This window comes from Ischnura elegans, chromosome 11 (assembly GCF_921293095.1).
Source record: "Ischnura elegans chromosome 11, ioIscEleg1.1, whole genome shotgun sequence".
Lineage (NCBI taxonomy): Eukaryota > Metazoa > Arthropoda > Insecta > Odonata > Coenagrionidae > Ischnura > Ischnura elegans.
Genome location: NC_060256.1, coordinates 11,081,854 through 11,226,032, shown reverse-complemented (window position 1 = coordinate 11,226,032; position 144,179 = coordinate 11,081,854). Strand labels below are relative to the sequence as shown.

Sequence of the window (144,179 nt, the reverse complement as noted above, 5' to 3'; positions counted from 1 at the left end):
TTGGAATTCCAACTGCTATAAAAATACTCAAGTACAACATAATTTTGAAGTGGGTATGGATTAATGTCCAATGAAATATTAAAAAATTATGGTATGATTGGATTTTTGTTATTTCATATGCACTTGTGCACACATACTACATGTGCATACTAACCATGACAACTGTGTTAATTTCATTGGTGAATTTTTCTTCTGGCTGAAACATGATTTTTATTATTCTTGTATTAGCTGTTAACTCTTCATTGATTTGGTCTTTTTTATCTCTAGATGCAATGTTTGGTAGCAGTTGAATGAGCACTTCTACAAAATATGTTGCGTCGTCTTAGAATGACAATGTAGCAGAGCTGTAAGCCCTTACAGGCAAACTTCAGAAGAATTCGGTTAAGAAATCATTTTATAGCACTCCAGTGTGTCCTGTTATTTTTTGTGAGTGCATCCAACAAGATATTCTAAGATTATTATAATAATTGATCATTGAAATGAACTTTTAACTTATTACATTAAGTGATATTAACAATGTTTTTTATAATTTTATAGGTGTATGCAGAAGGGTCGACCGTGATGCATCAGATGTGGAGCTGGAAGGGTGTCTGAGTAATTGGCTCAACCAGGCTAAAGTCGGGAAAATAAGATAGTAAGTAGTTGCTTCTCATTTCTCTGCCACACTAATTCGATCATCCCAGACATTTTCTTCATATTTTCCATTCCCTCTTACAATAGGTATACACTATAATGTTCCATGATATATCATTTCACATGGAGTAATTACTATTTTCTCTTCAGGGATTGGCAGGATAAACAGACTGAGGATCAGGCTGATGAAGACAATAATTTTGCTTAATAAGTTCATCAGTAACGATCTATAAGTATGTAACCATGTAAGTTCCATGCGCAACCTTGTACTCCCATAACTAAACAAGAATTCAAAAGAATGAAGTTTTAATTTTACATTCTCACAGCCAATCAGCATACTTGTGAACGTTTTGATGAAATTCGAGCAATATGTTTTTACCTTTTGAAGATTTCTGTATTTTAGTTATTACCATGTGTGGCCTAGGGGGTCATAAATTTTTTAAAGTGTTTCTGTCTTTGATGTTTCCTATTCAGTTTGTAAGTATTTCACTCACTTCATTAATAATGATTAACTATCGATGACTAGATATCTACTTTCGGTATGTCCACCGCTGCCTCAGCATGTACATAATTAATGAGAAAAATAAATTCTTCAGCATTTATTTGTTGCCCATTTTATTAAATAAATTTAGCTCCCAAATTCTGTGCATGTGAAATGACTAACAATTGATAGAGTGGAAAATTTTAAATTTTGTTGTTCTAAATTAATCATTATTTAGGAGAGCATTTTAAAAGCAGAAATTTTAAGTCAGTTTTTCCTCAGCAAGTGTCACTACAGAAATGGTAGGTGTGGAACTAGTTTTCCTAGTATGTAGCAATGTGACACTACACATTTTCAGCAGGTGTGATGTGACAAGTTTGATGCGACAAGTTTGCTGCAAGTTTGATGCGACAAGTGTGCTGCATGTTTGAAAAAGCATAACAAGGCGGTTTGATTCAAGCTTGCAGGCTTGTCATGACAAGCTTTCTGCAAACTTACAACTATGTCGTGACAAGCTTGCAGCAAGTTTAGCATGCTATCTGGGATCAATGTTAACACACATAAAGAACTCAGAACAATATTTCAATTGCCAGCTCACTGAAGAGTCGATGAACTAATATTGTCCACCAACAAGAAGATAAAGGTATCACCAATTATCAATGGGAACACAAATTAAGAACTCAAAAGAGTAATCTAATTGCCAGCTCACTGAAGAGTCCATCAGCTAACATTGTTCATCACAGGAAGCTAAAGTTCTAAATACAAATGTATACAATTTTATACAGGATTTCCTGTATAAAACTGTACACAATTGTATACAAAATGTGTACATTGTATACAAATTTGGCTTCATACAATTGTATACAATTTACACATTTTCATACACTGTATACAATTGTATACATTTCATACAATTGTATACGTTTCATACATTTGTATACATTTCATACAATTGTATACATTTCATACAGTTGTATACATTTCATACAATTGTATACATTTCATACAATTGTATACATTTCATACAATTGTATGCATTTCATACAATTGTATACAGTGTATGAAAATGTGTAAATTGTATACACTGTATACAATTGTATGAAGCCAAATTTGTATACAATGTACACATTTTGTATACAATTGTGTACAGGTTTATACAGGAAATCCTGTATGAAATTGTATACAATTGTATACAAAATTTTCACTGGGGCAATCATATCAATCAAACTTAACTCAACATATACGTGTTTTAGAGCCAGCTATAGCTATAGAATACATGACCAATGGAATGGGTATAGAGAACCCTCATTTTTACCCTGAAGGTGAGGTAGTAGGTGAGCCATTTTATTCACCTCAACATATGAATCACTTCTGCTGGACAAATGAGGCCTCAGAACTGATGGAGTACACCAGCAACCCTTTCGGTCTTCAGAACCCGGATATCTACCCCCTGAGTGAGGAAGTTAGTGAGACTTTTTATTCACCTCAATATATGAGCCACTTCTACTGTACAAATGAGGGCTCAGAACTGATGAAGTCCACAAGCAACTCTTTCAGTCTTCAGAACCCCGAACCTTACGCTGTAGGAGAGGCAGTTAGTGAGCCTTTTTATTCACCTCAACATATGAATCACTTTTGCTGTACAAATGAGTGCTCAGATATGATGGAGTCCACGAGCAACTCTTTCAGTCTTCAGAACCCCGAACCTTACGCTGTAGGAGAGGCAGTTAGTGAGCCATTTTATTCACCTCGACTTATGAATCACTTCTACTGTACAAATGAGGGCTCAGAACTGATGGAGTACACCAGCAACCCTTTCAGTCTTCAGAACCCAGATATCTACCCCCTGAGTGAGGCTGTTAGTGAGAATTTTTATTCACCTCAACTTATGAGCCACTTCTACTGTACGAATGAGGGCTCCGAACTGATGGAGTACACCAGAAACCCTTTCAGTCTTCAAAACCCCGAACTCTTTCCTGTAGGGGAGGAAGTTAGTGACACTTTTTATTCTCCTCAACATATGAGCCACTTCTACTATACAAATGAGGGCTCAGAACTGATGGAGTCCATGAGCAACCCTTTTGGTCTTCAGAACCCGGATATCTACCCCCTGAGTGAGATAATTATTGAGACTTTTTATTCACCTCAACTTATGAGCCACTTCTACCGTAAAAATGAGGGCTCAGAACTGATGGAGTCCACTAGCAACTCTTTCAGTCTTCAGAACCCCGAACCTTACGCTGTAGGAGAGGCAGTTAGTGAGCCTTTTTATTCACCTCAATGTATGAATCACTTCTACTGCACAAATGAGGGCTCAGAACTGATGGAGTTCACCAGCAACCCTTTCGGTCTTCATAACCCTGAACTATACACTGTAGGTGAGGCAGTGAGTGTGCAGTTTAATTGTGCAGTCGCAGTGAATAGTTCTTGTGATATCTCTAAGCCAGATGAATCAATGAGAAATCCAGACGAAGGAGTGGGTCAGGAAGGCCCATCACTCTGCACGACACAATATTTCATCCCTGCCTTCAATTGTACAGTCGCAGGAAATAGGTCTTGTGACATCTCTAAGCCAGATGAATCAATGAGAAATCCAGAGGAAAGAGTGGATCAGGAAGGCCCATTACTCTGCACCGCACAATATTGCATCCCTGCCTTTAATTGTGCAGTCACAGGAAATAGTTCTTGTGACATCTCTAAGCCAGATGAATCAATGAGAAATCCAGAGGAAGGAGTGGGTCAGGAAGGCCCATTACTCTGCACACCACAATATTTCATCCCTGCCTTTAATTGTGCAGTCACAGGAAATAGTTCTTGTGACATCTCTAAGCCAGATGAATCAATGAGAAATCCAGAGGAAAGAGTGGATCAGGAAGGCCCATTACTCTGCACCGCACAATATTGCATCCCTGCCTTTAATTGTGCAGTCACAGGAAATAGTTCTTGTGACATCTCTAAGCCAGATGAATCAATGAGAAATCCAGAGGAAAGAGTGGATCAGGAAGGCCCATTACTCTGCACCGCACAATATTGCATCCCTGCCTTTAATTGTGCAGTCACAGGAAATAGTTCTTGTGACATCTCTAAGCCAGATGAATCAATGAGAAATCCAGAGGAAAGAGTGGATCAGGAAGGCCCATTACTCTGCACCGCACAATATTGCATCCCTGCCTTTAATTGTGCAGTCACAGGAAATAGTTCTTGTGACATCTCTAAGCCAGATGAATCAATGAGAAATCCAGAGGAAGGAGTGGGTCAGGAAGGCCCATTACTCTGCACACCACAATATTTCATCCCTGCCTTTAATTGTGCAGTCACAGGAAATAGTTCTTGTGACATCTCTAAGCCAGATGAATCAATGAGAAATCCAGAGGAAAGAGTGGATCAGGAAGGCCCATTACTCTGCACCGCACAATATTGCATCCCTGCCTTTAATTGTGCAGTCACAGGAAATAGTTCTTGTGACATCTCTAAGCCAGATGAATCAATGAGAAATCCAGAGGAAAGAGTGGATCAGGAAGGCCCATTACTCTGCACCGCACAATATTGCATCCCTGCCTTTAATTGTGCAGTCACAGGAAATAGTTCTTGTGACATCTCTAAGCCAGATGAATCAATGAGAAATCCAGAGGAAAGAGTGGATCAGGAAGGCCCATTACTCTGCACCGCACAATATTGCATCCCTGCCTTTAATTGTGCAGTCACAGGAAATAGTTCTTGTGACATCTCTAAGCCAGATGAATCAATGAGAAATCCAGAGGAAGGAGTGGGTCAGGAAGGCCCATTACTCTGCACCGCACAATATTGCATCCCTGCCTTTAATTGTGCAGTCACAGGAAATAGTTCTTGTGACATCTCTAAGCCAGATGAATCAATGAGAAATCCAGAGGAAAGAGTGGATCAGGAAGGCCCATTACTCTGCACCGCACAATATTGCATCCCTGCCTTTAATTGTGCAGTCACAGGAAATAGTTCTTGTGACATCTCTAAGCCAGATGAATCAATGAGAAATCCAGAGGAAGGAGTGGGTCAGGAAGGCCCATTACTCTGCACCGCACAATATTGCATCCCTGCCTTTAATTGTGCAGTCACAGGAAATAGTTCTTGTGACATCTCTAAGCCAGATGAATCAATGAGAAATCCAGAGGAAAGAGTGGATCAGGAAGGCCCATTACTCTGCACCGCACAATATTGCATCCCTGCCTTTAATTGTGCAGTCACAGGAAATAGTTCTTGTGACATCTCTAAGCCAGATGAATCAATGAGAAATCCAGAGGAAAGAGTGGATCAGGAAGGCCCATTACTCTGCACCGCACAATATTGCATCCCTGCCTTTAATTGTGCAGTCACAGGAAATAGTTCTTGTGACATCTCTAAGCCAGATGAATCAATGAGAAATCCAGAGGAAAGAGTGGATCAGGAAGGCCCATTACTCTGCACCGCACAATATTGCATCCCTGCCTTTAATTGTGCAGTCACAGGAAATAGTTCTTGTGACATCTCTAAGCCAGATGAATCAATGAGAAATCCAGAGGAAGGAGTGGGTCAGGAAGGCCCATTACTCTGCACCGCACAATATTGCATCCCTGCCTTTAATTGTGCAGTCACAGGGAATAGGTCTTGTGACATCTCTAAGCCAGATGAATCAATGAAAAATCCAGAGGAAAGACTGGGTCAGGAGGGTCCATTACTCTGCACACCACTATATTTCATCCCTGCCTTTAATTGTGCAGTCACAGGGAATAGTTCTTGTGACATCTCTAAGCCAGATGAATCAATGAGAAATCCAGACGAAGGAGTGGGTCAGGAAGGCCCATTACTCTGCACACCACAATATTTCATCCCTGCCTTTAATTGTGCAGTCAAAGGGGAAGTTCTTGTGACATCTCTAAGCCAGATGAATCAATGAGAAATCCAGATGAAAGAGTGGGTCAGGAGCGCCCATTACTCTACACCCCACAATATTTTATTCCTGCCTTTAATTGTGCAGTCACAGGGAATAGTTCTTGTGACATCTCTAAGCCAGATGAATCAATGAGGAATCCAGATGAAAGAGTGGTTCAGGAGCGCCCATTACTCTACACCCCACAATATTTTATCCCTGCCTTTAATTGTGCAGTCACAGGGAATAGTTCTTGTGACATCTCTAAGCCAGATGAATCAATGAGAAATCCAGATGAAAGAGTGGGTCAGGAGCGCCCATTACTCTACACCCCACAATATTTTATCCCTGCCTTTAATTGTGCAGTCACAGGGAATAGTTCTTGTGACATCTCTAAGCCAGATGAATCAATGAGGAATCCAGATGAAAGAGTGGGTCAGGAGCGCCCATTACTCTACACCCCACAATATTTTATCCCTGCCTTTAATTGTGCAGTCACAGGGAATAGTTCTTGTGACATCTCTAAGCCAGATGAATCAATGAGAAATCCAGATGAAAGAGTGGGTCAGGAGCGCCCATTACTCTACACCCCACAATATTTTATCCCTGCCTTTAATTGTGCAGTCACAGGGAATAGTTCTTGTGACATCTCTAAGCCAGATGAATCAATGAGGAATCCAGATGAAAGAGTGGGTCAGGAGCGCCCATTACTCTGCACCCCACAATATTTTATCCCTGCCTTTAATTGTGCAGTCACAGGGAATATTTCTTGTGACATCTCTAAGCCAGATGAATCAATGAGAAATCCAGATGAAAGAGTGGGTCAGGAATGCCCATTACTCTGCACACCACAATATTTCATCCCTGCCTTTAATTGTGCAGTCACAGGGAATAGGTCTAGTGACATCTCTAAGCCAGATGAATCAATGAGAAATCCAGAGGAAGGAGTGGGTCAGGAAGGCCCATTACTGTGCACGCCACAATATTTCATCCCTGCCTTTAATTGTGCAGTCACAGGGAATAGTTCTTGTGACATCTCTAAGCCAGATGAATCAATGAGAAATCCAGAGGAAGGAGTGGGTCAGGAATGCCCATTACTCTGCACACCACAATATTTCATCCCTGCCTTTAATTGTGCAGTCACAGGGAATAGGTCTAGTGACATCTCTAAGCCAGATGAATCAATGAGAAATCCAGAGGAAGGAGTGGGTCAGGAAGGCCCATTACTCTGCACACCACAATATTTCATCCCTGCCTTTAATTGTGCAGTCACAGGGAATAGTTCTTGTGACATCTCTAAGCCAGATGAATCAATGAGAAATCCAGAGGAAGGAGTGGGTCAGGAAGGCCCATTACTCTGCACACCACAATATTTCATCCCTGCCTTTAATTGTGCAGTCACAGGGAATAGTTCTTGTGACATCTCTAAGCCAGATGAATCAATGAGAAATCCAGATGAAAGAGTGGGTCAGGAAGGCCCATTACTCTGCACACCACAATATTTCATCCCTGCCTTTATATTGCTGGCGTCCATCATAGTACTTGTGGACTGGGCTTTAAGGGTTGAGGAAATTGAGTTCCTCCTGGACCACGTGTATGAGGATATGAGGGAGGAGGTGGAGGAGAACGATCTGCTGTGGGAACAACTACAGCGCATTATACGACAGGAGCTACTACTTATGTTGACACACATAGTCATCAAGGAAATGAGGCTTCAGAGTGAGTTCTGCAAGCAGAAGATGGCCACTTTCCAACAGCACTTTTGCCAGACTTCAGCTGGGTGCTATTGCTCCTGTCACCTCAACTACTAAATGCATTCATCAGAAAATGTAAGTACATAATTCAAATCAAATTAAAATACTTTTGCCAAGAGTAGATGTATCTTTTTTTTACATGTCAAAATATGTATAAGCGAGGGCATTCATTTCTTTGCATGCCACCAGCATTAAATAATTGAAAACCTATATCCCGCCACAGATATGATCTTATCGGCAGATCGGTTCAGGTCAATAGTCTTTTTTCATGCTGTGTCTTTAGATTATGATTAATATTTAAGAAGGTAATCAGGAGGAAGAATTAATGTAAATATTTCAATCAATACTTTAGATGAATTAAGATTCAGGTGGGGATATATTGGTGCCACCTCCATAGGTTCTCAGGGGACTCAAGCCCCCTCTAAATTTCTTTATGGCTGTGAGGAAATAATGTCAGGCATGCCGATTTTCCCCTGGGTGTCCAGATATCAAGATTCAAGATATTAGGGTTCCAATGTTGATCATATGACTTTTCTAAAATGCTTAAAAAACTTAAAACTCACTACTTAAAAAAATTCCCGGGCTACGATCCGTGGTTTGGGCCCCCCAATATATTTTGTGAGTGGGCATACCCGTAGGGATATATGTGAAGAATAGATGGAGATTAGCATTTAAGTGAGTAAATACAATGGAGGAATAATGTGAATATTTCAATCAATTTCGTAGATGATTTAAGATAGATGTGGGAATATATGAAGAAAATTCAAAGCCAAGTGCACAAAAATTGAAAAAAGGGATGAATTGCTAGCATTCTTGATAGTGAAATTGTTATAAAAAAAAGTTCACATGCTTACCTAAATGACTTGATCATACAACAAATATTAGTCTTAATATACTCTCTACTTCCGGTGAGTCAAAGGCAAAAGTAAAGCTTACTCGAATCCTAATAAATGGTGGTACATAATATATTTTACCGTTACTAATTCTTACAGTGCATGTTTTCAAGACGATTAAAGTTACAAAGAAAATGAAAATTGAAATTTTCTTAAGAGCTCGTTCACCGTCATTATTTTTACCATTTTTACCTTTATTGTGAAAATTTTTTAAATACTCAGGGATTTTGATTTTACCATTTTTATTTGTGCCAACTATTTCTTAAGTCATTTGTGACAGTCTTCACCCTCTTGCATAAAAGTTGATGAGGTCAACAATACCATCCAAGGTTGCTGCTGCCTCTCAGCTAGGTACTCCTTGATCTTGTGCATTGGTCTCATGTGGTTCAAATTCTTGCTAGCAATCAGTGGAAGGTCCAGAGAGGTAGTATACAATATACGTATATTGTATATCAATATCGTTCTACGCGTCGCAAAAATTTTCAAGTCCGCCATCACTCCAGTAAGGAACCAAAAAAAAGTTCCCCAAATCAAATGATATATCGCTTCCATAGCTCATGAATCGTGTTTTAAAACACACTTTCGGAGATCTATCTAAAACCACCCCTTGTCACCTGCACATCTTTTAGATGTCCAATAGACATCTATTAGATATACATCTATTCATTGATGAAAATAGACAATATATAGACTTCTATAGATATGTTTTCCATGTGGGACCCTAAATGTTTGTAATTTTGCTCAGTTTTCGAATACATACAGGAGATAAAAGTCCCAAAAACCCAAATTACTAAAATTGCACATAAATGTTTTTTTTTTAAGTTGATTATTTGGAAAATAAGTAACTATATGCACAACCATAATGTGTTGTTGCAAGCTTTGAGATCCTCAACATTTTTGTTACCTTTCTTACCCCCTAGTACAGGGAAGCAGCCAGATATTAAGGCTAGGGGGGGTTTCAGGCGCAACTATTACTGGGGTGTCTGGGTGTATGGCATACCTGCCAGGGTAATTGGGAGGTGCGAGGGCCCTCCGCCAGAAAAAATTAAGATTAATGGTTCAAAATTGTGAGTTATACGGCCTCTGAGGGATATTTTATTAATCTTTACACTATTCTTTGAGTAATATTAATCCAAAAAATAAAATAGATTAAACTAAAAAAATTGTCTGAGCTCTGAGGGGGGTTTTATCCCCCAAAACCCCCCTCTCTGCGCCACTGCAGGGAAGTGACCTCCAGAACCACACCTAGCCCTCTTGTCCCTCTGCGGGATCTGCCACTACTAGCGATAACTCCCTTCAAGATTTGATTCTCCCAAAAAAGAATAAATAAACCAGAAAATACAATGAATGAACAAATTCATGAAAACTTGGTGTCAAATTTCATGATTTCTTACATTGAACTTCAGGGTTAAACAATACATGGGGAGAATTTTTTTTTGGTCGAACCTTGTCTTGCTTTTCTATAAAAATATTCTTTCATGGCATTGTACCTCTGGATCATTGTGACTGACAAAATTAAAAATTTAATTCCCTCATGATATTAGAGATCAGCTTAACATTATTCACAACAGGATGTCTTCTTATCTTCACAGACAAATAGCATGGATTACGGCGATCCATTGGAAGATGAAGAAAGAAGATGACATTCCCACACCCATTGCTGTTCATTCATGGATGAAAGAAACCAGTATCGACGCAGAACTGGATATCTTGAAGGAGATGGTGATACTCATCTGCAAGGAAGACAGCAGAGAGTAACTAGCTCAGAATATATCGGTCAAACTCATTCATTTTGCTGATTTTTTGACAAAAACTGGAAATTGTTGTGAATTTTCCATGCATGGTCATATTGTTCTACATTTCATGATACATGTTCCCAAAGCCATTGTCACAAAATCATCATGGCATGCCGAATACCAAATTATATTTCATTGGATGTATCTATGGATGCAATAAAATTTGATGACGTCATTGCCTATCTAATTGCATTGCATTGTAATTTTTTACCCTTATTCTTCCATTGATCTCCATAGATTATATATTCCACTGAATTTCATCATTTTTAATGGCATCCAGCGTGCTTTACTCTTTAACAAATGACCAGAGCTCTTTGCTAATTTTTCGACCAATTTTTTATTCAATTTTTCAATAATAATATTGTTGATTTAAAATCTGCTAGTTAGTTTGTGAAAAAGAAAAAAAAACTAAATTGATACTTAATGATACATGATAACAAGGAGCATTGGTTAAAAAGCAGAAAAATAAACAAAGCAACAGGACTTGGTAAAAAAAGAAATGTGTACTATAGGTTCATGTGTGGCAACAGTCACTTTTAGATACCATGGATTCAGAAACACAATTATATGCTTTTTCAAGGAGTAAATTCTTTACATGGTATTTGAACAGTGGCGGAGAGGTAAGTAATCTAACGTCAAATAGTAATTTATGTTATATATTATTGAGGCTGAATGAAGAGGACTATGTAGAGAAAGGGAAGTAGAGGCTTGGGGTAGGTGGATGACAGTACTCGTGTGTGTTATTAAGTGCTCGAGTGTGGTACTTGAGTATTTTGTGTGTGGTAAGGGTGCACATCATGGTGAGAGGAGATTATGTGGGGGTTTTGCTTGACAAATACTGTCTTTCTTTTCCTGTACTGGCTTTCAGAAATTAGCCCACATCATGGGCGTAGCCTTGTCCATACTTTACCTAAACCGACCTTTGAGCATTGCTTTTGCATTCCATGTGTACCAAGGGACAATTTGACTTAAATGGCCTATGCATGTGGTGCAACTGGCTATTTTTCCTATGCCTAAAGACCCAAGCATGATTTCTGAACTACCTAGAAAACCCTTGTAACCCCCATCCCACAGCCAAACTTTTTCCACTATTATGATTTTTATGTTATTGGCTAAAGAATCTTTAAATGGTGACAAATACATAATGAAAATAGCAATATAGTCTATTAAAACAGTTTGGAAGAGTGTTAACTAAAATAGAGATTCATTGATGCATTTGCATGTTATGTAAGCGAATTTTTCAGTTCAATATTGGAGCACATCATCAATGAATGAGGTATTTTTAATCAGTCAATCTTTAAACTTAATTAAACCAGAGATTTGAGTGGCTATCGACAATACCATGGGTCAATTTCACTCATTTTATAATTGCTTAAAGGTCTGGTTACACGGTACATTAACATGTACAAGTTAATGTATGTTTGCGTGAATGATTTTGGTGGACCGGAACGGAACATGTACGAATGCACGAACCAAATTTGAACAGGTTCTATTTTCTGTTCATGCATTCACAGAAGTTTGGTGGTTATACGGTACATTTTCATGTTCATTCATGTGTTCATACATTTAGACATAAACTCGTATGTGTTAATGTATCGTGTAACCAGGCCTTAAGGCAATTATAATCCCACGTTTTTGCCAGACAATAATTATTTATTGACCTTAAAAATCCCAAGTACTAAATAACATGTCAAATGGATGGATAACCAATAAAAACAGTTTTAATGGTGTTTAACTGTGCTCCGTATTCCTATTTATTAATGTCTAATGCTGGTATGTATTTTCAAAGCAGGTGCATCATTTCAGCAGAGTTGGAGGTGACAACTGCGGAGAAATGTGTTGGCCCCTTGTGAGGAAAGTGTTCACAGTAGGGCTTTCTGATAATTAACATTCATTCAACAAAAGGGCAAATAAAAAGGCTTAAAATCCACAGAAACTTTAAATTTCATTCAAAGTAAGTCTTTCTATTTACTACTTGGGCTAGTTTTGTAATTTTCATATTTACTGTTGAAGTTTCTTGTTAATTTTGAAATAAACATTCAAAGTTCTCATTCGGAAATTTCATTCTTTATCCCCTAGGTGTATGGTGCAGATGTTTTCAAGATTATCACTTTTCTACATCGATAAAGCTGTATATAAATTCAATTGGGAAATGGCTGTGTAACCAATGTCCATAGAAATCTTGTCTTGAATAAATGAAATTTGTAATTTGGATAATTTTTTAATTTACTTATGTCTTTGGCTGTATATAGAACCTTATTATAGTAGATCTAATGGTGATATTTATCATAATTGTTTCCGAGTCAAGGGTCATTGAAGGGGTAAGTGCTCCAGTGATATGTCCTGAAAATTGAGTGAGTCATTTTTTTAAATATTTTGCTGTATTAATATCTCGTGTGCAAAAGCAGGTAATTTTTTTTTGAGTTATGCTCGAGAACCCTGTATTTATATAAATTGGAAAAATTGTAACTGGTGTAGTCGATATTTGTACTGGAAATTGGTTCATAATTGCAATTCCATTGTACAACTTTAAAGGCACTGTAAAAGTAAAATTTTTACATGTGCCTTCAAGTAGCCTTTTTGAGGTGCCTTTTCAAGGTGCCTAAAAGGCGCATTTAAGCTAGAAGATGACAGGCACATTATAGGTGCCTTGTGTTGTCCTTCTGAAGGCAGTGCCTTGCCTTAAAAAAGGCTCCTTTAAGGCGCCTTTAGGAGGCAGTGTCATACGTGGGTAGCCTTAGCCTAGCCTTGTATCGTACAATTCCCCATTTTCATTCTTCTTCTCCCTGAATACCCACTTTCACAGTTCACAGTGGATTTCCCCTTGGGATGGTCAACTAATTCAAAAACTCCCTTTTGAACCAAAGCATTCCATTCATCTTCCAAGACCTCCAACCACTTATATATATTCCTAGAGAGTGCCTCTCCAACAGTTTGGAGATCCATGCAGCTATTGACATGTTGACACCCATTGTTGTCAGATATAGAATGAAGTCAGTGTACTGTGTGGGTTTGATCAGTGGCGGCTGGTGGTAATTTATCTAGGGTGTGCATTAGAGCAGATATAGGATAATTTAATTATATTATGTTAATCCTAATCCAGGAGCATCATATTTCGTCGTAATAGAATACATAGCAAGCTAAACATATCACTGGTTTATTCTACCCTTAAAATTGCATGAACAGAAATAATATTAGCATGCATAAAAATAATTATTCTCAACACACCTTTACAAGTGACGGTAGTTGAAATTCATTCCCTTTTCCCTACACCCTATGAGGAAGTAGTGTAGAAAACGGCCATACAGATGGCTCTGTAGATGGACTAGGATCCTGGGCGCAGGTAGTGTAGGTGGCGGCTACACCACTACACTACCTGCGAGTCAGCCACCTAAACTATGCACGTGCGCACTCGCATCGTTTTGAGTCTGCTCCCATCACCCATTTGAACAGCACATACCTCATCCTGCCAGAGTACCCTAAGCGATCGTATAGACCGAAAATGCGCCCGGCGTGATGCCACGGGATCGCACACTTGTAGAGCGGTGAATTCGAAAAGGAGGTAGCTGTAGCGTTCGGAGGCTCATGTTTCTTGCATATGCAGACAGTACTTTTATCCTTCTCGTTGCAAAGCAATAGTTTTCTTTTATAATTTATTCATCTTTGGGTGTGCACTTGCTAACATGCGTACACGCATGCGCCGCCACTGGGTTTGATACTGACGGACTACACCTCCGTCTCTGACTCCTTCAAACCTTGAATTACCCTCACTAGACCCAAAGCCTAGATCTGTTTTTTCACACTCACCTTGACCCTCACTGGACGTGCTAATGTCTACACCATCCGATTCATTGGGTTGTGGCAAAACAACATCAATATCTGCACCTCGATGTTCCACTGCTAAGGTACTTAGAGGCATTAGCACAGCATTGCTGGAAACTCTGGTTTCTGTTTCCTTAGGGGACCTGAAAACATTTTCGAGAAACACAACATTTCCAGCCTTTTTAACTCTGTAAGCCTTATCAGGGTCCATTGGTCCACACAAGTTGGAATGAATCAATTTTAGGACTTTTGTAGACAAGGACTTCTAACAGTAAATGGTTTCCTACACTGTTTGCCCTCTATACAGGCCACACATGGCTCAAACGTATTACATTCACCCAAATTCATAACATCAGCTAAATTTTCTAAGACAGACGTATTCTTGTGCCCTAAATGGCCTAGCGTCTTTTGCCACAATTCAATGGGTTTTCATTTTTAATTGCTGTAGCAAAACAATTTTTAACATGCTTACTTTCAGCTATTTCCCTCCTTTCACTGACGTCCAAGGTGTACACATCAACAGAACCTGTTGCAATTCAATTTCCCTTGACATTTAATTTGACAGACTCATAAATTTCACATCTCTTGACAGTGAATGAAACTGAGGCCCCATTGTTAGTAATGCAACTCACAGACAACAAATTTGCAGATAAATCTGGCACATGAAATACATTAGAAATGCTTTCCACTCCACCTTGTTTCAGTCTTGCAACAAAAACCATTTTTCCTGCAACACCAATCTTTTCATTGTTTGCTACAGTGATTTGCATGTCTGTACCAGCATTAGAATCGAAATCAGACAGCCAATCTCTGCACCTCGTCATGTGAGCAGACGAACAAGAGTCTACGTACCATTTTTCAGGCCGTACTTGACAAGACATGACTGTGAGCCAGGCAACACTTTTCTCTCTACCCTCAGAATTTAAAGAATTCAAATAGCCCATAGCATTTAAATTTTTACTCACACTTTTGTCTGGGAAATCACGGGAAAAATGCCCGTACTCGTTGCATTAATAATTTGACCTTTTTTATTGGGAATCCAGTTTAAATTCTTTGACAGCCTGTATCAGGCTTCTTCCCACCAGATAACAGATAGGTGCTCTTGTGCTTCCTGATAATAGCAACTGCTGATGCCTTCATGCCAGTTGACACCCTGTAACCCTCTTCATCTACATCTACATTACACCCCGCAAGCCGCCTAAAAGGGGTGTGGCAGGGGGTGTTAGGACACCAGCCGTTTACAGCTTTAAAAAAAAGGAAGTGCTCTAACGAAGTTAGGACTAGTGTTTAATTAAATCCTTTATGGTTTGGGGAAAAACGAACTCCCATATCTATCCGTTTGGTAAAACATCTCTCTTAATTTATCACTTATCTATCGGACCTGGAAATATAGGGGGTCTCTAATATTAGGTATGTTGTCTGTGTCACTCTTAAAGATATCCATTCTTAATTGTTCAAGCAATCTAAGCTTAGTGCACAGCCTCCGAGTCTCCAATGACTCCCAGCCTAATTCGCTGAACATCTGGGTAACACTGTCTTAACGCCTGTGGCAGTTTTTGACGAAAAGCGTAGCCTTCCTTTGTATTTTATTCAGTTCGTGGATTAAGTCTTAAGATTACGCTTGACGAATCCTAATTTCTTCAGGGCTATGCCACAAATGTTCTTTATGTGTGTTCTCCATGTGAGGTTCGAGGTTATTGTAACTCCCAGGTATTCACTTCGTCTGTTGCCTTTGTTGCCTGATGTTATTGCCATCCACTGCATAAACTCGTATAGAGTTGGATGAATTCCACAAGAAATGTACAGCCATGCATTTGCTCAGATTAGGTTTGAGTGGAGTTCTTTTCGAGTGTGGTTCTTGGAGCAGCTTCTGCTTCACTGTCTCCACCTTGAGTTTGTCCGTCACTGTGTTCTCTACAGCCATCCGGAATGGCCGGTAGTCCTCCGTCAGCCCTCTCAGCATCAGGACAGCGAGTAACTCGTTGTCTACCTACTTCCCTATGCTCTTTAATTTAGCGTCAATCTCCGTGAACTTATTCACATATTCTTCCATGTCGGAATAATTCACTAATTTCACATTGAACAACTGATCAATGAGAGCAATATGTCGGTTTACACTTCTGTTCTCATACGTGGCCTTCGGATGCATCCACATAGCTTAGGCCGTCTGCTTAACCGTCACCTCCATTTTAGGGCCAGACTCAAGAAGCATGTAGATTTTAGCTCTTGCTTTTTGAGCTAGCTTCTTCTGTATTGCCATGGCACTAGCAGACAACTCTTCACTCACGAACTCCCATATATCCTCATGGATGAGATACATTTCCGTATCCATGGCCCAAGTCTCGTAATTCACAGCTCCTCGCAACTTCTCCATCTGCAGCAACGAGCTCGTACCGTAGTGAATGTTCGTGATGGATGTTGCAGTTTCTTCGCCCATTTTCAACGCACAAACTTGAAACACTTGTTCGCCACAACATGGTCTCGCGACATAGGCTAAAAAAATTAATTTTTATAGAAACGCACATGAATTACTGGGAATAAACGTACCCACAGAACTTGGTCCAATTTTTGCAACTGCATGGACCCATGACCAGTTGGGATTATTAAAACGGCAGTGGATGAATGTGAACTTATAGCGGAGGAAAAGGAAGAATGCACAAACATAGGACACCATCACCGGATGAGGGTGCTCATTTATTACGGTGTAACAGTACGGTGTTAGTAAGTGCCCCAAAATTCAAAAAACTTATTCCATCTTGATTACACTCAGAAATAAGAGAACGGTTGAAAGACAACTGGTTTGGTATATGGAAAGATGGGATCTTCTCTCTAAATTCAGATGTTGATTCTGCCACAACCAATGACAATGGATCATCTCATTTGTTGTTCCAACTTCTTACCGAAAGCCTTTTTGCTCTGGTACCCTTTCATAGCAGTATTTTTTGATATGGAGAAAGCACTGGAATATTTATAGTGACAAAAAGATTTAAAAACACTGCATTGAGAGCATTTTATGGGCAACCTTTTAATTTTCATTAAAAATATCCTAGAGTTGCCAATAAGGGTCCTCAGTATCATTTTGAGCTCTTGCACTCAAGAAAACCGGATTCTACAAGGTTATATTTAAGTGCTGCTCTCTTTGCTATTGCAATTAATAGCATCTAGTTATTTACTACGAGTTTGCCTCCAGTAATCGGGCTCTTATTTGTTGAAGTCTTGACAGTAATCTGCTGGTCATCCACCCTCTATTCTGCTATGAGGGAAATGCAGTTGAGAATCTGTTGAGAATGAAATCAGATTGAGAAATGGTCCAACAGCAAAGGCCTCCACTTATCTGTGGAAAAGACAAAATGTATGCATTTTACCAGGTATGAGGAATTTTGCCTCCACCATTCTTATTCCTCAGTGGTAAGAAGCTGCCATTTGTGCAGGCTACTTGTTTTGTGGGCGATCATATTTCTATTTTCCGGAATAAATGTTTTAAAATTTTGAGCATAATGAGAGTTTTAGCAAGTATTACATAGGGTGACATGAAACCACAATTCTCATGCTGTATAGAGCTTTGGGTAGGTCAAAACTTAACTATGGTTTGGTGGCCTACTCTTAGACCTGAGAGTCCTATTTAAGGTCTTTGACGGCAGTCCACAATATTTTCCTCCAGCTAGCCAAGGCTTGGGGAAAGGGGGGAGGGAAATGGCAAGTGGCCATTGGAGAAACAGGAAGTGGATGAGGGAGGGTGGGGGTGGTTCAATGGCGAATGGGGGTGGCGTAGTGTGTGGAAAAGTGTAGTGTGTGTAGGTATGGAGCCAACGCAAAAACACATCAGTGAATATTCTTTTACACTGGTATTATAGCGGCTTCAGATGTAAACAAAAACCCTATTGTATTCATATTATGTTTACTCAAGGCCAACTATATTTTCAATAGTTATTCTCAAGGGTAGTAGTTGGCTTATCTAATGTTTATTTTTGCTTCTTATTAAAGAAAAATAACAATGCATGGGAATATTTAAAAAAAGGCATTTATTATTTAAGTAAAGTTTTTTCTCATGATTGATTTCATTTTGTTTACACATTATTATTGAATTCATGATGCCCTAATGGCTATCAATCCTACTTTTAAAATTAAAAAATTGACCCAATGACATTTCACATACATAATGGTACCATAAAGATTTCTTTGTCTTCTGAGCCATAAGTTTGCTTCGTTTGAATGTAATGCAGATACATATTTTCTTTTGGTGATTTGAGATATGTTAACTGACTCGAGTTTTCTCTTCCCTTCTCTTCAGATTGGAATGTGGAGAAAAAGTGACTTTGTAACTGCATGAAGTGAAATCACCAAATGAAGAAATTCACCGCTTTGGTTGTGAAGAGGAAGCTGAAACACGGTCTCATTGAGGGAGGGATGGTGCTATTTCCTCATAATTAGTGTTATTTGTTTGCATTGCTCCTAGGCTACAATAATGCACCTTTTTAAACATGCATTCACTTTTACACAAAATATGGAGTTTCTGACCCAGTGGCGATCCCTAGAACTCTTCACTAAATTAACACGAAATGTACCGTACGGTTGCGTTTGTTGCACGTTAAGTGGTTACACGTGTAACCACTCAACTTGTGCAAATGCATGATCGGCAAATTGAGCCTATATTAGCTTGGTTCAAACATCCGTACATTTTCCGTTTCGGTCCAAAAAAATAATTCACGCAAACAGGCATTAACTTGTACGTGTATCGTTTAAACGCAGGCTTTTAGGTGAGTTAAGTTAATTAGGCTTATTTTTGGTTTCATTGAAATTTCTCTAATAAGGTATTTAATCAGTCTTATCTTCTTTCATATGATATGCTCTTTATAGTTTATCACCTTGTTGTTAGAGGATTTGCAAACCTGTGGGTAAAATCTTCAGGACAACATCGGGGTGTTTTGGAGTTCGATCATGGCATCCAATGAAGATCTAATATTAAATAGGTTTCTTGTGGAATACCCCATGGTCATATTCTTTTTGTCATTAATATTACTGACCTCTCTAACAAGCTAAGTAAAGTACAAGGGGCTATAACAATGCCTAATTCAGACGATCTGATATCCGAGCAGACGATACCAGGAAAACAAACGGCTAACAAATGCTACAATCCCTCCAGCCGTGATCCAGTTGGGTAGCACTGGGAGCGATAGGGGCGAAAGTGGACCACGAATCTGTAGCGTCGGAAGCGGGAGCACTCGGGAGCATTGGGAGCGTGTACTGGACCACGCCCTTAATGCCGAGGGCTCATTGTGTGTCGCGGGTTTCCAGCATCATGGAAAGATGACCTCGTGACGTATCGTATCATGTCATCTAACCAATCAAGCATATAATTGGCATGGCAAGGGTTCGATGCCAAAAGTCAGCTAATTATGTCCTCCCAACGGAAACATGTTCATTATGACCTTAAAAAAACAAATGATAGTATAATGATTTTTGTCGAAATTTCAGTTTAGACGCGGAATATCTGACAGATGATACAAATTGACTTGGAAATAAAATCTAGCCTATTCTTCTATTAGGAGAAATCGTGTATTGTGAGGGCAAAAATTTCAATTAATCGACAGAAAATCACAATTAAGCCGAAAATATAAATACTAATTGAAGCTTTGCGACGGAATGGCGAATTTATAGATAGGGCGACAACGATCTTTTATAAATTTGGAAGGGAACCAATCAAGATGAAACCGGCAATAGTTACCTCTGGCTGCTTCCTTTCCTGAAAATTTTCATTGGTGAGTCCATGTAGCTTCGTGACGTATGTGATGACGATGACTTCGCGACGATGTGTGTTGCGCCCTGACTCCCTCCCCTTTCCTCTTTCCCCTCCGCCCCCACCATACCTCATACTAAGACGCGCAAGGCGAGCCTCTACCCAGCGCCTTAGTGATAAAATCGGACTCGAAAAGAGGCTTGCATTTTCGACTCTGCTTTGGGCTGTCTCATCCAAGTAGCACCCCTTACGTTCTCCAGCTATTCCCCACCTTTCATTTACTCTAAGGGCTGTTAGCAAGAATGCGTCATATCTGGTTTTTACCCGAAGTCCTCGTACGGTTAGAGTGATGGTCTAGTTTCACAGCTGTTCGGTTAGTGGTTTACGGTATTCCGTCACTGGAGAGTTCTTGTAAGTCTTACGCACGCGAATGGTCCACGCTATTCCTACTTTTAAGCATATTTTTTGGAGCATTGAGACAACATATTCTTTGGCAATGAGATTTTTTTCCGGTAATCTTGGAGTTTGGACTCTTAATAATTCAAATAACCTTTTGAATGAATGTACACATTAAATTCGAAGCTCTCAGCACTTATTTTCAAGCCTTCGCTTCAACCCTTCAAGTATAATTATTCGTCTCACCTGTCGCAGTATGGATGTCTCGAGGCAAGAATGTGAAGTTGTGTGAACAAGTATGTATATGTGTCAATCAACGGCAGAAGGGAATGCTCTTCCAGGAATTATACAGTGAAGTGATAGTGTGAAGTTTTCATTAAGGAATTAATGGTCAGTTGTGTGTCGAATGTGAAGTAAAAGTGTCGGTGAATTTATGTTTTGGGAATTGAATATGGATAGCTGAGCCCTTACGCCGATGAACCAGGCAGCCAGAAAAAGGTAGGGAGGCTTCTCCTCTTGCAGTTTGCGAAGCTAACAACATTGAAACAGATAATCATTTAAATTTAGCTCCAAAATTTTCCGATGAGAGTGTGCATTGTTACGCTACGTGTATTTTTCTTAAAAAAGCAACAATTGTCCGTGGTACCTAGCTCTCGTGGTCAAGGGCGCACCCAGGATCATAACGAGGGGGCGGGGGGACAAGTGGGACATTAGTTTACGAGGTTATTTCCTTGAAAAACAGTTTTATTTTACTTATATATTTTATACTAATACATATCATATTTCGTGGGTTTAAAGAAAATTTGTTGAATGCTTTTGTTTCAATTCAGTACTGATTTTGCTTAAATACTTTGGCGAGTTTTGCTTTTAAAGGGGTGGGGGCAGCTGTCCCACGCTGGGTACTCCCATGTTTGTATTCTATTTTGTGATATGACGGGATATAAATGAAAGAACACAGTTCTATGAATAGTTCAATAAGCATTCAATGCAATTTTTGCCTAATATATAATTTTGTGTGACCTTACTTCCGATTATCACAGGCTCGACTTAATACGATTCCGTGAACAAGTATTACTCATCGTCGTCTTCGAATACGTATATTTTACGCTCTTTAAAGTCCGGCACTCATGCGTTATTGTCATCGTCTAAAAAAATCTACAAAGTATCGAATATCGCGCTTTCCGCATACTCAATGTGGTATACGTTGAGTGAATATATTGTATGAAATTGTAAAAAATTAATGACTCAACGCTTGAAAATGGTGGGTCAGCGTGAGAAACGTATTTAGTTGGCTACCACTAGATAATCTTCTCCCTCTTTCCCACTGCGCTCTTGAAACATGATCGAATGGAAACCTATGTGAAGAAGCGATCCCCGCGAGCAGAGCCCCATTTGATCAAGTCTCCATTCAATTGCACCCACGATAGTATTATAATAGCTGGGCGATTTTCTTGGGGTTAAGGTGCTTCTTCTGAATCTAATCGGAATGACCTGACTTACCACTTCTTCGCACCGGTCTCCTTTCAAGCAAAATTAGTCGCACACGCTAACGCAAGATGTCGGCCCTTTTCACTCCTTGCCCTGCCGTAACCCCCTGAGGGACCGGTTTTATTCAAGGAGTATTTCTTATTAGAAACTTCAGCTATCCTCTTATGATTTTCAGGGCATACTCGCGTAAAAGATGTTTTGTATACCGTCTAAATCTCTGAATCAGAACTAATCACTCACACAGAAGCATACTCACTCCTTTGATATTCTTCTTCTCGCAAATCGCGGAAATAGGAAATTTCGAATGCGTTCGGAAAATGAAGCAACATCTATGCAAACATTTCAAGTGTATTTTTTAAAATCATCGAGATGTACGTTATAATATTTGATTTATTGATCTGAAAGGCTGACCGCCTATGAAGGCTATCTTTTCTACTTTATACTACGACGACCAATATGCCTGAGTTACAAAGTGAAATGAGGAAGGCTTATGACCCCAGACGCTGTTGTTTTACGAGATACAAATTCATCAGTATTCTTTCACAAAAACGCTTTCATCCATGAACTATTAAAATTCCAGTTAGAAATGGAAAATCAATTCTTTGGGGAAGAGCACAGTATGACTTAAGAGAGTGCCTATTATGTGAAATTATCCAAGTTATTTCCCGACAGCTTTTTCTTCCCATGGGCACTCGTTATAACGTTAAAAATAGGGCTTATTTGAATAATATTGGTCTTTCTACGCTTTGAACCTCTTAAGCACCTCAGGGTTAGACAAAGCTCTTAATGATGTGTTTATCGTTCGTTTAATTGTTACTGACATTGATTACTACACTTCCTTGAAAATGTCACCAAATTTTGTAATTAATTTATCACAATATGTATAGACCTACTCAAGATGCATGTTGTTACGTGATGAACGTATAACGACGAAGATAATGTATTTTAGCCGAGACAAATTGATTCATTCAAATGAGAGCAAATAACTTACCTCAAGAAAGCCGGACGATGAAGACCAAGCATCTTCACTGGCTTTAATAGAAGAAATAACTTCCAACAGGAGGTACTTTTCTGTGTACCTTTCATTATTAAAGAGGTAGAGGTTGGGTTTTTTGAAGTGGTTATTATTCTATGAAAACTCCTTCAAAGGTGGAAATTACAATAAATTTCTCAGCATATGATGTTTAACAATGGAGAATTCCCTCAATTTAGTACAGCGAAGCAATATTATTGTTTAAACTGCCATGCCCACGATTCAAAGAGTGAAATTATTGACCACATAGGGTTGATCGCGGGACCCTCTATTTGGATCACAGTGAAAGACATAAATAAATCGGAGGCTAGGGATGGGCGGTTATGAGAAAAAAACCGGTGTTAGGTTAACCGGTTATTTTGAGTGATATGAGTACCTGAGTATTATAACCGGACGAAAAAAACCGGTTATATTCTGGTTATATACCTTAAACCATTGCGTGTTGCATATCTTCTATTCTTAAAAAAAAACCTACCGCATTTTTGAACTTCGTCTTCCTTCTTCGTGGTGTAGTTTATCGTAGAGTCTTGCTTGTTTTTTATTAGATAAACAAATTAAAAACCGGTTGTTTTTCGATGCCATTTACCTGAGAATTAAATTATTTTTGCCGTAACCGAAAAATAGTCCGAGAAAAATAATCTGACTCTTTTGATTCCCGCACTCTCTCGCGAACCGTTGGAACTACCTGCACTTTTGCCGCTGCCACTGGATGAGGTTTTCCTGCGCCTCTACCGGCCACAGAGAACATTAAAACCGGTTTTTTTGATGCAATAGAAAAACCTAGTGGCCGGTTAAAACCTAGGCCACGAGTACTCGTTGGTATACCGATGGCAGGCGGGAGAGAAAAAACCGGATGAGGGGGTACTCGTTGGGGAAACCTTTCGCTGTGGGAAGGTTTTTATCAATGGAAAAACCTACCCAGATAACACAAAACATGTAATACACCTGTAATACAGCTGTATTACATGCATTATGCATGATGTATAGCTGATGTATACATCTGTATTACAGCTGTATATCACGTGTAAAATTGCTCAAAAGTCCTGCCATACAGCTGTAATACACATGTATTACAGCTGTATTTTTCTGGAAAATACAGCTGTAATACACGTGTATTACAGCTGTATATGTACATATACGGCTAATATACATGTGTATTACAGCTGTATATGTACATATACAGCAAATATACACGTGTATTACAGCTGTATATGTACATATACAGTTTATATACACATGTATGCAGCTGTATATCCTATGTATGGATACATCTAAATTATGTTTCTTGCACATTAGTATTCATTCGCTGACCTCATTATCTTAAACATGCTGATTCCTCTAATATTAACTGCTCTGGGAATTGATAGAAGAGTTTTCTCTGATTTATAAAGGAAGTCAATTGAAAAATTACTAATCTGACTAAACCTTAATTACCCTCTGTATTACTAATTTCACTTGATCACACATCATCTTACCATATATGGTATATAGCTACTCTGAGTAGCAGCTGTACTAGTTCAAATGCAGAGGCCCTCAATCTTTCTTGATAAAACGTGATGGCCCTCAAAACCTGAAGATCGAACATCATTGAGAATACAAAATGGACAGCCAGAAACAATAAATTTTACAGAGCAGTAAAAAAGGAGGACCATATAGTATACCAGAGAGGAATAAAATGGATTGGACAAACCCTGAGTGCACGAATAGCAAGATTGAAGGGAAATTGGAACAGTTCTGAATGGAAAACATTTTATGAAGTTCACGGATAAAAGAAAGGGAAGTACATAGGATGAGTTATCAAGCAGTGAGGACTAGCACAGGGAAGAGTGGAGGTTAGGACAATGAAGTAGTCAATCCTAGCAATTCCTGACCAATAACAAAGTGAATGTCATGCTGGGAATCCTGAATTCCATGAGAAAGGAATGCATCCAATAACCATTTGTAATGCATATTAATAATATAGTGAATACAAATATTCATTCATTTAAAAGTTATCACTTAATGCACAATATGTACATCATTAAATATTACAGGAACTATACAAATTCTTTCATATAAAAATAATCATTTAATGTACAATATATACATTATTAAATATCACAAGAATTGTGCATATTCTGTCATTCAAAGAATTTCAATTAATTTCAAGTTCATTATATACTGAAGTAGGTACATCATAAGAGTCTTGGCTTCTCGGCGTTCCTCCGCGTTGAGTTGTCCATAGGTGACGACAGTTTCTCCAGCCATCCTGCTGCCATCTTCAGGTCAGAAGTAGCAATGCATAAAATTGGTAACCTGCATGAACAGCAGCAACAACATGCAAGTGATCATGAAAATCAAATTTATTACTTCATACCAATGGTAAACATAACTAATCACTAGAATATTGGATCAATGCAAAATGAAATGGCAGTAAATCCCCCTACAAGGAAGGAGTACAATATCAAAGGTTTATCACAACATGTCACAAAGAAATGCATTTTAATTGCACATGAAATCTCCAAAATATCATTAAAACCACAATATTTTCACACAACACCACACTAGGTCTTGAATAAGTTATATCTAACCATTAACAATAAGCTTCCTCTCTTCACAATCACTGTTTACCTGGCATTTATAAAAGCACGCTTAAACAAAAAGGCTTAATAAAAGGAAATTATAAGTAAAACAATTAGTCCTAGAAAAATGATAAAGAATAACATACACTGACAATAACGTTTTGAAATTAAAATGATTTACGAAGAAATAATAATAATAATGAAAAACTCCTAGTTTTCCATAGTCATATTTTTGTAAATTTGATAATTGATAATTAATTGTAAATTTTCATATCTTACAATTAGTTACTAAGCTCGAATACGTACTACAAGTAATTATTCGGCCAAGGATGTTGAAATTTCAAGTACACAGGAGCAGACAGCATCAGCTCTGGGCCACGACAAAATTTCGGTGTTGATGTATTTTTCCGTTTTAACCAGCCGAAGGAATGTGATCCTATGAATACAAAAATGGAATTTAAAAATTCGGAATGAATCAAGGAAAAGATTCGTCGCAATTGCGACTCGTCGACATTTTAATTGCATCCTAAAATTTAGCATTCATACTACTTCGAAATATGGTAGTCATTCTTCTCATGAACAACACACAAATAAAGCAATGAAAAGCGAAGTTTCATCCATTAATTTGTATCGGGATATGCAGATTCTATTCAAAAACGTAATTGCCTTTATTTGTTGTAAATTACCGTAAGATTACTTCATACCGGCATTTACACAAACAAATATTTTTATTGAATAAAAACTAGCATCATTAATAAGTTATTGTTACACTTTCTGGTACTTAGTAAACACTACGACAATTATCTCAGCAACCCAGACTAAATATTATATTTTAATCGCAAAATTTCACATATTCCATTGATGAATAGAAAACAAAGAAGCGTTAAAACACTCGTCAAGAACCTCGCCGGATTTTCTGAACAGGAAAACATTTTTTTAAATTACAACTTTTGCACAGTTCAAACCAAATGATTGAAATACGTGGATCAAAAATATTAAAAATTTAAGGTAATTGTATTGAAGGAATCATTATGTTAAGAAAAACTTACCTCACGTAGGCGGGAAGACGTTGTCGGGTGCCACTTGTCCCTTCGGCATATTTGAAGCCATTTCGCTCTTCTCCCAGTATTTTGAGGGAAACTGAACTTTTTAAACACGTCCTTGGTGCTAGTGGAGAAATTAGGATCCGAGCTACAAAATATTGTGCCGTATTTATTCTACTATTAACGGGAAATCTTGCCGTGCAACTACCAGCCACGTTAACTTTCACAACGTAAACAACCAATACAGAGAAAAAAAGAGAACTCTGTGTAATAATATGGCGATTGAGCGCAGGAGGCTTAATCGCTTAATTATGGCACAAAACCTTGCCATCAGCGTTCATATTTAAATATGGGTTCCAAAAAAGGTACCGGCATTATAAATACAATTATAGGTCGAAAATTAATGCTATTATGAAATGATTATTACCTGAATATTTGTTCAAGAATATTAGAGGCGATGATGACTTCATACTCGTGTAATTCAGCTGTATTTGTACATATGTAAAAAAACACATGTAATACATCTGTAATACAGATGTATAAATACATATGTATAATTGGTGTATTCTTACAGCTGTATTACATATGTTTTTATTTCCAGATGTAAAAATACACGAATAATACATGTGTAATACAGATGTATGGATACATATGTATAATTGGTGTATTCTTACTAATTAGCTGTATTACATGTGTATTATTTCTACATGTAAAAATACACTAATAATACATGTGTAATACAGCTGTATGAATCCATATGTATGGATACAAGAAAAATACAGGTGTATTACAGAAGTATGTGCTATCTGGGTAGTGGCCGGTTAAAACCTAAGCGACTGTAACGAGTACTTGGTTATTCTCCGGTTATTGCAAAATAACCTGAGGAAAATAACCAAGGCGTTGGAGTAGCTATTGCGGAAGTTAAATGGATATGAAGTACATGATATATTATATTAGTTTGTGAAAGCATGCCTGCCATGTGACCAAATTCAATAATACAAATATGAATATTGAACTTTCGTGGGGGAGCCGGTACCCCCTTAGCTGTTTATACAATCAGGATCGAAAGGGTCGTAGTTCCCCATAAAATTTCGGGGGGGAGGTTGTTATGGACCCCCTAGCTTTTAATAAACTTAGTTATATTCAAGAACAGTCATGGTTAGGGGGTTCTGTCCCCCCCGGGAGGATCGTAGTCTCGTTAGAAAATCTAGGGGGTCAGACCCCCTTAGATCTCTGTTATAAATTTAGTTATGTTAAAGAATGTCTGCGACATCGGAGTGGCTAGGGAGTCTCAGGGGACCCGGCCGCCTATAAAAATTCTGGGGGGTATGATGACCCCCATAATCTTTTATGTAGATTTTGTTACTTTCAAGCACGGCTGTATCTGGGGGCGTCTTGGCCCCACAGAAGGTGTCGTAGTCCCCCATAAAATTTCGGGGGCGGGGGGTTCCCTGTAAACACAATGAGTTGCAGCAACGTTGCAGTCAGGTTGCACGAGGTTGCAGAGGTTGCAGGGCTGTTGAGGTCTCTTTGCAACGTTGCAGACAGGTTGCACGAGGTTGCAGAGCTACTTAGGTCTCTTTGCAACGTTGCAGACAGGTTGCTTTGCAACGTCCTTACAACAATTTTCCCTCATTCATTAAAATATGAAAATATTGAGCTAAAAGAATAGGTACCCACACAGCAGAGGATATTCCTGGAATATCCTATTTTGATCCCTTATATTCCTATTTCGTCCCAGACACATTGCGAACCATTGTGGGATATTCGCGGTATATATTTTGACAGTAGGCTTTTGTGTATGTAATAACTGAGTCACAGTTGTTACAGTGTGTTTCATCATTTCTTTTCGGAACACCCAAGAACGCCGTCCACCTGGGGTGCTACGAAATGCAGATTAATTAAAAAATCAATCAATTCCCTTAAGATGTAAAAAAAATCCTGCCATGATAAGTTTTCCTCGTTTCATAAAGAAGAATGTTCTTCGAAATGTGATTTCACTCGTGCTTTTTAATCTACTAAGGCGATGATACAAAAAAGATATATTTCCCAGTGGGATTTATTCCTCAAGTCATAAGGCGAAACTTAATTTTTCGCCTACCAAGATTTAGACTCCCACCCGCGATGTCGAGCTATCTATTGTGGATACCATCGATGGTCGATTCCACCAATAGTCGATTTCCATCGAGAGAAAAACAACATGCCAACGGCCATGGCCGTTGTCGTATTCATGTGCACATTAATAATGTTACGTGAACTGTGTTGTGTTCTTCGTGAGCGGAATTGATCCTGCCGAAGCATATCAGCCTCTTAAGTTCTTCTTTTACTTGTTTCACCAGCACCTAGGCAATCATCTACTGTTACTACGTAATTTTGTAGTGTTATGTTTGCGAAACTTCTCCAACAAAAGTTTATCAACCGCTGAAGTTCTACTTTTGCTTCCTTCATCAGAATCTGGGTAAGTAGAAGTGTTGCTTATTGCAACATTTTTTATTTTAAATGAAGCATATTCTTAATATTTTCAACCTTCTCACACTTCCTGAGACAGCTCAGTCAATCCATCTTCTGTGGATTGAAAAACATTGCATATGCATAAACTTAAATTTATTTTAATGCTTGACGCATTGCATCACCGTATTGTGGGAGGATTATGAAGAAAAACTTCTCGGCTTTACTATTTATTGAGTCATTTAAAGTTATTTACATTTTTTATAGTGTTTATTTTTCATTTAGGTGTAGTGGGTTTAAGTGTAGCTTCATGTCAAAAACATCTTCATGATGATGTAAAAAGTTTTGGATCAAAGTTCCAATCAGGTAATTGTTATTAAAAGAAAACATTTCAATCAATTTTGTGTCTCATTTTTGATAATTTTTTGTAGTTAAAGATGTCACTGTGATTTTGTTAAAGAGGGGATAAGTAATGGGATTTGATTTGTTGGAGGCAAGTCTATTTGTGCACATTACTCAGGGATAAAACCATTGGGCCATAATGATAAAGTGAATATCAGTTTATCTGTGGTAATATTATTAATACCCAGCCCAGTATAGGAAATGGTTTAGATTCATCTTCCTTTATGTTTGCTTGAAGCACTTTTCAATAGAGTGATCAAAGACTTTGAGATGCGTTGGCTCCCTAATATTGTTTTCTTCTAAGCAAGCAGACTGTTTGATCTTGATTCCAATTATGCAGGGTATCCCATTTATCTTGACCACCCGAAATAACTTTTTGTTCAGATGGAAGTTCAAAAATGTGTCAAGCAAATGTTCATAAGCCCTCAGGGGGACATTAATCAGCATGACTGCCTTCCTTGTATCTTTGTTTCTACAAAGATTTGAAGAGTGGTATGTCTTTTTTAAATGACACCCTATATTTTTTATGAATGACTGGTGGAGTAGTTCCAATACCCGCCTTCCTGCACTAAGTGCTATTGAGTCAGACATTTTTCATAACACTGTGTTTATGTTAATGGTCCACTGTGCTACATTTTTGAATAAGTCTTTAGGAGAGGAAATGAACTGCCAAATAAAAAATATAGGGTGCCATTTTAAAAAGACATACCGCTGTTCATATCTTTGTAAATAATAAAGCTACAAGGAAGTCAATCATGCTAATTAATGTCCCCCTGACGGCTAATGAACATTTGCTTGACACATTTTTGAATTTCCATCTGGACAAAAAGTTATTTCGGGTGATCAAGATAAATGGGACACCCAGTATTCTTCATGTAAAATTGTCATAGTGGATGTGTACAGCCTTTGGTTCAATGAATTATCCCTAATATAATAATTTTTATTTCAGATTGATTTTTTGAAAAGAGTTGGGGGTTCTACTCCACCAGATGCAACAAGGCGTGGGTTGAGAGCATCATTCTTAGATGATATTGCAAAATATTATTTATTGGAAGGCCTTAAAGGGAACATAAAGTTTGGACAGACACACATTCATTTGGCTCTAAGCTGTAAGTAAAGTTTTCAAATTTCTATTAATTAAATACTTCAATGAGACCAAAATATGTCAGTAGCTTAGGTATTTTCCTTGAGAGCTATCAGCAATCCATCCTTGCATTTTGTTGAAATTCTTGCAAGGACATTACTTTTGTTATTTTGTGCTGTCCAGCGCCCAGAATTGAATTATGCTCTCTAGTCTCTTGGGTTGTATTCAAAGTTAGTACTCTCCCTTTCAATACAACCCTAGCATTCGATTATTTTTATTACCATTCCTATGATTTTCAAGATTGGCTGTTCTAAAAAATATCATGAGATAATTTCTGTTTTCTTTGAATGACATTCAATTATTGTTGTGCTTGCTTATTTCATTAACATTTGGACTAAACTTTTATTTCTCTAAAGTAAAGAAACCACTCTCCAGCCTTAAATTTATCAGGTGGATTTTGTGGGAAAATTAACTGCTTACGCCTTAATTATCGAGGTCATTTCAAGATCTCATGTAATGACAGTAATGATAATTGAATCGCTCAAGAATATGACTAAGTATATGCAGCCAAGCTCGTGTCTCAAACCCTTGTTTGTCATTTCATATGAAGTAATTTGCCAACTCTTGCCTCATAGAAAGTCCAAATTTGTGGGCTCTGACCTAGGTGGCAAGTGCAATACTAATCCTGCTGATTTCATCAGCTGACCATCACATCTTATTGGTTATGTGCATCTATTTAAAAATGGCCCTATAAAAACTACTGTCTTAATTATATTATAGTCAATTTACTTCTCACCTTTATAATAAGATGAAAAGTACATTATACATATTTTTTAGTAATGTAAACTTCTTCTGGTCCCATAGTTATTTCTGAAGACCTTCTTCAGTATTTAAAGAGAATTGAGAAGACGCAGCTGGAAATTTTAAAGGAAATTCGGGCTTTGAAAAGAGCTAAGTCGAACTGCCAGATGCCAGATGAAAGTGACAACGACTTATTATTGACCTGGAAATTCCCCATGGATACAATGGAAGAATTTGATGCCCTGGAGGTGGAACTCCTCAAAAAGCCATTCCACGCAGCTCTGGTAAAATAAAACTTTTGAGTGTCATTTGCTTGATGGGCTTTTATAAGTAGCTATTTGTGAGTTTTTTTGTGTTGTAAAAATTCCTCTGATTTTTCAGACTGTAGAGTTATGCAGACGAGGTCGGAATAACATTACTGAGGGTGTTTTCGGCATGTTATACCACCTATTTACCAATAACCTTGGTCGGAGATTTTCATTTTTCGGCCATTCCAAAATGAACGCTAAAAAAATCCAGTTCTGTGCCACCAGAACGTGTGCCTGTATTATTGGTATGTTGTGCTTATAAAATTATTTCAAAATGGGAACTGTTCAATAAAACTACTTGTGTCTAAAATCCTTACTAAAATTTAATTTCAGATGCTTTCCGTTGCAAGCCCACATTAAAGGAATATGGCCATAAGCACATAAAGGAGAAGGCAATTGACTGGTTCAGGCACGCTGAGTCAAGGCATCAGAGGGTGGAGGAAAGGAAAACAAATTGTAAATAAGGAATAATAAAAAAATTTCCTTTGAAACGACACAATTTAAAGTATTATTTATTAAAGGTTGCATCACGTTACGCTTCTGGTGGCGAAGATTTGTGAAAATGTAGTAAGGATTAAATTTTGGCAGTAAATTGGTTGACGTGAGACGTAGCTGCAACCTATATGGTTTACAGAAGGTTGCAGGCAGGTTGCAATCATGTTACGTGTCATGTTGCAAAGATGTTGTGAAGACGTTGTGAAAACGTAGTACGGAGGACGTTTGGCAGTAAATAAGACGTTGTCACAACGTTGCATGGAACTCCCAGTTGGTTGCCGTGAGACGTTGCTGCAACGTTGTGGCAACCATTATGGTTTACAGGGTTATGGCCCCCCTAACTTTTTCCTTTTTGACTCAGCTACATTCAAGCACTGTCATAGTTAGGAGGTCCGGCCCCCCCTGGAAGACCGTAGTCCCGCTATAAAATATGGGGCGGGGCCCCCCCCAGAATTTTTATAGGCGGCCGGGTCCCCTGAGACTCCCTAGCTACTCCGATGTCGCAAACATGCTTAATATATAGCATAGATATTAACTAAATTTACAACAGAGAGCTAAGGGGGTCCCGCCCCCCAGATTTTCTAGCGGTACTACGGTACTGTCAGATCGAAGCTGTGTTCTCAGTCGGCTACACAGCCAGAAAGGTATGAACAGTTTGGGGGTTATGTGGGTTGCCTGTACTGATTCTCTTTTGTCGTCACTGAGGAGGTATCTGGCAACGATACACTCGTTACAAACTTTTCAGCTATTTATCGATGAAATAATCTTTCAGCATCATAAAAATTCATTGATTACTGGAAGATATAATGAAATGCAACCACATAATTTGAAATTAGGAGTGCTGGAAGGCTTGTGGTCTTCTCAGCAGATGCGTTGCAGGTAGTCTATTCCAGAGGAAAAATATGGGGGATGTTAATGCCCCTAAAACACCCCTAAGGTTACAAAAAATTACGTACATTATTAAGAACAATTTCTACTGACCAAGTATTGCCAGTACTTATTCGCACTTATTCACTTCTTACAATACACTTATTCACAAAATCACATTCATCCATTGTTAAAGCCCTACCTACCTAAATACCTCAACATGCACGCCTGAATTAATCTATCGCCATAATATGGACTCATTGTCGCGATGTCCCTAGGCCTGCCTGGTCTGAGTTATTTATAATCGACATCATTATATTATTAAATATATAACTTATATCCTCCTGTTCCAAATCTAAACTGTAGCCGGAAAAATACATGTTCCTTATATTTTTGTGTAACAATGACATATTATCATTACCAAAAATGGATTAACAATGTTAAAAAATTGCCTATTTGCATACAATGGAATTAATTAAAATATTATTATGCACATAATGTATGCTCAATGTAATTGCACCTTAATGGATGCTTTCTGAATATGTTCACTTTATTTAGGTTTATTATCATCTTACAAATGTAAAATTTTGTCAATGCCTTAACGACATTCCATTTTACTGGATTTTTACCAGCACTTAAATTTTCACAAAAAAATACATGTAAAATCTTTTATTTTATGTCGTAAATAACAAAGATATTAAAAATTTTATTTTTACGACATCTCTTTAGTAACAACATAGTAAAAGGTATATAGAAAATAGTTTTACTGCCTTTACTTGTACAAAGTAGTAGGGAGAAATTACATGCATACCATTCAATAGCATTTAAAATATTAAATTAATAATTTACCATTCTATTAAAATAATAATATCACTAAAAATTTGAGACAAAACATCAACAACAATAATATAAATCGACCTTAGCAATGGGTACAGCTTATTCTGCTCAGGGTGTTACTTAATTATATTTTCATGGTCGCAACATACGAAGACCTGCCTATTCTGAGTCATTTCTTATCAACTGTAAGATGCAATATTAAATCCCTACTCTCCTGCCCCAAGTCTCAACTATAGCTGGAAAAATACATGCATTAGTTACAAAAATAAAATAAGGCTCTGTTCAATATTATCGAAAAAATCAATAAAAAAAGTAATGCAAATAGTACTAAACACTGGAATAAAGATCACAGCAACATATTATACATTATATTCAATGGTTTCACATATTTAAATACAAATCACAAATACACCAACTGTTTTAGCCAGGGATAAGTCATATGTACATGTTATCAAATAATCTTTACAATTTCCAACTCATGCGAAAAAACCACAAACTTTGGAAGGAAAAATATTCCATCACTTCCAAATAAGGGTATAATTTTGTAAGCATTTGGTGCAAATTAATGACTTATCCCTGTTACACCCCCTCCCCACGATGAGGGAACAGTTTGGATTTGAGGGGGGCATGCACTACACTACGACCAAAATTAATGAGAATAAAAAAAAACTACACAAAATATAATTAGCAATTCATAACAATCAAGCACTACTACTACTACTAATATCATTCATTCATAAAATCGCATTCCATTCACTCATTCATCAAACCACATTCCACTCTCTCATTCATAAAATCACATTCCATTCACTCATTCATAACATCACATTCCATTCACTCATTCATAAAATCACATTCATCCATTCATACAGCCCTGCCTACCTAAATACTGTTTTATGCGCCTGAATTAATTAAACGCCTAAATACGGAATCGTGGCCACGATATACGAAGACCTGCCTAGTCTGAGTTATTTCTAATCGACGGTACGACGCAGTATAGAATCCCTACTCTCCTGCCGCAAATCCTAACTATAGCTGGAAAAAATACATGCATTAATAAAAAATATACAAACACCCTGTACAATAATTGCAACAAAAAATTAAAAAAACAACTATCTTCAGGCTTGGTGTCTTCTCAACTGGCTTCATTCTCCCTTTCTTCACGATGAAATCCTCAAGTCTCTAGTTGTGGGCGCAGTAACCTTCAGGTGTCCATTTTATGGACCTCCACAGCTGTCTCCAAAAGCAATCGCTGTCGTTGTCCACAAGCTTGACCTGTGGTAATACAACAAACAATTCTCATAATCCAACGAAGGGGAGACGTAAAAACTCTCAGCTCAGAAATATCATTTCGAGGAGGACGTTCAGAAAATATTAACTTTTAAAGTGTCTAGAAATGTTTAAAATAAAAAAATGCAAGAGTCGGTAATTCAAAATTATTTGAAGCTTATATAATAGCGACATTTCAATGTATTTTCATTATTCTTTAAACATTTTAAAGATATGATTGGGCAATATTAAAAAAAATCCCGGAAATCATTCCAGTGAGCTGAGTATGTTGTTTATATAACCCTTTTTTACGACTTACTTGGACATCATGGATATTACTAAAAATTGATTACAAATATATACCATTCTATATTTAATATATGAGTTGGAAAACAATAATGAAATTATAAAAATCAATACGATGAAGTTATTTAAAAAGACGAAAATAGAAGTTACAAATATGGCATCCATATATGTCATAACTGTCCTTCATTCGAATTATTAAATTTAATGGAAATGAAGTTTCAAATCAAAATATAAAAAAGCAAACGCTTTTGTCTTGGTCAACCAATCAATGCCTTGACATTCAGCGCGGGATTTAAGTTTTGTGAGTGTTGCAAAAAAGCGCGAGATCTTAATTTTGGGTGCGGTTAAATTAAATATTTTCGCGTTGGAAAAGTGAAAATACTTATTAATTTCCTCACACAATCATTACATTTATCATCGAGGTTCCTGAATGTAAAAATTATAGTGTACCCTTGTGACCACAAAATAATGGCTCTCAACTGAACTCAAAACTTGGAAGAGGAATGAATGTAATCTTACCGTCTGCCTGCGGCAACGAGCTGTATTCTGTCGATCTCTTTGCACGTTCTTTCATCGAGGCCTCGAGTAGTCAACTCACACAATACCATCCATCGGACTCTGCGAAAAAAAACGAACACTCATAAAGAGGCTAAGCAATGTCCTCGAAAATCGGTTTCATGGCCGAATCAATCAATAAATATTCTTATGGCGTATGGACGTTTCAGAGTGAATAGGCTCAACTTTTAAATTAGATTTAAGAAACTTCGAGTGAAAAATAAAATTTCCCAATTGCAGAGGAAATTAAAATAATATTCAATTTATTCATAATACTTATTATAATAAAATAATAATTCCAATTAAATGGAACTATGCCTTTGTGTAAATAGGAAAAATTATGGATTGAATGAATTGACTTTGAAATGAGTAACATTTCACAGTACAAAAAATAGTTAAATAATTCTGATTCTAAATGAAAAATCATGATGAAAAATAAAATTTGTAATGAAGATGCAGATAAATAGAAACTTATTATAAATAAAAGTTCTTCGGACTGCTTTATAATGTGAAAATATTTTGCGAAGACTGAAAATATTTTGACTCGAAATAATATGTAAAGAATAAACGATCATGAGTCATCCAGAAAAAGGTTGGCACAAAAAAATATTCTGCCAATTGAAATATTTTTTCATAACTTTTCAATTCCATTCAAATTTGATACGCCAATGAAGTATCACTCCCAGTGCCAAGTACCAAGTAAAATTTTCAAAGGAAGTAGTCAATAACTAAATTGAGGAGGGTATTTAGTTTGTTTTATAATTTTGATGGCATTAGGGGCAAATTAGAAGTTCAGTATAAGCATGAGCACAACTGAGTTCCATTAATGAATGCAAAATTAAACATATTCAAGTAACTCGTTATTTTAATAATTTATATGGGAAAAATGAACCAAATTTGAATGAATACTATGAGATCATACCGCTCTCTAACTGCTGCAACTCATGTAGAGCTGCAAGAAGCCGGCTCGGTAAGGTGCACCATCCCATCTTCTTCCAAGTGTCTTCTTTCTCCTTATCGTCACATCCAGCGATGGCTTGCGGACCTAGGGAGAGAGCGGGTTAGTGCATACACAAATAAATAACCCTTCCGAGGATTTGCACCACTCCAAAGCAGCACACAAGAACGTGGCAATGGAATCAATAGGAAACCACACATTTCCTACCTATCCACAGCCACATTCCTGCATGGCGCAATGGAATATGTAATGCAAAACCACGGCACAAAAAACTACAACTAACGCGAAAAAACGCCTAGCCTTACGCAAATTTATGTTCATTGGCCATAAGGGCCCAAAGCTAAGATGTCGTCTTCTTCTGGTCCCGCGATGCCATCCTCTTCTGTCTTCTCTTCTTCCGAAGGATCTTCATTCTTCTCTTCACATCCAGCGATGGCCTAGGGAGAGAGCGGGTTAGTGCATACACAAATAAATAACCCTTCCGAGGATTTGCACCACTCCAAAGCAGCACACAAAAAGTAACAATGGCATCGGTAGGAAATCATAAATTTCCTATCTAGCCACAGCCACATTCCTGCATGGTGCAATGGAATATGTAATGCAAAACCACGGCACAAAAAACTAAAACTAACGCACGGAGAAAACGCCTAGCCTTACGCATATTTTTATTCATTGGCCAGAAGGGCCCAAAACTAAGCCGCAAATATCGCACACGTCTTCTCACGATGCTCCTCTTCTTTCTTCTGTGAATACTTGCGTCTTCAATCTCCTCTTCTTCGTGCAGTCTTCACTCTTCCTTCCTTGAAGTCCAGCGATGGCTTGAATCTGTGAAGAGGTAAGATTAGTGCATGCACAAACAAATAAATAAATAACACTAACATGCAAGCCCTAACGTGACGCAACGGAAAAATACTCGCAGCACACGCAAATATAAATAATCACACGCATAAAAATATCACTCGAAATCACACGATAGATAAAAAAACACACGCAATCGGATTCTTGCCGTTCTTCGAGCTCAATTTGATGTCTTCAATCTTCATGGCTGGAAGGGAAAGAGTTACAGACATATTACAATTAAGTACAAAAAAAGCACTCTCAGTTCAGGCGAGGGATTACCAATGTCCACTCATTCCCGATACACACACACATTATCTTCACTCTTCATTCTTCGAGGCCCCCATGCGATGTCTTCAATCTTCGGGGCCTCAGCTACGTCTTCTTTCTTCATTCTTCACTCCTGCAATAAATGGTGTTAGTACAAAACCCACCCAAATACCTTAAAAAAACCACACTCTCAAAAATACCCACATGGATTCCCTGCCTAAGAATGCATTCTCTGTCTCCTAGGACCGGTCTCATTCGTAGTAAATACCTTTTAAGTGCTATTTCTGGTACCTTTGTTTCAGCGGTGTTTGGAAACCTTTTGCCTAAACTTGCTCTTTCGAGCCGTTACCTTTAATGTACTGTTGTTACCTGGAGCTCGTGCTTTGATAATCGAGGGTGAATTCAATTTCCACCAGGAGTCTCTCATAACTCCAGTTGTTTGGTCCAGGTCGGCCCTAATTTACCATTTCACGTTCAAGATAACCTGATGTAAACCTGATGAAAATGTACGGCAACGCATAGAATCCGAGGAAAAGTGCACTCCTGCCAGCCGTCAACTCAAGTCGATAAATGGTTTTCTAATTTCTTCGATGTTCATTCTGAAATTGAAAAAGCAAAAATATGGATTAAAATTCGAGTAAAATATTTCCGGATAACAAGAAAAGGAATTAGCATTGGATGTCCCGCGAGGCCATCGTCTTCTTCTCTTCTTTATTCTTCCTGCTCCACCCTTCATTCTTCCCCTCGCGTCCCGGGATGGCTTGCACCTAAGGAGAGAGCAGAAAATTAAATTAAATGCCGGGGTTAGATTATTAAATATGGGTCACTCCACCTTAATACAACATGCGTTTTTCCCTAATAGATTCAGATTTTGATATCTGTATGGGTCTACATCAACCTCAAACTAAATACCCCGAGATATTTTTTTAAATGTGGTTGTAATTTGTTATCGAATTTTTTTTCTCCAAAAAATTGCCTTAAATCATATAAATCCCACAATTTAACTATCAAATTGTCGTATAGCCATGATTTATAGTTAATTTTACAGCTAAGTTCTTTCGGAAGTCACTCTGAGTAAAATATTTATAAAGTTCACTTCCCTATTAGTATTATATTGAAATGTTTAAAAAATTGTTAATCAAATTTTCTTAAATAATCCATCTCAAATTGGCCCAAGCATTTATGCTTTAGAGGGTAGGCTCATTCATTACCTTATAATTACACAAATTAAATTTAAATCAACTCCTGAATATTTATTGAAAATTTTATTTATTGAAACGTTTACTGTTTCTCCCGAGCGGTTTTCCGATTACATTTAATACCAGTCTATGGACGTGTACTCGTAGACTGGTAGTCTGCATCATAGTAGTATGATCTACGGCTTCAACTATAAACTATCAACCATGAATTCATCAAAATCTGAGACCCCTCCGGGACAAGTTTTTGGAATTGAGGTGGAATGACTGAAACTATTATACCCGTCTGTCTTTAAAAATCGTGGAAATGGATGCTAAAACAAAGGCTGTTTCTTTAAAAAGAAGGACAACAAAAAATTCTCTAGAAATTCACATATTTGTTCAATGACCTTTAAACAACAGGCTTTTTTTAGGGAGCTTGCTAAAGTGATATTGAATAGGGTAGGTATGTATATTTAAATCTCTCGTAAACAGATTATATTATTGTATTTTAATGGGGAATTCTTCATGTCCACTTGATTTTAGCAGTGAAAGATTTGTACAAATATGTAAACTGACTTAGAAACAAATAACTTTAATTATTGTAATAGCAACACTAGAGAATTCGTAGAATAAACAGTAACAAAGGAATACATAGCAAACAAACATTTTGGCAAATATTACATCGTATTAACTATTTTGTTTTAAAAAAATAGGCAGACAACAAAATTTAAATATAGAACTCAAAAACTGAAGTTATTGACCACACGATGTTAGTATATTACAAGCTGAGCAAGATTCTTTAGCTATATTGGATTTGTACCAATTTGAATTCAAAGTTGCTTTGTTCCGTCGAGGTCACGATTTAACTTTATCTAGTTTATTTTGGATAAATTAGTACGACGCTCATTTTTAATCAAGAATCAGAGTCAATATTTGTATAAAAATTTCCTTCTCTATTCATAAATCGTTGAAATTGATATTTGAAACAAAGGAGGCAGTCAAGTGAACTTTATTTCTGTATTTCACGGGTTAATTATCTTAGTAGTAAAATGAAAAATCAATAACTTAAAACCATGACCCATAACCATGCATCATTATCGCGACAGAATTGAATACGTATTTTCAGTGGAAATACGTTAATCCTACCTTCATTCTAACCTCCTAAATGCCACATCTAATTAACCCTTTCGCTACCAGCAAAGTAAATATTCGCCGGGACGGTTTTTGACACGGAAGAGGAAAGCCGCAAATGTTCGTATCATATTTTCCTACGCAGGCGAACGAATACCGCAAATATCCGTTTCGTTGCCCTTTTATGCCGGTCGCAGCTACGCGAAGTCTTACCCAACAAAGCGGGGACATAGGCCGTACCCTCGGAATCCGGGAGCAGGTACCCGGACACCTCGTCTTCTGTTACCCCTTTTTGTCGTAAGGGACAGCGATCATTCAGTCAGATTTTGAAATAAGCATTTGTTCCTTTCTCAAAAAATATAAACAAATATTTGAATTCTTTGTCTTTTACGCAGCGTTTACAATTTTTCAATGAACTTTTACCATAAATATTAACTTATATCTCGATTTAAATATAATCGTCAGCATTAAAATTGTTGATGCATTAAATCCGTTAATTAGGACGGTATAGGTCCGTTCAAAAGGTGAAAAAGCACAGAAGAAAACCGAAGAATGGAATTCGAAGTCTGCAATATACGGGCAAACAACAATTATCCATGTAGCTAATTCACAATGACTAATCATGAGTTGACCCGGAACCAATCCCGCTGCAAGGGCTATCGACCCGGAAAGGAGGAAGACCAACTATACTTTGAGTCCAGAATATCAGCTATAAACTAAATAAATAATCAACAACGGCTTGGTTATGTGTACTACACCACTCACTTGGTCCCCCTTCAAAACCTTTAGTTGGGAAAATTAGTTTTCCTATTACTTCAAAACATACATCTATGACCTTTGACCCCCATTGTGTCCCTCGGAGGTAAAAAAACCAATAATACGGATCTATGAACTGCCTAACCGACTTTGGCACCCTTCAAAACCTATGGTTTGACACGTTGGATGCCATGATGGCTCGACGTTTAACTCTATAACCTTTGACCCCCATTGTGACCCTCGGAGGTCAAAAAACTAACAATACGGATCTATGAACTGCCTAACAGACTTTGGCACCCCTCAAAACATATGGTTTGACACGTTGGATGCCATGATGGCCCGACGTTTAACGCTATGACCTTTGACTCCCATTGTGACCCTCGGAGGTCAATTAGTGAACAATACGGGTATTTGGACAATACCAATGACTTGGGCACCTTATAAAACCCATAGACCGATACCTTTGTCGTATGCTATTCTTTTTGCCACCCTTATGACCTTGACGGTGACCTTACAGGGTCAACGGTCGAATTTTCGTAAATAAAAGTGTTATTTTCGGGTTTCTCGGGTCCGAAACCCTAAGAATTGACATCTTGGTCAATAAAATTAAGACATTTTCTATCTCGATTTCTTTAACAGTGAAACCCCAAAAGGCAAATTCAAATAATGGGTTTGGACCCAAATTGTGAGGTCATAATTGTAAAATTTTGCCTACACTCAACAAAACTTAGGACCTTTCCCCATAAGTGTGCCAATTTTCATGAACATTGCTCTATGGAAAGTTACTAAAATTACAGATCAAAAATGACACACGACCCTTGGGACAGTCTGTAGTTACAGGGTTCCTAAAGCCCGTCCATATTACGATATTATTACTTACAATAAACTAAGTCATCAACAATGTATTCACAACAGCGTATCAGCATTCCACGCTTACTCGAACACCTTATAAAAACTGTAACAAATGTCATATAAAGCCTAAATAAGGTTTTAAAAAGGAGTACTGATATCCGTAATTAAATAATCGGTTATAAACTAGGACTCAACAACAGCGGTCAGCTCCGAGTTCTCAACGCGACTCAAGTGAACAGAAGAATAACCAGACGGAAAACCTTTCGCAGTACAAGACTTCGGAGCCTCTGATGAACTCAGTTATTCTCCCAGAACTTTTCCGTAACAACCGCGCACAGTATAGTAGAAGTAGTATAGTAGACGGAGCCACGTAGTAGTAAGAGACAAACGTTAATCAAGAAAATTCAATACGAAAGTTTTTTAGCGAGTAAATTTATCCGACAAAACGTATCTTCCGAGGTAATCCGCATTGTGAAAAATTTCAGATCGCATGAACTAAATTTAGGAGGACGAAAATTCCAAAACACCTACTCTAGGGAAAGCAATTATATCAAATTTAATGAACACTTCCAGTGTGATTCCCCATATTACGCACCTAAGCGTAAGACAGAACCAACCGAAATTCAGCATAGAAAATATTACGTTAACTTTGTCGCAATTAATTGCCATCGCGTTATAAATAAGAGCGCTAAAATCGAGTAAAAATTTAAGGACGCAGATGTGGTCATAGTAACTGAGAGTTGACTTACTAAGGATATGAGCGACAGCGTAGAGTTTCCTCCAAAATTTAAAATCTACAATTGCGATGGACGTAATAGGAAAGACATTGAAGTTTTTGTAATAATATAATTTCGTTGTTTAACTGCACGCTATACATTTTCTATTTCTATGCCAGTTAATCAATTCATGGGAGGCACTGTATATGTGACTTGACTGCTAGAATACTTTTGAATCGGACGGTACCTGCCCCGGTTATCACTGTTGGTTCGTTCACATTGTACGTAATATAAAACTTACTCTGCTAGCAGTTGCGGAGGCTTAGTGGAGTAAACGTGCGATTGACATAGTGGTGATGTTGAGATCATATTTCCGACGTGGAAAAACATTGCCTACATTTTTTTTCATTTCATTCACTCGTTTTTTATTTCTTTATACAGTTTAATTAGTTTTAAATTTGCAGCAATAGCATCGTATACTTTTTGAAAACTGTGGTGAGCCACACATTAGTTAAGGAATGGCAAGTTGGTCTTAACCTTTTTAAGAATGGCTGTATTTAAAAGGCTAGGGATTCGGGAAAGAGGGTCAGCCGGTGGTACAGGACGGGTGAAAACCCGGCGTTAGCGTTATCGTTAATGACCTGTTCAAAGACTGGTGCAAGTACTTTTTGTTTCATTACTAGAAACTCATTATTCTTTTCCGATTAATATCGATGTTAATTATCTCCTAGAATCATTTACTTCGAACTCTCCTCAGTGTTCTCGGTTGCTCTGTAAGATTTGAAAACTTATTTGCACCTTTGTGGAGTGTTCGCATATTGTGATAGTCGATATCGTTTAATTTTCCTTTTTATGCGTCGTTATATGATGTCCTAGATGAATTATGTAACTTCATTATCATCACATGGTATTTCATGAGGGTTTCCCGTTGAATGTGTTCCCTGGTTCTCAATTAATGGAACTATCCAACTGATCTCTTAGAACGCATTCATAAAGAAAACTTGTCGATTATATATCCTGATGTGAATGCAAAACCTAGAAGGCCTAAAGATCTAATTGTAGTGGCACACCTTTATGTCGTCATTGCGTTATGTCGAGCGCATTTTTGAGTACTTCAATCATATAGTACTCCTATTTTGCTTTTAATCATATTGGCTAGCATACATTTTTAAAACAATCTTGATTGTTCTTTTCAATACGCAAATTTGTAAGCACAGTTATTATTCTCCTTAGTAACCTAAAATTTTCCTCGCCTGAGAAAATGTTTCATGAAAAAGTTTGTGCACCCTGCGATTCGAGAATCCGAGACCAGATAGCAAATCATCGCGCGTACAATGTCACCGCGCTCATTCAGTTGAATGCTAATGCATGATCAGAAAATAATTTTCAAGTGATAATCATGGAAACGTGGATCGTGGAACTGTTAGCAAAGTAAGCAAAAGAAAAGCGTATTAAAACGCGCATATTCTTTTTAGTGTGAATTTTAACTTGTGGGTACTCATTTATTGGTATAAAACACCTTCTCACACAACAAAGTCTTTATACACTATGAGTAAGTACTGAATAATAATCATGAAAATCAATACATGGAAGTCATATATTTCAATGATAAAAAATATCTAGCAAAAACCTGATGCTTAATCATAGCAATCTAACGCGCTTACCACTTTTTTCATGTCACGCATTACTAGTTCGTGAAAATTGAAGATTGCCATAGTTTTGAAGTTGTAATCATAGGAAAAGGACCCGGGAACCATGAACTATGGAATAGCGAACTAAAGGATAGCATGTGGTCCACAAATAACTCGACTGATAATTCAGACTTAGTCTTGAACTTTTGAGCAATGGAAGAGCAAAGGAGCACGCGGTTGAGTCCAGCATTACGCGAACAGATAATAGACGTGGTGGAGGGCGGAAAAACATTTGGGCCTAAACAGCTGGGTTGCTGAATTTGTCCCGGAATACTGCTTATTACTGGGTGAGGCGTGTGAAGGAAGGCGAGCGAGTCAGTGCAGATATACAGGCAAAGGAGCGGCAGACCTCGAACCATCCACAATTTCGAGGACATCGGGATTCGCCATCAGATCGAGAATAGTCCTCTATGTCGGTAGAGTAGTTGCCTCGTCGAGGAATGCGCAATTTGAATGCAGCTACGCGTCAGTTAGGGTGATGGAGCATAGCATGCATCTCCACAAAAACCTGCCCTCGAGCCTATCTTAAAAGACCGAGAAAAACATTCGAGGCTGTTATTCAGCGGAAACAGTTTAGTCAGCGAATAGGTTTTTTCGGACTGCACCACTTTCGCTGGCTAGACAAATTTACACACCGTATGACAAGAAAGAAAAGAACTGTGGAGGATGAGGAATACACTGTATGAAACAAATTCGTTCATCCCCTGAACTCTCAAGATTGTTGTCCTTTGTGTTATCACTTATGGTACAAGGTGCATTAGAGCACATTGGATATATCTTCCATGAATGGCAGCCGGTGAGCAAATTCATAGGGAAATTGGATAACATTTTAGATTGTCAGAGTGGGTCGTTTTCGTTCCTACTAATTTTTTACTCGTTGAACTTCATGTACGAGGCACAGCTACATTTAAAAAAATAGTGTTAGCCTTATTTTTAAGTTACCCAGAACCAAGTGTGGTTAATAATGAAAGGAAAAGAGTACGTCGAGGACATGTTATTTTCCAATCTTTAACACCGGCTAGCCCTCTGTGCACCGATGCCCGCCTCGCGAGGCGGGTGATCAGCATGGTGTTCATTACAGAAATTCTTAGAAAACAAATAGCAATCGAAACCAATTGATGAATTTGCAGTGATCAACTGATATGAATGCCCATTTTCTGCTAGTCTGAAACATTTCTGTTGACACAGATGCTGGGTTTTTATTTGCCCTTCACCGCCGGGATACGGGTTGCCGCTTTTGCAAAGCCATAACCTTTAAAATGTACTGACCATTCATAGAAATTATGCGTCTAAACCCACCCAATTCCTAACTTTTATAAGACTTACTATCGTTGAAAAAGTATCTAAATCTGTTGCAATGGATTTAAAGTGATTTAGAATCTATACATAAATACAAAACGAGAGAATGACCTGAAAAAAAATTTAAGAATTGCTTTCGACGTCAGGGATTTGAACTATCTCCGAACATTCACCACTATCTCAACCGCTCATTTAGGGTGCCTTTACAACTCTGCGTTGCGAAAACAAACGAAAGGTAATAAGCGTCGGCTCCTAAAAATCGGCCCTGGAGCATATAATCTTATGATTTCGAGCCAAACGCACAATGCATATGTTATTTTGTGCATTTTCACGGAATTTCATTTCTTAAAATATTCTTCTTAACTATAAACAGCATTGGAAGTTGATATGGCGACCATGAAGTCGATAAACATGTAGTGATAGCCCTTGCCTATGCATTATTATGACCTTTAAGTTGATATGGCATTGGAGCTGATATGACGACCATGAAGTCGATAAACATGTAGTGATGGCCCTTGCCTATGCATTATTATGACCTTTAAGTTTTATTTCCTAACTCGGAATATACGAAAAATAACAAATTACATACACTCAGTGAATATGAGAAACGTGAAAAGTTATCATGAACATTAATCTATTATAACTGTTGATCTAACAGATTGCCCCAGCCACGTAATCCATATAGCTTGAACTGAGCAGATCATGAAGGTACAATTATTAAGTATAAATTGGAATTAAAACGACCGTAGTCACCAGCAAGGAGCTCTCACGCTGTATTCAGCTTGTGATGCCATGGACGGGTGCGTGTTACGCTAATTGATACACCTTAGTGATCAAGAGTTTAAAATTTGCCTTACATTTCGGTAATATACGAAATATCTATGCTTAACACTTCCAAATAATATTGAATAACTAAATCAATTGCATTCTTCACTCCCATTAGAGCTAATCTTGTATATTTGTATACCTAAGCTTCCCATAAACAAATACCAATTCGAAATCGCTGACGTACTGCCGCCTTGACGTAGAGAAAATCCAACATGATCAGATTTTTCTGCTACAACGCGGCGATTTGGTGACGTTGCGTCATCAATTTTGAAAAACGGGCTCTGATTGGCTCGCGAGCCGCGGCGTCAACGCAATGCCAAACTATGAGGGCACCGTTACTCCACTAGGCCACCGCAACTTCTAGCGAAACGAAGTTTTATAATACGTAAAATATAAACCAACAGAGAAAACCGGGGCCAGTACACATTAAATGCACTCGAAATAATCACTAAATCCGACATAAATTGAAACAGAAAGATCAATTTGCAACATCTCCATCTAAGTGCCTTTTTTCTTCACTCGCAAACGTAATATTTTCGGTGAGTAACCAAGGAAAACGAAAAGAGCAAGGGAAACTAAAATTTCTCTAGAAGCAGAAGTGGCGCCCCAAAAATTGTCGAAAACTAAATATGTGGCGTCACGAGACAGGGTCTCTTTTGTGTTGAGGGTGGCGCCCTTCCCCCTCCCCTCCGACGCTATCTCTGTGCCTTCCCCTAACCACCAGCTCCACCCAACGACGCGAAAACCGAACCCCTCCCGACCGCCTTCGTGATGCACTCAAAATCAAGGCCAACAATTTTGACTCTGCCCTGTGCTTTCTGTGCCAGGCAACCTTCCTTGGTATCCTGAGTAATTCTCCTCCCTCCATTACTTCCCATGGCTGCAAGTTAGAAGCAGTGAGTCACTTAGAATTTTCCCCTTAGTCCCCGCTCTCTCATAGTGCAGTTTTAGTCTCAGAGCGGTTCAGTTAACGTTGATAGGTGCATGATCTACCGCTGAAGAGTACTGGTAAGTTCAATTCCCGTAAATATCCTATTATCCCATGCTTTTTGTACGTATCAAATAATTATTTTTGTACAAGAAGGCAGCATACTTTGGCAATAGATTTTGTCATTATTAATGAGTTTTTGTACCCACATTCTTGGTTGTGGCTTTTCATGTTTTTAAAAACTATTATCAATATCTGGCTCTAACAGCAAGGACTATTACCTCGTACAAGTTTATGTTTAAATTCATGAATTTGGTTCACGCATTCACACATGTTTCATTCAATTATAAATTCTCAGAAATGAGCATAAACTTATACTAGTTACACTATCATGAATCCAGGCCTTTAAGAATGGCTTGAATCGTTACGCATTTCATGCATTTCCGCTGTCATAATTCCTCCTTGCCATATGATTAGAGATATAGTGTCATCAATACATTTTTTTTAGTTATATTTTAAAGCATGTTTCTTTTTTTTTAGAGTTTACGAAATGTGGAGTGAATAACTGATATAATGCATCGAATGAAAGTACAAGCCTATAATAAAGCTTTCAACGATCCCTGTGAATCCTTTGCATCAAACCTTGGAGTATTATCATCGGTCATATTGTAAGCAGTGTGCATGTCTCGTGGAAATAAAGTGAAGCTGCCTGTTGTGTTACTGAAGGGCAGGAACGATTGGTTATCTAGATATTCAGTGAAGTGAAAGTGTCAAACGTGCATCAAAAAATTCATTATCATTGTGTGTGTTGAATGTGAAGTGTTGGTGAAAAGTGTCTTTTGGGGAATGGCCGATGGACAGCTGAGCCCTGCCGCCGATGGATATGTCGTCGGATGAAAGGTAGGGAGCCATCTCCTCTCGCATTCTATGTGAAGCTTAGGAATTTTTGCAGAAATTTATGTTAAAAAACTCGTTTTAGCACCCTCCTTTTCTGGCGAGAAGGAAAATACTTTGACACAACGTGGGGTCTTTTTGAAAATGCGAAATTTTCTTTGAATGCCGAGTCTAGCGTTTTTGTAATATTGCGGGATAAACTAAAAAAAGAATTTCATATTAATTCAATCGGAATTGAATACAATTATTGACCTTTTATGATCGGGCGATTCGGCCATTTATTTTCACAGGCTCGAATTAGCTGACTTACGAATTCATTGGATGAATAATAAACTTCACCATGTCATAGTACTTAAATTTAACTCCTGTCATGCGTCAGTCCTAGTAGTTTAAACTCCATTTAGGTGTCTGTGAGAGCAAATTAATTGCTGATAAAATTCTCAAGGAAGTACGTATCGAGTGAAAATAGGGTGTGATAGAGAACAACATCAGAGTCACCACATATGAGAACAGTGGGTTGGAGTGAAGGACGTATTCGGTCGGGGAAAATGCATAATCTTCTTTCCCCCTTCCCACTGCGCTCTTGACACATGAACTTGTAAACCTGCGTGAAGCAATGATCGCGGCGGCCATGCCCGTATTTGACCACATCTTTCTCCCATTTCACCGCCAATTGTGATGGCTGAATAATGCTTTCAGGCGTAAGAGAATTTTTTTCTCTCGTGAATGACATGAATTCAAAGGAATTACCACAACCGCTCGACCGAATACATCTTCTAAATCATGATTATATTTGTTGTATAGCTCTTTCACGAAATATTCTTTTGGATTACTACTCAGGGTATATCTTCAATTGATGCTTTGCATCCCGTATAATTATTCGACGCAACGCAAGCCATTTATTCAGACACAAAATTTCGGCCGTATTTATTTCTTTCTTGTGTTTATCAAAGTTAAACCTCCTCCCCATATTTTTCTGCTTCACTTGGTCCATGGCAATTGAAATTTTTTAAACCGTTTGCTAGCTGAAGTAAAACCAGAGAACACTTTTCTAGTGTATTTCTTAAACTCATACTAATTTTCGTCAGAATATTTCCCAAGTTTTCATTGAAAGATTTGTCAGTGTCCCTCATATTTAAAGGTTTAGAGGCGGGCAAAGGCTCTCTCTTAAATTTTAGTGGACTACGACCTATTTTATTATTGAATTGCGCCATATTGATAAGCAAACATCACAGGCTCGGTCTTAATTACTGGTGAAACATTCATTGAAATTCTCATTCAAAATGCGTTAATTAAAATCCACGGACTCGTTAAGTTAGCTGTAAGTTATTGAAAATCACTGTATTAGTTGTGACCGTGGTATGAACTTGGACAACGCTGAAGCTGATATTTACTGAATTTTTTGCAGACTGCTTTTTCTTACGGTATGAAACATTTTAATTCATTCAAGGGTTACTAATTTCATCGACATTTGAGACAGAGGGAATCATGGCATAATTATTCGGACTTAATGACTCCATTTTGAGTGCAAGGTACTAACTAACGGCATCATAAATGAACAGATGCAGCAAGGTGTAGAAAGATTTAGCGAAATCTGTGGCATAGGGGAAGAACATTCTTGACTGAATTTAATTGCATAACTTCTTGGGGAGATTGGAGACAGTGATTGCTATTACGATTTCTCTTTTGGCGCTGCATAGATTTCACTGATAAAAAAAACAACAAATAATGAGTGGATTTCATTTGAAACTTCATCTGCGATTGAATTTAAGAAGCAATTATGAGAATATCGAATACTTACACATTCGCATCTGGGAAATCGATAGAATATTTCCTGTTTCGTAGAATCTTTACCACCGAAATACGTAGATTTGAAAGAGAATTGGTCAGTTATATCTCTTAGAGATGAATGCGATGCTTGAATTGAATTGAAGCTACTAATTTTCAATGTGGCTTTCGTTCAATTTTAAGTTCTTTGTATTTTCATCGACGATACATTTCATACATCAATGACAATGGAGTGAATTGTGAAGGGGAGTTTTTTAATCACTAATGGGAACACAAATATTCTTCTCGTTTCTGTGAATATCGCATAGTGGGATTAAGGCAGTTTTACACGGTACCCGGAATTGCGCAGTCTGACGTACGTGCGGAGGCGTAATCAAAATTGCGTCGTGTAAAGCGGTGAATTGCTAGAACACATGCGAGAATGCGTGGATGCGAGACGGCTAAATAGACCCTGTTCTAATTTCGTTCATGCATTCGCGCAGTTCCACGCCATTTTAGAAATAGAAACAGTTCGAACCTGCGTAATTCCGTGTCCCTTGTAAAACGGCCTTTAGAAATGTTCTCAACGTACATGAACTCCGCAATATCAGTACACTGCTTATCTCTGCCACTCACTTTCGTATGCAATTATTTTACACGAGCCATAAAAGTGACATGCCGCTACTCAAGTATTATCATGATTAGACTAAAATTACAATCTCTTTTTACTAATATCATAAAATACTTGTTCTCACTTACCTCAATCAATAGTTCTGCATTTTTTCTTTGTCCCCGCTCTCCATTCTCATTTCCTCGGAAATAAATGGTGACTTCAACGAACGAAGAAACGGCTGAACTGGTCTGGAAAATTAATTTTATAAATTTAAAACTCGCAAAAACATGATTCTGCTCCATGGACGGTTGGTGACGAACTGGGGTTTGTTGCGCTTCCCTCGTTGAGTGGGGGGGGGAGGGAGAAGTGCTGGATTAGAGGCGACAGTTGAATGAAGATCGTTGAAAGTCTAATGTATTGTTTTTCGTAAAGCGATTACGTGTTCTGCAAACACACCCACTGACCTTCTTAGAAGATTAGAATATTCTGGAACCTTGATCACGTGTGTTGCGACCGTTGGCTTAAGAAAAATTCCGCGCTATTTTTGTGCTAACTTGTGCACAAATCCTATTGGTTAAGCTTTTTATTGGTTTTCCGCGCGATATATTTTTAAATTAATTATGTAGAATATCAACATATTTATTAATATATTTTACTGGATTAATTTTAAATAGTCTTACATCTACGATATTTAGCATTTTATAGGTTTTTCGTTGCCTTAAAAAGAAATCAGTTCAAAATCAGCGTGACGTCAATTGCATACGTCACGCGGCTGACGGAGTACCAGAAGCCCCCCTCCCTCAGATCTTGGACTTCACTTCGCGGCCAGCTTTCATGGGGTTAAGAGGTGAGCACCTAAACTATTCCTTAAGTGAGAATTTCTTTATATTATCTTCAATGGACTTCAAATTCTCTGAAGTGAAGGTATAATTCGTAAATGCTGTATTATTCAACCTTATTAAGTAATTGTGATCTTTTGTGGCTATTATTTTGGATGAACGATTTTTATTACGCCGACCGTATTCACGTTCCAACATTGTTGCAAAAGTGTTGCGGCAATGGACGAAATGCCATGCTTTATTTTTTGCCAAAGCGGTTTTATGTGACAGATACTCAATAACTCAACTTGTTTGATCCCCCTTTAAGTTCGTGTGTGTTCGATTCCTAGTGGAATGTCTTTAACTTACGAAAACTGCATTACGTTATGGAGTGCCGACATTTGAAATGAATAAGTAACCTGTGAATAGTTTTATCTTTACCTTCATCGTGTTTCTTATAACATCAAAGGTAACGGTGTCAATGCAGGAGTTATGGTCGTTACGGCAATCCAATAGCTTACTTCTAGTACTCCGGTAGCCTAGTTACTTTTTTAACGTCAAGCTTATGAATATTTTCACTGTGACTGTAAATATGAGGTATTAGCAGTAGACGTAGAACAGTGTATTTCATGCTAGCCGCACTGCTTCGTTTTAGATTACGAGGGAACCTGATATTTCAAAATGGAGCTGTTATCCGTGATTGCTCAGCTGCCAGATATCATCCTTTATTCGCTTTTTTATGATTTACTCTTGTTGGTACTTGAATAGTGAGTTATTCTACAGGTTCTAAGAGGTGTCTTGAAAAATCATTGATATTCAAGCCTTGGAATTAGCTGTCAGCTAATTAATTTTAGGTGTTTAACTGCCTCTCCGAAACTGCTCTACAATTATTGGTCATCTACTTTTAAAGAGGAGCAAAAGTAAGAGAATATTGGCGATCATAATCGGATTTAAAGCATTTCATTTTGAATTTTCTTTTTTCCACACATTTAGCCTTTGAGGTCGTTAGTAAGACAATTTGTTGTAATTATGTACCACGTTACCTAGCTGTAAACTTCTAGTGCGTTAATATTGCCAGTCTTTAATGCGAATTTTCTTTTCAGGTGCATGAATAATATATAGGGATAGCGGATGAATTCCGTGAAATGCGTGGGGGTTTAATGGAGAATTGCGGTGAGGTTCCAAGGAAGAAGAAGACTGAAGAAACATGGTGAGTCAATATCATTCTCTCAATGAAAATTGTTTGATAGATCTTTATATATTCCCATACATATGTCATCTGTTTCTCTCTTTTTTTATGTTACTACGTCTAAACCAAATAGTCTACAGTTTGCATAAAATAACTTCTATGATAATTTTTTTAAGTGAACGATATTACAGAATTTTTTTATTTTCTAATAGTACTTTATGGTACGATTTCCCAGCGGTTAATTTGTATGATCCTTTGTGGCTATGATGCCCATGAAGACAGCTAGGTGGAAAGAAAAAAAATATTAGGTTACTTAGCTCATGTAAATTTTAAATGATTAAATTTTAATATTTAATGGTGTCACGTGGAGACAAATGGAATCGCTCAATTAGTCATTCACATCCTTTATTTCATTTCTGGATCCGTATTTACGATATCCGAGGCCTTCCTATTGTCATCCATTTGTCCACCGAGGATTGCCTTCATCGGCCCACCAAGATAAATGCTTCTACATATGTCAGCTTAGAATAATCTGTCTTCTTCTAATTTTTTTCTTGGCTTCTATTCTTGTTCCCCCGCTCCTCCTATGAATTCCGCATTTCTCAATCGGACGATCCATTTAATTTTCATATGGCCGAATAACCATCAGTTTCTTGTTTTCTGTATTTGTAAATGCCATCACTATCATCGAGAAGCATACTCAAATTGTAAGTTATAGTGAATTGTTTCCTTGCTTTATGCTCAAATCTCCTTCTTCTTTAAGTCTACCGATTCTTTTACTTGTCTGAAAAGTTCTCTTCGCCTGGGATATTTTGCTATTAGGTATTCATTTCTTCTTTCATCTCTGGTTATTCTGCTTCCCAAATATTTCAACTGGTCGACCTCTTGCACCAGTTCGTTTCTCTAGTTTTATGCTGATCCTGACTTCCTGTCATTGGTTATTTTCCTACCCATCTTTACTAGGAACTTATTAATTTTCCGTAAGCCTCTGACAGTTTTTGCTAAATGATTTTCATGCTATGAAGACTCTCAGGCCGTTCCTAATTCTTGACTCTTCATAGCTGAGTCCTAATTTTATCACCCCTACTTGGCCTCTAATACGAATTACAGATGATTCACCTCTCATTGTTAAGCACCCCAACCTCTGTCAGGATTCTAAGCATTGAATTCCAATACACGCTATTATTACGTCAAATTATCACGCGATATCCATTTTGATTAGTACTTGTAAGTAGCCCTGATTTGCACAATTCTTCTAGATATTCACTCCATCTCTTCACTTTGTATTATTTTTCTGTTCTCCGTTTTCGTCACTGGCAACATTACATCCAACGCTCATGATTTGAAGTGGTTCCTCCCTATCGTTGAGGTAGCTTCTTCTTTCCCATGTACATTATGTTTTAGTGCGCTTTTCAATTTGTTCCTCGCCCACGTTTCTTTAGCCTCTGTGGATTTACAACAACTTTGTGTCTTATTCTCATTTGGAATTACGCAGTTTTCGTATTATCGCAGTGTCCTCGACGTAATACATGACTTTTTGCGTGATCCATTTTGATGGTTATCTTTTTGCGAGGAACTTCAACTACTGCCTTTAGCACACTGCAAAAGTTTTTCAGACTCTCTTCCTCCTATTTCTCGGCCACATTCCTTCCTCTTTTGTTCTCCTCTGCTTCCTAAAATTACACTTGATACCGAGTTTATTTAAATTTGGTACATGGTAAATGATTTTACCGCTTTATGCTTGATTTTCTCATATTGTTTTAGGTACCAATAAATCTCTATTAGGTTAAAGCCGCTAGAGTCCGTCATCCTCTAATGTAGCTTTTGCCGTCCTTTTTCTAGTTGCTGAATCTTTTCTTTTGCTATAATTCAATCAGCTAAGAATTATCTCATGTCTACTAGCATTTACCTTGTGTAAATTCTACTGTGATTATTTAATGTTGTGTTCGCAACTTCAAGCTTGAGCTTTGTGTCATCTTCAATTTTGCATACATCATTACTGTTTCCTGGCTCTTCTCTCGTCATGATCTTCGCTTATGATAGAATTACTTTCACCTAGAATGATGAAACTTACTTCACCTCTTACCTGATTGATTTTTTATGAGGTATCTTGATTGAATTTCTCCTCTGCATCCTCTGGCAATTTTGTGTAGGCTGACAAACCTTCGGAGCTGCAGTAGTTCTTGGTTTTGGCTTATATATTGACCATTACCAACCTTTCATTGAACTGTGGGTAGCTTTTAATCTGCTCTCTTACTTAGCACTATGCCCATTTCATCACTACCGTTTTGCAATCTTGTGTGTATTATTTGGTTGTTTCCATTCTATACATCTCCCACATCTGACCGTTTTATTTCGCTCATCCCTATGCGTCCAGGATCGTTATTCGAATTTCCACCTTCAGTTTTTCGGGCCTTCTGCAACTTATACTTCTACATAATACTTTGCGAGCCACCTCTAGGGTGTTTGGCCAAGGGGTTAGGGAGTGTTCAATCACCAGCATGCAGCATGTAATTGGACTCCCACATGCACACCACGCGGTCCAAAAAACGTCACGCACACTAACATATTACCATATGCTGTTAGAAATAGTTATAAAATTAGGAAACGTGCATTAAGTTTTACTTAAGTTAGTAGGGTACACTACATGTCATCTAATCTATTTATGAGTTCTAACAATGACTATAATCTATTATTGATCGTGACAAAAGACATTCTCAATCTGTCTGTTCTACAGTCTTATCTCTCTTATTTAATTTATATGATGTTATCTTCCGTAGTACGTTGGCGTCCGTAAGATATGGCTAACTTCGTTAGGAAAGACATTGCTATTGAATTTATCTAAAAGGTTTAGTCTGTTTTTCAATCTACGATATGAAAGATTCCCATCCGAGTTTATGTTAGAGGTCTGAGTTACAATAACAAGACTATCGTAACGACCTTTCACATACTTGATAGCTCTTCTTTGCACGTGTTCTTACTCTGTTATTAAGCCTTTTTCATGAGGGTCCCAAACACTGGCAGCGTATTCCAAATGTGGTCTAACGAGGGAAAAGTAGCTAATTTCTCTCACTTTGTCGTCGCACTTTTCTAATATTCTTTAAACAAAACCCATTTTACGATTAACTTGACCTGTTATTTCCTATATATGTTTATTACGCGATGTATCATAATTGAGTCTAACTCCGAGGTATTTCAAGGATTCAGCTGTCTTTAATTGGGTTCCCCGAATGATATAGCTATGTTGTGGGGAGTTATTCTTCTTCCAGAAATTCATTACTATGCATTTTAAAATTTGATTAGAAATTATATAATAATTTCTAAATAATTTATTTATAGTATATTTTTAAATATTATTTATAGTAGGATACACTAAAATTAATATAATATATTTGTAGTTCAGAAATTATTTTTTCATAAATTCATTACTACGCATTTTTCTCAAATTCAACTATTATGAACAATCAGACGGAGCAGCAATGGGTTCGCCCCTTTCCCCTGTGTTGGCCAACCTCTTTATGGAAAAGTTTGAGGAGGAGGCCGTGAATACATACCACAAGCAACCAAAGCTTTGGCTTCGGTATGTTGATGACACGTTCATCATATGGCCACACGGTGCAGAGGAATTGGACAAATTTTTAATACATCTCAACAACCAACACCGAAGGATCCACTTCACAATGGAAAAGGAATGCGAAGGCCAGTTGCCCTTCTTGGACGTGATGATTAAGAGGAAAGACGATGGCAGTCTTGGACATGCGGTGTATAGAAAGGAAACGCACACGGACCGATACCTGAACGCAGAATCACACCACCATCCCGCCCAGAAGGCCTCGGTGGTAACATCTCTACTCCACCGAGCCTTCACCATTTCCGACGCCGAATCATTAGATTCAGAGAAGAAGCACCTGACCAAAGCACTAATCAGGAATGGCTACGACCGGAAAATGGTCCTCAAAAGGGCCGCTAAGGTCAAAAAGATGCACTCACGACCATCTGAAGAACGCCAGGCCACAGAGGAGGAGGAATTGACCAAACCTACGGCACGACTTACAATTCCATTCATAGCAGGAGTGTCAGAATGTATTGCTAGGATACTAAGGAAGCATGACGTGGTCACAAGGTTCAATTGCGTGACCAAGATACAAAACATTGTACCTGGACCAAAAGATCGTATCCCGCAGGCACTATGTGAAGGCGTGTACACAGTGCCATGCTCCTGCGGAAAGTCATATGTTGGAGGAACATGCCGAGGAATGGCGACAAGGATGAAGGAGCATGTGAGAGCTACCAATAAAAAACAACTGCACTTGTCAGCCATTGCAGAGCATGTTTGGAGTGAGGCCGGCCATAACATTGAATTCGAAAAAGCGAAGATAGTGGCAAAAGAGAGTCGCTACTACCCAAGGCAAATCAGGGAAGCAATTGAAATTCACAAAACACAAAATATTAACAGGGACAACGGCTACCCAATCAGCAACGTATGGAAGAGAGTGCTGACCAATCAGCGCACAGGAGGAGATCGGCCAGTGCTATATAAGACGGCAAAAAATGAAAACTTCTCACCTTCGACCTGAAGACGGAAGCAGGATGGCTTCCGAAACTGTTGTCAACCAAAAACGACAGACGCGGCTGAAGAACCCGGAAATTAGCAGTCATCGTGAACAACGCCGCGGAAACCTACGCACGGATGTTGTATGGCTATTGAATTCCTGCGCGCTTATTTATTTGTTAAAATTCAATTCCCATATTGCATAACCATTTGGGCAGTTGACTGTGGAGTGAAATTTGACTGCCTTATCTACGTCATCCAGCCCTGCTCAAAGGCCTCTAACATTAGCTGCATGCATATGAAGCAACCTGCATCCTTTGCCTTCGCGGCAGCAATAGCCGAGGAGGACAGCCGCAGGTGCGACTGGGCTACCGAAGCTGGAGTCAAATACTAGGAGCATAATACCAATCGAATTATGATAAGCGGATGGAATACACTGAGGAAAATCACGTCCATGCACATTTAGGGACTTCGGAGTGTTTTCTTTTCGCGTACCCGGAGTTTTTCCTCAATTTAGATTGATATTTTGACTCACTGTTTTTGTATTGCTAATACGTGGCTCCGTAGCCGCGTAGGCATACACTGTGTGCGTAGTTGAGGTGAAGTTCTGGTCGTCTGGAAGTTCTGGAAGCTGAGGTGGAGGTTCGAGTTTAAAGTAATATTTTTTAATTTTTTAAATGATACATTTTTAAAATCTATAAGTAAGATACAGATGACACAAGAAAAGAATAAGTACTTAATTTTTAGCGAATGTGATTTTTTAAATCTTGACCATCAACGTTAGTACATTCTTTTCTTATCGAAATGACCGAACGGATGACCCCTCTGTCTTGAAAATTTAATTCGTCACTCGCTATTTCTACAACTTTTTGCAAACGTTTAGGCATTGATCCATCTAATCTCTCGCATATATAATTCCAAAATGGATTACACTAGTCGTGGACATGCGCCTCTAGCACCCTCACTGCTATGGAACCCCTGGTTTGCCATTCCTTTGTCATAATTCCCCATTATTTCAGTATTGGGTTTAGGTGTGGCGAATGAGCCGGTATAATGCTCTGCTTATGTTTCTAGTATTGAAATCAGAAGGCTAGACCATGAGATTTCCAAATAGAAATATGTCAATATGATCACTCAAAAGTTATTGAAATAATGAAGAAATGGATTACACCCATTCCGTCATAGTTTTATTTGTTATTATAACATCATAATTTGTTAATAGCCGTCGGATTATTTGAAATGTATTTTTGCCAGATAGTCGGGTGAAAGAGTTATATATCTATTATAAAGAGTGTATATCCCAATTAATCTACAACTGGTTCTCAGGGGCGGATCCAGGATTTCTTTCTGGGGGGGGGGCACAAGCAAGGCCGTATCCAGGATTTTGTTCAGGGGGGGGCACAAGGATACCTCGTCATACAAAACGAACGAAATGATTATGGAACTGTATTAAAAATTTAGCATATTTTAAAGGGTCTGGGGGGCACGTGCCCCCCCTGGATCCGCCTATGCTTGTTCTTACAGTTAATTGTGGTTAGCATACCCACTGGTAGGAAAGCGTTGTTATTTTAACCACTTCACTTCCCACAGTTTTTCTTGACAAAGTATTAGAAATTTGGTTATTATGATTACCGATGGAATTACAAGCATTTTAATGCTCTAGGGTTATCAAAACGATTTCAACTAATAATCTATTTGGTTATTTACTGAGTGTTGACGATACTAATAGTAGGGATTTTACTCAACGTACATTTGACAATATTTAGCCGCAAAGGCGCGATGATACAGCCGTTGCCACTTCTCATGCTGATTTCCTCTCATTGGATTAATGTATTTAGAAAAAAATTAAATTAATTTGCTAAAATACATAGATTCATTATTTTTAAAATTTAATCAGTTAAAATATCCAATGGCAACTTTTTATCGAGTATCTACTGTGTTGATGTTAGAAATGTCTCTTTCAATGAATGAATAAAGTATATTAACTAAGGATTTGAACTCTCGAAGAGGAATTTTGTAGTTCCATCTATCCGATTCTCAATGGGCAATCCCATTTTTTACAAACAGCTCCATCACCTTAGTTTTACTCTCAAAGAAGTGTCCTTCTGGAATTGTCATTCATCGTCAGCAAAACACCTTGCCCCTACGAATGACTTTTCTATCATCAGCCCACAGAAATCGGCATGCACAATCTCCGATTTCGTGTTTTTTCAATCTTCCTTCAAATAAAGATCTCCTCATCTTTCCAAGAGTGCATGGAGTGCAACTTAACTCCATTAGGCCTTTTAAGTTGACAGCATAAGCAAATCCCTGCTGCCGTGAGCCGTCCCAGTCTCCGATGCTACAGATCCACAGCATTAATATTTGTTTTCTTCTTGTCGTGTCGTGTGCTTGTACTGGTAGCGATAAGGCAGACTAGTTGATTCTCATGATCAAGCATTTTAAGATCCAGCTGATAAATCCCACCAATGACTTTGGCCATAGCTGCCAAATCTCCGGTGATGGTACATCCACTTTCACGGAATATTAGACATTCTTCATTCACTGAAATCATGCAAAACCCTTCGCGAACAGTATTAATAACGGACAGCGAATTAGTACTGGGACATATGAGACATCAGATATTGATTATATTTCACGGCTGTTTGGCAATTTGATGGGGCATTGTCACTGCCATCAGCCTTGATAACTTCATTTATAGCAACAGCTATTTCAAGATCTTATCCCCGAGATGAAAAATTAGCCCTATTATTTTCGGGTGATACATGGTGACTACAACAGCTGTCTACAAACTATTTTCCATGAATTATCCCTTCAGTATGTACCGTTAAGACATGTCCAATTTCTCGTAACGGCTCCGTCAACTTTCCGTCACTTCTCCCCACTCCTAAGAATTCTTTTCCTTTGTGGCCATCCTTCTCTGGAAATTCAGACACTTTGTGACTTCCACATGGCACTTAAAGCACTTGAGTGCAATCTTCGTCTGATCAGTTTGTTTACAAGTCCTCCATTTACCCGTCACTTACACATAAAAGGTTATTATCCTCACCAATAATTGTCGATATGAGCCAATAATTACTATCTTTGGCGTCGATGTCTTCTAGCTCATGAGCAAGATTCTTTACTTTCGTCAAATACTGGTGCATTGATCGCGATGTCTCCAATTTGCAACGCCACAGAGTTTGTTGAAGTCTCATACACGTCACAGAAATTGTTCCTCGCTTCTTTCTCTGAAGTCGCGTTTGTATGTTTGACCCTCTATATTTACCGAGATACTTATAACTTAATTCTCAATTCGTAGAATGGAAACTTTTTCACATATTCAAAGTAAAAGAACAAATCTGATTGCTTAGGGATATTATAAGGGATAGCCGCCGATGACAAAGGACTTGGGAGGGGGTGGGGAGAACCGTTACGATTATTGTCGCCCGAACTCGGCTTCCGCGCAAAGACCCAATGGTAACGCTGTCAGAAAATGGTTCCTCACTATTCTATAGGCCGCTTCCACTTTCCCTTGTACGGGGTTATTTTGCACGTCTTCGCATATGTTCCTCATCCACGCTTCTCTGGCTCACCTCGCTTTGCGGCAAATCTCGTTCTTTATTCTCTTGTAGCAAATCTGTCCTTCCTCAGGATTCGTATTTTTATGCTATTCCTCCGTAATCTCCACCTTCACTCATATGAAGAAGAGCTGCTGCCCTCTCCCCCGGCTGATGCGAGGCATAATTGTTGGCGGCCATCAGTCACCAAGTCACTGCACAGGTTTAATGTATCATTTAGATGGTCTATCTCACCCAGGGATAGACTCATACCACCTCGAAATGCCACGGCTGCTTACTTAATAAGTAAACTCGCTAATATCGCATCCTACCTCTGTATCTAGAGGTTGATCCACCATCCGCAACCCGGTGGCTTAAAACTCAGCCGCAAGAAGTTTCAATAGATTGCCGAAAACTCGTCACGTGGCATCGTATTAATGTGCATTTCACTATCAGTTCTGCATCATCTTACTCTTTCACTTATTGAACTCAAATTTAGCCTAAAATTCAGTAATAAATCTCTTTTTTTTGCAAGGTTAGCTCCAGATTCGGAATCCAGAAAGCCGGAATCACAAGATTGATTTTTTCCATCCCTTAGAATGATTGTCGGTTACCTAATGATACTCGGCGATCGAAGAGATCTGAAACAATGCCTTCCTACTTTTCTGTATTCCATGTTTATTCCGATTCTCTTAATTAAGCACAGGGCATGAAATTTCCCATCTTCCAACTGGTGATTTTATCCTCACTTGTACCTGCAATCATTTCAGAATTGAAACAGGCTATATTTTTTCATTTCTTCTTATTGTTTATCACGGCTTTGGACCATGAATTTTTCTATGCTCATTGGATTTTGCATTAGGCCGTGCAATTTCTTGCCTCGACGGGAACGGTATTTGGAGCCCATTTGACTCATTTATTCCAAATGCGAAGGTCTGCATTCGTCTCTGGTCATTAGTGACCAAATACCCCCTCCCACTTCCACAACGCAAACCCTAAACGAAGTTGTCCCGGTGTTCCCCATTTCGCTCGGAATAACGTGGAAACGTACGGCCTTCGAAGTATCATGGGAATGAATCTGTTTTGAGGGGAATACTAGGATTGGTTTTGACGCAGCTCTCCACTCAGTTCTCCTATCAGCTAATCTTTCCACACCTACGTATTTCTTCTCTTTCACATCCTTCTTTACTTTTTCCATATATTTTGCTCGAGGTCTTCCTTTTCCGTTCTTGCCTTCCACTTGTCCCTCGACGATTGTCTTCATCTGGCCATCATATCTCAAGATGTGGACCATAAGGTTGCCCCGTCTTCTTGTTAAGGTTTTCATGAGGCTTCTCTTCTCTCCTGCTCTTCTTAGGACTTCCTCGTTACTAACTCGGTCGATCCATTTGATGTTAATCATTCTTCTGTAGCACCACATTTCAAAGGCCCTTATCCTTGCTTTCTCCGCTTTGGTCATTGTCCATACCTCACTTCCGTATAGGAGCACACTCCTAATGTAGGTTCTTATAAATTGTTTCTTTACTTCCGTATTTTCGTAAGTTCCCGCTGAAAGCAGGTCTTTCCATAGGTGGAATTTTCTCTTCGCCTGGGCTATTCTGCTGAAAATTTCTTTCTTGTTTCTCCCGTCGTTAATTATCTTGCTTCCCAAATAACGTAATTCATCCACCTCTATCAGTTTTTGCTTCCCTATTTTAATGTTAGTCTTGACTTCTTCTCTTCTGCTACATACTAAGAACTTGGTTTTCTTCGTGCTTATTTTCAGTTGATAATGGTTTCAGTCGACGCATGTATAGTAAGGCTTATGGTTCTAAAATCTTCACAGTTCTCTGCTCTTTTCCGCTTAGGAATTGGGATGATAATATTCCTCTCGAAGTCCATTGGTATCTCACCTGTCGAATACATTTCGCTAATGTTTTTGTACAGCTGGTACGTCTTCACTCCAGTATTTTTAATTAGCTCTGCGGGAATATCATAAATGCCAGATGCTTTATTTATCCTGAGGTCTTTTACAGCCCCATCAAATTATGATCTTAAAATTGGGGCTCCCATGTCATCGGCATCCACTTCCCTCTCGTTTTCGATAGCATTCGCTCTTAGGCTGCTTCCTTTGTACAAGTATTCCAAATATTCCTTCCTTTTCTTCCCTTTGTCCTTTTTTTCTATCATTAATTCCCCATTTTGGTCCCTAAGGGTATGACATCTTACGCCCTTAAAGTGGTATCTCACTGTCCTATAGGTGGCCTCTACTTTTCCATGACTGTTCTGTACGTCTTCACAAATATTTTTCATCCACGTGCCTTCCGCGCTTTACGACATATTTCGTTCCTTAATCTTCTGAGCTATAGGCTAGCAAGGCTTTCATGCAATGCGGTCCTGTGCTCTTGGGTAATGTCGGACTTACAAACTAACTTGAATTCTCTTTTCTTTGCAGAATGAAAGGATACGGAAAAAGTGTCTTCGAAGCAAGGAAAAGTGAAATCACCAAATGAAGAAATTCAAATCGTCGTCCGAAGAGAAAAATTTAAGGAAGAAATGCATCTTCAAGGATGGGTGGGGGGGGGGGTGATAGACTCTTCATCGCTAGGAGTTTATGGCTGATGAGTGATGTTATTGTGCAATGCCCTGGGTTTAAACGAATCCTTCCTTTACACACACATTCACATTAACACAAAAATAACACATGGTATGAATCAAGGTACAAAGATCTGCGACACACCTGTGGTGACGTCAATCAAATGAACGAAATGCAAAGAGTCAAAATTGACTCAAGAATAAAAAATAAACGCATGGTTAAATGGTTGCAACTAATGAGAGGTTATAATAACTGGTACCAGATCACGTGAATAAAAAAATCACAAAGGTGATTGGCCAAGAACAAGGTAAAGAAAATGATGAAAAAAGCGCTTAAGGTATGGTCCCCAAATGAATACTAAAATGAAAGGCCTTGTAAACCTTTAGTATGGTTTATTTAGATTATGAGCTCAAACGTAGGTAGGGGTGTGTGTGTGAGTGCGTGTGTGTGTGGCAATTGTTTGTGTTTTTCCGCTTTTTTGATTGTGTTTTGGGAGTGTCATGTATATTTTTGTATGTGCATACTAATCCTACCTCTCCACAGATCCAAGTCATCGCTGGATTTGAAGAAAAGAAGTCAGAAGACAACGGCCGAAGAGGACCAAGACAAGAAGATAATGCGAGTGTTAGCTTTGATTTGGGCTGTTTGGGCCGATTAATTTGCGTAACGTAAGGCTAGGCGATTATATGCGTGCGTTAATTTTAGCTTTTTGAACCAAGGTTAAGTATGCACGCTAATCCATTGCAGTGTACAGGATGGGACTTTCACTTGGTTTAAGTGCAAAGATACCCCCTGTATGTTGTCGTGGAGTGTATGCGAGGCTTTGGGGATTTTTAGTGCAAGGGTTTTTTATTTGTGTATGTGCTACTAATCCTACCTCTCCCCAGGATTTGATGAACAGAAGACATCAGTGGAAGAGGACCAAGAAAAGAAGACATCAAAGTCATCTCTGGATTTTAAGAACAGAAGACGGAAGACAACGGTCGAAGAGGACCAAGAAAAGAAGATAATGCGAGTGTTAGATTTGATTTGGGCATTTAGAGCCGATTAATTTGCGTAACGTAAGGCTAGGCGATTATATGCGTGCGTTAATTTTAGCTTTTTGAACCAAGGTTAAGTATACACGGTAATCCATTGCAGTGTACAGGAATGGGACTTTCACTTGGTTTAAGTGCAAGGTACCCCCTGTATGTTGTCGTGGAGTGTATGCGAGGCTTTGGGGATTTTCAGTGCAAGGGTTTTTTTATTTTTGTGTGTGCTACTAATCCTACCTCTCCCCAGGTTTGAAGAGCAGAAGACATCAGTGGAAGAGGACCAAGAAAAGAAGACATCAAAGTCATCCTTGGATTTGAAGATCAGAAGACGGAAGACAACGGTCGAAGAGGACCAAGAAAAGAAGATAATGCGTGTGTTAGCTTTGATTTGGGCTGTTTGGGCCGATTAATTTGCGTAACGTAAGGCTAGGCGATTATATGCGTGCGTTAATTTTAGCTTTTTGGACCAAGGTTAAGTATGCACGCTAATCCATTGCAGCGTACAGGATGGGACTTTCACTTGGTTTAAGTGCAAGGTACTCCCCGTATGTTGTCGTGGAGTGTATGCGAGGCTTTGGGGATTTTCAGTGCAAGGGTTTTTTTATTTTTGTGTGTGCTACTAATCCTACCTCTCCCCAGGTTTGAAGAGCAGAAGACATCAGTGGAAGAGGACCAAGAAAAGAAGACATCAAAGTCATCCTTGGATTTGAAGATCAGAAGATGGAAGACAACGGTCGAAGAGGACGATGACAAGAAGATAATGCGTGTGTTAGATTTGATTTGGGCTTCTAGAGCCGAATAACATTCGTAACGTAAGGCTAAGCGATATGCGTCTTGGGAATTTTTAGTGCAAGGGCTTTTTTATTTTTGTGTGTGCCTACTAATCCTACCTCTCCCTAGGATCAAGTCATCTCCGGGCACGAAGAGCAGAAGACACCGGTCGAAGAGGACGTGCAGCATGCTTCTCCGATTCTTGAAGAACATAAGTTCATGGCGCCATCACGTCACAGTAAGATTAAATTCCACTTTCATTCACATGCATGTGTATGGAATTTTTTTTTATTAAAATTTTATTTTACACTTTTAAATTAAAAAGCTTGTTAATTTTATCAAATGAAATGAGTAATCGAGAAAATTTTCAGTAAAAGTAATTTCATTCTCGAGCTAACACATCGTTTCATTCTGTTGTCTCATTTACAGTTACAGATAAATGTTAACGTCAATGGAAAAATATTAGAAAAATATTTTTACCACAATTCCATTACAATGAACAGCGAGTGCTGTTAATAAGTGTTTTTACTCCAAAAAATTTGTCCGTTTTGCGATTTATCATAAATACCTATAAAATTCTGTTGTTAATGAGGACATATATTATATATTATTTTGAGTAACTGCCTCATTCATTTGATTTTTACGAGGTCTTTGTCCAGTCTTTTCGCGTTTGCAACGCTGACTTTGAGTTAATATACGCATTTTTCTCTTCATAGGTGGGACTCATTCCCGAAATTTGGGAGAAACAGATTTTCTGTGGGTTGAGAAGACTTCAAAGGGCATTGTACCAGTCACGCACCAGGTAGGAATGGATTAAATTTATTTTCTTTTCAACTCATGCACATGAAAATAAAAAAATTATCCTGTTCATACCTAAAGAAAAAGTTAGCCACTTTTTAGAAACATGTGATATTAAAAAGTTCGCATCATGAGACAATCCCATTAATCATATTCATTGATGTGATTTTTTTTCCAAAAATGGATCATGAAAGAAGCTTTTTCTTTTTTGTTTCCGAATAGGCTCATTAAATTTATTATAATCATTCATTTACGTTTTGTGATGCTTTTTGTTCTTAATTCTCTTTAGACTTCTCAGTTTCATTTATATTCTTACTTCCTTCGTTTTAATATTTAAAAATGTCATAATTTTCTGAGTTCAAAGTTTGTTGATATTGTATTATGTTTTCGTGTGGCATTAATGTGAAAAAGGTCTACCCCAATTCATGCATTAATTCAATTATTCAGTTCTACCCCACTACTCTAGTATATTTTGTAATCCAATCCAGCACTGCATTTCATAAAAACGTAAGATTATCACAGTGCGTCTTTTTAAAGAAGTCAATGGAATAAATTATGCAGTATTTCATTTGCTATAACATATGGAACTTGCAAATTCTTCTAACTCATCAGGTTTAACTTATCATTATTTGAAGTTCCTCGTCCATTGCTGACTAAATCTGTCTCTCTTTAGATATTCTTGTTTCATTATTATTTTTTTATACAGAGGGGAAAACCTCTACAACGTAGTTAGTCGTATCGTTAGTAAAAGTGATTTTTTTTATTGCAACAGGTGACTCTGCATAATGCTGTGTTTCCTGGAGAAGAGGTTCTCCGAAGGGTCTGTCAAGAGCCGAAGATTGAAGAAACTGAAGAAGCAGAAGACCTGGGCTCGTGTGGTTCTCTTCGGTGGACTTTTGACTATTTGAGTGTGCTTTTTTATTGCTGTGTGTTTGATTGTAATTTATTTATTGTAATGAGTTGCTTTTTTTTACAGCATTTGGGAGATATAGGCAGGAGAGTAGGAAATTAGATACTTAAGTAGTCGACATGCGTAGCTTATCTACCAGGAAATTCGATACTACCGACTTCGTACTTAGGTGGCTTAGCTAGGGGCAGGAACTTAGATCCGTATTGATTTTGACCTTAGGGAACGCTGCGAGCTCTTTGATGATGGGTACCCACTTTAGATTATCATGGGGATGTATCGTAGGTGTGTGAATGTTGTTTGGTATGAGTGAGTGAGTGAGTTTGTATGCTTGTAGTAGTAGTATTAATGGTAGTGTTAGTAGTAATACTAACACTAACTCTCCCTTCCTTTACTAAACATCCCTCCCCACCCTCCCTCCCCCTCAAATCCAAACTGCTCCCTCTACGTGGGGAGGGGGATAAACAGAGGAAAGTCTATACAATTCAATTATTGCTGCGAATGAATTATAAATATTAACTCATGGTTGAATTGTGACATAAGACTTTTCTCTGGCTAAAGCAGTATGGTACTAGCACCTAATGTTGTGTATTTTCTATGTATTTAGGAGGTGGAGAATTATATTAAATTTTTTGCTTGTGTAATTTTGTTCTGTCTCTATTGTTTTAATTGTATATTATTTTAGTTTCTTTGCTTGAAATTTATTTTGAAATAATATTGCTGATTTAATTTTTATGTACCTAGCTATTGCTGTTTCTATGTATTTCTCAATTTTTTCGCATTATTTTTTTTATTTTCTCATTGCTATCATCTGTTGAATAAGTGTTGCTGTCTTTTTTTAAAATTAAACTAATTTGAAATATATTTACTGTGTTTATTTATTCAGCAATTGCATTTATTTCAATCAAATGCATTATTTTTCTCAAGATACGTTAATACCTACATTATTTTTAGTTAATTTTGTATTATGTATGTCTTCTACATGAGTGTGTGTGTCTCTGTGTCTGTATGTGCTATATTATAGCAATAATTAGTCGATTACCTTTGTATGTAATATTATATAAGTGTATGCATAATTAACTGAAATGATTAAATATTTGAAGTTCTGCGCTTTATTGATTTATTTTTTGCTAATGAGTTTTCATTGTTTTTTGATGAATGCAATAGCTGCACCTATTTTTCATGCATTCATTTTGATGGATTTGGAAGAAAAAATCAATATTATAGGGACATTTTTACTGTCGAAAGGCATAATAATATTTTTGGCTGCTGTTTTTATTTAAGTTAAAAATACACAGCAAGAGGGATAATCTTTTGACCCAATACTGTGGGTCCAAAAGTAAAATTTAACAAAGCCTTATGGGGCTTTCATGCTAGAAAATTTCGGGATAGGAAAATGTGAATATCTCAGAGAAAATGCGACATTCAAGATTCATGGTCATGGGAAAAATAATGGCGTATCATTGCACAACTGATGATGCGGACAACCAAGGCGTCTAAACATATTATTAGAGGGATGAAATCAACGTCGACAGTCATTTCAGAAGCAGTGGTTGTGGTGGGCACAAAGAAAGAAACGTTCCATAGAATTTCGTTTTTAAGTGAGTCCATACTGAAAACAAGATCATTATCAATGTAGTCACAAAGTGTCGGAACCATGGTCGGTCGTTAAGTGTTAAATTGAACAAGGTGGAAATTACCATTTGTGTTTTATTTATGGATAAAACAATATTCCACAAAATCAACCCTGAAACGATTTTATACGTTTTTAAGGGAGTTCAAGACAATGGTACAGTCCACATTCCGGCAACTTGTTGACCTCTGATAGTCATGCATGGGTCAAATGTCTATGAGGGTTGTTCCGCACTATGTGAACAAACAGCATGTCTAACCATAGAATTTTAGGTTGCCAAAGTTTTTGACGCTGTCCATAAAGCCATCTTGTCACCCTGTTGACCTCCAACGGCTATACGGAGGTTAGTGGTCACTCAAGTGTCCGGACAACCAAGGTGTCTAGCCCTATTTTTGGAGGGATGAAATCAATTTCGACAGTCATTTGAGAAGCAGGGGTTGTGATTGGCACAAAAAAATTGTTCCATTTAAAACAAAACCAGCGACGCCGTAGAGTCTGTGTGCCGTAAGTTCGGAAAATCGATCTTAATTTCGGCGTCACAGATCAACTCTACGTATCACGCTAGAGGCTGTGCTGCGTAGGTGTTCTAAATATCTAGAAGTAACTCCGTGATCCCTTTATTTATAATCCTGCATGAACACAAAAATTCGACGAAAAATAGGGTCCGCCATTAAGAAAATTAACAATGACAAACCGTATAATAATATGGAACACATTTGTTAAAATTGAATTGCTTTAAGTAGTGAGCCATTAGTTTTAACTTGCTGGATATCGAAAAAATTTTAATGGGTGCATCTGCAATCGGGAGATTTGAAAATATAATTGGAAACATTTTTTCATCAAAATTTTATTTATTATGAAAGTAAAACGTGCAAGGATATTTAAAAATTTCGATATAAAACAGTTCAATAAAAAATAAAATACATAGTACTATAGAACAATATTTATTGAATATTATAATGCATTTATTCTGATTTGATCAATTCTTGAAAATTCAATTCTCTAGCTTCCTCATCCTCAATAGATAACGTTGCTAGTGCAGCCAGTCGTTCTTGTGACATTGACGACCTCAAGTAGGTTTTTATAAGTTTCAGCTTGCTGAAACTTCTCTCCCCGCTAGCTACCGTGACCGGTATCGTGAGTAAAGTACGAAAAGCTATCCTCAGGTTTGTGAATGAGTCCTGGTGGTCTTGATAGAATTCAAAATCTTCAATGGTGTCGCTAGGCCGAGAAAATTGCCATTGTTTGGCGTAGTATAACTTGCACGAAGAACCTCGAAAAGCGATGTTGTGCCCGCCAAGTACAAGATTATTTCAGCAATGCGTTTTAATATTTCTTGCCAACGTTCCGATGCTCTCCTAACTTGATCAATCAGCTCTTGATCAATTGCTGAATTTTTGTTGAGCCGCGAGTGAGCCTCAGTCCATTGGGCCATGCATTTAAAATGCTCCGGTGAAGTCTCATGCGAAATCAATCGTTCTTGGACATGTTTCCAATCGTTGAATTCCGATTTTATTTAACAAGCTGAGACTAAATTAATGGCATATAAGCGACAGCAGAAACAGAAAATTGAACCACCAGTTTGAGAATCATCATCATCATCAATGGTCCACAATCCTAGGATTGGTTTGACGCAGCTCTCCACTCTATTCTCCTATCAGCTAATCTTTTCACACCTACGTATTTCTTCTCCTTCGCATCTTTCTTCACTTGTTCCATATATTTTGTTCGAGGTATTCCTTTTCCATTCTTGCCTTCCACTTGTCCTTCGACGATTGTCTTCATCAGGCCATCATGTCTCAAGATGTGGCCTATAAGGCTGTTCCGTCTTCTTATTAAGGTTTTCATGAGGCTTGTCTTCTCTCCTACCCTTCTTAGGACTTCCTCCTTACTAACTCGGTCAATCCATTTGATTTTCATCATTCTTTTGTAGCACCACATTTCAAAGGCCTCTATCCTTGCTTTCTCCGCTGCGGTCATTGTCCATGCCTCACTTCCGTATAGGATTATACTCCAGATGTAGGTTCTTATAAATTGTTTCTTTACATCCATATTTAAGTTTCCCGTTGTAAGCAGGTCTCTCTTTTGGTGGAATGCTCTCTTCGCCTGGGCTATTCTGCTGATAATTTTATTCTTGCTTCTCCCGTCACTAGATAGTTTGAGAATAGATAAACCAATGACAATGAACCCTCTCACCATTTACTGGGCGACGAACTGGTATTCATAAAAAAAAAGATTGAGAAATGAGCCGAGGTTGAGAATTCCGTAGGTAATCTTTATCAGATTGAAAAAAGCCACAATGGGGCCCTGCTAATACTAATTGAATACGCTCAGGCCCTGTTAAAAATACAGGCCAAGTTGATGAATAATGTGAGAAAAGAGAATCTACAATGCCGGAACCTTTTATATCGTCTGCCGTGCTTCTGCTGCGACCAAACCTGCGCTGTTTTCGTTAGAATTGCGGTTATCCTGGTTGTCAGTGGGATTATTTGTATCATGATCACCTTCGAAAACTGCTGCCTCGTGAGTCTGCAAAGGAGCCTGCATTTGTTTGAAAAATGGCGACTATTTACGCACTTTCACCGTCACTTTTTCATGAGCTTTTTCAGGCCCTGTCTTCGTTTTCGTCCCATAGGTCCCGAAAGTTTTTAAAAACATTTTTTCGCGAAATTTCATCCAACAAAAACACAAAGTTTATAAAAGCTCGGACACTTTCACTTAAAATTCGTCAACTTCTCGTTTCTCACTTATGGGGGAAATCACAATTTCTGCAGGATGTAAATTATCGGTAAAAACAATACTTTTGCTGACCGCGTAAGACACGAGCCGATGTTTTGTGCGCCTGGGTTTTTCGACGTGAAGGAAACGATTCGAAAAGGGTCGTTTGTTTACATTTCGCGGCACCTGGGCAAAATCGTCATCACTCTCCCTTGATTTTTCTTATTTCCTGCAGTCTCGACGAAATGGTCACCCTCCAGTTGAATGTTTTCTTCCTCGCTTGTGTCGGTTTCGTCGTCTTGATCACTCGCACAAGTCTCACAATTTCTTATCTCTACTTCACTCTCATTTATATGCAAATCTTCGAGTGTGTAAGGGTGGACTTCCTCATCATGAAAAAGTGCATCGAAATCGGCAGGAACGAGATCGTCAAATACTATCCATTGCCACAAGAATGAAAAACAAGTGGATTGGCACCGCGATCTCTCAGAGCTCTTTCGTTGTGTTTAAGAGAGCTGAGAGCACCGCACGGCGGTCAACGTTGTCAGTCAAGTTAAAAAAAAATTTAATTGGCAAAAACGGTGCGCCCCCAACTTGCTGGGCCCGGGGCCAAATGCCCTGGTTGCCCCGCCACACCGTGGTCCCAAATCGAAAAAAGGTGGCCAAAAGAAATATTTTCGACTTTTTACGAGGAAGTTTTAAATTATGTATTCGGATTCTACAGGAAATGGCCTACAATATTTCGTACCATTTAGGCCTGTGTGATTATTATGTTGACCTATGTAAACCGTCAAACTTGGGCATATTCAGACTAAAACGCCCGAGGCGTAGAAATAGTGGATTTTAGGGTAATTCAACTTAATAAATGACTATTTTAATTTCATGTGATTCTACTGTCAATTTAAATGAGTTAAGTTTATATATTTATTCATAATATTATAGTACTTTTTGACCGATTAAGAATTTCTTATAATAATATTTAATTAGTTATAATGTTAGCTATTTTTGGGCCTATTTTTAGTCAAATGTGTCGATATAGTTTTTTGCTCCTCCGTACTCCTCGAAGATTCCTGCGCAGAATCCTTGGGAAGAGTATGTATAACAAGATGGAGAAATAAAATCTTGCCTATACTTACCTATATTTGCCTATCCGGCATCTAGAAGGTTTTAAGTTGAGCGGTGCACCGCTCCGCTGAGGGCGGAAGGCCGATTGGCATTAGTATGTATAACAAGATGGAGAAAAAAAATCTTGCCTATATTTGCCTATCCGACATCTAGAGGGTTTTAAGTTGAGCGGTGCACCGCTCTGCTGAGGGCGAAAGGCCGATTGGCATTATCGCTCAAATATTCCTGTATCGGTGGTCGAACTTGCATAGTGTATACTTAGCTTAATTCTACATCCTGTAAGATTACATACATCAAGTGCTTCACGCCTATCGTATGCACAATTATCGTTTGTGCACTCTCATTCAAATATTCATGAAACCAATGAGGGCCGGTTTTCATGCTCTTAATGAGAAACATAATGAGTGATCAAAAGCGACTACATAAGCCACTATGCGAGAACCTTAAAGTTACCACAAGATGCTTTTCTCTGCAAAACTTTCCTCATATTTTTATTGAGAAGAGATCCCTTACATGCTGTACAGCGTTGTCAATACGTTATTCCGAAATGAGGTCTTGGCGCTAAGAGAAATAAATGCTCCTTGATGCCAAGAATTGTTCATAGGATCATTTTAACAGCCCATAGACGTAGATAGGACGTAATTCGGAGGGAAAAATTCGTCTAAATTCACCAAGGGTGCGTGCATCTTGCAAGTGCATTTTGTTCCTCATATAATAACGGAATGAGGATGACGGCCCCCCTCACCAGAACCATTGCATGGATGTGGTGAATATTTCCCACTCAGTTTTATTTAATGATTTTCTTAGTGAACAAGTGCTCTGCTCCGAACTGTGTTAATACGGGTAACTCGAGAAACTTCTCCTGTCCAGATAATTAAAGCACTATGGCAATGTTTGACATTCAAATTTCAGGATACGCAGGAAACTCAGAGGCAAGTCTATATACACTTGTATATCTTTTACTCAATGTCAACTAATAATTTCCTGTTTTTGATTGGTTAAAAATAGACAAATTTTTGAAATCACATTTATCGTTTCAGCCGTAAATACACCTGTTAAATTTGAATTATGGGTGCCGCAAAATTTTTGTACCTTGCGGTGTACAATAAAAATACAGAGAGAAAAGAATATTCATAAGCATAGTAGAGGGAATACGAGGAAAATATTTGAAAACAAGATTTCGACTGAATGAAATCAAGCAAGCCAAAACTATTGTGACGCGTTTTATGCGAAGAATTTTCTCCCGAAATACCAGAGAAAGTGGAATCAAAGCTCGAGGACTGATGAAATTTTAAAAGGGACGTTCAAAAGCTGGTTGCAGAAGGAATTGAAATTCCCTAAATAAGTATATCAATATCTCCATCTCAGATATAATGAGTGAAAATTAATCTCAATCATTTTAAAAGTGGAGTTTTAATTCAGGACTTCATTTCAGACAAGATGAAATTACGTGTAAATATAAAATTATAATCAATAAGTAAGAAATATTGGACCCGTTTCCATAATTTTGAAACAGATGCTTTATATGTATGAAATGTAATTATTAATGTGATTTGCAATTTTCATGACAGGTGTTGATGAAAGACTTATCCGTAGACTTTCAGTGATATTAAAATCTCTATCCCGCGGCTATGAGATAAATAATGAAGCCTTCAGCCAGTATTGCATGGCAATTGCATGGGCTGTACATGGATTATGGTTGGTATTAAATGCTCATAAAGTGCTGATGCATGGAACAGCAATTGCCAAAGAACCATTTGTACATTTGAAGTTTTAACGGAAGAAGCATTGGAGGCCAAGAATATAGACATAAGGAAATTCCGAGAGCATTGTACAAGAATTTTTAATACCCAAGAATGTTAAATTATCAAGATATCTTTCGAAGACTTCTTTGAATATCTGAATCATACATTTTAATTACATCAGGAATTAAAAAAAATGAAGTCAGCCTATGAGGTGACGTGAAAATATTCTAATTTCAAGTGAATCGCAGAGCGAAAATGAGTGTGATGGGGTGACATCTAGCGACGATTCTTTTAAAATTCGATTTTTGTGATACCTACATGAAAGCGATTTTATTGCAATTGAAACATATTCCTCAATGTTCTTAATAGGTCATTTTATTTCATCTAAATGTGACTTATCAAATACATGGAAGCTAAAAATGAATGAATGTGAGTATTTTTTCAGATTTTGGTATCTCACCGACTATGCTGATGGTCGCGGATTCGAATCTTACCAATTTCATGTCGTAAATTCTATAATGGGTTTTAACTACAATTTATACATCTTTTGCCTTAAAATTATACTTTTTTTAAGCTCTCCATGAGCACCAAGTTATCGGCAATCGTAATGACATCTATATCGAGATTTTCTAAAAATTGTTTAGATAATAACGGTTCAAAAAATGCTAAAATGAAGAGATCGCGTAAAAATAATGCCAAAATCAGATTCAGGCGATCAAATTCAGTAAGGGACATCCACTTTTGTTGCTAATTTAGGTAAAATTACGACGTTGTTAATTTTGGCCAGCTTTTTTCGATTTGGGACTATCTCTGGGCCATCGCGACGGCGACCCAACCTTCCCTCATTACCCTCATTAGAAGTTGGACCTCCCCACAATGGAGGAGGTAATTATTATTTGGGGAGACCCGTTGGATTGAAAAGCATGTTGGGTTGTTAAGATTTAAAGAAATCTATAAAGTAATTGTTGATACATTAGACGTAGAGTATTCAAGGTGTTCGCCAAAATGTTGATACTAAATTTGCTGATCTTTTCAAGAACGCGGAAAACTTGCTCAGAAATATTAACTCGGGAGTGAAAATTCCGCGAATTTTTATCCTGTATCTATTTCCGCGATAAATTAAACGACTGAATTCAGGCCAAGTCCCGCAAAAATCTTCAGTTAACTGAAGATTTTTGCGGGACTTCCGACGATACCATCATCATCAGGCATTAAACAAGGCGGTGGTATGGCGGAAAACTTGATTGTATCAACTATTCTCGAGGCATCAGCGCGAAAGCCTTCGCAAGAAAACCGGTATATTATAAAATAAATAAATACATGTGGCTATTGGCGAATCAACTTATACCTTTAGTCTTAATATTAATACACGATAGTTAAATATTGGTTTTATTATTAATATTGTCATCATGAGTGATAGTTCACCGAATCTTAGAGTAATTAATTTTAGCTTCTTCATTCCCACATCATCAAAATAAAAACAACATTGAACATCGCGCTACGTGCTTCAAATCGGTATTCGGCGTAAAAAGATCTTGAATATAAATGGTCTTTATCAATAAGAAAACATGATAATCTTCGAAACATATTATTTCCATCCATCCTCTCCTACATCGAACTGAGTTCAACTAAAAATAATGGAATTTAGCATATGGCGAAAGGCGATACTACCGCAGGCCAGCAGAGGGCATATCTGGCGCCGCGCCGCAACAATACTTTCGTTCACCTTGGCAACCTGTAAAACGTAGCCGTACGGTGACATTTTATCAGTTGGATTTTCCAAGCGATAGAGAGCGGATGCGATAGCTTATTTTGGTGTTATAAACGAAGTTTAAACGCACTGGTTACAGTATAAAACAGCTACAGTGAATAAAACAGCAATCACTTGATTAGCAGAGGAAGAAAATAGTCATCTCGCAGACGTCTGCAGTCAGCTGCAGCCGGCGGAGTTCCGACTTCGACCAGCAGAGTTGGAAAATAACTCCTGCAATTAAGAGATTGCATTTATTTCCTGCGGTTAAATCTCATAATCGATTCCTTTCAGTTGATTTGGGGTTGATACCAAATAGTAGATCTCGCCATCTATATTTTCCGCCACGTACACCATGGAACGGATTCCAAAGAAAGTCGCACCAAGCGCCTCTGGAAGTGTGCTGGGCAACAGCCTGGAGGAGAGGCTGGATAAAGAATGTATTGTCAACCTGGAGAACGTTCAACCGCACACGATTAAAATTTCCAACGAGACTCGCAAACAGGAAGAAACATGGTTGATTTCTGTGGTCGTAGCGACTCAAGAAGAAAAGGATAGGCGAAGCATCCACATGTCCGTTCTCCCCAATGACACGGCATCCGGAACTCTCAGGGGTATATACAAGACCACGAATCCCCCGAAGCCAGGGGAACCAATGCCTCCGCGTACGAGAATGTACTCCGACGACACCGAGGAGAAATCGCTGGTCGCGGAAGTCATTGGAGAAGACATGAGCGACGCCTTGTGCTCTGAGCTCAACGGAGAGGAAGGTGATGGTGGAAATTCGGCAAAAAGCGGACGTGTTCAAGACCATCAAGTGAAACAAACTCCTGTATTCGCCAGTGACACAACCCGTCTATCCATGCCGTCTGAACAGAAAAAAGAAGGCAGGAATGAGGAAAATAGTCGTAAAAGTGCTTACCTCGAAGAAAAGGACGATTTAACTAGGGCAAAAAGCAGACAGGAAGAAACTGTTTACAATACCACTCATGCCGGTGTTGAATTTGAGGCTTTAAATTATCAGCTTTGCCCACCAAACATTATTGGAGATTCGTATCAATCATATCATTCAAACTCAACGGAACATAAAAGTGCTTTAGAGCATATTTTAGAGCCGGCAACAGTTACGGAACACATGACCGAAGGAATGGGTTTAGAGAACCCACATCTTTACAAAGAATGTGAGGCAGTAAATGTGCCTTTTTATTTACCTCAACATATGAGCAACTTCTGCCATAATTATGAGGGCACAGAACTGGTGGAGTACACTAGCAACTCTTTGGGTATTCAGAACCCCGATCTTTACATCGAATGTGAGGTAGTAAATGTTCCTTTTTATTCACCTAATTATATGAGCGACATCTGCCATAATTATGAGGGCTCTGAACTGGTGGAGGGCACCAGCAACTCTTTGGGTATTCAGAACCCCGATGATTACATCGAATGTGAGGCAGTAAATGTGCCTTTTTATTTACCTCAACATATGAGCGACTTCTGCAACAATTATGAGGGCTCTGAACTGGTGGAGGGCACCAGCAACTCTTTGGGTATTCAGAACCCCGATCATTACATTGAATGTGAGGCAGTAAATGTTCCTTTTTATTCACCTAATTATATGAGCGACATCTGCCATAATTATGAGGGCTCAGAACTGGTGCAGGGCACCAGCAACTCTTCGGGTATTCAGAACCCCGATCTTTACATCGAATGTGAGGCAGTGAATGGGCCTATTTTTTTACCACAACATATGAGTGACTTCTGCCATAATTATGAGGGCTCAGAACTGATGGAAGGTGCAAGCAACTTTTTGGGTATTCAGGACCCCAATATTTACCACCAATGTGAGGCAGTAAATGTGCCTTTGTATTTACCTCAACATATTAGCAACTTCTGCCAAAATTATGAGGGTTCAGAAATGGTGGAGCACACTAGCAACTCTTTGGGTATTCAGAACCCCGATCATTACATTGAATGTGAGGCAGTAAATGTTCCTTTTTATTCACCTAATTATATGAGCGACATCTGCCATAATTATGAGGGCTCAGAACTGGTGCAGGGTACCAGCAACTCTTTGGGTATTCAGAACCCCGATCTTTACATCGAATGTGAGGGAGTAAATGTTCCTTTTTATTCACCTAATTATATGAGCGACGTCGGCCATAATTATGAGGGCTCAGAACTGGTGAAGGGCACCAGCAACTCTTTGGGTATTCAGAACCCCGATCTTTACCACGAATGTGATGCAGTAAATGTGCCTTTTTATTCACCTAATTGTATGAGCGACTTCTGCCATATTTGTAAGGGCTCAGAACTGATGGAGTACTCAAGCCATTGTTTGGACGTTCTGCTATATACCCCGGGATATTTACTCGAAGCCTGTAATTATGCATCAACACAAAATTGTTCTTGTAACTTCTCTTCTAAGCCAGAGGAATTAATGGAAAATGCAGACCATGGAGTGGGGAAGGAGAGCCCATTGCTAAGCACCCCGCGATATTTCATCAATGAGTGTAATTATGCATCAACACAAAATAGTTCTTGTAACTTTTCTTCTAATCCAGAGGAATTAATGGAAAATGCAGACCATGGAGTGGGGAAGGAGAGCCCATTGCTAAGCACCCCGCGATATTTCATCAATGAGTGTAATTATGCATCAACACAAAATAGTTCTTGTAACTTTTCTTCTAATCCAGAGGAATTAATGGAAAATGCAGACCATGGAGTGGGGAAGGAGAGCCCATTGCTATGCACCCCGCGATATTTCATCAATGAGTGTAATTATGCATCAACACAAAATAGTTCTTGTAACTTTTCTTCTAATCCAGAGGAATTAATGGAAAATGCAGACCATGGAGTGGGGAAGGAGAGCCCATTGCTATGCACCCCGCGATATTTCATCAATGAGTGTAATTATGCATCAACACAAAATAGTTCTTGTAACATTTCTTCTAATCCAGAGGAATTAATGGAAAATGCAGACCATGGAGTGGGGAAGGAGAGCCCATTGCTAAGCACCCCGCGATATTTCATCAATGAGTGTAATTATGCATCAACACAAAATAGTTCTTGTAACTTTTCTTCTAATCCAGAGGAATTAATGGAAAATGCAGACCATGGAGTGGGGAAGGAGAGCCCATTGCTAAGCACCCCGCGATATTTCATCAATGAGTGTAATTATGCATCAACACAAAATAGTTCTTGTAACTTTTCTTCTAATCCAGAGGAATTAATGGAAAATGCAGACCATGGAGTGGGGAAGGAGAGCCCATTGCTAAGCACCCCGCGATATTTCATCAATGAGTGTAATTATGCATCAACACAAAATAGTTCTTGTAACTTTTCTTCTAATCCAGAGGAATTAATGGAAAATGCAGACCATGGAGTGGGGAAGGAGAGCCCATTGCTATGCACCCCGCGATATTTCATCAATGAGTGTAATTATGCATCAACACAAAATAGTTCTTGCAACTTTTCTTCTAATCCAGAGGAATTAATGGAAAATGCAGACCATGGAGTGGGGAAGGAGAGCCCATTGCTAAGCACCCCGCGATATTTCATCAATGAGTGCAATTATGCATCAACACAAAATAGTTCTTGTAACTTTTCTTCTAATCCAGAGGAATTAATGGAAAATGCAGACCATGGAGTGGGGAAGGAGAGCCCATTGCTAAGCACCCCGCGATATTTCATCAATGAGTGCAATTATGCATCAACACAAAATAGTTCTTGTAACTTTTCTTCTAATCCAGAGGAATTAATGGAAAATGCAGACCATGGAGTGGGGAAGGAGAGCCCATTGCTAAGCACCCCGCGATATTTCATCAATGAGTGTAATTATGCATCAACACAAAATAGTTCTTGTAACTTTTCTTCTAATCCAGAGGAATTAATGGAAAATGCAGACCATGGAGTGGGGAAGGAGAGCCCATTGCTATGCACCCCGCGATATTTCATCAATGAGTGTAATTATGCATCAACACAAAATAGTTCTTGTAACTTTTCTTCTAATCCAGAGGAATTAATGGAAAATGCAGACCATGGAGTGGGGAAGGAGAGCCCATTGCTAAGCACCCCGCGATATTTCATCAATGAGTGTAATTATGCATCAACACAAAATAGTTCTTGTAACTTTTCTTCTAATCCAGAGGAATTAATGGAAAATGCAGACCATGGAGTGGGGAAGGAGAGCCCATTGCTATGCACCCCGCGATATTTCATCAATGAGTGTAATTATGCATCAACACAAAATAGTTCTTGTAACTTTTCTTCTAATCCAGAGGAATTAATGGAAAATGCAGACCATGGAGTGGGGAAGGAGAGCCCATTGCTAAGCACCCCGCGATATTTCATCAATGAGTGTAATTATGCATCAACACAAAATAGTTCTTGTAACTTTTCTTCTAATCCAGAGGAATTAATGGAAAATGCAGATCATGGAGTGGGGAAGGAGAGCCCATTGCTATGCACCCCGCGATATTTCATCAATGAGTGTAATTATGCATCAACACAAAATAGTTCTTGTAACTTTTCTTCTAATCCAGAGGAATTAATGGAAAATGCAGACCATGGAGTGGGGAAGGAGAGCCCATTGCTAAGCACCCCGCGATATTTCATCAATGAGTGTAATTATGCATCAACGCAAAATAGTTCTTGTAACTTTTCTTCTAATCCAGAGGAATTAATGGAAAATGCAGATCATGGAGTGGGGAAGGAGAGCCCATTGCTATGCACCCCGCGATATTTCATCAATGAGTGTAATTATGCATCAACACAAAATAGTTCTTGTAACTTTTCTTCTAATCCAGAGGAATTAATGGAAAATGCAGACCATGGAATGGGGAAGGAGAGCCCATTGCTATGCACCCCGCGATATTTCATCAATGCGTGTAATTATGTATCAACGCAAAATAGTTTTTGTAACCTCTCCTCTAAGCCAGTGGAATTAATGGAAAATGCAGACCATGGAGTGAGGAAGGAGAGCCCATTGCTTTGCACCCCACTACTAATGTTGACACACATAGTCATCAAGGAAATGAGGCTACAGAGAGAGTTCTACAAGCAGAAGATGGCCACTTTCCAACAGCACTTTTATCAGACTTTAGCTACGTGCAATTGCTCCTGTCACCCCAGCTACTAAATGCATTCATCAGAAAAAGTGAGTACATAATTCAAATCAAATTAAAATACTTTTGCCAAGAGTAGAGGGTATCTTTTCTTTTACATGTAAAAATATGTACAAGAGTAAGTATTCATTCCTATGCATACGACCTGCATTAAAAAAGTGAAAACCTATATCCCGCCACAGATTATATCGGATAGGCAGATCGGTTCAGGTCAATGGTCTTTTTTCATGTTGTTTCTTTCGATTGTGATTAATATTTAAGGAGAAAATCACGAAGAAGGAGTAATCTAAATATTTCAATCAATATTGTAGATGAATTAAGATACAGGTGGGGATACAATGGTGCCACCTTCATGGGTTCTGAGGAGGCCCGAGCCCCCTCTAAAATTCGTTATGTGTGTGAGAAAAAAATGTGTCAGGTATGCCGAGTTTCCCCGGAGTGTTCAGATATCAAGATTCAAGTTATCAGGGTTCCAATGTTGATCATATGACTTTTCTAAAATGCTTAAAAAACTTAAAACTCACCACTTATAATATATCCTGGGGTAAGATCTATGGTTTTGGCCCCCCCAATGTATTTTGTGAGTTGGCATACCTGTGGGGATATGTGTGAATAATAGAAAGAGATTAGCGTTTAAGTGAGTAAACACGAAGGAGGGGTAATGTTAATATTTCAATAAATTTTGTAGATGATTTAAGGTAGCGGTGGGAATATATGATGAAAATTCAAAGCCAAGTGCACCAAAATTGAAAAAAGAGATGAATTGCTAACATTCTTGATAGTGAAATTGTTATAAAAAAAAGTTCACATGCTTACCTAAATGACTTGATCATACAACAAATATTAGTCTTAATATACTCTCTACTTCCGGTGAGTCAAAGGCAAAATTAAAGCTAACTCGAATCCTAATAGATGGTAGTAATATACTTTACCGTTACTTATTCTTATAGTACATGTTTTCAAGATGATTAAAGTTACAAAAAATTGAAAATTGAAATTTTCTTAAGAGCTTGTTCACCATTATTATTTTTATCATTTTTACCTTTATTGTGAAAAATTTTTAAATATTCAGGGATCTTAATTTTACCATTTTTATTTGTGCCAACTATTTCTTAAGTCATTCGTGACAGTCTTCACCCTCTTGCATAAAAGTTGATGAGGTCAACAATACCATCCAAGGTTGCTGCTGCCTCTCAGCTAGGTACTCCTTGATCTTGTGCATTGGTCTCATGTGGTTCACATTCTTGCTAGCAATCAGTGGAAGGTCCAGAGAGGTAGTATACAATATACGTATATTGTATATCAATATCGTTCTACGCGTCGCAAAAATTTTCAAGTCCGCCATCACTCCAGTAAGGAACCAAAAAAATTGTCCCCAAATCAAATGATATATCGCTTCCATAGCTCATGAATCGTGTTTTAGAACACACTTTCGGAGATCTATCCAAAACCACCCCTTGTCACCTGCACATCTTCTAGATGTCCAATAGACATCTATTAGATATACACCTATTCATTGATGAAAATAGACAATATATAGATATCTATAGATATGTTTTCCATGTGGTACCCTAAATGTTTGTAATTTTGCTCAGTTTTCGAATACATAAAGGAGATAAAAGTCCCAAAAACCCAAATTACTAAAATTGCACATAAATGTTTTTTTTTTTAAGTTGATTATTTGGAAAATAAGTAACTATATGCACAACCATAATATGTTGTTGCAAGCTTTGAGATCCTTAACATTTTTGTTACCTTTCTTACCCCCTAGTACAGGGAAGCAGCCAGAAATTAAGGCTAGGGGGGGTTTCTGGCGCAACTAATACTGGGGTGTCTGGGTGTATGGCATACCTGCCAGGGTAATTGGGAGGTGCGAGGGCCCTCTGCCAGAAAAAATTAAGATTAATGGTTCAAAATTGTGTGTTATACGGCCTCTGAGGGATATTTTATTAATCCTTACACTATTCTTTGAGTAATATTAATACAAAAAATAAATTAGATTACACTTAAAAAATTGTCTGAGCTCTGAGGGGGGTTTTATCCCCCAAAACCCCCCTCTTTGCGCCACTGCAGGGAAGTGACCTCCAGAACCACACCTAGCCCTCTTGTCCCTCTGCGGGATCTGCCACTACTAGCGATAACTCCCTTCAAGGTTTGATTCTCCCAAAAAAGAATAAATAAACCAGAAAATACAATGAATGAACAAATTCATGAAAACTTGGTGTCAAATTTCATGATTTCTTACATTGAACTTCAGGGTTAAACAATACATGGGGAGAATTTTTTTTTGGTCGAACCTTGTCTTGCTTTTCTATAAAAATATTCTTTGATGGCATTGTATCTCTGGATCTGTGTGACTGACAAAATTAAAAATTTAATTCCCTCATGATATTAGAGATCAGCTTAACATTATTCATAACAGGATGTCTTCATATCTTCACAGACAAATAGCATGGATTACGGCAATCCATTGGAAGATGAAGAAAGAAGATGACATTCCCACACCCATTGCCGTTCATTCATGGATGAAAGAAACCAGTATCGACGCAGAACTGGATATCTTGAAGGAGATGGTGATACTCATCTGCAAGGAAGACAGCAGAGAGTAACTATAGCTCAGAATATATCGGTCAAACTCTTTCATTTTGCTGATTTTTTGACAAAAAGTGGAAATTATTGTGAATTTTCCATGCATGGTCATATTGTTCTACATTTCATGATACATGTTACCAAAGCCATTGTCACCAAATCATCATGGCATGCCGAATACCAAATTATATTTCATTGGATGTATCTATGGATGCCATAAAATTTGATGACGTCATTGCCTATCTACCTAATTGCATTGCATTGTAATTTTTTACCCTTATTCTTCCATTGATCTCCATAGATTACATATTCCACTGAATTTCATCATTTTTAATGGCATCCAGCGTGCTTTACTCTTTAACAAATGACCAGAGCTCTTTGCTAATTTTTCGACCAATTTTTTATTCAATTTTTCAATAATAATATTGTTGATTTAAAATCTGCTAGTTAGCAAGTATGTCTCGTAGAAATTGTGAAAAAGAAAAAAAAACAAAATTGATACTTAATGATACATGATAACAAAGAGCATTGGTTAAAAAGCAGAAAAATAAACAAAGCAACAGGACTTGGTAAAAAAACAAATGTGTACTATAGGTTCATGTGTGGCAACAGTCACTTTTAGATACCATGGATTCAGAAACACAATTATATGCTTTTTCAAGGAGTAAATTCTTTACATGGTATTTGAACAGTGGCGGAGAGGTAAGTAATCTAACGTCAAATGGTAATTTACCTATGTTATATATTATTGAGGCTGAATGAAGAGGACTATGTAGAGAAAGGGAAGTAGAGGCTTGGGGTAGGTGGATGACAGTACTCGTGTGTGTTATTAAGTGCTCGAGTGTGGTACTTGAGTATTTTGTGTGTGGTAAGGGTGCACATCATGGTGAGAGGAGATTATGTGGGGGTTTTGCTTGACAAATACTGTCTTTCTTTTCCTGTACTGGCTTTCAGAAATTAGCCCACATCATAGGCGTAGCCTTGTCCATACTTTACCTAAACCAACCTTTGAGCATTGCTTTTGCATTCCATGTGTACCAAGGGACAATTTGACTTAAATGGCCTATGCATGTGGTGCAACTGGCTATTTTTCCTATGCCTAAAGACCCAAGCATGATTTCTGAACTAGAAAACCCCTGTAACCCCCATCCCACAGCCAAACTTTTTCCACTATTATGATTTTTATGTTATTGGCTAAAGAATCTTTAAATGGTGACAAATACATAATGAAAATATTCTATTAAAAACAGTTTGGAAGTGTGTTAACTAAAATAGAGATTCATTGATGCATTTGCATGTTATGTAAGCGAATTTTTCAGTTCAATATTGGAGCACATCATCAATGAATGAGGTATTTTTAATCAGTCAATCTTTAAACTTAATTAAACTAGAGATTTGAGTGGCTATCAACAATACCATGGGTCAATTTCACTCATTTTATGATTGCTTAAAGGTCTGGTTACACGGTACATTAACATGTACAAGTTAATGTATGTTTGCGTGAATGATTTTGGTGGACCGGAACGGAACATGTACGAATGCACGAACCAAATTTGAACAGGTTCTATTTTCTGTTCATGCATTCACAGAAGTTTGGTGGTTATAAGGTACATTTTCGTGTTCATTCATGTGTTCATACATTTAGACATTAACTCATATGTGTTAATGTATCGTGTAACCAGGCCTTAAGGCAATTATAATCCCACGTTTTTGCGTGACCATAATTATTTATTGACCTTAAAAATCCCGAGTACTAAATAAAATGTCAAATGGATGGATAACCAATAAAAACAGTTTTAATGGTGTTTAACTGTGCCCCGTATTCCTATTTATTAATGTCTAATGCTGGTATGTATTTTCAATGCAGGTGCATCATTTCAGCAGAGTTGGAGGTGACAACTGCGGAGAAATGTGTTGGCCCCTCGTGAGGAAAGTGTTCACAGTAGGGCTTTCTGATAATTAACATTCATTCAACAAAAGGGCAAATAAAAAGGCTTAAAATCCACAGAAACTTTAAATTTCATTCAAAGTAAGTCTTTCTATTTACTACTTGGGCTAGTTTTGTAATTTTCATATTTACTGTTGAAGTTTCTCGTTAATTTTGAAATAAACATTCAAAGTTCTGATTGGGAAATTTCATTCTTTATCCCCTAGGTGTATGGTGCAGATGTTTTCAAGATTATCACTTTTCTACATCGATAAAGCTGTATATAAATTCAATTGGGAAATGGCTGAGCAACCAATGTCCATAGAAATCTTGTCTTGAATAAATGAAATTTGTAATTTGGATAATTTTTTAATTTACTTATGTCTTTGGCTGCATATAGAACCTTATTATAGTAGATCTAATGGTGATATTTATCATAATTGTTTCCGAGTCAAGGGTCATTGAAGGGGTAAGTGCTCCAGTGATATGTCCTGAAAATTGAGTGAGTCATTTTTTAAAAATATTTTGCTGTATTAATATCTCGTGTGTAAAAGCAGGTAATATTTTTTTTGAGTTATGCTCGAGAACCCTGTATTTATATAAATTGGAAAAATTGTAACTGGTGTAGTCGATATTTGTACTGGAAATTGGTTCATAATTGCAATTCCATTGTACAACTTTAAAGGCACTGTAAAAGTAAAATTTTTACATGTGCCTTCAAGTAGCCTTTTTGAGGTGCCTTTTTAAGGTGCCTAAAAGGCTCATTTAAGCTAGAAGACGTCAGGCACATTATAGGTGCCTTGTGTTGTCCTTCTGAAGGCAGTGTCTTGCCTTAAAAAAGGCTCCTTTAAGGCGCCTTTAGGAGGCAGTGTCATACGTGGGTAGCCTTAGCCTAGCCTTGTATCGTTCAATTCCCCATTTTCATTCTTCTTCTCCCTGAATACCCACTTTCACAGTTCACAGTGGATTTCCCCTTGGGATGGTCAACTAATTCAAAAACTCCCTTTTGAACCAAAGCATTCCATTCATCTTCCAAGACCTCCAACCACTTATATATATTCCTAGAGAGTGCCTCTCCAACAGTTTGGAGATCCATGCAGCTATTGACATGGTCACACGATTCTCCACCCATTGTGGTCAGATATAGAATGAAGTCAGTGTACTGTGTGGGTTTGATCAGTGGCGGCTGGTGGTAATTTATCTAGGGTGTGCATTAGAGCAGATATAGGATAATTTAATTATATTATGTTAATCCTAATCCAGGAGCATCATATTTCGTCGTAATAGAATACATAGCAAGCTAAACATATCACTGGTTTATTCTACCCTTAAAATTGCATGAAAAGAAATAATATTAGCATGCATAAAAATAATTATTCTCAACACACTTTTACAAGTGACGGTAGTTGAAATTCATTCCCTTTTCCCTACACCCTATGAGGAAGTAGTGTAGAAAACGGCCATAAAGATGGCTCTGTAGACGGACTAGGATCCTGGGCGCAGGTAGTGTAGGTGGCGGCTACACCACTACACTACCTGCGAGTCAGTCACCAAAACTATGCGCGTGCGCACTCGCATCGTTTTGAGTCTGCTCCCATCACCCATTTGAACAGCACATACCCCCCTGCTTACCTCATCCCGCCAGAGCACCCTAAGCATTCGCATAGACCGAAAATGCGCCCGGCGTGATGCCACGGGATCGCACACTTGTAGAGCGGTGAATTCGAAAAGGAGGTAGCTGTAGCATTCGGAGGCTCATGTTTCTTGTATATGCAGACAGTACTTTTATCCTTCTCTTTCCAAAGGAATAGTTTTCTTTCATAATTTATTCATCTTTGGGTGTGCACTTGCTAACATGCGTATACGCACGCGCCGCCACTGGGTTTGATACTGACGGAGTACACCTCCGTCTCTGACTCCTTCAAACCTCGAATTACCCTCACTAGACCCAAAGCCTAGATCTGTTTTTTCACACTCACCTTGACCCTCACTGGACGTGCTAATGTCTACACCATCCGATTCATTGGGTTGTGGCAAAACAACATCAATATCTGCACCTCGATGTTCCACTACTAAGGTACTTAGAGGCATTAGCACAGCATTGCTGGAAACTCTGGTTTCTGTTTCCTTAGGGGACCTGAAAACATTTTCGAGAAACACAACATTTCCAGCCTTTTTAACTCTGTAAGCCTTATCAGGGTCCATTGGTCCACACAAGTCGGAATGAATCAATTTTAGGACTTTTGTAGACAAGGACTGCTAACAATAAATGGTTTCCTACACTGTTTGCCCTCTATACAGGCTACACATGGCTCAAACGTATTATATTCACCCAAATTCATAACATCAGCTAAATTTTCTAAGACAGATGGATTCTTGCGCCCTAAATGGCCTAGCGTCTTTTGTCACAATACAATGGGTTTTCATTTTTAATTGCTGTAGCAAAACAATTTTTAACATGCTTACTTTCAGCTATTTCCCTCCTTTCACTGACGTCCAAGGTGTACACATCAACAGCATCAACAGAACCTGTTGCAATTCAATTTCCCTTGACATTTAATTTGACAGACTCATAAATTTCACATCTCTTGACAGTGAATGAAACTGAGGCCCCATTGTTAGTAATGCAACTCACAGACAACAAATTTGCAGATAAATCTGGTACATGAAATACATTAGAAATGCTTTCCACTCCACCTTGTGTCAGTCTTGCAACAGCAACCACTTTCCCTGCAACACCAATCTTTTCATTGTTTGCTACAGTGATTTGCATGTCTGTACCAGCATTAGAATCGAAATCAGACAGCCAATCTCTGCACCTCGTCATGTGAGCAGACGAACAAGAGTCTACATACCATTTTTCAGGCCGTACTTGACAAGACATGACTGTGAGCCAGGCAACACTTTTCTCTCTACCCTCAGAATTTAAAGAATTCGAATAGCCCATAGCATTTAAATTTTTACTCACACTTTTGTCTGGGAAATCACGGGAAAAATGCCCATACTCGTGGCATTTATAACATCTGACCTTGTTTATGTCGAATCCTGTTTTCTTTCGACAACCTGTATCAGACTTCTTCCCACCAGATGACGGATAGGTGCTCTTGTGCTTCCTGATAATAGCAACTGCTGATGCCTTCATGCCAGTTGACACCCTGTAACCCTCTTCATCTACATCTACATTACACCCCGCAAGCCGCCTAAAAGGCGTATGGCAGGGGGTGTTAGGACACCAGCCGTTTACAGCTTTAAAAAAAAGGAATTGCTCTAACGAAGTTAGGACTAGTGTTTAATTAAGTCCTTTATGGTTTGGGGAAAAACGAATTCCCATATCTATCCGTTTGGTAAAACATCTCTCTTAATTTATCACTTCTATCAAACCTGGAAATATAGGGGGTCTCTAATATTATGTTGTCTGTGTAGCTCTTAAAGATATCCATTCTTAATTGTTCAAGCAATCTAAGCTTAGTACACAGCCTCCGAGTCTCCAATGACTCCCAGCCTAACTCGCTGAACATCTGGGTAACACTGTCTTAACGCCTGTAGCAGTTTTTGACGAAAAGCGTAGCCTTCCTTTGAATTTTATTCAGTTCGTGGATTAAGTCTTAAGATTACGCTTGACAAAACCTTTTTTCTTCAGGGCTATGCCACAAATGTTCTTCATGTGTGTTCTCCATGTGAGGTTCGAGGTTATCGTAACTCCCAGGTACTTCACTTCGTCTGTTGCCTTTATGTTATTGCCATCCACTGCATAAACACATATAGAGTTGGATGAATTCCTCAAGAAATGTACAGCCATGCATTTGCTCAGATTAGGTTTGAGTGGAGTTCTTTTCGAGTGTGGTTCTTGGAGCAGCTTCTGCTTCACTGTCTCCACCTTGAGTTTGTCCGTCGCTGTGTTCTCTACAGCCAACCGGAATGGCCGGTAGTCCTCCGTCAGCCCTCTCAGCATCAGGACTGCGAGGAACTCGTTGTCTACCTACTTCCCTATGCTCTTTAATTTAGTGTCAATCTCCGTGAACTCATTCACATATTCTTCCATGTCGGAATAATTCACTAATTTCACATCAAACAACTGATTGATGAGAGCAATATGTCGGTTTACACTACTGTTCTCGTATGTGGCCTTCGGATGCATCCACATAGCATAGGCCGTCTGCATACCCGTCACCTCCATTTTAGGGCCAGACTCAAGAAGCATGTAGATTTTAGCTCTTGCTTTTTGAGCTAGCTTCTTCTGTATTGCCATGGCACTAGCAGACAACTCTTCACTCACCAAGTCCCATATATCCTCATGGATGAAATACATTTCCGTATCCATGGCCCAAGTCTCGTAATTCACAGCTCTTCGCAACTTCTCCATCTGCAGCAATGAGCTCGCACCGTAGTGAATGTTCGTGATGGATGTTGCAGTTTCTTCGCCCATTTTCGACGCACAAACTAGAAACACTTAGTTTGCCACAACGTGGTCTCACGACACAGGCCAAAAAAATTAATTTTTATAGAAACGCACATGAATTACTGGGAATAAACGTACCCACAGACTTTAGTCCTATATTTTGCAACTTCCTGGACCCATGACCTGTTGTGATTATTAAATCGGCAATGGATAAACGTGGATTTATCGCGGAGGAAAAGAAAGAATGCACCAACTTAGGAAACCATCACCGGAAGACGACGCTCATTTATTACGGTGTAAAAGTACAATGTTAGCAAGTGTGCCAAAATTCAATAAACTTATTCCATCTTGCTTACACTCAGAAATAAGAGAACGGTCGAAAGACAACTGGTTTGGTATATGGAAAGCTGGTATCTTCTCTCTAAATTCAGATGTTGATTCTGCCACAACCAATGACGATGGATCATCTCATTTGTTGTTCCAACTTCTTACCGAATGCCTTTTTTCTCTGGTACCCTTTCATAGCAGTATTTTTTGATATGGAGAAAGCACTAGAATATTTATAGTGACAAAAAGATTTAAAAACACTGTAAAGGGAAAGGTTAGGGTTGCGGTATTAACCTCGCCTCAATCAACACACTAAAGTATTTTCGACCACGTTTATTGCGATGGTAAGCGATACACTTGTTTAATGCCTCTCACGCGAGATAGTCCATCTCCATCGCCCTCTCGTCAGCGTCTCTCTCTCGCGGCGCCTTGCTGGCGCTATCTTCCGCGTACCCTGGCGGCAGCGGCAGGGACCTCAGGGTCCCAGGGCAATGACCTCAACCAGGTGCTGACCTTGGTGACGGCGCTCGTAATGAAGGGTTCCACCACATCACCCCCCTGGCAGTGAGTAACCCTAGCGTGGAGAAGAAAAAAAAAGGAAAAAGAAAGAGAAAGCAGAAAATTGGTCAATATGTGGAGGAGAAAAAAATTTGGAGAAGGTTAGAGGTGGTAGTCCAGCAGATGCTGCGGTAAACGGACACGCCTCTTAGGGCGGCCACTGGGCAGCGTATATTCTGCCCCTGGAGCTGCGGGTGCAGGAGTTGGCCCATCAGCTGGAGGGATGCTGGTAGATGGCAACACCTGGGTTGAAGGCTGCCTCCTGGTGGTTGGAATGAGGATTTCACTCCTCTCCTCAGGGATGATTGGCTCCTCGGAGGTGATGTAGGCAGGTTTCAAACGGTCAATGGCAATGTTCGTATCACGGTTTGGCAAACGCACTTTGTAAGTTTTACCATCCCGCTGTAGGACCTTGTATGGACCGTTGTAAGGGGCCTGAAGGGCACCGTGACTTGCGTCATGACGCACAAAAACATGAGATGTTGATGGCAGGTCCTTAAAGATGAAGGCATGCCGTGTGCCATGGCGTGCTGCTGGTCGAGGGCTTAGGCCTCGAAAGTGCTCCCGGAGCTGGGAGGTGAAATAGGTGGCGTTGGGGGTGGGGCCACTGGTTGGGGAGAGGAACTCGCCTGGAAGTCTTAGTGGTTCGCCGTATACGAGCTCCGCTGGGGTGGCTTGAATATCCTCCTTCAGCGCAGATCGGAAACCCAAGTGGACTGCACCGGCTATATTGGACAGCTGGCGGAAAAGGGCACTCTCAAATTGCCTGCCTTGGTCCGTGGTAATTCTCTGAGGCATGCCGAAGCGGGACAACCAATCCCGAAGGAAGGCACGTGCCACAGTTTCGGCGGAGATGTCCTCGACAGGAATGGCCTCAGGCCACCGTGTAAAACGGTCTACACAGGTGAGGCAGTAGCGGTAACCATGGCAGATGGGGAGGGGACCAACAAGATCTATGTGTATATGTTCAAATCTCCTTCCTGGCAGAGAAAAATTAGAAAGAGGTGAGGAGACGTGCCGTGTGATTTTAGATCGCTGGCAGGGGATGCAGGAACGAGCCCACTGGCGGCAATCTTTTTTGATTGATGGCCACACAAAACGAGTTGTCATTAATTTGGTGGTGGCTCTCACTCCGGGGTGTGAAAGGTTGTGTATCGAGTCGAATGCTTGGCGACGGAAAGCTGGTGTGACATATGGTCACACCAGCTCTAACCACTCAACTTGTGCAAATGCATGATCGGCAAATTGAACCTATTTTAGCTAGGATCAAACATCCGTACATGTTCCGTTTCGGTCCAAAAAAATAATTCACGCAAACAGGCATTAACTTGTACGTGTATCGTTTAAACGCAGGCTTTTAGGTGAGTTAAGTTAATTAGGCTTGTTTTTGGTTTCATTGAAATTTCTCTAATAAGGTATTTAATCAGTCTTATCTTCTTTCATATGATCTGCTCTTTATAGTTTATCACCTTGTTGTTAGAGGATTTGCAAACCTGTGGGTAAAATCTTCAGGACAACATTGGGGTGTTTTGGAGTTCGATCATGGTATCCAATGAAGATCTAATATTAAATAGGTTTCTTGTGGAATACCCCATGGTCATATTCTTTTTGTCATTAATATTACTGACCTCTCTAATAAGCTAAGTAAAGTACAAGGGGCTATAGCAATGCCTTATTCAGACGATCTGATATCCGAGCAGACGATACCAGTAAAACAAACGGCTAACAAATGCTACAATCGCTCCAGCCGTGATCCAGTAGGGTAGCACTCGGAGCGATAGGGGCGAAAGTGGACCACGAATCTGTAGCGTCGGAAGCGGGAGCACTCGGGAGCATTGGGAGCGTGTACTGGACCACGCCCTTAATGCCGAGGGCTCATTGTGTGTCGCGGGTTTCCAGCATCATGGAATGATGACCTCGTGATGTATCGTATCATGTCATCTAACCAATCAAGCATATGATTGGCATGGCAAGAGTTCGATGCCAAAAGTTAGCTAATTATGTCCTCCCAACGGAAACATGTTCATTATGACCTTAAAAAAACAAATGATAGTAAAATGATTTTTGTCGAAATTTCAGTTTAGACGCGGAATATCTGACAGATGATACAAATTGACTTGGAAATAAAATCTAGCCTATTCTTCTATTAGGAAAAATCGTGTACTGTGAGGGCAAAAATTTCAATTAATCGACTGAAAATCACAATTAAGCCGAAAATATAAATACTAATTGAAGCTTTGCGACGGAATGGCGAATTTATAGATAGGGCGACAACGATCTTTTATAAATTTGGAAGGGAACCAATCAAGATGAAACCGGCAATAGTTACCTCTGGCTGCTTCCTTTCCTGAAAATTTTCATTGGTGAGTCCATGTAGCTTCGTGACGTCATGTGTGTTGCGCCCTGACTCCCTCCCCTTTCCCCTCCGCCCCCACCATACCTCATACTAAGACGCGCAAGGCGAGCCTCTACCCTTCGCCTTCGTGATAAAATCGGACTCGAAAAGAGGCTTGCATTTTCGACTCTGCTTTGGGCTGTCTCATCCAAGTAGCACCCCTTACCTTCTCCAGCTATTCCCCACCTTCCATTTACTCTAAGGGCTGTTAGCAAGAATAATGCGTCATATCAGGTTTTTACCCAAAGTCCTCGTACAGTTAGAGTGATTGTCTAGTCTCACAGCTGTTCGGTTAGTGGTTTACGGTCTGTCACTGGAGAGTTCTTGTAAGTCTTACTTTTTTTCAAGCCTTCGCTTCAACCCTTCAAGTATAATTATTCGTCTCACCTGTCGTAGTATGGATGTCTCGAGGCAAGAATGTGAAGTTGTGTGAACAAGTGTGTATATGTGTCAATCAACGGCAGAAGGGAATGCTCTTCCAGGAATTATACAGTGAAGTGATAGTGTGAAGTTTTCATTAAGGAATTAATGGTCAGTTGTGTGTCGAATGTGAATTAAAAGTGTTGGTGAATTTATGTTTTGGGAATTGAATATGGATAGCTGAGCCCTTACGCCGATGAACCAGGCAGCCAGGAAAAGGTAGGGAGGCTTCTCCTCTTGCAGTTTGCGAAGCCAGCAACATTGAAACAGATAATCTTTTAAATGTAGCTCCAAAATTTTCCGATGAGAGTGTGCATTGTTACGCTGCGTGTATTTTTCTTAAAAAAGCAACAATTGTCCGTGGTACCTAGCTCTCGTGGTCAAGGGCGCACCCAGGATCATAACGAGGGGGCGGGGGACAAGTGGGACATTAGTTTATGAGATTATTTCCTTGAAAAACAGTGTTATTTTACTTATATATTTTATACTAACACATATCATATTTCGTGGGTTTAAAGAAAATTTGTTGAATGCTTTTGTTTCAATTCAGTACTGATTTTGCTTAAATACTTTGGTGAGTTTTGTTTCTAAAGGGGGGGGGCAGCTGTCCCACGCTGGGTTCGCCCATGTTTGTGTTCTGTTTTGTGATATGACGGGATAAAAATTAAAGAACACAGTTCTATGAATAGTTCAATAAGCATTCAATGCAATTTTTGCCTAATATATAATTTTGTGTGACCTTACTTCCGATTATCACAGGCTCGACTTGTTACGATTCCGTGAACAAGTAATATTCATCGTCGTCTTCGAATACGTATATTTTACGCTCTTTAAAGTCCAGCACTCATGCGTTATAGTCATCGTCTAAAAAAATCTACAAAGTATCGAATATCGCGCTTTCCGCATGTTCAATGTGGTATACGTTGAGTGAATATATTGTATGAAATTGTAAAAAATTAATGACTCAACGCTTGAAAATTGTGGGTCAGCGTGAGAAACGTATTTATTTGGCTACCACTAGATAATCTTCTCCCTCTTTCTCACTGCGCTCTTGAAACATGATCGAATGGAAACCTATGTGAAGAAGCGATCCCCGCGAGCAGAGCCCCATTTGATCAAGTCTCCATTCAATTGCACCCACGATAGTATTATAATAGCTGGGCGATTTTCTTGGGGTTAAGGTGCTTCTTCTGAATCTAATCGGAATGACCTGACTTACCACTTCTTCGCACCGGTCTCCTTTCAAGCAGAATTAGTCGCACACGCTAACGCAAGATGTCGGCCCTTTTCACTCCTTGCCCTGCCGTAACCCCCTGAGGGACCGGTTTTATTCAAGGAGTATTTCTTATTAGAAACTTCGGCTATTCTCTTATGATTTTCAGGGCATACTCGCGTAAAAGATGTTTTGTATACCGTCTAAATCTCTGAATCAGAACTAATCACTCACACAGAAGCATACTCACTCCTTTGATATGTTTTCCAATAATATACTACCTATCCTTTAGGTACTTGCTTCTTCTCGCAAATCGCGGAAATAGGAAATTTCGAATGCGTTCGGAAAATGAAGCAACATCTATGCAAACATTCCAAGTGTATTTTTTTAAATCATCGAGATGTACGTTATAATATTTGATTTATTGATCTGAAAGGCTGACCGCCTATGAAGGCTATCTTTTCTAATTTATACTACGATGACCAATATGCCTGAGTTACAAAGTGAAATGAGGAAGGCTTATGACCCCAGACGCTGTTGTTTGACCAGAGACAAATTCATCAGTATTCTTTCACAAAAACGCTTTCATCCATGAACTATTAAAATTTCAGTTAGAAATGGAAAATCAATTCTTTGGGGAAGAGCACAGTATGACTTAAGAGAGTGCCTATTATGTGAAATTATCCAAGTTATTTCCCGACTGCTTTTTCTTCCCATGAGCGCTCGTTATAACGTTAAAAAGGGGGCTTATTTGAATAATATTGGTCTTTCTACGCTTTGAACCTCTTAAGCACCTCAGGGTTAGACAAAGCCTTTAATGATGTGTTTATCGTTCGTTTAATTGTTACTGACATTGATTACTACACTTCCTTGAAAATGTCACCAAATTTTGTAATTAATTTATCACAATATGTATAGACCTACTCAAGATGCATGTTGTTACGTGATGAACGTATAACGATGAAGATAATGTATTTTAGCCGTGACAAATTGATTCATTCATATGGAAGCAAATAACTTACTTCAAGAAAGCCGGAACGATGAAGACCAAGCATCTTGACTGGCTTTAATAGAAGAAATAACTTCCAACAGGAGGTACTTTTCTGTATACCTTTAATTATTAAAGAGGTAGAGGTTGGGTATTTTGAAGTGGCTATTATTCTATGAAAACTCCTTCAAAGGTGGAAATTACAATAAATTTCTCAGCATATGATGTTTAACAATAGAGAATTCTATTATGAGAATGCTATTATGAAATGATTATTAACTGAATATTTGTTCAAGAATATTAGAGGCGATGATGACTTCATACTCGTGTAATTCAGCTGTATTTGTACATATGTAAAAATACACATGTAATACATCTGTAATAATCTGTATAAATACATATGTATAATTGGTGTATTCTTACAGCTGTATTACATATGTTTTTTATTTCCAGATGTAAAAATACACGAATAATACATGTGTAATACAGATGTATGGATACATATGTATAATTGGTGTATTCTTACAGCTGTATTACATGTGTATTATTTCTACATGTAAAAATACACTAATAACACATGTGAAATACAGCTGTATGAATCCATATGTATGGATACAAGAAAAATACAGGTGTATTACAGAAGTATGTGCTATCTGGGTAGTGGCCGGTTAAAACCTAAGCGACTGTAACGAGTACTTGGTTATTCTCCGGTTATTGCAAAATAACCTGAGGAAAATAACCAAGGCGTTGGAGTAGCTATTGCGGAAGTTAAATGGATATGAAGTACATGATATATTATATTAGTTTGTGAAAGCATGCCTGCCATGTGACCAAATTCAATAATACAAATATGAATATTGAAAATTCGGGGGGGAGCCGGAACCCCATTAGCTGTTTATACAATCAGGATCGAAAGGGTCGTAGTTCCCCATAAAAATTCGGGGGGGAGGTTGTTATGGACCCCCTAGCTTTTAATAAACTTAGTTATATTCAAGCACAGTCATGGTTAGGGGGTTCTGTCCCCCCGGGAGGATCGTAGTCTCGTTAGAAAATCTGGGGGGTCAGATCCCCTTAGATCTCTGTTATAAATTTAGTTATGTTAAAGAATGTCTGCGACATCGGAGTGGCTAGGGAGTCTCAGGGGACCCGGCCGCCTATAAAAATTCTGGGGGGTATGATGACCCCCCTAATTTTTTATGTAGATTTTGTTACTTTCAAGCACGGCTGTATCTGGGGGCGTCTTGGCCCCACAGAAGGGGTCGTAGTCCCCCATAAAATTTCGGAGGCATCAAATCGGAGGCGGGGGGTTATGGCCCCCCTAACTTTTTCCTTTTTGACTCAGCTACATTCAAGCACTGTCATAGTTAGGAGGTCCGGCCCCCCCTGGAAGACCGTAGTCCCGCTATAAAATATGGGGCGGGACCCCCCCCCCCCCCAGAATTTTTATAGGCGGCCGGGTCCCCTGAGACTCCCTAGCTACTCCGATGTCGCAAACATGCTTTATATATAGCATAGATATATAGCATAACTAAATTTACAACAGAGAGCTAAGGGGGTCCCGCCCCCCAGATTTTCTAGCGGTACTACGGTACTGTCAGATCGAAGCTGTGTTCTCAGTCGGCCACACAGCCAGAAAGGTATGAAGAGTTTGGGGGTTATGTGGGTTGCCTGTACTGATTCTCTTTTGTCGTCACTTAGGAGGTATCTGGCAACGATACACTCGTTACAAACTTTTCAGCTATTTAACGATGAAATAATCTTTCAGCATTATAAAAATTCATTGATTACTGGAAGATATAATGAAATGCAACCACATAATTTGAAATTAGGAGTGCTGGAAGGCTTGTGGTCTTCTCAGCAGATGCGTTGCAGGTAGTCTACTCCAGAGGAAAAATATGGGGGATGTTTATGCCCCTAAAACACCCCTAATGTTACAAAAAATTACGTACATTATTAAGAACAATTTCTACTGACCAAGCATTGCCAGTACTTATTCACACTTATTCACCTCTACCTATACACTTATTCACAAAATCACATTCATCCATTGTTAAAGCCCTACCTACCTAAATACCTCAACATGCACGCCTGAATTAATCTATCGCCATAATATGGACTCATTGTCGCGATGTCCCAAGGCCTGCCTGGTCTGAGTTATTTATAATCGACATCAATATATAATTAAATATATAACTTCTATCCTCCTGTTCCAAATCTAAACTGTAGCCGGAAAAATACATGTTCCTTATATTTTTGTGTAACAATGACATATTATCATTACCAAAAATGGATTAACAATGTTAAAAAATTGCCTATTTGCATACAATGGAATTAATTAAAATATTATTATGCACATTATGTATGCTCAATGTAGTTGCACCTTAATGGATGCTTTCTGAATATGTTCACTTTATTTAGGTTTATTATCATCTTACAAATGTAAAATTTTGTCAATGCCTTAACGACATTCCATTTTACTGGATTTTTACCAGCACTTAAATTTTCACAAAAAATACATGTAAAATCTTTTATTTTATGTCGTAAATAACAAACATATTAAAATATTTTATTTTTACAACATCTCTTTAGTAACAACATAGTTAAAGGTATATAGAAAATAGTTTTACTGCCTTTACTTGTACAAAGTAGTAGGGAGAAATTACATGCATACCATTCAATAGCATTTAAAATATTAAATTAATAATTTACTATTCTATTAAAATAATAATATCACTAAAAATTTGAGACAAAACATCAACAACAATAATATAAATCGACCTTAGCCATGGGTACAGCTTAATCTGCTCAGGGTGTTACTTAATTATATTTTCATGGTCGCAACATACGAAGACCTGCCTATTCTGAGTCATTTCTTATCAACTGTAAGATGCAATATTAAATCCCTACTCTCCTGCCCCAAGTCTAAACTATAGCTGGAAAAATACATGCATTAGTTACAAAAATAAAATAAGGCTCTGTTCAATATTATCGAAAAAATCACAAAAAAAGTAATGCAAATGATAATAAACACTGGAATAAAGATCACAGCAACATATCATACATTATATTCAATGGTTTCACATATTTAAATACAAATCACAAATACACCAACTGTTTTAGCCAGGGATAAGTCATATGTACATGTTATCAAATAATAATTACAATTTCCAACTCATGCGAAAAAACCACAAACTTTGGAAGGAAAAATATTCCATCACTTACAAATAAGGGTGTAATTTTGTAAGCATTTGGTGCAAATTAATGACTTATCCCTGTTACACCCCCTCCCCACGATGAGGGAACAGTTTGGATTTGAGGGGGGCATGCACTACACTACGACCAAAATTAATGAGAATAAAAATACTACACAAAATATAATTAGCAATTCATAACAATCAAGCACTACTACTACTAATATCATTCATTCATTCATAAAATCGTATTCCATTCTCTCATTCATCAAACCACATTCCACTCTCTCATTCATAAATCACATTCCATTCACTCATTCATAAAATCACATTCATCCATTCATACAGCCCTGCCTACCTAAATACTGCTTTATGCGCCTGAATTAATTAAACGCCTAAATACGGAATCGTGGCCACGATATACGAAGACCTGCCTAGTCTGAGTTATTTCTAATCGACGGTAGGACGCAATATAGAATCCCTACTCTCCTGCCGCAAATCCTAACTATAGCTGGAAAAAATACATGCATAAAAAATATACAAACACCCTGTACAATAATTGCAACAAAAAATAAAAAAACAACTACCTTCAGGCTTGGTGTCTTCTCAACTGGCTTCATTCTTCCTTTCTTCACGATGAAATCCTCAAGTCTCTAGTTGTGGGCGCAGTCACCTCCAGGTGTCCATTTCATGAACCTCTACAGTTGTCTCCAAAAGCAATCGCTGTCCTTGTTCACAAGCTTGACCTGTGGTAATATAAGAAAAAATTCTCATAGTCCAGCGAAGGGGTGACGTAAAAAGTTAACTCTCAGCTCAGAAATATCATATCGAGGAAGACGTTCGGAAAATATTAACTTCTTAAGTATCTAGGAATTTTTTAAATAAAAAATTCAAGATTGGGTTATTCCAAATTATTTGACGGTTATCTAATCGGCGATATTTCAATGTATTTTTATTATTCTTTAAACATTTTAATGATATGATTGGGCGATATTAAAAATTTCCCGGAAATCATTGCAGTGAGCAGAGTGTGCTGTGATAGAGAGTGATATAACCTTTTTTTACGACTTACTTGAACTTCATGGGTATTACTAAAAATCGATAGCAAATATATGCCATTATGCATTTAATATACGTACTAATATAAGAATTGGAAAACAATAATGAAATTTTAAAAATCAATAACATAAAATTATTTAAAAAGACGAAAATAAAAGTTACAAATGTGGCATCCATATTAAGGACACGACACATATCCAGGAGGATGCATTTTAATAATATCTTTTAGGATTTAATATAATAATTAAGTCTTCTGATTCGAAAGAAATAATATTAGTTAATTCTCAAGATCATGCAAAGAGCCAGACGTCAAGGTATCACTTCAGAAAAAAACAGCCGAAAAAAATGAAAAAAAAATTACTGATTTTTCCGACACTGTTGGCTTAATAAATATTTAATATCAAGGAAAAACGCGTCACCAGAAATTAAGTACCCAAAATTAAACAAAAAAGAGTATCAATCATTGTAACATTATTGCTGCCACTTTTTTTGAAAGGTCACTTATGCTCATTAAATTCACGGAAAAGTTAAGAAAGGTAGAAAATATGACAGGAATCTCATGTTTCCCTCAGGTGAGTCTCCGAGGAAGTAATTACTTGAGCGTGCATGACGGTTTGCTGAGTTACCAAAAGACAGGCCAATATGGAAACTTCGACCTCCGCATTACAATGAGAAAATTAAACAGCAATGTTAATACTTATGATAGATTAACGAAAATCCCCATAACTGTCCTTCATTCGAATTATTAAATTGAATGGAAATGAAGTTTCAAATCAAAATATATGAAAGCAAACACTTTTGTCTGGGTCAACCAATCAATGCCTTGAGATTCAGCGTGGGATTTAAGTTTTGTGAGTGTTGCAAAAAAAGCGCGAGATCTTAATTTTGGGTGCGGTTAAATTAGATACTTTCGCGTTGGAAAAGTGAAAATACTTATTAATTTCCTCACGCAATCTTTACTTTTATCATCGAGGTTCCTGAATGTAAAAATTATAGTGTACCCTTGTGACCACAAAATAATAGCTCTCAACTGAACTCGAAACTTGGAAGAGGAATGAATGAAGTCTTACCGTCTCCCTGCGGCAACGAGCTGTATTCCTTCGATCTCTTTGCACGTGCTTTCTTCGAGGCCTCGAGTAGTCAACTCACACAATACCATCCATCGGACTCTGCAATTGAAAAAAAACGAACACTCATAAAGAGACTAAGCAATATCCTCGAAAATCGGTTTCATGGCCGAATAAATCAATAAATTTTCTTATGGCGCATGGACGTTTCAGAGTGAATAGGCTCAACTTTTAAATTAGATTTAAGAAACTTCGAGTGAAAAATAAAATTTCCCAATTGCAGAGGAAATTAAAATAATATTCAATTTATTCATAATACTTATTATAATAAAATAATAATTCCAATTAAATGGAACTATGCCTTTGTGTAAATAGGAAAAATTAAGGATTGAATGAATTGACTTTGAAATGAGTAACATTTCACAGTACAAAAAATAGTTAAATAATTCTGATTCTAAATGAAAAATCATGATGAAAAATAAAATTTGTAATGAAGATGCAGATAAATAGAAACTTATTATAAATAAAAGTTCTTCGGGCTGCTTTATAATGTGAAAATATTTTGCGCAGACTGTGAAAGTAGGTGATATTTTGACTCGAAATAATTTGTAAAGGAAATACGATCATGAGTCATCCAGAAAAAGGTTGGCACAAAAAAATATTCTGCCAATTGAAATATTTTTTCATAACTTTTCAATTCCATTCAAATTTGATTCGCCAATGAAGTATCACTCCCAGTACCAAGTACCAAGTAAAATTTTCAAACTAAGTAGTCAATAACTAAATTGAGGAGGGTATTAAGTTTGTTTTTTAATTTTGATGTCATTATGGGCAAATTAGAAGTTCAGTATAAGCATGAGCACAACTGAGTTCCATTAATGAATGCAAAATTAAACATATTCAAGTAACTCGTTATTTTAATAATTTATATGGGAAAAATGAACCAAATCGAAATGAATATTTTGAGATCATACCGCTCCTTATTTGCTGCAACTCATGTGGAGCCGCAAGAAGCCGGCTCGGTAAGGTGCACCATCCCATCTTCTTCCAAGTGTCTTCTTTCTCCTTATCGTCATGTCCAGCGATGACTCGCGCCTAAGGAGAGAGCGGGTTAGTGCATACACAAATAAATAACCCTTCCGAGGATTTGCACCACTCCAAAGCAGCACACAAGAACGTAACAATGGCATCAACAGGAAATCATACATTTCCTATCTAGCCACAGCCACATTCCTGCATGAAGCGTTGGAATATGTAATGCAAAACCACGGCACAAAAAACTACAACTAACGCGAAAAAAACGCCTAGCCTTACGCAAATTTATGTTCATTGGCCAGATGGGCCCAAAGCTAAGATGTCGTCTTCTTCTGGTCCCGCGATGCCATCCTCTTCTGTCTTCTCTTCTTCCGAAGGATCTTCATTCTTCTCTTCACATCCAGCGATGGCCTAGGGAGAGAGCGGGTTAGTGCATACACAAATAAATAACCCTTCCGAGGATTTGCACCACTCCAAAGCAGCACACAAGAACGTGACAATGGCATCGATAGGAAATCATAAACTTCCTACCTAGCCGCAGCCACATTCCTGCATGATACAATGGAATATGTAATGCAAAACCACGGCACAAAAAACTAAAACTAACGCAACGGACAACGCCTAGCCTTACGCAAATGTATGCTCATTGGCCAGGAGGGCCCAAAACTAAGGCGCAAATATCGCACACGTCTTCTCACGATGCTCCTCTTCTTTCTTCTGTGAATACTTGTGTCACAATCTCCTCTTCTTCGTGCAGTCTTCACTCTTCCTTCCTTGAAGTCCAGCGATGGCTTGAATCTGTGAAAAGGTAAGATTAGTACATGCACAAACAAATAAATAAATAACACTAACATGCAAGCCCTAACGCGACGCAACGGAAAAATACTCGCAGCACACGCAAATATAAATAATCATACGCATAAAAATATCACTCGAAATCACACGATAGATAAAAAAACACACGCAATCGAATTCTTGCCGTTCTTCGAGCTCAATTTGATGTCCTCAATCTTCATGGCTGGAAGGGAAAGAGTTACAGACATATTACAATTAAGTACAAAAAAAGCACTCTCAGTTCAGGCGAGGGATTATCAATGTCCACTCATTCCCGATACACACACACACATTATCTTCACTCTTCATTCTTCGAGGCCCCCCTGCGATGTCTTCAATCTTCGGGGCCTCAGCTACGTCTTCTTTCTTCATTCTTCACTCCTGCAATAAATGGTGTTAGTACAAAACCCACCCAAATACCTTAAAAAAACCACTCACTCAAAAATACCCACATGGATTCCCTGCCTAAGAATGCATTCTCTGTCTCCTAGGACCGGTCTCATTCGTAGTAAATACCTTTAAAGTGCACTATCTGCTACCTTTGTTTCAGTGCTGTTTGGAAACCTTTTGCCTAAACTTGCTCCTTCGAGCCGTTACCTTTAATGTACTGTTTTACCTAGAGCTCGTGCTTTGATAATCGAGGGTGAATTCAATTTCCACCAGGAGTCTCTCATAACTCCAGTTGTGTGGTTCAGGTCGGTCCTAATTTACCATTTCACGTTCAAGATAACCTGATGTAAACCTGATGAAAATGTACGGCAACGCATAGAATCCGAGGAAAAGTGTACTCCTGCCAGCCGTCAACTCAAGTCGATAAATGGTTTTCTAATTTCTTCGATGTTCATTCTGAAATTGAAAAAGCAAAAATATGGATTAAAATTCGAGTAAAATATTTCCGGATAACAAGAAAAGGAATTAGCATTGAATGTCCCGCGAGGCCATCGTCTTCTTCTCTTCTTTATTCTTCCTGCTCCACCCTTCATTCTTCCCCTCGCGTCCCGGGATGGCTTGCACCTAAGGAGAGAGCAGAAAATTAAATTAAATCCCGGGGTTAGATTATTAAATATGGGTCACTCCACCTTAATACAACATGCGTTAGTCCCTAATAGATTCAGATTTTGATATCTGTATGGGTCTACATCAACCTCAAACTAAATACCCCGAGATCTTTTTTTTTTAATTTGGTTGTAATTTGTTATCGAATTTTTTTTCTCCAAAAAATTGCCTTAAATCATATAAATCCCACAATTTAACTATCAAATTGTCGTATAGCCATGATTTATTGTTAATTTTACAGCTAAGTTCTTTCGGAAGTCACTCTGAGTAAAATATTTATAAAGTTCACTTCCCTATTAGTATTATATTGAAATGTTTAAAAAATTGTTAATCAAATTTTCTTAAATAATCCATCTCAAATTGCCCAAGCATTTATGCTTTAGAGGGTAGGCTCATTCATTACCTTATTATTACACAAATTAAATTTAAATCAACTCCTGAATATTTATTGAAAATTTTATTTATTGAAACGTTTACATTTTCTCCCGAGCAGTTTTCCGATTACTTTTAATACCAGTCTATGGACATGTACTCGTAGACTGGTAGTCTACATCATAGTAGTATGATCTACGGCTTCAACTATAAACTATCAACCATGAATTCATCAAAATCTGAGACCCCTCCGGGACAAGTTTTTGGAATTGAGGTGGAATGACTGAAACTATTATACCCGTCTGTCTTTAAAAATCGTGGAAATGGATGCTAAAACAAAGGCTGTTTCTTTAAAAAGAAGGACAACCAAAAATTCTCTAGAAATTCACATATTTGTTCAATGACCTTTAAACAACAGGCTTTTTTTTAGGGAGCTTGCTAAAGTGATATTGAATAGGGTAGGTATGTATATTAAAATCTCTCGTAAACAGATTATATTATTGTATTTTAATGGGGAATTCTTTATGTCCACTTGATTTTAGCAGTGAAAGATTTGTACAAATATGTAAACTGACTTAGAAACAAATAACTTTAATTATTGTAATAGCAACACTAGAGAATTCGTAGAATAAACAGTAACAAAGGAATACATAGCAAACAAACATTTTGGCAAATATTACATCGTATTAACTATTTTGTTTTAAAAAAATAGGCAGACAACAAAATTTAAATATAGAACTCAAAAACTGAAGTTATTGACCACACGATGTTAGTATATTACAAGTTGAGCAAGATTCTTTAGCTATATTGGATTTGTACCAATTGGAATTCAAAGTTGCTTTGTTCCGTCGAGGTCACGATTTAACTTTATCTAGTTTATTTTGGATAAATTAGTACGACGCTCATTTTTAATCAAGAATCAGAATCAATATTTGTATAAAAATTTCCTTCTCTATTCATAAATCGTTGAAATTGATATTTGAAACAAAGGAGGCAGTCAAGTGAACTTTATTTCTGTATTTCACGGGTTAATTATCTTAGTAGTAAAATGAAAAATCAATAACTTAAAACCATGACCCATAACCATGCATCATTATCGCGACAGAATTGAATACGTATTTTCAGTGGAAATACGTTAATCTAACCTTCATTCTAACCTCCTTAATGCCACATCTAATTAATCCTTTCGCTACCAGCAAAGTAAATATTCGCCGGGACGGTTTTTGACACGGAAGAGGAAAGCCGCAAATGTTCGTATCATATTTTCCTACGCAGGCGAACGAATACCGCAAATATCCGTTTCGTTGCCCTTTTATGCCGGTCGCAGCTACGCGAAGTCTTACCCAACAAAGCGGGGACATAGGCCGTACCCTCGGAATCCGGGAGCAGGTACCCGGACACCTCGTCTTCTATTACCCCTTTTTGTCGTAAGGGACAGCGATCATTCAGTCAGATTTTGAAATAAGCATTTGTTCCTTTCTCAAAAAATATAAACAAATATTTGAATTCTTTGTCTTTTACGCAGCGTTTACAATTTTTCAATGAACTTTTACCATAAATATTAACTTATATCTCAATTTCAATATAATCGTCAGCATTAAAATTGTTGATGCATTAAATCCGTTAATTAGGACGGTATAGGTCCGTTCGAAAGGTGAAAAAGCACAGAAGAAAACCGAAGAATGGAATTCGAAGTCTGCAACATATGGGCAAACAACAATTATCCATGTAGCTAATTCACAATGACTAATCATGAGTTGACCCGGAACCAATCCCGCTGCAAGGGCTATCGACCCGGAAAGGAGGAAGACCAACTATACTTTGAGTCCAGAATATCAGCTATAAACTAAATAAATAATCAACAACGGCTTGGTTATGTGTACTACACCACTCACTTGGTCCCCCTTCAAAACCTTTAGTTGGGAAAATTAGTTTTCCTATTACTTCAAAACATATATCTATGACCTTTGACCCCCATTGTGTCACTCGGAGGTAAAAAAACCAATAATACGGATCTATGAACTGCCTAACCGACTTTGGCACCCTTCAAAACCTATGGTTTGACACGTTGGTTGCCATGATGGCTCGACGTTTAACTCTATAACCTTTGACCCCCATTGTGACCCTCGGAGGTCAAAAAACTAACAATACGGATCTATGAACTGCCTAACAGACTTTGGCACCCCTCAAAACATATGGTTTGACACGTTGGATGCCATGATGGCCCGACGTTTAACGCTATGACCTTTGACTCCCATTGTGACCCTCGGAGGTCAATTAGTGAACAATACGGGTATTTGGACAATACCAATGACTTGGGCACCTTATAAAACCCATAGACCGATACCTTTGTCGTATGCTATTCTTTTTGCCACCCTTATGACCTTGACGGTGACCTTACAGGGTCAACGGTCGAATTTTCGTAAATAAAAGTGTTATTTTCGGGTTTCTCGGGTCCGAAACCCTAAGAATTGACATCTTGGTCAATAAAATTAAGACATTTTCTATCTCGATTTCTTTAACATTGAAACCCCAAAAGGCAAATTCAAATAATGGGTTTGGACCCAAATTGTGAGGTCATAATTGTAAAATTTTGCCTACACTCAACAAAACTTAGGACCTTTCCCCATAAGTGTGCCAATTTTCATGAACATTGCTCTATGGAAAGTTACTAAAATTACAGATAAAAAATGACACACGACCCTTGGGACAGTCTGTAGTTACAGGGTTCCTAAAGCCCGTCCATATTACGATATTATTACTTACAATAAACTAAGTCATCAACAATGTATTCACAACAGCGTATCAGCATTCCACGCTTACTCGAACACCTTATAAAAACTGTAACAACTGTCATATAAAGCCTAAATAAGGTTTTAAAAAGGAGTACTGATATCCGTAATTAAATAATCGGTTATAAACTAGGACTCAACAACAGCGGTCAGCTCCGAGTTCTCAACGCGACTCAAGTGAACAGAAGAATAACCAGACGGAAAACCTTTCGCAGTACAAGACTTCGGAGCCTCTGATGAACTCAGTTATTCTCCCAGAACTTTTCCGTAACAACCGCGCACAGTATAGTAGAAGTAGTATAGTAGACGGAGCCACGTAGTAGTAAGAGACAAACGTTAATCAAGAAAATTCAATACGAAAGTTTTTTAGCGAGTAAATTTATCCGAAAAAACGTATCTTCCGAGGTAATCCGCATTGTGAAAAATTTCAGATCGCATGAACTAAATTTAGGAGGACGAAAATTCCAAAACACCTACTCTAGGGAAAGCAATTATATCAAATTTAATGAACACTTCCAGTGTGATTCCCCATATTACGCACCTAAGCGTAAGACAGAACCAACCGAAATTCAGCATAGAAAATATTACGTTAACTTTGTCGCAATTAATTGCCATCGCGTTATAAATAAGAGCGCTAAAATCGAGTAAAAATTTAAGGACGCAGATGTGGTCATAGTAACTGAGAGTTGACTTACTAAGGATATGAGCGACAGCGTAGAGTTTCCTCCAAAATTTAAAATCTAGAATTGCGATGGACGTAATAGGAAAGACATTGAAGTTTTTGTAATAATATAATTTCGTTGTTTAACTGCACGCTATACATTTTCTATTTCTATGCCAGTTAATCAATTCATGGGAGGCACTGTATATGTGACTTGACTGCTAGAATACTTTTGAATCGGACGGTACCTGCCCCGGTTATCACTGTTGGTTCGTTCACATTGTACGTAATATAAAACTTACTCTGCTAGCAGTTGCGGAGGCTTAGTGGAGTAAACGTGCGATTGACATAGTGGTGATGTTGAGATCGTATTTCCGACGTGGAAAAACATTGCCTTCATTTTTTTTCATTTCATTCACTCGTTTTTTTTTCTTTATACAGTTCAATTAGTTTTAAATTTGCAGCAATAGCATCGTATACTTTTTGAAAACTGTGGTGAGCCACACAGTAGTTAAGGAATGGCAAGTTGGTCTTAACCTTTTTAAGAATGGCTGTATTTAAAAGGCTAGGGATTCGGGAAAGAGGGTCAGCCGGTGGTACAGGACGGGTGAAAACCCGGCGTTAGCGTTATCGTTAATGACCTGTTCAAAGACTGGTGCAAGTACTTTTTGTTTCATTACTAGAAACTCATTATTCTTTTCCGATTAATATCGATCTTAATTATATCCTAGAATCATTTACTTCGAACTCTCCTCAGTGTTCTCGGTTGCTCTGTAAGATTTGAAAACTTATTTGCACCTTTGTGGAGTGTTCGCATATTGTGATAGTCGATATCGTTTAATTTTCCTTTTTATGCGTCGTTATATGATGTCCTAGATGAATTATGTAACTTCATTATCATCACATGGTATTTCATGAGGGTTTCCCGTTGAATGTGTTCCCTGGTTCTCAATTAATGGAACTATCCAACTGATCTCTTAGAACGGATTCATAAAGAAAACTTGTCGATTATATATCCTGATGTGAATTCAAAACCTAGAAGGCCTAAAGATCTAATTGTAGTGGCACACCTTTATGTCGTCATTGCGTTATGTCGAGCGCATTTTTGAGTACTTCAATCATATAGTACTCCTATTTTGCTTTTAATCATATTGGCTAGCATACATTTTTAAAACAATCTTGATTGTTCTTTTCAATACGCAAATTTGTAAGCACAGTTATTATTCTCCTTAGTAACCTAAAATTTTCCTCGCCTGAGAAAATGTTTCATGAAAAAGTTTGTGCACCCTGTGATTCGAGAATCCGAGTCCAGATAGCAAATCATCGCGCGTACAATGTCACCGCGCTCATTCAGTTTAATGCTAATGCATGATCAGAAAATAATTTTCAAGTGATAATCATGGAAACGTGGATCGTGGAACTGTTAGCAAAGTAAGCAAAAGAAAAGCGTATTAAAACGCGCATATTCTTCTTAGTGTGAATTTTAACTTGTGGGTACTCATTTATTGGTATAAAACACCTTCTCACACAACAAAGTCTTTATACACTATGAGTAAGTACTGAATAATAATCATGAAAATCAATACATGGAAGTCATATATTTCAATGATAAAAAATATCTAGCAAAAACCTGATGCTTAATCACAGCAATCTAACGCGCTTACCACTTTTTTCATGTCACGCATTACTAGTTCGTGAAAATTGAAGATTGCCATAGTTTTGAAGTTGTAATCATAGGAAAAGGACCCGGGAACCATGAACTATGGAATAGCGAACTAAAGGATAGCATGTGGTCCACAAATAACTCGACTGATAATTCAGAACTAGTCTTGAACTTTTGAGCAATGGAAGAGCAAAGGAGCACGCGGTTTAGTCCAGCATTACGCGAACAGATAATAGACGTGGTGGAGGGCGGAAAAACATTTGGGCCTAAACAGCTGGGTTGCTGAATTTGTCCCGGAATACTGTTTATTACTGGGTAAGGCGTGTGAAGGAAGGCGAGCGAGTCAGTGCAGATATACAGGCAAAGGAGCGGAAGACCTCGAACCATCCACAATTTCGAGGACATCGGGATTCGCCATCAGATCGAGAATAGTCCTCTATGTCGGTAGAGTGGTTGCCTCGTCGAGGAATGCGCAATTTGAATGCAGCTACGCGTCAGTTAGGGTGATGGAGCATAGCATGCATCTCCACAAAAACCTGCCCTCGAGCCTATCTTAAAAGACCGAGAAAAACATTCGAGGCTGTTATTCAGCGGAAACAGTTTAGTCAGCGAATAGGTTTTTTCGGACTGCACCACTTTCGCTGGCTAGACGAATTTACACACCGTATGACAAGAAAGAAAAGAACTGTGGAGGATGAGGAATACACTGTATGAAACAAATTCGTTCATCCCCTGAACTCTCAAGATTGTTGTCCTTTGTGTTATCACTTATGGTACAAGGTGCATTAGAGCACATTGGATATATCTTCCATGAATGGCAGCCGGTGAGCAAATTCATAGGGAAATTGGATAACATTTTAGATTGTCAGAGTGGGTCGTTTTCGTTCCTACTAATTTTTTACTCGATACACTCAATGTACGAGGCACAGCTACATTTAAAAAAATAGTGTTAGCCTTATTTTTAAGTTACCCAGAACCAAGTGTGGTTAATAATGAAAGGAAAAGAGTACGTCGAGGACATGTTATTTTCCAATCTTTAACACCGGCTAGCCCTCTGTGCACCGATGCCATCCTCGCGAGGCGGGTGATCAGCATGGTGTTCATTACAGAAATTCTTAGAAAACAAATAGCAATCGAAACCAATTGATGAATTTGCAGTGATCAACTGATATGAATGCCCATTTTCTGCTAGTCTGAAACATTTCTGTTGACACAGATGCTGGGTTTTTATTTGCCCTTCACCGCCGGGATACGGGTTGCCGCTTTTGCAAAGCCATAACCTTTAAAATGTACTGACCATTCATAGAAATTATGCGTCTAAACCCACCCAATTCCTAACTTTTATAAGACTTACTATCGTTGAAAAAGTATCTAAATCTGTTGCAATGGATTTAAAGTGATTTAGAATCTATACATAAATACAAAACGAGAGAATGACCTGAAAAAAAATTTAAGAATTGCTTTCGACGTCAGGGATTTGAACTATCTCCGAACATTCACCACTATCTCAACCGCTCATTTAGGGTGCCTTTACAACTCTGCCTTGCGAAAACAAACGAAAGGTAATAAGCGTCGGCTCCTAAAAATCGGCCCTGGAGCATATAATCTTATGATTTCGAGCCAAACGCACAATGCATATGTTATTTTGTGCATTTTCACGGAATTTCATTTCTTAAAATATTCTTCTTAACTATAAACAGCATTGGAAGTTGATATGGCGACCATGAAGTCGATAAACATGTAGTGATAGCCCTTGCCTATGCATTATTATGACCTTTAAGTTGATATGGCATTGGAGCTGATATGACGACCATGAAGTCGATAAACATGTAGTGATGGCCCTTGCCTATGCATTATTATGACCTTTAAGTTTTATTTCCTAACTCGGAATATACGAAAAATAACAAATTACATACACTCAGTGAACATGAGCAACGTGAAAAGTTATCATGAACATTAATCTATTATAACTGTTGATCTAAAAGATTGCCCCAGCCATGTAATCCATATAGCTTGAACTGAGCAGATCATGAAGGTACAATTATTAAGTATAAATTTGAATTAAAACGACCGTAGTCACCAGCAAGGAGCTCTCACGCTGTATTCAGCTTGTGATGCCATGGACGGGTGCGTGTTACGCTAATTGATACACCTTAGTGATCAAGAGTTTAACATTTGCCTTACATTTCGGTAATACACGAAATATCTATGCTTAACACTTCCAAATAATATTGAATAACTAAATCAATTGCATTCTTCACTCCCATTAGAGCTAATCTTGTATATTTGTATACCTAAGCTTCCCATAAACAAATACCAATTCGAAATCGCTGACGTACTGCCGCCTTGACGTAGAGAAAATCCAACATGATCAGATTTTTCTGCTACAACGCGGCGATTTGGTGACGTTGCGTCATCAATTTTGAAAAACGGGCTCTGATTGGCTCGCGAGCCGCGGCGTCAACGCAATGCCAAACTATGAGGGCACCGTTACTCCACTAGGCCACCGCAACTTCTAGCGAAACGAAGTTTTATAATACGTAAAATATAAACCAACAGAGAAAACCGGGGCCAGTACACATTAAATGCACTCGAAATAATCACTAAATCCGACATAAATTGAAACAGAAAGATCAATTTGCAACATCTCCATCTAAGTGCCTTTTTTCTTCACTCGCAAACGTAATATTTTCGGTGAGTAACCAAGGAAAACGAAAAGAGCAAGGGAAACTAAAATTTCTCTAGAAGCAGAAGTGGCGCCCCAAAAATTGTCGAAAACTAAATATGTGGCGTCACGAGACAGGGTCTCTTTTGTGTTGAGGGTGGCGCCCTTCCCCCTCCCCTCCGACGCTATCTCTGTGCCTTCCCCTAACCACCAGCTCCACCCAACGACGCGAAAACCGAACCCCTCCCGACCGCCTTCGTGATGCACTCAAAATCAAGGCCAACAATTTTGACTCTGCCCTGTGCTTTCTGTGCCAGGCAACCTTCCTTGGTATCCTGAGTAATTCTCCTCCCTCCATTACTTCCCATGGCTGCAAGTTAGAAGCAGTGCGTCACTTAGAATTTTCCCCTTAGCACCCGCTCTCTCATAGTGCAGTTTTAGTCTCAGAGCGGTTCAGTTAACGTTGAGAGGTGCATGATCTACCGCTGAAGAGTACTGGTAAGTTCAATTCCCGTAAATATCCTATTATCCCATGCTTTTTGTACGTATCAAATAATTATTTTTGTACAAGAAGGCAGCATACTTTGGCAATAGATTTTGTCATTATTAATGAGTTTTTGTACCCACATTATTGGTTGTGGCTTTTCATGTTTTTTAAAACTATTATCAATATCTGGCTCTAACAGCAAGGACTATTACCTCGTACAAGTTTATGTTTAAATTCATGAATTTGGTTCACGCATTCACACATGTTTCATTCAATTATAAATTCTCAGAAATGAGCATAAACTTATACTAGTTACACTATCATGAATCCAGGCCTTTAAGAATGGCTTGAATCGTTACGCATTTCATGCATTTCCGCTGTCATAATTCCTCCTTGCCATATGATTAGAGATATAGTGTCATCAATACATTTTTTTTAGTTATATTTTAAAGCATGTTTCTTTTTTTTTAGAGTTTACGAAATGTGGAGTGAATAACTGATATAATGCATCGAATGAAAGTACAAGCCTATAATAAAGCTTTCAACGATATCTGTGAATCCTTTGCATCAAACCTTGGAGTATTATCATCGGTCATATTGTAAGCAGTGTGCATGCATCGAGGAAATAATGTGAAGCTGCCTGTTGTGTTACTGAAGGGCAGGAACGATTGGTTATCTAGATATTCAGTGAAGTGAAAGTGTCAAACGTGCATCAAAAAATTCATTATCATTGTGTGTGTTGAATGTGAAGTGTTGGTGAATAAGTGTCTTTTGGGGAATGGCCGATGGACAGCTGAGCCCTGCCGCCGATGGATATGTCGTCGGATGAAAGGTAGGGAGCCATCTCCTCTCGCATTCAATGTGAAGCTTAGGAATTTTTGCAGAAATTTATGTTAAAAAACTCGTTTTAGCACCCTCCTTTTCTGGCGAGAAGGAAAATACTTTGACACAACGTGGGGTCTTTTTGAAAATGCGAAATTTTCTTTGAATGCCGAGTCTAGCGTTTTTGTAATATTGCGGGATAAACTAAAAAAAGAATTTCATATTAATTCAATCGGAATTGAATACAATTATTGACCTTTTATGATCGGGCGATTCGGCCATTTATTTTCACAGGCTCGAATTAGCTGACTTACGAATTCATTGGATGAATAATAAACTTCACCATGTCATAGTACTTAAATTTAACTCCTGTCATGCGTCAGTCCTAGTAGTTTAAACTCCATTTAGGTGTCTGTGAGAGCAAATTAATTGCTGATAAAATTCTCAAGGAAGTACGTATCGAGTGAAAATAGGGTGTGATAGAGAACAACATCTGAGTCACCACATATGAGAACAGTGGGTTGGAGTGAAGGACGTATTCGGTCGGGGAAAATGCATAATCTTCTTTCCCCCTTCCCACTGCGCTCTTGACACATGAACTTGTAAACCTGCGTGAAGCAATGATCGCGGCGGCCATGCCCGTATTTGACCACATCTTTCTCCCATTTCACCGCCAATTGTGATGGCTGAATAATGCTTTCAGGCGTAAGAGAATATTTTTCTCTTGTGAATGACATGAATTCAAAGGAATTACCACAACCGCTCGACCGAATACATCTTCTAAATCATGATTATATTTGTTGTATAGCTCTTTCGTGAAATATTCTTTTGGATTACTACTCAGGGTATATCTTCAATTGATGCTTTGCATCCCGTATAATTATTCGACGCAACGCAAGCCATTTATGCTGACTCAAAATTTCGGCCGCATTTATTTCTTTCTTGTGTTCATCAAAGCTAATCCCCCCACTATATTTTTCTTCTTCACGTGGTCCATGGCAATTGAAATTTTTTAAACCGTTTGCTAGCTGAAGTAAAACCAGAGAACACTTTTCTAGTGTATTTCTTAAACTCATACTAATTTTCGTCAGAATATTTCCCAAGTTTTCATTGAAAGTTTTGTCAGTGTCCCTCATATTTAAAGGTTTAGAGGCGGGCGAAGGCTCTCTCTTAAATTTTAGTGGACTACGACCTATTTTGTTATTGAATTGCGCCATATTGATAAGCAAACATCACAGGCTCGGTCTTAATTACTGGTGAAACATTCATTGAAATTCTCATTCAAAATGCGTTAATTAAAATCCACGGACTCGTTAAGTTAGCTGTAAGTTATTGAAAATCACTTTATTAGTTGTGACCGTGGTATGAACTTGGACAACGCTGAAGCTGACATTTACTGATTTTTTTGCAGACTGCTTTTTCTTACGGTATGAAACATTTTAATTCATTCAAGGGTTACTAATTTCATCGACATTTGAGACATAGAGGGAATTATGGCATAATTATTCGGACTTAATGACTCCATTTTGAGTGCAAGGTACTAACTAACGGCATCATAAATGAACAGATGCAGCAAGGTGTAGAAAGCTTTAGCGAAATCTGTGGCATAGGGGAAGAACATTCTTGACTGAATTTAATTGCATAACTTCTTGGGGAGATTGGAGACAGTGATTGCTATTACGATTTCTCTTTTGGCGCTGCATAGATTTCACTGATAAAAAAAACAACAAATAATGAGTGGATTTCATTTGAAATTTCATCTGCGATTGAATTTTAAGAAGCAATTATGAGAATATCGAATACTTACACATTCGCATCTGGGAAATCGATAGAATATTTCCTGTTTCGTAGAATGTTTACCACCGAAATACGTAGATTTGAAAGAGAATTGGTCAGTTATATCTCTTAGAGATGAATGCGATGCTGAATTGAATTGAAGCTTACTAATTTTCAATGTGGCTTTCGTTCAATTTTAAGTTCTTTGTATTTTAATCGACGATACATTTCATACATCAATGACAATGGAGTGAATTGTGAAGGGGAGTTTTTTAATCATTAATGGGAACACAAATATTCTTCTCGTTTCTGTGAATATCGCATAGTGGGAGTAAGGCAGTTTTACACGGTACCCGGAATTGCGCAGTCTGACGTACGTGCGGAGGCGTAATCAAAATTACGTCGTGTAAAGCGGTGAATTGCTAGAACACATGCGAGAATGCGTGGATGCGAGACGGCTAAATAGACCCTGTTCTAATTTCGTTCATGCATTCGCGCAGTTCCACTCCATTTTAGAAATAAAAACAGTTCGAACCTGCGTAATTCCGTGTCCCTTGTGAAACGGCCTGTAGAAATGTTCTCAACGTACATGAACTCCGCAATATCAGTACACTGCTTATCTCTGCCACTCACTTTCGTATGCAATTATTTTACATGAGCCATAAAAGTGACATGCCGCTACTCAAGTATTATCGTGATTAGGCTAAAATTACAACCTCTTTTCACTAATATTATAAAATACTTGTTCTCACTTACCTCAATCAATAGTTCTGCATTTCTTGTTTGTCCCCGCTCTCCATTCTCATTTCCTCGGAAATAAATGGTGACTTCAACGAACGAAGAAACGGCTGAACTGGTCTGGAAAATTAATTTTATAAATTTAAAACTCGCAAAAACATGATTCTGCTCCATGGACGGTTGGTGACGAACTGGGGTTTGTTGCGCTTTCTTCGTTGAGTGGGGGGGAGGGGGTGTGCTGGATTAGAGGCGACAGTTGAATGAAGATCGTTGAAAGTCTAATGTATTGTTTTTCGTAAAGCGATTACGTGTTCTGCAAACCCACCCACTGACCTTCGTAGAATATTAGAATATTCTGGAACCTTGATCACGTGTGTTGCGACCATTGGCTTTTCAAGAAATTCCGCGGTTTTTTTGTGCTAACTTGTTCACAAATCCTATTGGTTGAGCTTTTTATTGGTTTATCGCGCGATATATTTATTTATTTATAACATAGAATATCGACGCATTTATTAAGGTATTTTACAGGATTAATTTGAAATAGTCTTACATCTACGATATTTAGCATTTTATAGGTTTTTCTTTGCCTTAAAAAGAAATCAGTTCAAAATCAGCGTGACGTCAATTGCATACGTCACGCGGCTGACGGTGTACCAGAAGCCCCCCTCCCTCAGATCTTGGACTTCACTTCGCGGCGAGCTTTCATGGGTTTAAGAGGTGAGTACCTAAACTATTCCTTAAGTGAGAATTTCTTTATATTATTTTCAATGGACTTCAAATTCTCTGAAGTTAAGGTATAATTCGTAAATGCTGTATTATTCAACCTTATTAAGTAATTGTGATCTTTTGTGGCTATTATTTTGGATGAACGATTTTTATTACGCCGTCCGTATTCACGTTCCAACATTTTATGTCATGTGAGGAAATAGACTCGAAGTCAAAATAAGTTTCAGAGTAATTTTTTTAAGGAACGCGAGTGATAGAGAAACATCATCTCTGATTTAAATCGTACTTCCAACCCTTTAAATTTCGAATGGAAATAATTCCTTCGGTGAAAAGTGTTGCGGCAATGGACGAAATGCCATGCTTGATTTTTTGCCAAAGCGTTTTTATGTGACAGATACTCAATAACTTAACTTGTTTGATCCCCCTTTAAGTTCGTGTGTGTTCGCTTCCTAGTGGAATGTCTGTAACTTACGAAAACTGCATTACGTTATGGAGTGCCGACATTTGAAATGAATAAGTAACCTGTGAATAGTTTTATCTTTACCTTCATCGTGTTTCTTAGAAAATCCAAGGTAACGGTGTCATTACAGGAGTTATGATCCTTACGGGAATCCGATAGCTTACTTCTAGTACTCCGGTAGCCTAGTTACTTTTTTAACGTCAAGCTTGTGAATTTTATCACTGTGACTATAAATATGAGTTATTAACAGTAGACTTAGAACAGTGTATTTCATGCTGGCCACACTGCTTCGTTTAATATTACAAGAGAACCTGAAATTTCGAAATGAAGCATCTATCCGTGATTGCTTCAGTTGCCAGATATCATCCTTTATTCGCTTTTCTATGATTTTCTCTTGTTGGCACTTGAATAGTGAGTTATTCCACAGGTTCTGAGAGGAATTTTGAAAAATCCTTGATATTCAAGCCTTGGAATTAGCTGTCAGCTAATTAAGTTTAGGTGTTGAACTGCCTCTCCGAAACTGCTCTACAATTATTGGTCATCTACTTTTAATGATGAGCAAAAGTAAGAGAATATTGGCGATATTAATTGGATTTAAAGCACTTCGTTTTGAATTTTCTTTTTCCACACATTTAACCTTTGAGGTCGTTAGTAAGACAATTTGTTGTAATTATGTGCCACGTTACTTAACTGTAAACTTCTAGTGCGTGAATATTGCCAGTCTTTAATGCGAATTTTCTTTCCAGGTGCATGAATAATATATAGGGATAGCGGATGAATTCCGTGAAATGCGTGGGGTCAAATGGGGAATTGCGATGAGGTTCCAAGGAAGAAGAAGACTGAAGAAACATGGTGAGTCAATATCATTCTCATAATGAAAATTATTTGATAGATCTTTAAATATTCCCATACATATGTCATCTGTTTCTCTCTTTTTCTATGTTACTACGTCTAAACCAATTAGTCTACAGTTTGCATAAAATAACTTCTATGATCATTTTTTTAAGTAAACGATATTTCAGAGTTTTTTATTTTCTAATAGTGTTTTATGCTACGAATACCCAGCTGTTAATATGTATGATCCTTTGTGACTATGAAGGCAGTTAGGAGGATGGAAAATTTTTTCTAGGTTACTCAGCTCGCGTTAATTTTTAGTGATTACATTTTAATATTTAATGGTGTCACGTGGAGACAAATGAAATCGCTCAATTACTCATTCACATCCTTTATTTCATTTCTGGATCCGTATTTACGATATCCGAGGCCTTCCTATTGTCATCCACTTCTCCACCGAGGATTACCTTCATCAGGCCACCAAGATAAATGCTTCTGCATATGTCAGCTTAGAATAATTTCTTCTTCTAAGTTTTTGCTTGGTTTCTATTCTTCCCCCACTAATCCGAGGAATTCCGCATTTCTCAATCGGACGATCCATATAATTTTCATATGTCCGAATTACCATCAGTTTCTCATTTTCTGTCATTGTCCATGAATCACTGCCATGGAGAAGCATACTCAAATCGTAGGTTCTGATGCATTTTTTCCTTACTTTATGTTCAAATATCCTGCTTCTTTAAGTCAGCCGATCATTTTACTTGTCTGAAAAGTTCTCTTCGCCTGGGATATTTTGCTATTAGGTATTCATTTCTTCTTTCATCTCTGGTTATTCTGCTTCACAAATATTTCAACTGGTCGACCTCTTGCACCAGTTTGTTTCTCTAGTTTTATGCTGATCCTGACTTCCTGTCATTGTTTATTTTCCTACCCATCTTTACTAGGAACTTTTTAATTTTCCGTAAGCCTCTGACAGTTTTTGCTAGATGATTTTCATGCTATGAAGACTCTCATATGCTAGTTCCTAATGCTTGACTCTTCACAGCTGAGTCCTAATTTTATCACCCCTACTTGGCCTCTAAAACGAATTACAGATGATTCACCTCTCATTGTTAAGCACCCCAACTTCTGTCAGGGTTCTAAGCATTGAATTCCAATATACGCATTTATTACGTCAAATTATCACGCGATATCCATTTTGATTGGTACTTGTAAGTAACCCTGATGTGCACAATTCTTCTAGATATTCACTCCATCTCTTCACTTTGTATTATTTTTCTGTTCTCCGTTTTCGTCACTGGCGGTATTACATCTTACGCCATTATTTGAAGTGGTTGCTCACAATCCTCGAGGTAGCTTCTACTCTATACACATTATGCTTTTGTGCTTTTTTGAATTTGTTCCTCACCCACGTTTCTTTGGCCTCTCTGGCTTTACAACAACTTTGTTTCTTATTCTCATTTGGAATTACGCAGTTTTCGTATTATCGCAGTGTCCTCGACGTAATACATGACTTTTTGCGTGATTCATTTTGATGGTTATCTTTCTGCGAGGAACTTCAACTACTGCCTTTAGCACACTGCAAAAGTTTTTCAGACTCTCTTCCTCCTATTTCTCGGCCACATTCCTTCCTTTTTTGTTCTCCTCTGCTTCCTAAAATTACACTTGATACCGAATTTATTGAAATTTGGTACATGGTAAATGAATTTCCCGCTTTATGCTTGATTTTCTCATATTATTTTAGGTGGCAATACATCTCTATTAGGTTAAAGCCGCTAGAGTCGGTCATCCTCTTAAGTAGCTTTTGCCGTCCTTTTTCTAGTTGCTAAATCTTTTCTTTTGCTATAATTTAATCAGCTAAGAATTATCTCATGTCTACTAGCATTTACCTTGTGAAAATCCTTTGACTGTGATTATTTAATGTTGTGTTCGCAACTTCAAGCTTGAGCTTTGTGTCATCTTCAATTTTGCATACGTCATTACTGATTCCTGGCTCTTCTCTCGTCATGATCTTCGCTTATGATAGAATTACTTTCACCTAGAATGATGAAACTTACTTCACCTCTTACCTGATTGATTTTTTATGAGAATTCTTGATTGAATTTCTCCTCTGCATCCTCTGGCAATTTTGTGTAGGCTGACAAACCTTCGGAGCTGCAGTAGTTCTTGGTTTTGGCTTATATATTGACCATTACCAATCTTTTCAGTGAACTGTGGGTAGCTTTTAATCTGCTCTCTTACTTAGCACTATGCATATTTCATCACTACCGTTTTGCAATCTTGTGTGTATTATTTGGTTGTTTCCATTCTATACATCTCCCACATCTGACCGTTTTATTTCGCTCATCCCTAAGCGTCTAGGATCGTTATTCGAATTTCCACCTTCAGTTTTTCGGGCCTTCTGCAACTTTTACTTCTACACAACACTTTGCGAGCCACCTCTAGGGTGTTTGGCAGGGGATGATCAATCACCAACATGCAATTGGACTCCCAGAAGCACACCACGCGGTCCAAAAAACGTCACGCACACTAACATATTACCATATGCTGTTAGAAATAGTTATAAAATTAGGAAACGTGCATTAAGTTTTACTTAAGTTAGTAGGGTACACTACATGTCATCTAATCTATTTATGAGTTCTAACAATGACTATAATCTATTATTGATCGTGACAAAAGACATTGTCAATCTGTCTGTTCTACAGTCTTATCTCTCTTATTTTATTTATATGATCTTATCTTCCGTAGTACGTTGGCGTCCGTAAGATATGGCTAACTTCGTTAGGAAAGACATTGCTCTTGAAGTTATCTAAAAGGTTTAGTCTATTTTTCAATCTACGATATGAAAGATTCCCATCCGAGTTAGAGGTCAGTTACACTAACAAGACTATCGTAACGACCTTTCACATACTTGGTAGCTCTTCTTTGCACGCGTACTAACTCTGTTATTAAGCCTTTTTCATGAGGGTCCCAAACACTGGCAGCGTATTCCAAATGTGGTCTAACGAGGGATAAGTAGCTTATTTCTCTCACTTTGTCGTCGCACTTTTCTAATATTTTTTTAACAAAACCCATTTTACGATTAACTAGGCCTGTTATTTCCTAAATATGTTTATTACGCGATGTATCATAATTGAGTCTAACTCCTAGATAGACTCCCAGCTGTCTTTAATTGGGTTCCCCGAATGATATAGCTATGTTGTGGGGAGTTATTCTTCTTCCAGAAATTCATTACTATGCATTTTAAAATTTGATTAGAAATTATATAATAATTTCTAAATAATTTATTTATAGTATATTTTTAAATATTATTTATAGTAGGATACACTAAAATTAATATAATATATTTGTAGTTCAGAAATTATTTTTTCATAAATTCATTACTACGCATTTTTCTCAAATTTAATTCTAACTGTCATGCATCCCACCACGCTCGGATAGCATCAAGGTCGTTCGATACTTCATCCCTATCTTTGCTTGAACGGATTTCCGTGTAAACTACAGCGTCGTCTGCAAATAATCGTCGCTTGCTGTCTACTACTTCACCAATGCCGTTTATATAAAGAAGGAATAGCAGTGGGCCCATGACACTACCCTGAGGGACGCCAGCAGTGACTCAGGCATCGTTGGAGGCTGCACCGTCTAACTTCAAAGAGTTCTCTCGTATCATTTTCCTATCTTTAGGATAATTAATTGCACTTGATCGATGTGCACCCTCGCATAGTCCCCCCCTGAAATTCCAATGGGGGACTATTTATGGATATGTACGGAATATTTTAATAAAAATGATACCATCATGTTTGTAATGAGTATAGTGGAAAGGTCTTTTGGGAATAATTGTGGTGGTTTCCCGTAGTCTTCTGCGTCGCAGTAATTTAGTCGTTAAAAAGATGAAATGAAGACGCTTGCAGTGAAAAATGTGTCGCTTTAATATTCACTTCATCTTTACTTATTTGAAGAAGAGCCTCTGTCATCTCCCTCTCGTGATGGAAGGAATATTAGTTGTCGACCTCGCATCGTGAGTAACTTTTTACTTGAATACTCAATTGTATTAGCATAGAAATCACAAGCTGCAACAAATATCAATCGCTATCCTTATGAATCGTTTTCAACAATACTTTTTCTAATTTTCCACGAGTTTTTTCTTTTTTTTCTGATCTTTTTCTGTCGCTTTAATATTCACTTCATCTTGCGCCTTTGCACGTATGAAGAAGTGCTGCTGTCATCTCCCTATCGTGATGGAAGGGATATTAGTTGGCGTCCTCCTATCATGAGTAATTTCGCTTGAATATTCATGGGTGGTTTCCTATTATTTTTGAAATTGCCTAAATCGAAAGATTATTACTCCTGGAGTACGTATTTTACGCTTTCAGATTTTTAAATGACGATATCTATTTTTCGCGATTAAATGAAAAGTGAAAAATTTCAAGGGCGTGAAAAGGCGACGGCTAAGTATGAATGCTGGGAAAAGTCCGTGTGATGTCGTTCTGGTTCCGGCTGTCACCGTGTGAGGCCACCTTGGTGCGAGGATATGAGCGCTGCTACGATTCTGGCTGCCAGCAAGTAGCGCTTGGCTTAAATAAGGATTATTAATATCCTATCAAACGAAGGAAACTTTCCGACCATACGCAATTTTAATAGGTGATTATTAAGATACATTTCCTTGAGCTCTGTGCTACATGCATGCATTGGTAATATCAGACGTTGCAAAACTCCTATCTACTCGTATAGAAACTAGGTCCCTGTGACTTCACGTGGAGTGGCATCGCCTGGGCGCCAATCTGACCCTTGTCATTCGTCTAAACCGGTATTTCTAAAACCAAATAATTTTTATATTATGAATACACTAATGGTGGGTGATGAATTGCAATCAATGCCTTTCGTTTTCTTTGATGAAGGAAACTACCCTATTGAAACACAACAAATAAATCACAAGCTGCAACAAATATCAATAGTTAGCCATATGCGTCGTCTTCAAGAATACATTTTAATTTTCCGCGAGGTTTTCCTTGTTTCCCTGATCTATGTATTTGCGATAACGCTGTCATACCTGAAAATAACACAGTAATACGGTGTAACTACGTGAAGAGAGAAGTTATCAGCCTGGAGATATAGAAAGGTCTTTTTTGTATCTGGCAATGTTCTCTAGCGTATTCTTTAACTAACCTGAACAAAGTTGCTCCTTAACTTCAGCCACAGATCCCTTTATTTAGCATGAATGATAACATTATGAATGAATGGTAACAATGGTTACTCCCAATTGAAAGGTAAAGGTAAACTTACTGATTGGTTTTTGCAGTTGAAAGGCTAATGGGTTGGGCCAAAGTTATTTCGTGTAGGAGAGAGTTTCAGAGCTCCATCACCAACATCAACTTATTAACTTTGAAAACATCCTCAAATAGTTCACCCTCTTTGGGTCTCAGCATTACAAAGTTCTCTGCATTGGAAGCCTTTATCACCTCGTAAAAATTCAATGAATTCAATTCAAGAACATCTACTCTGTAGTGGGTCAGGGAATAGAATGACTGAATCGGCCTCACGGGAGAACTTACACAACCACAAAAAACAGTGCTGTCAGCATGTAGAATTGGGTTCTTGGTTACCTACGCATAACAGATTTAGAATACAACATCTCCACCTATCCAGAACCCACTTCCGACCCAAAAAGAAACTATGGTCATGTGATAACATTTTGAGCTCAAACTCCACCTTTTTCGAAATTTTGCAATTTTAAATGTGCTCAGAGATTTCGCTAACATATCAGCGATAATTTCTTCAGTTTTCAGTACCAAATTTCGAGCAATTTATATTCTACAGCTTCTCTCACAAAGGGTAATGTACTATCGTTTTCAAAAGTATTTAGACACAAACGAGTACTACTTGACTAATTGGGTCGGGTCGGTGAAAAATTCTTAGGTTGGCACATGCAGCGACCGGCATCCCTCACTCGTATGCCGACTCGTATACCAAGAGCCGACGGAGGTGGACGCGACCTAGCTACCGAAGCCGGAGTCTAACTGCTGGAGCATGAGCCCAATCAGAATTAAGATTAGCGGATGGATTGTACTGAGGTAATCGACGTCCACACTCACGTCGCAGTGTTTTCTTTCGGGCTCCGTGGCGAGTTTTTCCTATATTTAGATTAATATTTGGACTCACGATTCGTACTCTTACCATTACGTGGCTCCGTGGCTGAGTAGGTCTTTACTGTGCGCGTTAGTTGCGGTAAAGTTTTGGTTCGAATCCGAAATTATAACAATTCTATTCACTTTTTAAAAGATGCATCCTAAACATCAACATAAACCATTCAGATGACTCAAGAAAAAGTTAGTTTTGAGAAAAAATAATCAGTTCACCCTCTTTCGTCTTTCAATTCTAACATATTTAGAATTCAAACATTTTTATACTTTTGAGCATCTCGTTTTCAACGCAATCATTTCCAAGATCAAAAATAATATCAACAAATATCGCAAAAATAATACACCTCCCCCGTGTGATTTTACAAACACATGGTTCAGAGTCACGCTGCTTATAATTTAATTGATGCTGAACAGAATGTAATTCCTCATTCCATGTTTAACAGACGATTGTTTTAGATGATAAAAATGCCTTTTTTTATACTTGCATACCTTCTCTTCTCCTGTAATTTTCATACCCTCTGGCTGCATCATATACATGTCTTCTTTGAGTGCTCCATTTATGAATGCCATCTTAATGTCCTTATTGTTTATGTTTCATCGAAAGTGGGCTTATAGAGTAATGAGCACCGTCAATGTTTTTAAAAGTTTTTTAAAAGTTTTTTTAAAAATGTTTTTAGAATTTTAAAAGCTACATGCTCCTTCTACCGTGGAAATAATCATATCCGCCGCATTATGACCACGCTAGAGAAGCAGCTACGTACTCTTCCCCATATTTTCCGAAGTATGCTTCGCCCACGACTCCTCTAGAATGGAGTTTACTCTCGTCGGAACATCTGTGGCCGAATCCGAAGCATATTGGGCATTGAAACTGCCTTAGGGCACGACCGTTCTGGTGGTGTAGTGGGTCAAGTGTTCTTCAACGAAACTGGAGTTCCTCGGGTCAAGTCTCAGTTGCGGACGATTTGATGCTGCACACACGCACTGTGGAAATTTTTCTGATCTTAAAACTTCGCAAAACCTATCTCGAGTTCCAGAGGATGTTGTATGGCTATTGAATTCCTGCGCGCTTATTTATTTGTTAAAATTCAATTCCTATATTGCGTAACCATTTGGGCAGTTGACTGTGGAGTGAAATTTGACTGCCTTCTCTGCGTCATCCAGCCCCGCCCAAAGACCTCTAACATTAGCTGCATGCATATGAAGCAACCTGCATCCTTTGCCTTCGCGGCAGCAAGAGCCGAGGAGGACAGCCGCAGGCGCGACTGGGCTACCGAAGCTGGAGTCAAATACTAGGAGCATAATACCAATCGAATTATGATAAGCGGATGGAATACGCTGAGGAAAATCACGTCCATGCACATTTAGGGACTTCGGAGTGTTTTCTTTTCGCGTACCCGGAGTTTTTCCTCTCTTTAGATTGATATTTTGACTCACTGTTTTTGTATTGCTAATACGTGGCTCCGTAGCCGCGTAGGCATATACTGTGCGAGGTAGTTGAGGTGAAGTTCTGGTCGTCTGGAAGTTCTGGAAGCTGAGGTGGAGGTTCGAGTTTAAAGTAATATTTTTTAATTTTTTAAATGATACATTTTTTAAATCTATAAGTAAGATACAGATGACACAGGAAAAGAATAAGTACTTAATTTTTAGCGAATGTGATTTTTTAAATCTTGACCATCAACGTTAGTACATTCTTTTCTTATCGAAATGACCGAACGGATGACCCCTCTGTCTTGAAAATTTAATTCGTCACTCGCTATTTCTACAACTTTCTGCAAACGTTTAGGCATTGATCCAACAAATCTCTCGCATATATAATTCCAAAATGGATTACTTACACTAGTCGTGGACATGCGCCTCTAGCACTGTTTGGTTGTGAATTTCCCAGAAAAAGTCGAGCCTCGCCACCTGTTGGCGATACCACGAATTGTCGGGTTTTCGTTTTGGTTTTGTTTTTGGTTTGTCACTCCGAGAATGGGAGTGAATAGGCAGTCGTCCAGTGAACTTCGCAAGCGTATGAGCAACCCCAGGAGAAGGAGCCATGTCGCGCCCCCGACGGGAACAACAGCAGCGGTGAGTGGTATGCCATCGGCCCGGCTCGACTTTGATATAAACAATATACAGTCCACATTTATTATCACGATCGGAAGTGATCAAGCACCCTCACTGCTATGGAACCCCTGGTTTGCCATTCCTTTGTCATAATTCCCCATTATTTCAGTATTGGTTTTAGGTGTGGCGAATGAGCCGGTATAATGCTCTGCTTATGTTGCTAGTATTGAAATCAGAAGGCTAGCCCATGAGATTTCCAAATAGAAGTATGTTATTATGATCACTCAAAAGTTATTGAAATAATGAAGTAATGGATTACACCCATTCCGTCATAACTTTATTTGTTATTATAACGTCATAATTTGTTAATAGCCGTCGGATTATTTGAAATGTATTTTTGCCAGATAGTCGGGTGAAAGAGTTATATATCTATTATAAAGAGTGTATATCCCAATTAATCTACAACTGGTTCTCAGGGGCGGATCCAGGATTTCTTTCTGGGGGGGGGGGGGGGCACAAGCAAGGCCGTATCCAGGATTTTGTTCAGGGGGGGGGGCACAGGGATACCTCGTCATACAAAACGAACGAAATGATTATGGAACTGTATTAAAAATTTAGCATATTTTATAGGGTCTGGGGGGCACGTGCCCCCCCTGGATCCGCCTATGCTGGTTCTTACAGTTAATTGTGGTTAGCATACCCACTGGTAGGAAAGCGTAGTTATTTTAACCACTTCACTTCCCACAGTTTTTCTTGACAAAGTATTAGAAATTTGGTTATTGTGATTATCGATGGAATTACAAGCATTTTAATGCTCTAGGGTTATCAAAACGATTTCAACTAATAATCTATTTGGTTATTTACTGAGTGTTGACGATACTAATAGTAGGAATTTTACTCAACGTACATTTGACAATATTTAGCCGCAAGGGCACGATGATACAGCCGTTGCCACTTCTCATGCTGATTTCCTCTCATTGGATTAATCTATTTAGAAAAAAATTAAATTAATTTGCTAAAATACATAGATTCATTATTTTTAAAATTTAATTAGTTAAAATATCCAATGGCAACTTTTTATCGAGTATCTACTGTGTTGATGTTAGAAATGTCTCTTTCACTGAATGAATAAAGTATATTAACTAAGGATTTGAACTCTCGAAGAGGAATTTTATAGTTCCATCTATCCGATTCTCAATGGGCAATCCCATTTTTTAGACACAGCTCCATCACATTAGTTTTACTCTCAAAGAAGTATCCTTCTGGAATTGTCATTCATCGTCAACAAAACACCCTGCCCCTACGAATGACTTTTCTATCATTAGCCCACAGAAATCGGCATGCACAATATCCGATTTCGTGTTTTTTCAATCTTCCTTCAAATGAAGATCTCCTCATCTTTCCAAGAGTGCATGGAGTGCAACTTAACTCCATAGGGCCTTTTAAGGTGACAGCATAAGCAAATCCCTGCTGCCGTGAGCCGTCCCAGTCTCCGATGCTACAGATCCACAGCATTATTATTTGTTTTCTTCTTTTCGTGTCGTGTGCTTATACTGGTAGCGATAAGGCAGACTAGTTGATTCTCATGATCAAGCATTTTAAGCTCCAGCTGATAAATCCCACCAATGACTTTGGCCACAGCTGCCAAATCTCCGGTGATGGTACATCCACTTTCACGGAATATTAGACATTCTTCATTCACTGAAATCATGCAAAACCCTTCGCGAACAGTATTAATAACGGACAGCGAATTAGTACTGGGACAAATGAGACATCAGATATTGACTATATTCCACGGCTGTATGGAAATTTGATGGGGACATCACTGCCATCAGCCTTGATAACTTCATTTATAGCAACAGCTATTTCAAGATCTTATCCCCGAGATGAAAAATTAGCCATATTATTTTCGGGTGATGCATGATGACTACAAACTATTTTCCATGAATTATCCCTTCAGTATGTACCGTTAAGACATGTCCAATTTCTCGTAACCACTCCCTCAACTTTCCGTCACTTCTCCCCACTCCTAAGAATTCTTTTCCTTTGTGGCCATCCTTCTCTGGAAATTCAGACACTTTGTGACTTCCACATGGCACTTAAAGCACTTGAGTGCAATCTTCGTCTGATCAGTTTGTTTACAAGTCCTCCATTTACCCGTCACTTACACATAAAAGGTTATTATCCTCACCAATAATTGTCGATATGAGCCAATAATTACTATCTTTGGCGTCGATGTCTTCTAGCTCATGAGCAAGATTCTTTACTTTCGTCAAATACTGGTGCATTGATCGCGATGTCTCCAATTTGCAACGCCACAATGTTCGTTGAAGTCTCATACACGTCACAGAAATTGTTCCTCGCTTCTTTCTCTGAAGTCGCGTTTGTATGTTTGACCCTCTATATTTACCGAGATACTTATAACTTAATTCTCAATTCGTAGAATGGAAACTTTTTCACATATTCAAAGTAAAAGAACAAATCTGATTGCTTAGGTATATATAGGGATATTATAAGGGATAGCCGCCGATGACGAAGGACTTGGGAGGGGGTGGGGAGAACCGTTACGATTATTGTCGCCCGAACGCGGCTTCCGCGCAAAGACCCAATGGTAACGCTGTCAGAAAATGGTTCCTCACTATTCTATAGGCCGCTTCCACTTTCCCTTGTACGGGGTTATTTTGCACGTCTTCGCATATGTTCCTCATCCACGCTTCTCTGGCTCACCTCGCTTTGCGGCAAATCTCGTTCTTTATTCTCTTGTAGCAAGTCTGTCCTTCCTCAGTATTCGTATTTTTATGCTTTCTCCGTCCTTAAGTGAGGTCTAGGACTTCATCCGTGATCCATGGCTTTTTCTTAACACATTTTCTTCCCCCTAGAACTTCTCTAGCGGACTCCTGAAGTCCACTTTTGATATTTGTCCAGCTATTCTCCACTGATTTTTCCGTCTCATTTAATCCTATCTTGCTCTATATTACTTCTTGGAAGGTCTGTTGTTTTCTTAGCTCCTTAAGTTTCTCTAATTGCCATGTGTTCAAGGTTAGCTTCAGATTCGGAATCCAGAAAGCCGGAATCACAAGATTGATTTTTTCCATCCCTTAGAATGATAGGTCAAGCGATAGGTTTTCAGGGACCAAAAGAGTCATTGCTCGATGGCCATCATTTCCTTAATTAAACAGCCAATCATACCGTCCCATTTTCTAATTGCTGTTTGCGGGCGTGCGTTATGATTGGTTGAAAATTGAGCCTAGGATTCCTTTAGTTTTGTCGACTCTCATCCTCAAATAGTCTGTTAACCTTCCTTAAAAACAAATGCTGAGCAAAGGTTCGCCGTTGAGTTGTTTCCCCACTCAAAACCGGTTCAACAATTGAATTATTGTAGAAACACTTTTTTGGCAAAACAAAACAGCGCATAAGGCTAAGATTACTACAACTATACTCAGGCGTATGAACAGAAATATGTCATTTGTTAAACAACATGATGAGAAATGAATAATTACTATCTGTTAACATTAATATGTTTTGAATCCACTAATTTTTTAGTTACATATGGTTTCATTGTTAACGAATCATGCTAACTCAACATTACCGGTCAACAATCCTAGCATTGGTTTTTCGCAGCTCTCACTCAGTTTAATTAATCCTGTCGAGTAATCGATTTCGCACCTACTTATTTCTTCCATTTCACACACTTCTTTTCTTTCTTCTGCTGCTCTCTTCTCTATCGCCTCTTCCGGATATCTTACACGATGTAATTCTTTTCCGTCATTTACATTCATTTGTTCCTCGAAGAATGTCTTCATCAGGACGTCATGTCTTAAGATGTGACGTATAAGGTTTTTCCGTCCACTTATCTGCATTTCATTCTCTTCTCTCGCGCTCTGCTTTGGCTTATTCCGCATTTCCTACTCGGTAGATTCATCTTTTCATCCTCATTATTCATCTGAAGCACCACATTTCGAAAATTACATTTGATATCTCAGCTGTTATCATTGTCCATGCCCCTCTTCCACAGGGAATCAGTGTGTTGATCTTTTCCCAATTGAACTTCGATACGATATCTTATTTTTTCAATTCCAAGGATATCAGTTGGGAAACTTTAAATGAGATATTTTCATGATATTATGCAGTCGATTTACTATCAAGTCTCTTTGCAATTAATAAAGGATTAATTTTCAACGAAGATGGAAACGTAGTTGTTGAGATTTTCGAGTATTGACTGTCGCTTATCTTAATGACACTCGGCGATCGAAGAGATCTGAAACAATGCCTTCCTACTTTTCTGTGTTGCATGTTTATTCCGATTCTCTTAATTAAGCACAGGGCATGAAATTTCCCATCTTCCAACTGGTGATTTTATCCAGGCCTCGCTCACTCCCATAAGGCCCTATAGTATAGCTTTTGGCCCTCTCTCTATCTCTCTTTCGACGGTGGAGACATCTGGCTCGGACTTATTTTGCAGCTATCGATAGAAGGTCTCACGATCGATTGTGGCTCTCACAATCGATAGGGGTTCACACTATCGATAGAGATGGTCACCGATTAGGATCGAATTGTCGTTACCCGGATGAATTTCATTGTTTGTTTTGGAAACGGTGATGCATGTGTATCAGTGTGTATCGTTATTTTGATCCCATCACGCGCTGCTATTTAATTATTGATTGTTTTCGTGTGCGTGTGCCTGTACTCCGGAGTGTTTTCTTGCTCCTTGGGAGTTGTGCCGAACTTTTACAATATGAATAGCGGACTTTGAAAGAGATGTATCTGGCGATTATACCACGGACTTGTGAAGTTGAAGTTTTGTGTCTGCGAATACCATCAGTTCATATCGTGATGAAGGACAAAATAGGAAATAGTGACTTCTTCAAGAAATCCAAATTTGATTAGGTTGGCCCGTTAAATGATGCTGTGACTTTCGCATGTTCAGTGAGTAACGCCATTAACAATGTTGTAGTAATGTAAATCACTCTCTTTCTCAAATTGGTGGACACTAACATAGTGAAGCAATAAAATTGGATGAACCAAAAAAATCCATGATTAATGTAAGGTATCCAGCAAATAAATTCTTAAACAACGATTGCTGTCTTATTCTTCATCTTTTGTAAAATTATGTTAGTAACAAGGAAGGAGGAGGAGGATTGCGCTTCCTCTCCTCCTACTTCCATAGTAGTAGTCTATTTCCTTTTTTTAAATTGATTCTTTTCATATTATTGGTTTCATTGCATACAATACCATTTACTGAGATTTTCCTCATATTGTGTACTCTAAATACTATTTATGCATATTAATTTAGCAATGTAGTTTATGATTACAATATAACTTGGCTATTCTTAATGTAAAGGCATGGTATTCTAGTTAACTGCTTACTTAGTCTCGACAGTGGACATGGCCGGGCGACCGAATTTGATTGGGGTTATTCCATACCAAGCCCCTTGTAATTCGGGGATATCTCATGCCAAAACCCCCAGTAGGTGGGCGACAAAACAGCAGTTTTCCGTGGTAAGTACTTTGCCTTGAGCCGGCCCTGACAGTGTACGTCGAGAAAAAGAGTGTAAGAGAAAAAGAGTGAAAGTCAGCCGGTAGTCTTATTTAAATGATAGAGGTATCTTGGCTACCTTCGTTTCCCAGCCGGTGAACAACATGAACGTAAATGTCTCCTGCTACATGGTTGCGGCATTATAGCGAGAGGAAAATCTCAGCCAATAAAGACATAAATTAAGTACGTACAAGGATTTCCCCCGTGGATTTTCGAATTCGCGCTTTAATCAGTGCCGAGCCGCCAGAGGCGCTGCTCGCGCCGACTGCCCTGACATCTTCAGGCATTCGTTAGCATCTGCATAGTGAGCGGGGCCTGATTTTATCCTCACTTGTACCTGCATTCATTTCAGAATTGAAACAGGCTCTATTTTTTCATTTCTTCTTGTTCATCACGGCTTTGCACCATGAATTTTTCTATGCTCATTGGCTTTTGCATTAGGCCGTGCAATTTCTTGCCTCGACGGGAACGGTATTTGCAGCCCATTTGACTCATTTATTCCAAATGCGAAGGTCTGCATTCGTCTCTGGTCATTAGTGACCAAATACCCCCTCCCACTTCCACAACGCAAACCCTAAACGAAGTTGTCCCGGTGTTCCCCATTTCGCTCGGAATAACGTGGAAACGTACGGCCTTCGAAGTATCATGGGAATGAATCTGTTTTGAGGGGAATACTAGGATTGGTTTTGACGCAGCTCTCCACTCAGTTCTCCTATCAGCTAATCTTTCCACACCTACGTATTTCTTCTCTTTCACATCCTTCTTTACTTTTTCCATATATTTTGCTCGAGGGCTTCCTTTTCCGTTCTTGCCTTCCACTTGTCCCTCGACGATTGTCTTCATCTGACCATCATATCTAAAGATGTGGACCATAAGGTTGCCCCGTTTTCTTGTTAAGGTTTTCATTAGGCTTCTCTTCTCTCCTGCTCTTCTTAGGACTTCCTTGTTACTAACTCGGTCGATCCATTTGATGTTAATCATTCTTCTGTAGCACCACATTTCGAAGGCCTCTATCCTTGCTTTCTCCGCTTTGGTCATTGTCCATACCTCACTTCCGTATAGGAGCACACTCCTAATGTAGGTTCTTATAAATTGTTTCTTTACTTCCGTATTTAAGTTCCCGCTGAAAGCAGGTCTTTCCATAGGTGGAATTTTCTCTTCGCCTGGGCTATTCTGCTGATAATTTCTTTCTTGTTTCTCCCGTCGTTAATTATCTTGCTTCCCAAATAACGGAATTCATCCACCTCTATCAGTTTTTGCTTCCCTATTTTAATGTTAGTCTTGACTTCTTCTCTTCTGCTGCATACTAAGATCTTGGTTTTCTTCGTGCTTATTTTCAGTTGATAATAGTTTCAGTCGACGCATGTATAGTAAGGCTTATGATTCTAAAATCTTCACAGTTCTCTGCTCTTTTCCGCTTAGGAATTGGGATGATAATATTCCTCTCGAAGTCCATTGGTATCTCACCTGTCGAATACATTTCGCTAATGTTTTTGTACAGCTGGTACAACGTCTTCACTCCAGTATTTTTAATTAGCTCTGCGGGAATATCATAAATGCCAGATGCTTTATTTATCCTGAGGTCTTTTACAGCCCCATCAAATTGTGATCTTAAAATTGGGGCTCCCATGTCATCGGCATCCACTTCCCTCTCGTTTTCGATAGCATTCGCTCTTAGGCTGCTTCCTTTGTACAAGTATTCCAAATATTCATTCCATTTCTTCCCTTTCTCCTTTTTCCTATCATTAATTCCCCATTTTTGTCCCTAAGGGTATGACATCTTACGCCCTTAAAGTGGTGTCTCACTGTCCTATAGGTGGCCTCTACTTTTCCATGACTGTTCTGTACGTCTTCACAAATATTTTTCATCCACGTGCCTTCCGCGCTTTACGACATTTTTCGTTCCTTATTCTCTTGTGACAATTCTGTCCTTCCTCTGCTTTCACAGCCTTGTATTTTCTTCTTTCTTCAATGAGATCTAATACTTTCTGCGTAATCCATGGTTTTTTTCATAGCGAATCTTCTTTTACCAAGAACTTCCTCAGCTGCTGCCTACAGGCCGCATCTAATGGTAGTCAACTCTCTTCCACTGGTTTATTGGTCGTATCCTCCACTATTCTATTATTAACAGCATCTTTCAACGCCAGTTGATGCTTAACCTCCTTCAAATTTTCAACCTGCCATGTATTTTTTCACGTCTTTCTTATATTTAAAAATTTAAGGTGGCATTTCATCATGACGAAGTTACGGTTACTATCGATATCTGCCCCTGGATAACTTTTGCAGTCCTTCATATGGCTTGAATGTAATATATCTACCTTATTTATAAAATATAACTTTGAATGTTAACCTAGGCTTAGAACATGGTAATCATTTACCATCAATTAAGCATAACTATTTTTTTTAGATATTTCTTCTAATAGTTAGCAATTATTTGGCTTGGTAATTGTTAATTTAGCTGGTCAGAGAAGAGAAGATCAATGTATGGGAATATGAAAAGAACATGAAGGTTTAGTAAATTTTATATTTTTCGAATGACCTGTAATTAGCTCATGTGCGTAGATTAGTTTCTCAAACTTTACAATCCGCCTAAGGAAATGAAACCTCATCCATTAATTAAATATTGGCCTAATTTCAATTACTGGTTAAATTACTAAATTTACATTGCATAAAGTTTTCATTTCGCTATAATTACATGGTAAATATCATTTTTTAAATACCGTACATTTAGCTTACGACTTATTAATAATCTTCTAAGCAATAGGCTAGTAAGATTTTCATGCAATGCGGTCCTGTTCTCTTGGGTGAAGTCGGACTTACAAACTAAATTGAATTCTCTTTTCTTTACAGAATGAAAGGATACGGAAAAAGTGTCTTCGAAGCAACGAGAAGTTGAATCACCAAACGAAAAAATTCAAATCGTCGTCCGAAGAGAAAAATTTAAGGAAGAAATGCATCTTCAAGGATGGGTGGGGGGGTTTGCATAGACTCTTCATCGCTAGGAGTTTATGGCTGATGAGTGATGTTATTGTGCAATGCCCTGGGTTTAAACGAATCCTTCCTTTACACACACATTCACATTAACTCAAAAATAACACATGGTATGAATCAAGGTACAAAGATCTGCGACACACCTGTGGTGACGTCAATCAAATGAACGAAATGCAAAGAGTCAAAATTGACTCAAGAATAAAAAATAAACACATGGTTAAATGGTTGCCACTAATGAGAGGTTATAATAACTGGTACCAGATCACGTGAATAAAAAAATCACAAAGGTGATTGGCCAAAAACAAGGTAATGAAAATGATGAAAAAAGCGCTTAAGGTATGGTCCCCAATTGAATACTAAAATGAAAGGCCTTGTAAACCTTTAGTATGGTTTATTTAGATTATGAGCTCAAACGTAGGTAGGGGTGTGTGTGTGTGAGTGCGTGTGTGTGTGGCAATTGTTTGTGTTTTTCCGCTTTTTTGATTGTGTTTTGGGAGTGTCATGTATATTTTTGTATGTGCATACTAATCCTACCTCTCCACAGATTCAAGTCATCGCTGGATTTGAAGAAAAGAAGTCAGAAGACAACGGCCGAAGAGGACCAAGACAAGAAGATAATGCGAGTGTTAGCTTTGATTTGGGCTGTTTGGGCCGATTAATTTGCGTAACGTAAGGCTAGGCGATTATATGCGTGCGTTAATTTTAGCTTTTTGAACCAAGGTTAAGTATGCACGCTAATCCATTGCAGCGTACAGGATGGGACTTTCACTTGGTTTAAGTGCAAAGATACCCCCTGGATGTTGTCGTGGAGTGTATGCGAGGCTTTGGGGATTTTGAGTGCAAGGGTTTTTTATTTGTGTATGTGCTACTAATCCTACCTCTCCCCAGGTTTTGATGAACAGAAGACATCAGTGGAAGAGGACCAATAAAAGAAGATATCAAAGTCATCTCTGGATTTTAAGAACAGAAGACGGAAGACGACGGTCGAAGAGGACCAAGACAAGAAGATAATGCGTTTGTTAGCTTTGATTTGGGCTTCTAGAGCCGAATAATTTTCGTAACATAAGGCAAGGCGATATGCATCTTGGGGATTTTTCGTGCAAGGGTTTTTTTTATTCTTGTATGTGCCTACTAATCCTACCTCTCCCTAGGCTCAAGTCATCCCCGGGGACGAAGAGCAGAAGACACCAGTCGAAGAGCACGTGCAGCATGCTTCTCCGATTCTTGAAGAACATAAGTTCATGGTGCCATCACGTCACAGTAAGACTAAATTCCACTTTCATTCACATTCATGTGTATGGAGACCTCACTTTTAAATTAAAAAGCTGGTTAATTTTATAAGATGAATTGAGTAATCGAGAACATTTTCACTAAAAGTAATTTCATTCTCGAGCTAACACTTCGTTTCATTCTGTTGTCTCATTTACACTTACAGATAAATGTTTACGTCAATGGAAAAGTATTAGAAAAATATTTTTACCACAATTCCATTACAATAAACAGCGAGTGCTGTTAATAAGTGTTTTTACTCCAAAAATTTGTCCGTTTTGCGATAAATACCTTTATTTGCGATAAATACATTTATAATAAATTCTGTTGTTAATGAGGACATATATTATATATTATTATAAGTAACTGCCTCATTCATTTGATTTTTACGAGGTCTTCGTCCAGTCTTTTCGCGTTTGCAACGCTGACTTTAAGTTAATATTAGCATTTTTCTCTTCATAGGTGTGACTCATTCCCGAAATTTGGGAGAAACAGATTTGCTGTGGGTTGAGAAGACTTCAAAGGACATTGTACCAGTCACGCACCAGGTAGGAATGGATTAAATTTATTTTCTTTTCAACTCATGCACATGAAAATCAAAAAATTATCCTGTTCATACATAAAGAAAAAGTAAGCCACTTTTTAGAAACATTTGATATTAAAAAGTTCGCGTCATGAGACAATCCCATTAATCATATTCATTGATGTGATTTTTTTTTCGAAAATGGATCATGAGAGAAGCTTTTTCTTTTTTGTTTCCGAATAGGCTCATTGAATTTATTATAATCATTCATTTACGTTTTGTAATGCTTTTTGTTCTTATTTCTCTTTTGACTTCTCAGTTTCATTTATATTCTTACTTCCTTCGTATTATAGAATATTTAAAAATGTCATAATTTTCTGAGTACAAAGTTTGTTGATATTGTATTATGTTTTCGTGTGGCATTAATGTAAAAAGGTCTACCCCAATTCATGCATTAATTCAATTATTCAGTTCTACCCCACTACTCTAGTATATTTTGTAATCCAATCCAGCACTGCATTTCATAAAAACGTAAGATTATCACTGTGCGTCTTTTTAAAGAAGTCGATGGAATACATTATGCAGTATTTCATTTGCTATAACATATGGAACTTGCAAATTCTTTTAACTCATCAGGTTTAACTTATCATTATTTGATGTTCCTCGTCCATTGCTGACTAAATCTGTCTCTCTTTAGATATACTTGTTTCATTATTATTTTTTTATACAGAGGGGAAAACCTCTACAACGTAGTTAGTCGTATCGTTAGTAAAAGTGATGTTTTTTATTGCAACAGGTGACTCTGCATAATGCTGTGTATCCTGGAGAAGAGGCTCTCCGAAGGGTCTGTCAAGAGCCGAAGATTGAAGAAACTGAAGAAGCAGAAGACCTGGGCTTGTGTTGTTCTCATCAGTGGACTATTTGAGTGTGCTTTTTTATTGCTGTGTGTTTGATTGTAACTTATTTATTGTAATGTGTTGCTTTTTTTACAGTATTGGGGGAATATGGGGGCAGGAGAGTAGGAAATTAGATTCTTAGGTCGTCGAAATGGGTAGCTTATCTACCATGGAATTAGATAGAACTTATTTCGTACTTATGCGGCTTAGCTAGGGGCAGGAACTTAGATCCGTATTAATTTTGACCTTAGGGATCGCTCTTTGATGATGGGTACCCACTTTAGATTATCATGGGGGTGTATCGTAGGTGTGTGAATGTTGTTTGGTATGAGTGAGTGAGTGAGTTTGTATACTTGTAGTAGTAGTATTAATGGTAGTGTTAGTAGTAATACTAACACTAACTCTCCCTTCCGTCACCAAATATCCCTCCCCACCCTCCCTCCCCCTCAAATCCAAACTGCTCCCTCTACGTGGGGAGGGGGATAAACAGAGGAAAGTCTATACAATTCAATTATTGCTGTGAATGAATTATAAATATTAACTCATGGTTGAATTGTGACATAAGACTTTTCTCTGGCTAAAGCAGTATGGTATCTAGCACCTAATGTAGTGTATTTTCTATGTATTTAGGAGGTGAAGAATTTTATTTAATTTTTTGCATGTGTAATTTTGTTCTGTCTCCATTGTTTTAATTGTATATTATTTTAGTTTCTTTGCTTGAAATTTATTTTGAAATAATATTGCTGATTTAATTTTTATGTACCTGGCTATTGCTGTTTCTATGTATTTCTCAATTTTTTCGCATAATTTTTTTTTATTTTCTCATTGCTATCATCTGTTGAATAAGTGTTGCTGTCTTTTTTAAAAATTAAACTAATTTGAAATGTATTTACTGTCTTTATTTATTCAGCCATTGCATTTATTTCAATCAAATGAATTATTTTTCTCAAGATACGTTAATACCTACATTATTTTTAGTTAATTTTGTATTATGTATGTCTTCTACATGAGTGTGTGTGTCTCTGTGTCTGTGTGTGCTATATTATAGCAATAATTAGTCGATTACCTTTGTATGTTATATTATATAAGTGTATCCATAATTAACTGTAATGATTAAATATTTGAAGGTCTGCGCTTTATTAATTTATTTTTTGCTAATGAGTTTTTATTGTTTTTTGATGAATGCAATAGCTGCACCTATTTTTCATGTATTCATTTTGATGGATTTGGAAGAAAAAATCAATATGCAAATCTTCGAGTGTGTAAGGGTGGACTTCCTCATCATGAAAAAGCGCATCGAAATCGGCACGAACGAGATCGTCAAATACTATCCATTGCCACAAGAATGAAAAACAAGTGGATTGGCACCGCGATCTCTCAAAGCTCTTTCGTTGTGTTTAAGAGAGCTGAGAGCGCCTCACGGCGGTCAACGTTGTCAGTCAAATAAAAAAAAATTAAATTGGCAAAAACGGTGCGCCCCCAACTTGCTGGGCCCGGGGCCAAATGCCCTGGTTGCCCCGCCACATCGTGGTCCCAAATCGAAAAAAGGTGGCCAAAAGTCATATTTTCGACTTTTTACGAGGAAGTTTTAAATAATGTATTCGGATTCTACAGGAAATGGCCTACAATATTTCGTACCAGATAGACCTGCGTGATTTTTATGTTGACCTATGTAACCCGTCAAACTTGGGCGTATTCAGACTAAAACGCCCGAGGTGTAGAAATAGTGGATTTTAGGGTAATTCAACTTAATAAATGACTATTTTAATTTCATGGGATTCAACTGTCAATTTTAATACGTAAAGTTTGCATATTTATTCATAATATTATAGTACTTTTTGACCGATTAAGAATTTTTTATAATAATATTTAATTAGTTATAATGTTAGCTATTATTGGGCCTATTTTTAGTCAAATGTGTCGATATAGTTTTTTGCTCCTCCGTACTCCTCGAAGATTCCTGTGCAGAATCCTTGGGAAGAGTATGTACAACAAGATGGAGAAAAATAATCTTGCCTATACTTGCCTATATTTACCTATCCGACATCTAGAGGGTTTTAAGTTGAGCGGTGCACCGCTCCGCTGAGGGTGAAATGCCGATTGGCATTATCGCTCAAATATTCCTGTATTGGTGGTCGAACTTGCATGGTGTATACTTAGCATAATTCTACATCCTGTAAAATTACATACATGAAGGGCTTCACGCCTATCGTATGCACACTTGTCGTTTGTGCACTCTCCTTCAAATATTCATGTAACCAATGAGGGCCGGTTTTCATGTTCTTAATGAGAAACATAATGAGTGATCAAAAGCGACTACATAAGCCACTATGCGAGAACCTTAAAGTAACCACAAGATGCTTTTCTCTGCAAAACTTTCCTCATATTTTTATTGAGAAGAGATCCCTTACATGCTGTACAGCGTTGTCAACACGTTATTCCGAAATGAGGTCTTGGCGCTAAGAGAAAGAAATGCTCGTTAATGCCAAGAATTGTTCATAGGATCATTTTAACAGCCCATAGACGTAGATAGGACGTAATTCGGAGGGAAAAATTCGTCTAAATTCACTAAGGGTGCGTGCATCTTGCAAGTGCATTTTTTTCCTCATATAATAACGGAATGAAGATGACATGACGGCCCCCCTCACCAGAACATTTGCATGGATGTGGTGAATATTTCCCACTCAGTTTTATTTAATGATTTTCTCAGTGAACAAGTGCTGTGCTCCGAACTGTGTTAATACGGGTAACTCGAGAAACATCTCCTGTCCAGATAATTAAAGCACTTGGTATGGCAATGTTTGACATTCAAATTTCAGGATGCGCAGGAAACTCAGAGGCAAGTCTATATACACTTGTATATCTTTTACTCAATGTCAACTCATAATTTCCAGTTTTTGATTGGTTAAAAAAAGACAAATTTTTGAAATCACATTCATCGTTTCAGCCGTAAATACACCTGTTAAATTTGAGTTATGGGTTCCGCAAAATGTTTGTACCTTGCGGTGTACAGTAAAAATTCAGAGAGAAAAGAATATTCATAAGCATAGTAGAGGGAATATGAGGGGAATATTTGAAAACAAGATTTCGACTGAATGAAATCAAGCAAGCCAAAACTATTGTGACACGTTTTATGCGAAGAATTTTCTCCCGAAATACCTGAAAAAGTGGAATCAAAGCTCGAGGACTGATGAAAATTTAAAAGGGACGTTCAAAAGCTGGTTGCAGAAGGAATTGAAATTCCCTTAATAAGTATATCAATATCTCCATCTCGGATCTAATGAGTGAAAATTAATCTCAATCATTTTAAAAGTGGAGTTTTAATTCAGGACTTCATTTCAGACAAGATGAAATTACGTGTAAATATAAAATTATAATCAATAAGTAAGAAATATTGGACCCGTTTCCAAAATTTTGAAACAGAATTTTGAAATTAATGAATTATTACATTCAATAATTTCAAAAAGTCTTTGTTTTCTTCTTATTTTTATGATACCTGAATTTATATAAGCGTCTGCAACTTGCAATTTTTGGGTTTGTATGTTTTTTGTATGGTTTTTGATTTTGTTTCATGTCTTTGGAAATCTGTATACAGGTGGTTGTTTGAGTTGGTTGGTTAAGTGTTTCATGATTTCTTCTTTTTTTTATGTTAACCTTCTCAGCCTGAGTGTTTATGATTAGGTATTAATTTAGGCTCCAAAGGAAAGGATTCCTAGAGCCAATAAAGTTTATTTATTTATTTATTTATTTTATATGTATGGAATGTAATTATTAATGTGATTTGATTTTTCATGACAGGTGTTGATGAAAGACTTATCCATAGACTTTCAGTGATTATAAAATCTCTATCCCGCGGCTATGAGATAAATAATGAAGCCTTCAGCCAGTATTGCATGGAAATAGCTGAGCTGTACATGGATTATGGTTGGTATTATATGCTCATAAAGTGCTGATGCATGGAACAGCAATTGCCAAAGAATCCTTTTTGCAATTGAAGTTTTAACGGAAGAAGTATTGGAGGCCATAGGAACATAGACATGAGGAAATTCCGAGAGCATTGTACAAGAATTTACCCAAGAATGTTAAATTATCAAGATATCTTTCGAAGACTCCTTTAAATATCTGAATCATACATTTTAATTACATCAGGAATTCCAAAAAAAAATGAAGTCAGCCTATGAGGTGAGGTGAAAATTTGCTAATTTTAAGTGAATCGCAGAGCGAAAATGAGTAGGTAATGAGTGTGATGGGGTGACATCTAGCGACGATTCTTTTAAAATTCGATTTTTGTGATACCTACATGAAAGCGATTTTATTGCAATTGAAACATTATATTCCTCAATGTTCTTAATAGGTCATTTTATTTCATCTAAATGTGACTTATCAAATACATGGAAGCTAAAAATGAATGAATGTGAGTATTTTTTCAGATTTTGGTATCTCACCGACTATGCTGATGGTCGCGGATTCGAATCTTACCAATTTCATGTCGTAAATTCTATCATGGGTTTTAACTACAATTTATACATCTTTTACCTTAAAATTATACTTTTTTAAGCTCTCCATGAGCACCAAGTTATCGGCAATCGCAATGACAACTATATCGAGATTTTCTAAAAATTGTTTAGATAATAACAGCTCAAAAAATGCTAAAATGAAGAGATCGCGTAAAAGTAATGCCAAAATCAGATTCAGGCGATCAAATTCAGTAGAGAATTTCAATTTTTGTGGCTAATTTAGGTAAAATTACGCCGTTATTAATTTTGGCCAGCTTTTTTTCGATTTGGGACTATCTCTGGGCCATCGCGACGGCGACCCAAGGCGGTGGTATGGCGGAAAACTTGATTGTATCAACTATTCATCGAGGCATCAGCGCGAAAGCCTTCGCAAGAAAACCGGTATATTATAAAATAAATAAATAGGTACATGTGGCTATTGGCGAATCAACTTATACATTTAGTCTTAATATTAATACACGATAGTTAAATATTGGTTTTATTTTTAATATTGTCATCATGAGCGATAGTTCACCGAATCTTAGAGTAATTAATTTTAGCTTCTTCATTCCCACATCATCAAAATAAAAACAACATTGAACATCGCGCTACGTGCTTCAAATCGGTATCCGGCGTAAAAAGATCTTGAATATAAATGGTCTTTATCAATAAGAAAACATGATAATCTTCGAAAAATATTATTTCCATCCATCCTCTGCTACATTGGACTGAGTTCAACTCAAAATAATGGAATTTAGCATATAGCGAAAGGCTACCCAGGTAAAAATATTTGGTCTGTAACTGAGCTGGAACAGGTCTGGAACGGGGGTGGAACTAAAGGTCTGTAGCTGGTCTGGAACTGGGAAGAAATTGAAACATTGCTCCAGACCAGTTTGGTCTGCAACTGGTCTGGACAACGGGTGGGTAAACTGGTCTGGACCCAGGAATAGCTTGGTCTGTAACTGGTCTGTACTGCTCTGGAACTGGGCTGTTCTCAGGGAGACTATGTGGTCTGGAACTAATCTGTTCTAGTGACTAGTTGGTTTATACTACTTAACCTGAGACTCAGGATAACTATAAGATCAGTCAATCTCATTGATCTGACTGGTTCAGTTCAGCTAGTAAGGAAAAGGGAACAGCCTAAACAAATTTATCTGAGAAGCCTACTGAAGCCATTTCCCAAACAGCCAAATATGACGGAGATAAAGGCATACTGGATGGCAGTAATCTTCAATTGTTACAATGGCATTCTTGCATAATCAATTTAATACATTGTAAATTTTGAAAAGCGATGATACATCTCTATGGATGTCTTCAGCTGTAAGGGGCAAGAAAGTTAAGTATTCTTATTACAATAAAAAGCTCAGAGTTGATGTATCTCCAGATTATACCAGTATGAGTGCAAATGGAATTCAGAATTTAACAAATGTCAACCCGATCGTAAGATATTCATTGTGCTCACACATGACAACTGCATTTCAGCTGTGAATTGCCATTTAAGTTCTAAGTTGATAAAACATGTTAGCATATGACTTTTGACCAACCATCAATAACATATCCCCTGCAACAGGAAATTTTGGATTCGTATGGAGGTGGATGATTTTCTATGCAATAAAATAAATCTATACAGGCAATTTAACATTTATTGATGTACTCAAAACATTCTCTAGTACTAGTAACACAGTTAACATGTATCGTAGTAGAGAAAACGTCTAGTGTCCATCGCCATCAATCCTGGAAAATGAGAATTGTAACATTTAATAACCAGCTAAGTAATAAGTACTTAAGGTAACTTAAAATTGTTCCACATATTCTCTAATATGGTTATTCAATTTCAAGAAAAACCCTTCATGCACGAATGAATTTATAGTGAGACTAATGCTTTTATGCCATGAAAAACAGCTAACAATGTGGTTTCTAACGCGAGAACAGTAATTTGAAATATTTCAACTTAATCGATCTGAATGCATAGTATTTTTAATATATAAGTTAAGCCAAAGATCAACCTAAATTGTAACCACAGTGAGAACGTAGTAATAAATAATCTTATATAACTATTGGGTTGAAAGAAGTAGTTCATTAATTGCATTAGTCCTAAAAAATTGTTGATACTCAAGTTCGTTGATTTACCATCGATTGTAAAAATATACTCCATGTACTTACATTAAAAAAGTCAGCGCAGCAGAGATGGGTTGATACTGACCAAGGCATCTTCTTTAAATCTCTACGTGCTGCAAGGAGCCACTTTTTCCGCAAACCCGGTAAATAAAAACTTTATCCGGCGTTGATTTCATTGTGGTAGTATGCAATTGGCATGAAACAGTATTTTTTTGATTCCT

The 144,179-nt window shown here is 38.2% G+C and overlaps 3 long non-coding RNA genes across 3 annotated transcripts in view; 2 read left to right on the top strand and 1 right to left on the bottom strand.

Moving 5' to 3' along the window:
- Positions 1-354, top strand: part of LOC124168108 — a 6,695-nt gene extending 6,341 nt beyond the window's left edge. Inside the window, exon 3 of the long non-coding RNA XR_006866843.1 lies at positions 268-354. This is a non-coding gene — a long non-coding RNA (uncharacterized LOC124168108). The remainder of the gene's footprint in view (positions 1-267) is intronic.
- Positions 355-65,250: 64,896 nt separating this feature from the next.
- LOC124168465 lies at positions 65,251-137,312 on the top strand. Its single transcript, XR_006866942.1, has 3 exons — positions 65,251-65,325; positions 136,388-136,473; positions 137,245-137,312. It is a non-coding gene; the product is annotated as an uncharacterized LOC124168465 (long non-coding RNA).
- A 6,153-nt stretch (positions 137,313-143,465) lies between these two features.
- Positions 143,466-144,179, bottom strand: part of LOC124168168 — a 1,034-nt gene continuing 320 nt past the window's right edge. The window contains exons 1-2 of the long non-coding RNA XR_006866861.1: positions 144,004-144,179; positions 143,466-143,574 (exon numbers count right to left, since the gene is read on the bottom strand). The exon at positions 144,004-144,179 is cut by the window's right edge and continues 320 nt beyond it. This is a non-coding gene — a long non-coding RNA (uncharacterized LOC124168168). The remainder of the gene's footprint in view (positions 143,575-144,003) is intronic.